Below are 144179 nucleotides of genomic sequence, written 5' to 3'. Positions count from 1 at the left end.
GTAGCGCCCGCTCGCGATGCGCACCCCGGCTCCCGTACCTGACTCGCTCTCCGTCAGTTCTGTCCCGGCGCGCGCGGCCCCGCTCCCTAGGGCGCGCGCGCGCCGGGTCTTTGCGATTTAAAGGGCCACTGCGCCGCTGATTGGCGCAGTGGTTCCAATTAGTGTTTACACCTGTGCACTTCCCTATATCACCTCACTTCCCCTTCACTCCCTCGCCGGATCTTGTTGCCATCGTGCCAGTGAAAGCGTTTCCTTGTGTGTTCCTAGCCTGTGTTCCAGACCTCCTGCCGTTGCCCCTGACTACGATCCTTGCTGCCTGCCCCGACCTTCTGCTACGTCCGACCTTGCTTCTGTCTACTCCCTTGTACCGCGCCTATCTTCAGCAGCCAGAGAGGTTGAGCCGTTGCTAGGGGATACGACCTGGTCACTACCGCCGCAGCAAGACCATCCCGCTTTGCGGCGGGCTCTGGTGAAAACCAGTAGTGACTTAGAACCGATCCTCTAGCACGGTCCACGCCAATCCCTCTCTGGCACAGAGGATCCACTACCTGCCAGCCGGCATCGTGACAACGTCTATGTCTCTATACACTGTACACACACGCAGAGGAGGAGATCCTGTACTTCTGTGTCTCTATTCACTGAACACACACAGAGGAAGAGATCCTGCACTTCTATGTCTCTATACACTTTACACACACAGAGGAGGAGATCCTGCAATTCTATGTCTCTATACACTGTACACACAGAAGGAGATCCTGCACTTCTATGCCTCTATACACTGTACATACAGAGGAGGAGATCCTGAACTTCTATGCCTCTATACACTGTACACACAGAGGAGGAGATCCTGCATTTCTATGTCTATACACACTTTACACACACAGAAGAGGAGATCCTGCATGTCTATGTCTCTATACACTGTACACACATGCAGAGGAGGAGATCCTGTACTTCTGTGTCTCTATTCACTGAACACACACAGAGGAAGAGATCCTGCACTTCTATGTCTCTATACACTTTACACACACAGATGAGGAGATCCTGCACTTCTATGCCTCTATACACTGTACATACAGAGGAGGAGATCCTGAACTTCTATGTCTCTATACACTGTACACAAAGAGGAGGGGATACTGGATTTCTATGTCTATACACTTTACACACAGAGAAGAGGAGATCCTGCATGTCTATGTCTATACACACTGTACACACACAGAAGAGGAGATCCTGCACTTCTACATCTCCATACACTGTATACACAGAGGAGGAGATCCTGCACTTCTATATCTCTATACACTGTATACACAGAGGAGGAGATCCTGCACTTCTATATCTCTATACATTGTATGCACAGAGGAGGAGATCCTGCACTTCGATATCTCTATACACTGTACACACACACAGAGGAGGAGATCCTGCACTTCTATGTCTCTATACACTGCGCACACAGAGGAGGAGATCCTGTACTTCTATGTCTCTATACACTGTACACAGAGGAGGAGATCCTGCACTTCTCTGTCTCTATACACTGTATACACAGAGGAGGAGATCCTGCACTTATATGTCTCTATACACTGCACACACAAAGGAGGAGATCCTGCACATCTATGTCTCTAAACACTGTATAAACAGAGGAGGAGATCTTGCACTTCTCTGTCTCTATACACTGTATACACAGAGGAGGAGATTCTGAACTTCTATGTCTCTATACACTGTACACACAGAGGAGGAGATCCTGCACATTTATGTCTCTATACACTGCACACAGAGAGGAGGAGACCCTACACTTCTATATCTCTATACACTGTATACACAGAGGAGGAGATCCTGCACTTCTATGTCTCTATACACTGCACACACAGAGGAGGAGATCCTGCACTCCTATGTCTCTATACACTGCACACACAGAGGAGCAGATCCTGCACGTCTATGTCTCTATACACTGCACACACAGAAAAGGAAATCCTGCACGTCTATGTCTCTATACACTGTACACACACGCAGAGGAGGAGATCCTGTACTTCTGTGTCTCTATTCACTGAACACACACATAGGAAGAGATCCTGCACTTCTATATCTCTATACACTTTACACACACAGAGGAGGAGATCCTGCAATTCTATGTCTCTATACACTGTACACACAGAAGGAGATCCTGCACTTCTATGCCTCTATACACTGTACATACAGAGGAGGAGATCCTGAACTTCTATGTCTCTATACACTGTACACACAGAGGAGGAGATCCTGCATTTCTATGTCTATACACACTTTACACACACAGAAGAGGAGATCCTGCATGTCTATGTCTCTATACACTGTACACACATGCAGAGGAGGAGATCCTGTACTTCTGTGTCTCTATTCACTGAACACACACAGAGGAAGAGATCCTGCACTTCTATGTCTCTATACACTTTACACACACAGAGGAGGAGATCCTGCACTTCTATGCCTCTATACACTGTACATACAGAGGAGGAGATCCTGAACTTCTATGTCTCTATACACTGTACACAAAGAGGAGGGGATACTGAATTTCTATGTCTATACACTTTACACACAGAGAAGAGGAGATCCTGCATGTCTATGTCTATACACACTGTACACACACAGAAGAGGAGATCCTGCACTTCTACATCTCCATACACTGTATACACAGAGGAGGAGATCCTGCACTTCTATATCTCTATACACTGTATACACAGAGGAGGAGATCCTGCACTTCTATATCTCTATACATTGTATGCACAGAGGAGGAGATCCTGCACTTCGATATCTCTATACACTGTACACACACACAGAGGAGGAGATCCTGCACTTCTATGTCTCTATACACTGCGCACACAGAGGAGGAGATCCTGTACTTCTATGTCTCTATACACTGTACACAGAGGAGGAGATCCTGCACTTCTCTGTCTCTATACACTGTATACACAGAGGAGGAGATCCTGCACTTATATGTCTCTATACACTGCACACACAAAGGAGGAGATCCTGCACATCTATGTCTCTATACACTGTATAAACAGAGGAGGAGATCTTGCACTTCTCTGTCTCTATACACTGTATACACAGAGGAGGAGATCCTGCACTTCTATGTCTATATACACTGTACACACACAGAGGAGGAGATTCTGAACTTCTATGTCTCTATACACTGTACACACAGAGGAGGAGATCCTGCACATTTATGTCTCTATACACTGCACACAGAGAGGAGGAGACCCTACACTTTTATATATCTATACACTGTATACACAGAGGAGGAGATCCTGCACATTTATGTATCTATACACTGTACACAGAGGAGAAGATCCTGGATTTCTATGTCTCTATACACAGTACACAGAGGAGGAAATCCAGCACTTTTATGTCTCCATACACTGTACACACAGAGGAGGAGATCCTGGATTTCTATGTCTCTATACACAGTACACAGAGGAGGAGATCCTGCACTTTTATGTCTCCATACACTGAACACACAGAGGAGGAGATCCTGCACATCTATGTCTCTATACACTGTACACACAAAGGAGGAGATCCTGCACTTCTATTTCTCTATACACTGCACACAGAGGAGTCGATCCTGCACTTCTCTATCTCTATACACTGTACACACAGAGGAGGAAATCCTGCACTTCTATGCCTCTATACACTGTATACACAGAGGAGGAGATTCGGCACTTCTATGTCTTTATACACTGCACACACAGAGGAGGAGATCCTACACTTCTATATCTCTATACACTGTACACAGAGGAGGAGATCCTGCACTTCTCTGTGTCTATACACTGTACACACAGAGGAAGAGATCCTGCACTTCTATTTCTCTATATCTCTGTATCTCTTTATACACTGTACACACAGAGGAGGGGATCCTGGACTTCTATGTCTATATACACTGTACACACACAGAGAAAAGAGATCCTGCACTTCTATGTCACCATACCCTGTATACACACATAGGCCAGGATCTTGCACTTCTATGTCTCTGTGCACAAATTAAACGGCAGCAGCCTGGAAGGCCTGGAAGGCAGGATCAACTGTGCATAAATGCTTGGGGTGAGATTCCTCACTAACAGTCTCACCTCTGCTTTCTCTCTGCATCAGTGGCGTACCAAGGGGGGGTGGGGGCGGGGGGGGGGCACTTCTATTAAAAAATCTTAATTCCATTGGTGCCATAAATTAGGTGTTATTGCTCTCTCACTCTCTAATACTGGTAACTCGAGGTTCAACATGACACCTCATGACAAAGATCAACATTTACATCCTGTACATGACACCGTGCATCGGAGTGATGCTCTCATCATACACGGCAGGTCCCGTATGCTATCAGCAGCTGGGGACCCGCCGGTAATGGCGGACATCGGTGATCGCGCTGATATCTGCCATTCACCCCTCAGATGCCGTGATCAATACAGATCACGGCATCTGCTGCAGTGCGGCTATTGAAATGGCTAATCTGATTGCCCGCAGCACAGCTGCGAGGGGGTCAGATCAGCTAAGATGGCAGCCAGAGGTCCCCTCACCTGCCTCCACCGCTCTCCCGGGGTCTTCTGCTCCAATTTGCCTTCCAGCAATCAGAGCAGAAGATCGCTGATAATACTGAGCAGTGCTGTGCCTATGCATAGAACTGAACAGGATTTGCAATCTTATGATTGCAATAGATAGTCCCCTATGGGGACATAATGACAATGACTAAAAAAAAAAGTAAAAAAACAAATGTGAAAAATCCACTCCCCCAATAAAAATTTTAATCACCGGTAAAAAAAAAAAAATTATCGTTGAATATATTTGGTATTGCCACGTGCGTAAATGTTGCTCAAAATATAATGTTAATGACCCTTACGGTCCTGTCATGAAAAAATCCTTTTCATATGTTGCAATGTGATGTATTATGAAGAAGTTATTTGAAAAATTCCATGTTTATTTTCATATTTAAAAACCCACCACTAGGGGTCTCCCTATATGTCCCGGCCGCTAGTCTCTTAATGATCTTGGACTCATGCTGGCCTGGCATGAGTCTGAAATCTTAGACTGCAGCCGGGACACGTTGTTACGCCGAGCGCTCCGGGTCCCCGCTCCTCCCCGGAGCGCTCACAGCGTTCTCCTATTCGCAGCGCCCCGGTCAGACCTGCCGACCGGGTGCGCTGCGATAATGTTCCCAGCCGGGATGCGATTCGCGATGCGGGACGCGCCCGCTCGCGATGCGCATCCCGACTCGCTTACCAGACCCGTTCCCCGTCTGTGCTGTCCCGGCGCGAGGCCCCGCTCCTTAGTGTCTTTGCGATTTAAAGGGCCGGTGCGCCACTGATTGGCGCATGAGGTTTTAATCAGTACCTTCACCTGTGCACTTCCCTACTTATACCTCACTTCCCCTGCACTCCCTTGCCGGATCTTGTTGCCATTGTGCCAGTGAAAGCGTTCCTTATGTGTTCCTAGCCTGTGTTCCAGACCTCCTGCCGTTGCCCCTGACTACGATCCTTGCTGCCTGCCCTGACCTTCTGCTACGTCCGACCTTGCTCTTGTCTACTCCCTTGTAACGCGCTTATCTCAGCAGTCAGAGAGGTTGAGCCGTTGCTGGTGGATACGACCTGGTTGCTACCGCCGCTGCAAGACCATCCCGCTGGTGAATACCAGTAGCAACTTAGAACCGGTCCACCGACACGGTCCACGCCAATCCCTCTCTGGCACAGAGGATCCACCTCCAGCCAGCCGAATCGTGACTTCTGATCCCTGCCTGTCAATCAGGCAGCTCAGCTATTTACCTTGCTCTCACCCCGCCAACTCCCCCCAGTCACCGCAGCAGCATTTTATGGTAAAATGAGAGGTGTCCTTACAAAATAGAATCAGCTGCACATAAAACAAGCCCTCATATGGGTCTGTAGATGGAAATATAAGAGAGCGAGGAGGAAAGAAACAAAAACTCAAAAATAAAATTGGCCTGGTCCTTGAGACCATAATGAGCTTGGTCCTTAAGAGGTTAGACACTGTATACAGGCTGTACATTAACTAAAACATAGCGAAAGATATATTCGGCACTGTTACACAGGTGGATCCCTTGCTGTAATCAAGCTGTTGGATCCTATTCACCTAGTGCTCACGAGGTAGCAGTAAGGTAAAGCACATATACACATCCAAGAAGGACAAGACGGAGCACATACCAGTAATGTTGATTTCCGTTATAACTTTATTTCATATCTTCAATTCGGGGTATGCGGTGGACGGTGGACGGAAAGCAGGTAGGAGAACGTCAGGCGACGGTCCGTGTCATGCTGGAATGCGCTTCATGAAGCGCATTCCAGCTTGACACGGACCGTCTCCTGACGTTCCCCTACCTGCTTTCCGTCCACCCTCCCTCCACCGCATACCCCGAATTGAAGATATGAAATAAAGTTATAACGGCAATCAACATTACTGGTATGTGCTCTGCACACTAACTACTTTACATTGGAGCAGAGTATCATTTCTTCAGTCTTGTCACATGGAAAGATATTACAAAACATACATATGTGTTTCATACTGCCAATGGTTCCCTTTAACCACTTAAGGACCTAGGGCGTATGGATACGCCTTGACGTCCTGGTACTTAAGGTCCCAGGGCGTATCCATACGCCCCTGGGAATTTTGGTCCCCGCCGCACGCCGGGCGGGGATCGGACCGGGATGCCTGCTGATATAAATATCAACAGCCCCCCCCCCCCCCCCCCCCCCATCGGCGATCGGCGCAAATCGCAAGTGAATTCACACATGCGATTTGCGCCGATTCCGGGTCATACGGGTCTATGGTGACCCAGAATATAAGGGGGATCGCGGTTGTCTAAGACACCCACGATCCCCCTGTAGGCATAGGAGTGAGGTGGCAGGGGTGCCACCCCTCCTATCCCTGCTATTGGTCTGCTATTGATCGTCAGAGGCAACGACCAATAGCAGATCGGGGACGGGGGGGGGGGGGGGTTAACTTTGGTTTTCACCATCCTGCCTACCCACAATAGGCAGGGCAGGACGGGGAACCGAAGGGGACCGGGCACCAACGTCCACTTACCGATCTGAAAGCTGCGGCGACGGTGATCGGCGGTCGGTGTGACGTGCGTCAGAAGAGGACGGCTCCCGGGATCCTACGGAAGACAGTAAGTTGATCTGGAGGGCTACAGTCTGAGACTGTGGTCTCGAAACTGTAGCCCTCCAGATGTTGCAAAACTACAACTCCCAGTTTGGGCATGCTGGGAGTTGTAGTTTTGCAACAGCTGGAGGGCTGCAGTTTGAGACCACTATACAGTGGTCTCTAAACTATATCCCTCCAGATCTTGCTAAACTACAACTCCTAGCATGCCCACATAGCTGTTTGTTGTCTGGGCATGCTGGGAGTTGTAGTTTTGCAACATCTGGAGGTCCACAGTTTGGAGATCACTGTGCACTGGTCTAAAAACTGTAGCCCTCCAGATGTTGCAAAACTGCAAATCCCAGCATGCCCAGACAGCAAACAGCTGTCTCGGCATGCTGGAGTTGCAGTTGGGTACCTCCAGCTGTTGCATAACTACATCTCCCAGCATGCCCTTCGGTGATAAGTACATGCTGGGAGTTGTAGTTGTGCAACAGCTGGAGGCACACTGGTTGGAAAATACTGAGTTAGGTAACAGAACCTAACTGAAGGTTTTCCAACCAGTGTGCCTCCAGCTGTTGCAAAAGTACAACTCCCAGCATGCATGGTCTGTCAGTACATGCTGGTAGTTGTAGTTTTGAAACCGCTGGAGGTTTGCACCCCCCCCCCATGTGAATGTACAGGGTACATTCACACGGACAGGTTTACAGTAAATTTCCTGCTTCAAATTTGGGCTGCGGCAAATTTTTCGCCGCAGCGCAAACTCCTAGCGGGAAACTCACCGTAACCCGACAGTGCGAAAGTACCCTAAAAACACTACACTAACACATAATAATGGGTAAAACACTACATATGCACCCCCTTACACTGTCCCCTCCAATAAAAATTTAAAACGTCTTGTACGGCAGTGTTTCCAAAACGGAGCCCCCAGCTGTTGCAAAACAACAACTCCCAGCTTTTCTGGACAGCCACTGACTGTCCAGGCATGCTGGGAGTTTAGCAACAGCTGGAGGCACCCTGTTTAGGAATCACTGGTGTAGAATACCCCTATGTCCACCCCTATGCAATCCCTAATTTAGTCCTCAAATGCGCATGGCGCTCTCTCACTTCGAAGCCCTGTCGTATTTCAAAGAAACAGTTTAGGGCCACATATGGGGTATCTCCATAATCGGGAGAAATTACACTACAAATTTTGGGGGTCTTTTTTTCCTTTTACCGATTGTGAAAAGGAAAAGTTGGGGGCTACACCAGCCTGTTAGTGTAAAAGAAAAGAAAAATTTTACACTAACATGTTGGTGTTGCCCCATACTTTTTATTTTCACAAGCAGTAAAAGGAAAAAAAGACCCCCAAAATTTGTAACGCAATTTCTCCTGAACATGGAAATACCCCATATGTGGGCGTAAAATGCTCTGCGGACGCATAACAAGGCTCAGGACTGAGAGCGTACTATGTACATTTGAGGCCTAAATTGATGATTTGCACAGGGGTGGCTGATTTTACAGCGGTTCTGACAAACGCAAAAAAAAAAAAAATACCCACATGTGACCCCATTTTGGAAACTACACCCCTCACGGAACGTGACAAGGGGTATAGTGAGCCTTAACACCCCACAGGTGTTTGACGAATTTTCATTAAATTTGGATGGGAAAATGAAAAAGAAAAAAAAATTTCACTAAAATGCACGTGTTACCCTAAATTTTTCATTTTCACAAGGGAAAATAGGAAAAAAAGCCCCCCAAATTTGTAACCCCATCTCTTCTGAGTAAGAACATACCCCATATGTGAATTTAAAGTGCTATGCGGGCAAACTACAATGCTCAGAAGAGAAGGAGCGCCATTGGGATTTTGAAGAGAAAATTTGTCCGGAATTGAAAGCCACATGTGTTTACAAAGCCCCCATAGTGCCAGAACAATGAACCCCCAACACATGTGACCCCATTTTGGAAATACACCCCTCATGTAATGTAATAATGGGTACAGTGAGAATTTACGCCCCACAGGTGTCTGACAGATTTTTGGAACAGTGGTCCGTAAAAATGAAAAATTAAATTTTTCATTTGCACAGCCCACTGTTCCAAAGATCTGTCAAACGCCAGTGGGGTGTAAATACTCACTGCACCCCTTATTAAATTCTGTGAGGGGTGTAATTTCCAAAATGGGGTCACATGTGGGGGGGTCCACTGTTCTGGTACCACGGGGGGCTTTGTAAACGCACATGGCCCCTGACTTCCATTCCAAACTAATTCTCTTTCCAAAAACTCAATGGCGCTCCTCCTCTTCTGAGCATTGTAGTTCGCCAGCAGAGCATTTTACATCCTAACATGGGGTATTTCCATACTAAGAAGAAATGGGGTTACAAATTTTGGGGGTTATTTTCTCCTATTACCCCTTGTAAAAATGTAAAATTAAGGGGAAAAACTGCATTTTAGTAAAAAAAAATTTTTTCTCATTTACACATCCAACTTTAACGAAAAGTCGTCAAACACCTGTGGGGTGTTAAGGCTCAGCGGACCCTTTGTTATGTTCCTTGAGGGGTGTAGTTTCCAAATTAGTATGCCATGTGGGTATTTTTTGCTGTTCTGGCACCACAGGGGCTTCCTAAATGCAACATGCCCCCAAAAAACCATTTCAGCAAAAGTTGCTTTCAAAAAGCCAAATGTGACTCCTTCTCTTCTGAGCATTGCAGTTCGCCCGTATAGCATTTTACGTCCTAACATGGGGTATTTCCATACTCTGAAGAGATGGGGTTACAAATTTGGGGGGGCATTTTCTCCCATTACCCTTTGTAAAAATTGAAAATTTTGGGGAAAAACTGCACTTTAGTGTGAATTTTTTTTTACCATTTACACATCCGATTTTAACACAAAGTTGTCAAACACCTGTGGGGTGTTAAGGCTAACTGGACCCCTTGTTACGTGCCTTGAGGGGTGTAGTTTCCAAAATGGCATACCATGTGGGGTTTTCTGCTGTTCTGGCACCATAATGGCTTTCTAAATGTGACATGCCCCAAAAAACCATTTCAGAAAAATTCACTATCCAAAATCCCATTGTCGCTCCTTCCCTTCTGAGCCCTCTACTGCGCCCGCCGAACACTTGACATACACATATGAGGTATTTCCTTACTCGAGAGAATCTGGGTTACAAATTTTGTGGGCTTTTTCTCCTATTACCACTTGTAAAAATTCAAAAACTGGGTCTACAAGAACATGCGAGTGTAAAAAATGAAGATTTTGAATTTTCTCCTTCACTTTGCTGCTATTCCTGTGAAACACCTAAAGGGTTAACACACTTACTGAATGTCATTTTGAATACTTTGAGGGGTGCAGTTTTTATAATTGGGTCATTTGGGGGTATTTCTAATATGAAGGCCCTTCAAATCCACTTCAAAACATAACTGGTCCCTGAAAAATTTCGATTTTGAAAATTTTGTGAAAAATTTGAAAATTGCTGCTGAACTTTGAAGCCCTCTGATGTCTTCCAAAAGTAAAAAGATGTAAACTTTATGATGAAAACAATGTATAATTTATTTGGAATATCCATTTTCCTCATAAGCAGAGAGCTTCAAAGTTTAAAAAAAATGCTAAATTTTCATTTTTTTTCATCAAATTTTGCAATTTTTCACCAAGTATTGACAAAATTTTAACACTAACATAAAGTAGAATATGTCACAAAAAAACAATCTCGGAATCAGAATGAAAGGTAAAAGCATCCCAGAGTTATTAAGTGACAGTGGTCAAATGTTCAAAAAATGGCCGAGTCCTTAAAGGGGTATTCCAGGAAAAAAACTTTTTTTTAAATATCAACTGGCTCCAGAAAGTTAAACAGATTTGTAAATGACTTCTATTAAAAAATCTTTATCCTTTCAGTACTTATGAGCTTCTGAAGTTTAGGTTGTTCTTTTCTGTCTGAGTAATCTCTGATGACACGTGTCTCGGAAACCGCCCAGTTTAGAAGAGGTTTGCTATGGGAATTTGCTTCTAAACTGGGCGTTTCCCGAGACACGTGTCATCAGAGATTACTCAGACAAAAAAGAACAACCTTAACTTCAGAAGCTCATAAGTACTGAAAGGATTAAGATTTTTCAATAGAAATAATTTACAAATCTGTTTAACTTTCTGGAGCCAGTTGAAATATTAAAAAAAGTTTTTTCCTGGAATACCCCTTTAAGGTATATTTGGGCTGGGTCCTTAAGGGGTTAAAGGGTACTCCGGTGAAAAACTTTTTTTTTTTTTTTTATCAACTGGTGCCAGAAAGTTAAACAGATTTGTAAATTACTTCTATTAAAAAAATCTTAATCCTTCCTGTACTTATTAGCTGCTGAATACTGCAGCGGAAATTCATTTCTTTTTGAAACACAGAGCTCTCTGCTGACATCACGAGCACAGTGCTCTCTGCTGACATCTCTGTCCATTTTAGGAACTATCCAGAGCAGCATATGCTTGCTATGGGGATTTTCTCCTAGTCTGAACAGTTCCTAAAATGGACAGAGATGTCAGCAGAGAGCACTGTGCTCATGATGTCAGCAGACAGCTCTGTGTTTCAAATGGAAAAGAATTTCCACTGTAGTATTCAGCAGCTAATAAGTACAGGAAGGATTAAGATTTTTTTTTAATAGAAGTAATTTACAAATCTGTTTAACTTTCTGGCACCAGTTGATTTAAAAAAAAAAAAAAAAAGTTTTTCACCGGAGTACCCCTTTAAGCAAAAACTTTCTCAAGTATTAAACTTTATTTACCTATTTACTGATTCACAAGCAAGTGATAGAAAACATACAGTAATGCACACATTTATGACTTATTATTTGAGTGATAGAACAATACTGTAAGATAGTAAATACTGATTTTTCTCTGTTCTATGACATTTCACGCTCAGTTGTTTTAATAGCATGTCTACAAAATCATAAAGACATACATGGAGAACAAATTCTTTTATAAGAAAAAGTTAAGAAGGAACTATTCCCACTGAGCACTTTTCTCCATCAGAATAATACAAAATATGCAGGGACCAGTGAGATGTAAATACCACCTGTCAGAATGGATCCTGCTAACAAAAGAAAATGCGATTCCTAAGGCATCACTAGTGTCAGGACTGTTTATTTTATTGAGCTTCATTTTACAGAATGCTGCCGCGTTGTTCAGACTATATCAGCTGAAACGGATGAGAAATTCTAAAGGAAAAAAGCTTTTGCTTCTCTCTAGGAAGAAACGTGGGTGATCAATCATTACAATAGAAACATAACCAACTGAATGATAAACGTGAGATAATGGGCAGCAGAAAGCAACCATGAGATTACAGATTCATGTTAAAGTTGCCAGCACTTTACTCCAGGCATATGTGCTCTATGAGATGTCAGATTTAGAATAAATGGGGTATGGAATCAACATACATCAGTCCACGAGTAAATAAACTTCTTCTATTATCAAACGTTTTTAGATATTAGAAAAATAAAAATAAATAAACAAACATCCTGTGACTTTGATAAACCCAGTTTAATGTGATTTGCTTCTTATCTTTGCTATTCTCTACATTATATCAGGGTTCTAGTTTTTTTTTTTTATCTCTTGAGAAAAGTGAGTAAAGGACCTACAAAATGGACTAAATTGTTCTGTAAACGTGCACCGATCTTTTACACCTGTTGTCTGTTATAGTGCCTATTCCCAGGCTTGACTATCGTGCAGGCAGAGCTGCATGAACAATCTCTGGAATGTCCATGCAGCCCTGTACCTACCTCATTTGTTAACCACAAATAGCCTACTACAGCTAGAGAGGTGCAGATGACAAAAAATGCCTATTTAACCTGTTAAGGACGGCGGGCATATCCATACGCCCCTGTTTTAAAGTCCTTAAGGACTGAGGGCGTATGGATACGCCCGTGGGAATTCTGGTCCCCGCCGCTAGCCGGTTGGGGACCGGATCGGGATGCCTGCTGAAATCATTCAGCAGGCATCCTGGCACATCGCCGAGGGGGGTCCTGAGACCCCCCCCCCCCCCCCCCATGTCGGCGATCGGAGAAAATTGCATGTCAATTCATGCGATTTTCTCCAATTCCGGGCTGATCGGGTCTCTGGTGACCCGATCGCTCGGAGAATAGGGATGATCGGAAATGTCAGTGACAGCCCCGATCATCCTAAGGGATAGGAGTGAGGTCACAGTGCTGCAATCTCCTCCTATCCCCTGCCATTAGTCAGAACTGAGTTATGACCAATGGCAGCGCAGGACAGGGGGTTGCCATGGAAACCCCCCGTTCTGCCCACCCCTGGATGTCGGGCAGAACGGGGGGGGGGGGGGAGATAATGGAAGCCTTTACCTTCAACTGGTGCCAGAAATTTAAACTGATTTGTAAATTACTTCAATTAAAAAATCCTAATCCTTCCAGTACTTATTAGCTGCTGAATACTACAGAGGAAATTCTTTTCTTTTTGGAACAAAGAGCTCTCTGCTGACATCACGAGCACAGTGCTCTCTGCTGACATCTCGGTCCATTTTAGGAACTGTCAAGAGCAACATATGTTTGCTATGGGGATTTTCTCCTACTCTGGACAGTTCTTAAAATGGAAAAAGATGTCAGCAGAGAGCAATGTGCTCGAGATGTCAGCAGAGAGCTCTGTGTTCCAAAAAGAAAAGCATTTCCTCTGTACAGGGTGGGCCATTTATATGGATACACCTTAATAAAATGGGAATGGTTGGTGATATTAACTTCCTGTTTGTGGCACATTAGTATATGTGAGGGGGGAAACTTTTCAAGATTGGTGGTGACCATGGCGGCCATTTTGAAGATGGCCATTTTGAATCCAACTTTTGTTTTTTAAATAGGAAGAGGGTCATGTGACACATCAAAACTTATTGGGAATTTCACAAGCAAAACAATGATGTGCTTGGTTTTTAATTAACTTTATTCTTTCATGAGTTATTTACAAATTTCTGACCACTTATAAAATGTGTTCAATGTGCTGCCCATTGTGTTGGATTGTCAATGCAACCCTCTTCTCCCACTCTTCACACACTGATAGCAACACCGCAGGAGAAATGCTAGCACAGGCTTCCAGTATCTGTAGTTTCAGGCGCTGCACATCTCGTATCTTCACAGCATAGACAATTGCCTTCAGATGACCCCAAAGATAAAAGTCTAAGGGGGTCAGATAGGGAGACCTTGGGGGCCATTCAACTGGCCCATGATGACCAATCCTCTTTCCAGGAAACTGTTCATCTAGGAATGCTCGGACCTGACACCCATAATGTGGTGGTGCACAATCTTGCTGGAAAAACTCAGGGAATGTGCCAGCTTCAGTGCATAAAGAGGGAAACACATCATCATGTAGCAATTTCGCATATCCAGTGACCTTGAGGTTTCCATTGATGAAGAATGGCCCCACTATATTTGTATCCAATATACCACACCATACCATCAATTATTGTGTTCCAACAGTCATGGAGGGATCTATCCAATGTGGGTTAGTGTCAGACCAATAGCGGTGGTTTTGTTTGTTAACTTCACCATTCACATAAAAGTTTGCCTCATCACTGAACAAAATCTTCTGCGTAAACTGAGGGTCCTGTTCCAATTTTTGTTTTGTCCATTCTGCAGCACCTGAAACTACGGATACTGGAAGCCTGTGCTAGCATTTCTCCTGCGGTGTTGCTATCAGTGTGTGAAGAGTGGGAGAAGAGGGTTGCATTGACAATCCAACACAATGGGCAGCACATTGAACACTTTTTATAAGTGGTCAGAAACTTGTAAATAACTCGTGAAAGAATAAAGATACGTTAAAACCAAGCACATCATTGTTTTTCTTTGAAATTCCCAATAAGTTTGATGTGTCACATGACCCTCTTCCTATTGAAAAAACTAAAGTTGGATTCAAAATGGCCGAATTCAAAATGGCCACCATGGTCACCACCCATCTTGAAAAGTTTCCCCCCTCACATATACTAATGTGTCACAAACAGGGAATTAATATCCCCAACCATTCTCATTTTATCAAGGTGTATCCATATAAATGGCCCACCCTGTAGTATTCAGAAGCTAATAAGTACTGGAAGGATTAAGATTTTATAATAGAAGTAATTTACAAATCTGTTTAACTTTCTGGCACCAATTGATTTAAAAAAAAAAAAAGGTTTCCACCGGAGTACCCCTTTAATTCTCATTGACTGTGCTATGAAAAAAACTGTGCCATTATATGTATCAGGTTCACAATGTTTAAAAAAAATGCAACAGCTTTCTTTGATGTTTCTGGCACCTGTTACTTGTTCACAGTGTCCCATCAGCACCTGTTTATGGTATACAGAAGCACATAAATGGAACACCATTTTATGCAAAGATTTGCCATTAAAGGGTCACATCTTATCCATTGTTGTTCAGTGCGTTTACTGCAGGAGACATGTTGTTGGTACTTGAGATGGAGTCTAACGTTTCAGCACTTAGCACTGTTCAATGCATGATTACACAAATAGGTGAGTGAGAATATAATTCAGCGGAACAGAACATTTACAGAAGATGCTGCATCTGTGAAATAGCTCCAAGTCCTCGCCTAGTTAAAGCTTAGATTAATAATTAAAGTGCCTGTGCACTGCGCTAAACTAAAAGATTATGACTCAGAAATATAGATTAATGGATGTAATATTCTGCAGACTGCTTCACAAGTGATTTGATCTTTATTTGCCACGTGAAATTTTTATGTTCCGGCTCTTATATAAACAATGCATCACTTAAGTGGTGTAAATACTTTAAAAATTACAAGCCGCAAGAGTCATTTAAGTCACATTTGGAAGGTAATAATTTGCTTCTTGTTTGCATTTTGCAAGGATGATAAATGCTGAAGAATAACTTCAAAGCGTTTTCTTTTTGGAGGCAGAAAGTAGAAATAACCATAAAAGAACTTTTGGAGGCATTTACAAGACTTTTAACAAAGGTACATAATATACCGTATTTATCGGGGTATACCACGCACCGGCCTATAACACGCACCCTCATTTTACTGCGCAGCGTATAGCAACGACGCATAGACGCCACACTGGAGCCAGAAGCACCGCGGACCGGAGCCAGAAGCAGCGCGGACCCGACCCCGGCAACAGGTAATTATAAAACCGGGGATGGGGGAGGCAATGGGGCAGCAGCGCCGATAGCCAGGGGGAGAGAAGTGGCGGCAGCAGGGCTCTAGACCCCAGGAAAGGCAGGGGGAGAGAAGCAGGCAGCGACGGCCTCTCTCCCCCTGCCTTTCCTGGGGGCTTCTGCGGGGGCAGAAAAACCGGGGGGGATGGGGGAGGTAATGGGGCAGCGGCGCCGGCAGTCTCTGGACCCCAGGAAAGGCAGGGACAGAGAATCGGGCAGCAACGGCCGGTCTCTGGACCTGCAAAAGCCGCTGCAGTTCATTGATTTAAAGCGCCCGCTTTAAATCATTGAACTGCAGCGGCTTATCAGCGTATAACACGCAGATAGACTTTAGGCTAAAAATTTTAGCCTAAAAAATGCGTGTTATACACCGATGAATATGGTAAATGTTTTTTTAAAGGCAGAGACTGTGCCTTCTGTCACCAGGTGCCACACAAAAAGTAACAAAAAGAGACAAAGGGGAGATTTATTTAAACCTGTGCAAAGGAAATGTTAACCAGTTGCCCATAGCAACCAATCAGATCACTTCTTTCATTTTTGAAAAGGCCTCTAATTTATGAAAAGCAGTCATTTGATTGGTTTCTATGTGCAACTTAAACTTAAATTTTTCTTTGCACAGGCTTTGATAACTCTCCACCAATGTGTCTGGCACAGCATAAATGTATATACTTTATAACACTTATCTTTATCCATGGAGACTTGGCTTTCAGGTCAAGAGGGTAACCTACAGCAGAGGGCACTCAGCAAATGAACAGTCCAATACAAGATATACAGGTATAAGAAAATATGTGGTGGGGCAGAGAAAGTACGTGTCTTGTATGAAACTGCTGTCTCCCTGTTTGCCCCTGATAGATGTCTGTGCTTCCCCATGTTGTATCCTCATATGCTAAATAAAGCTGCAAGATTGGAGAGATCTGAGAGGTGTGCCACATTTTTTTTATACGTTTATGCCAAACAAAAAAAGGGTTCACAAGGCCATGATCTATCATAGGCCTATCAAAAAGTAAACAGGCCCCAAGCCATTCCTAAAAGTCTGAGCTCCACAAGAAACAAGGGCACATAGTTTCCCCTTACCAAAGCCTATGGAGACGCACCAGTTCTCCAACTAGTAGATTATTTTAGTTTTCTGCTCCCTTAGGTCTGGCTAAACTTAAGCACCCCTTTCTGCCATAGCCACACTTCTTTCTGTTTAAATAATTAGTCTCTCCCTTAATAAAAATTTAAATCACCCCCTTTTTCCATTATCAAAAAACGAAAAATGTTTTTTAAAAACAAATATTTAATATCTCTGCATGCAGAAATGTCAGAACTATTAAAATATAATATTTACGATCCTGCATGCCATGTGAATGGCGTTAATGTAAAAAAAAATGCCAAACGCCAGAATTGCAGATTTTTTGTGACATCACATATCAGAATAAAATGAATAAAAAGTGATCAAAAATTCTTGTCTAAACAAAAATGGAGAAAAAAAGACAAATCACGACGCAAACAAAAATGAGCTCTCATACAGCCCCGTATACAGAAAAGAAAAAACTTATAGGGGTCAGAACAGGGCAATTTTAAGCATATTCATTTTGCTAAAAAGTTTTACTTTTTTTTAAAAGCAGTACAACAACAGAAAAACGTTATAAATTGAGTAACGTATTGACCTACAAAAATAACATTTCAGTTTTATCGTAAAGTGCACTGCGTAAACCAAACCCCAAAAGTAGAAATTTTTTATTTTTTATTTTACTGTGTAGATAATAACAGATATATGTATATATACTATATATATATATATATATATATATATATATATACTAGCTGAGTACCCGGCATTGCCCGGTTTTTCCTTCCTAATCCTTGTTGAAAATAAACAAAGGAGGAAGCTTTTGACTTCATATCCCATCCTCATATATTGTTGTCATATCCCAACCCCACATCCCGACCTCTTATCCCGTCCTCCTATCCCGTCCTCCTGTCCCGACCTCCTATACTGTCCTCCTATCCCGTCCTCCTATCCCATCCTCCTATCCTATCCTCCTATCCCGACCTCCTATCCCAACCTCCTATCCCGTCCTCCAATCTCCAGCTCCTATCTCAACCTCCTATCTCGACCTCCTATCCCATCCTCCTTTCCCGTCCTCCTATCCCGTCCTCCTATCCCATCCTCCTTTCCCGTCCTCCTATCCCGTCCTCCTATCCCGTCCTCCTTTCCCGTCCTCCTATCCCGTCCTCCTATCCCGTCCTCCTATCCCGACCTCCTATCCCGTCCTCATATCCCGTCCTCATATCCCGTCCTCCTATCCCGTCCTCCTATCCCGTCCTCCTATCCCGACCTCCTATCCCGTCCTCATATCCCGACCCTTAATATGTTTACCAGGTATTGAAATAGCTCCAGCCGTACGGAAATTATATGGGAACATACATTTTCCATTGATTTGCATGGGACTTTAAACAAAAACCCTGACCCTCACAAATGGGGGTAGTTAAGGGTTAAATTAACTATCCTATATTTTAAGTGGACATATAAGTAACATGTGACCAAGTATTATCGAAATATCTCCAGCCGTTTGGAAGTTATGCAGTAACATATATTTCCCTTTGACTTGCATGGACTTTAAACATAAGCCCCACCCCTGGCAAATGGGGGTGAGTAAGGGTTAAATCACATATCCTATGTTCGTTGTTGACATATTAGTAACATGTGTGCCAAGTTTCATGTTAATATCTTTAGCCGTTTGGACGTGATGCTGGAACATACACACATACACACATATACACACATACATACACACACACGTTGAGTTTTATATATATATATATATATATATATATATATATATAAACTTATGTATAATCCTGGTGTATGAAGATTGTTTCTTGGTCACAAGGCTGGTACTTCAGATGCACAATATACAAGGGAGCCTGGCACATTCCTCCTCTATAATCACAGGAACTTCCTCTAGACATAAATGCAGGATCTACCAGGGAGAGCACACATGGGCTGTGCCACTTACCACTTAGCTGGGTCGAATGGGGCTCCAGGGTTGAGGATAAAGTAGAAAGCACAGAAAAAATTAGAGCTTCTGCTGCCTGTGTGCGCTTGCTCTGTCATAGGTGGCAATGCTGCTCCAGGGTCACCTGGAACTCCGTCACCTGAGCCAGCCTCATCTCTTCCAACAAAGTGTGGAGGGCAAGTGCTTTCCCTGCCCCTTTGGTCAGCAGGCGGTATTTCCCACCACTCTGCACCACACTGTGCTGTGCCACTGTGCCCACTTTAATTGTCCCCTAGGTCTGGGCCTTGTTGGCCTATTATGAAAATACGTGACTGGCTTTAACGTCTGCATAAGCTTTACTCCAAGCATCCCTCAGAGCTTCAAGTACTATGTTTGGCCAAGGCAGCATCCACTGAGAAATCATGTATCAAACATATGTGTAAAGGGAAACATAAAAACTAAGTAGAGTGCCATTCTCAATCCACCCAGCGGACATACCTCCGAGAACAGAGCGGGATGAACGGGCGCTGAGACTAGGTTCCCAGAGGTATGTCCGCTTTATTATGCCGTTTACCAAGCATGGAGTGGCTGCAGAGACCCTGTCTTCTTTCACACGTTACCCCATGGTTGTACTTGGATTGAAGTACAACCGCTTGTGGTAAGCTCAATCCACATTGAGCGTTACCATACACTGGGGGTAATACACCACTGAACGCATCCTGTTCTTTTGTTTTTCAGCCTAATAGCTGACAGTCTTAAAATTCCTCATATTAAAACTAAGCCAGACTAAGACTGTAGTAGATTTGAGTTCTCTTAAAAAGTGCTAAGAGAAATGCATGTACAAATGCATTCTACCAATCAAATGGGTTTCAATAAATTTTCAATAAAAATATATTTAGATGGCCACTGGGTATTTTATATAGATTATTTACACACTAAATGGGCATTGGGACTTTAAAAAACATTTGACAATGTCATAGATACATTTCAAACATTTTGATTTGTTAGGGTCTGAGTGTTCGAATAGACCGTTTGCTAGATAGAGCCAGGGGGAGTGCGTGCCAAGTGCATTCTCTCCCAGCTCTACCCTACATGACCAAGATGGACTCCCAATGTAAGTCAATGGGACCATCTCACTCAGCACTCAGCTTCAAGTCTAGACCGTATACTACGGTTTTAGGTCCGGTCACAAAACTGGATACGTTTCAAAAATGAGCGGACCGGAGTCACCGTTTGACTCCAGTCGGCTCATTAAAGTGAATGGAGTTCAGCACTGGTCCGGCTGTGGTAAGAGAGAGCCCGGTTTGCCCCTCCCCCACCCATAGTGTAAAACCGAGATGTGAATGCAGCCTTAAATGGGCACTGTCACCAACTTTATTTTTTGATATGTTGTAGTACTTATGTACTACAACATATATCTAATATACTTTTATTTATTTTTTTTCATTAAAAAGGTTTAATTTACATTTAAAAACCGGCTACTGAAAAAGGACTGATTTTGGAGTGACAATCAGTCCTTTTTCAGTTAGGCTGCACTCGCTCCCTGCCTGTCAATCAGACAGGTGGGAGCGAGCGCATTGGCTCCCCGGCCACTCCTCCCGCACATCGCCACCGCCACCTCGTTACCGCCGCTGTCCCTGCACGCCCGCTGCCAGACTCTGCAGTAACTGCAAGTGTAATGAGGGAACGGGGTATGCGGGGCGGGGGGGGGGAGGAGGGAACGGGCTAGTGCTGTAGCTGGGGGGGGGGTAACGGGCTAGCAAAAAAAAAAAATAAATAGGATGGTGGGAGCAACCCTTTAACATAGTATTGTAGTTTGGCTCTGAGGCTCACAAAGTAGTAGACAGTAGCACTATTATAGTTTCATCCCAGTAGGGGAATTCAGGGAACGCAGGCTAGGCTGAAGTGCAGCATTTTAAGAATCATATGGCCCTCACTCTTTTCTATAGGAAAACAATGTACCAGGACAGTCAGGAGTTCAAGACCCCAATGAAACTGAGATAAATGCAATAGCAATTTAGGGACAGGAGAAAATTATTTATCTTGATCACCAAGTAGCACAATGCAGATGAGGTCCCCTTTAAATATGCTGACATGTCATCTCCTGGCACCAGTAGTCTTGGCAACCAAACAATTGTTTAGAATCAAGAGAAGAACGACAGGCCAATCCAATAGGATGACAATGATGGAAACTCTCACTGGAGTAGTGGAGGCATCTGGTTGTCTTACAACTTGATACAGGAGAGGTCATGACTACAAACGCAAGTAGCAAGTGCCAAATACTGCACAGAAACACCATTACTATAGTATGACTGGTACAAAGGATGTCATTCATTCACAGCCAATCAACATAAAGCTAAGACAGGATGTCATTTCTATCAGACTGTGTACAAATGATAAACAAAATTAAAGGGGTACTCCGGTGGAAGACTTTTTTTTTTTTAATCAACTGTTGCCAGAAAGTTAAATAGATGTGTAAATTACTTCTATTTAAAAATCTTAATCCTTCCAGTACTAATCAGCTGCTGTTTGCTCCACAGGAAGTTGTATTTCTTTCTGGAGTTCTTTCTGTCTGACCACAGTGCTCTCTGCTGACACCTCTGTCCATGTCAGGAACTTTCCAGAGTACAAGCAGCAAATCATGATAGTAAACCTCTCCTACTCTGGACAGTTCTTGATATGGACAGAGGTGTCAGCAGAGAGCACTGTGGTCAGACAGAAAATATTTCCAGAAAGAAATACAACTTCCTGTGGAGCATACAGCAGTTGATAAGTACTGGAAGGATTAAGATTTTTAAATAGAAGTAATTTACACATCTGTTTAAATTTGTGGCACCAATTTATTTAAAAAAAATTATTTTCCACTGGAGTACCCCTTTAAAGTCAATGTCACTTTGTTTAGTGTTATATGTCACTGACTTTATCTGCTTCAGTGTTTCTTTATTCATATGAAGAATTAGTTTTATATTCTTACATTTGGGAAGCCTTTATGTAGGTAATTTCAGTGAAGTGTTTAAAGTCTGTCACCTGATCAACTCATTGGCACAAAGGCAGACCCAGCTCCATCAAACCAGACTATTCCAGGATAAGAGCTGTACACGTACTAGCGTTAAGGTAACATTTTACAAACTTTCCTTTTAGAGAGAATCCAATAAGATGAGCTAAAATAGAGTATAAATTACTTACAGTTCAGTTTTCTTTTGATATGACAGGTAACCCTGTTACATCATGCCTTCCAATATCCACTGACTTCAAAGTAAAACTACTGTTGGGAGAGAAGGATATGTACAAATCCAGTCTATAGCAAGAAAATAACTTGAAAAACATCACACAGAAGAAAGAGCATGGTGGGATATTTGAGATATTGTAAAATCCTGAAAAGAATGTCATTAATAATTTATTGCCAGTCGAAGACTATGCCCCTTCCCCACTACCTGCATACCATCATCGTGACAAAGCAACTGTCTTTTCTCTTTTTTTTTGCAGCCAGGGCACTCTAAAAAAAACTCCCCTACACACTGGATTTTGTTTTACCTAAAGGGGAACTCCGCCCCTAGACATCTTATCCCCTATCCCTTGGATAGAGGATAAGATGTCTGATCGCAGGGGTCTCGCCGCTGGAGACCCCTGCGATCTCGGCTGCGGCACTCCAGACATCCGGTGCACAGAGAGAACTTCGCTCCGTGTTGGATGACTGGCGATGCGGGACGGAGGGTCGTGACATCACAGTCACACCTCACTTGTGACGTCATGGTCATGCCTCCTCAATGCAAGTCTTTGGGAGGGGGCGTGACGGCCGTACCAAATAGACACATCCCAAATAGTCAATAGACATGTCTATTCTTTCTCCGGAGTCTGCACGCAAACGCATTGCCATTTATGTGACGGTGCATTTCCAGGCGGTCCTACTGCCGGCATGTTCTGCTGGCACTCTGCTTTCACCCATGTGAACATAGCCTAAGGGTTTTGAAGGGAATGTGTCATCAAAAAATTACCAATTGTTTAAAGGGATTCTGACAGCAGGGTCACCCGCACTACCCGGACAGTTGTAGCAGCTGTTCAGGAGATATTCATCTTGCTGCTAGTGTGGTCATTTCTTCTTAACTGCTCTGGAGACGGGCTGCTGCAGAGGTAATTTCTTTCCAAAACCGCTCCCTGTGTGTCTTCAGGTTGTGTGTGGTTTTGCAGCTCAGTTCCATTGAAGTGAAAGGAGCCAAGTTGTAATACCACACCCAACCTGGAGACAGACAGGGAGCAGTTTTTGAAAGAAATGACTTCTGTTTTTCTTTTCCAAGTGTTTCTCATCTCCTTCTTGCATGATTCTCCCTGCACAAAGTGTGCCTCTTTCTCTTAAATCCTCCTCCAAACTCCTCCCCTTTCCACATCCTTCCTCTAACAAACACCAATTTTTCCAAAATTGTTATCCTTTCTTTTTAACATTTAAGAAAGAATTATTATTGTTTAGCTTATTTAAGCCTTGGGTTTTATAAGGGCCTAGAGTTGGTAAATAACTAGTTTCTCCACTCCCTTCACTTGACTCTTCTCTCTGCTATCAGTATGACTCTGCTTCTCCCACTCTTTCCTCCAAACTCTTTCTTGTGTATTTTCTCCCAAATATCAGCAGTAATTGGTTTCTATAAGTAATGCTCTACTCTAGCTGTCTCCTGAGTACAATACACCAGAGGCAGACTGACAACACTCGGGGCCCCCCGACCAAAAAAAGGCAATAGCCCCTTCTAGGCTCTGCAGCTCGTCAATCTTTTGCCACGCTCCTATTCCACCCAAATCCCACACACAATAAACTAAAATTTATATATGTAAGAAATACTTAAATGTAAGTAAGTTTCCATGACCAATAATACTGGTATACAAGTAAATATATAACCACACAATAACTGTGTAATACACCCATATTGTACTGAATAAAACCACTAAACACAGACCAGTATACAATACAGGATCTGTATACAATATACGTGATTATATACAGGACCATATGGCGGTAGATAACAGCTATACACAGGATGTGTATGCTCACCTAATGTCCCACGAAGTGATCTCCTCAGTAGTAGGGGCCCGAGTCTTCTCCCCTCCAGTGACGTCATCGGCACCTGTACTACGTGCTGTGTGGGTGCAGAGGTCACGTCTCCTCTGTGTAAGCTGCAGATGCGGCTTAGACAGAAGGAAGCGCTGTCTGCTGGGAATCTGGAACAAGTGTCCTGGGTCCACAGTAGCGGCGGCAGCGTGCCCTCGGACGGCTTCCGATCCCCTGCAATACACTCAGGCTGTAATGCAGGGGTGGACTGACCGGCCGGTCCGATCAGACGTTGTCTGAGTGCCCACCCGGGTTAAGGGCCTGCCGCCGCTTCTGAGGATCCGGGACACTCGTCCCAGATCCCCAGCAGACAGCGCTGCCTTCTCCGGTATGTGCGATACATGCACATAGAGGAAAAGGCGTCCCCTCTGTCTAAGCCGCATCTGCAGCTTACACAGAGAAGACGTGACCTCCACCCCCTCGCTGCACACAGTACAGGCCTATGGGGAAGGGTGGGGGCTAAATCTGCTGCCTATACCTTTGGGTAAGGGGTTAACTCTGCTGCCTATACGTATGGGGAAGGGGGGGTTAAGTCTGCTGCCTATATCTATGGGGACAGGTGGGAGGTTAACTCTGCTGCCTATACCTTTGGGGAAGGGGGGTTAACTCTGCTGCCTATACCTACAGGGAAGGGGAGGGGTTAACTCTGCTGTCTATACCTACAGGGAAGGGGGGTTAACTCTGTTGCCTATACCTGCAGGGAACGGGGGTTAACTCTGCTTCCCATACCTACAAGGAAGGGGGGCTACCTAACTTTATACCTGGATGCCTAACTACTTACCTACATACCCAGCTACCTAACTATGTACATACCTGGCCTTCATACATGGCTGTCTAACTACCTAGCTAGCCCTCCACCTACCTGGCTTGTCACCTACTTACATATCTGGCTTCCTGATCTACCTACCTATTTACCTGCCTACCTACCTGCCCTTTTACTGTGCAGGACACCAAGAAGGGCATTATTACAGTTTGTGGGTCTATAGATGGAAAGATTTTGTAGAGGAGGGGAGGGCACTGGAAAAATGCAGAGTCTGACATGTTTGTCCTGCAGATGTTAAGAGATCCACATGGCGGTCTTATCCGGACAGAGAAGAAAAGGAAAGAGAATGCCATTGATCAGAAAAGACGTAATTGTGAGTCCCAAAATGTAACTGTAATCACTTATATGGTGTACACATCCTGTGTACAGCTGTTATCTGCCGCCATATGGTTCTGTTTATAATCACTTATATTGTATACAGATCCTTTATAGTATACTGGTCTGTGTATAGTGGTTTTATTCAGTACAGTATGGTGGTATTATCCAGTTATTGTGTGGTTGTATATATTTACTCCTTGTATACCTTAGTTACATAGTTAGTATGGTTGAAAAAAGACATACGTCCATCAAGTCCAACCAGGGAATTGAAGGGAAGGGTGTAAGGGGATAAGGGAAAGGGATGTAGTTTTATAATTCTGCATAAGCATTAATGTTATTTTGTTACCAGTATTATTGGTCATGGAAATTTACCTACGTTAAAGTGTTTCTTACATATATATATTTTCGTTTATTGTGTGTGGGAGTTGGGTGATTAGGGATGTGGCAGAAGATTGACGAGCTGCAGAGCCTAGCCTTTTTTTGGTCCGGGGGCCCCGAGTGTTGTCAGTCCGCCCCTGGTAGAATGGCTGCCAAATGACTTTCCTGGTGTGCCCTAGCAACATAACACCTGCAAATAATCTTCTTACCAGTTCCTCGGTTTTATGTATTTGAATTTTTATAATTTTTTTTTTTTTTGCATGAATGCAAAACATAGAAATTACATAAAAAGACAGTTTTTATTTGCAAAACTGCAAGCTTTATTTTATGACCAAAACCGCAAATATGGTGCTACATTAATAGCTCGCTCCATTTACCAAGTCCACCCGTTCTGCTAGCACCTACACTGTTACAGACTCTAAAGCCCTGACACTTTTTTTTTTTTTTTGGGGGGGGGGGGGGGTGAGACACCTCTGCGTATACAGGATACTAGTTATAAGTTGACAGAAGATAGATTGCTGTGTGTTGCTGCGGTGGTGGTGGCTGCCTGGTGCCACACTATTTTAAGTTGGGGACCCAGTTGAATAAGATGGATGGGAAGTGTAAAGTGGGCTTGTACAGATCGGGCAATATGTATATTAACTACCTGATGTTAGTTTTTATAATTGTGCCGAGAAGCAAAAGATCAGCATACAATATGTCTTTTTTTCCTACATTTGTGCTACAGGATTATATACTGAATCTGGATTAAAATAAAAAAATAAAAGTCAATAACAATTCTCTATTTCCCGCTTTGATAATAGGGGCTGTCGCATTTGTGAAAGAACTAGGAGTACTGTAAACCATTAGTCATGTTGCATTTAATGCTGAAACAGATATTACAGATGATAATAATTATTCACATGTAATCCATGTAAATCTGACAATCAGACAAACCTTTCTACATGTGTCATACACCGAGGTCACACTAGCATTAAAATATCTAAAAGCATCAGCCAATGAGTTCTTAAAAATTTATAACACATTTTAGTTACATGAATTTATTTTGCCTTGTTTTTAATAAAATATATTGTAGATAAGAAGGTGACTAGGTATCTGCACATCGGAATGAGTCTTTTGGGTGGGCCTTTTAGACATGTTAATAGACCTATGTCCTCTCATCAGCAGATCATATGACAGGTCTAAAAACTGTCAGCATAGAAAAACAAAAAAGTTATCTATTAATACTAAACAAAAATGTTAAAAATAACCATGAAATTCTTAGAATTTGATCACACTGAATACATCTATTTATCACCTCACTGTAGACTCTTTTAAGTAGGTTCCTACCCTTAATATAAAGTGCTGTCAGTGCTCAGATAATACGCTTACAGCATCAAATTGGTCTGCATGGTCGTCTTTTAAAGATGAAGCACAAGAAAGCCTGCAGTTTGCTTAACCCCTTAAGGACCAAGGACGTACCGGTACGTCCTTGGTCCTGCTCTTCTGATATAACGCGGGGTTACACAGTAACCCCGCGTCATATCATGGCGGGCCCGGCGTCATAGTGAAGCCGGGACCCGCCTCTAATAGCGCGCAGCGCCGATCGCGGCGCCGCGCACTATTAACCCTTTAGCCGCGCGCTCAAAGCTGAGCCGCGCGGCTAAAAGTGAAAGTGAAAGTTGCCGGCTAGCTCAGTCGGGCTGTTCGGGATAGCCGCGGCTAATCGCGGCATCCCGAACAGCTGACAGGACAGCGGGAGGGCCCCTACCTGCCTCCTCGCTGTCCGATCGCCGAATGACTGCTCAGTGCCTGAGATCCAGGCATGAGCAGTCATCCGGCAGAATCGTTGATCACTGGTTTCTTATGAGAAACCAGTGATCAACATAGAAGATCAGTGTGTGCAGTGTTATAGGTCCCTATGGGACCTATAACACTGCAAAAAAAAAGTGAAAAAAAAAAGTGAATAAAGATCATTTAACTCCTCCCCTATTAAAAGTTTGAATCACCCCCCTTTTCCAATAAAAAAAAAAACACAGTGTAAATAAAAATAAAAATAAACATATGTGGTATCACCGCGTGCGGAAATGTCCGAATTATAAAAATATATCATTAATTAAACCGCTCGGTCAATGGCGTGCGCGCAAAAAAATTCCAAAGTCCAAAATAGTGCATTTTTGGTCACTTTTTATATCATTTAAAAATGAATAAAAAGTGATCAATAAGTCCTATCAATGCAAAAATGGTACCGTTAAAAACTTCAGATCACGGCGCAAAAAATGAGCCCTCATACCGCCCCATACACGGAAAAATAAAAAAGTTATAGGGGTCAGAAGATGACAATTTTAAACGTATTAATTTTCCTGCATGTAGTTATGATTTTTTCCAGAAGTCCGACAAAATCAAACCTATATAAGTAGGGTATCATTTTAATCGTATGGACCTACAGAATACATATCAGGTGTCATTTTTACCGAAAAATGTACTACGTAGAAACGGAAGCCCCCAAAAGTTACAAAACAGCGTTTTTTTTTTTCAATTTTGTCGCACAATGATTTTTTTTCCCGCTTCACCATAGATTTTTGGGCAAAATGACTGACGTCATTACAAAGTAGAATTGGTGGCGCAAAAAATAAGCCATCATATGGATTTTTAGGTGTAAATTTGAAAGAGTTATGATTTTTTAAAGGCAAGGAGCAAAAAACCAAAATGCAAAAACGGAAAAACCTCCGGTCCTTAAGGGGTTGGGTATTCCAGGAAAAAAAAAAATTTTATATATCAACTGGCTCCAGAAAGTTAAACAGATTTGTAAATTACTTCTATTAAAAAATCTTAATCCTTTCAGTACTTATGAGCTTCTGAAGTTTAGGTTGTTCTTTTCTGTATTAGTAATCTCTGATGACACCTGTCTCGGGAACCGCCCAGTTTAGAAGAGGTTTGCTATGGGAATTTGCTTCTAAACTGGGCGTTTCCCGAGACAGGTGTCATCAGAGATTACTTAGACAGAAAAGAACAACCTATACTTCAGAAGCTCATAAGTACTGAAAGGATTAAGATTTTTTTATAGAAGTAATTTACACATTTGTTTAACTTTCTGGAACCAGTTGATATATAAAAAAAAAAAGTTTTTTTCCTGGAATACCCCTTTAAGACAAGCAGAATAAGGGCATGGATTACTGGAACCATGTCCTGTGTTTGAATAAGGTCAAGATAAACTTATTTGGTTCAGATGGTGTCAATCAGGTAAGAAGTACAAAGACAAGTGTGTCTACATTCAAGCATGGTGGTGGGAGTGTCATGGTCTGGAGCTGCATGAGTGCGGCTGGCAATGGGGAGCTACAGTTCATTGGGGGAACCATGAATGCTAATATACCAGGGTGTGGATACTAGATTTATGGGAATAGAACATTGATCCAAGAATTTATTCTGATCGCCAAATTGGAGTTAGGAAGGAATTTTTCCTCTGTCATGGGGCAATTGGCATCAGCCTCATGGGGGGGGTTGCCTTCTTCTGGATCAACACAGTAGGATTTTTGGCCCATGGCACATTGGGCCCATGTAGTTGCCAATGTTTAGACATTAACCCCTTAAAGGGGTACTCCGGTGAAAACCTTTTTTCTTTTAAATCAACTGGTACCAGAAAGTTAAACATATTTGTAAATTACTTCTATTAAAAAATCTTAATCCTTCCAGTACTTATTAGCTGCTGAATGCTACAGAGGAAATTCCTTTCTTTTTGGAACACTGATGACATCACGAGCACAGTGCTCTCTGCAGACATCTCTGTCCATTTTAGCAACCGTGCATAGCAGAGGTATGCTAAGTGCAGCATGGTGGCTTAGTGGTTAGCACTGCTGCCTTGCAGTGCTGGGGACTTGGGTTCAAATCCCACTAAGGACAACAATTATTAAATAAAGACTTATTATTATAATAATGTCAGCAGAGAGCATTCCAAAAAGAAAATAATTTCCTCTGTAGTATTCAGCAGCTAATAAGTACAGGAAGGATCAAGATTTTTTAATAGAAGTAATTTACAAATCTGTTTAACTTTCCGGAGCCAGTTGATTTAAAACAAAAAAGGTTTTTACCGGAGTACCCCTTTAAGGATTAAGCCCATTTTGGCCTAAAGGACCAGGTCAATTTTCTTTTTTGCACTTTCTTTTTTTTCCCTCCTCCCCTTCTAAAGATCATAACACTTTCAATTTTGCACCTACAGACCTATATATTTGTCAGGTGAATTTTGTAACTTTTGGAGGCTTTAGTTTCTACTCTTTTCGGTAAAAATGACACCTAATCTTTATTCTTTAGTCTCTTGGTGGAGTGCTGGAGGAGTTAAAGCACAACTCTCATGAACTCTGGGCTATATAACCTGCACGCAGCCTTTGTACTTTGTGCAGATGTGTGTACAGCACCATTTATTACCTTATTTCTGCCGGCTTTCATCACCCCCAAAAAATGCTTTTGATCGCAACCACACACAGCCGGATAGGCATAGCACGAGGTATGCTATGCCCCACAGCCACGCCCACCCCTGTATGTCATCACTAGGACGGCTGTGTGATTGACACACAGGTCCTAGCGCATGTGCCCCTCAGCTCAGCTAATAAGCGCTGCGGCATATGATATCCGGGCAAGCGCTCACTCACGCCGCCTGCCTCTTCAGCGCACCTGTGCAGTGCTAGAGGTAGAGAGCACATGTACTCTCTGCCTCTAGTAACAGGGACTGTCTTGCGCATGTTTGCCGGAGAGAAGAAAGAAGAAGCAAGAGGATAGCAGGCACGGAGTACAGTACATAAATTATAAAAGGTGCATATCTCAATAAACTTGTTTTTGGCTCGCACGTTAGCTGAGCTGAGGGGCACCTGCGCTGGGACCTGTGTGTCAATCACACAGCGGTCTCAGCGCTGACCTATGGGGAGGTGGGCATGGCGGCGGTGGGGCATAGTGTACCTCGCGCTATGCCTAACCGACTGTGTGTGGCTGCGATCAAAAGCATTTTTTGGGGTGATAAAAGCCTGCAAAAATAAGATAAACATGGTGCTGTACACACCATCTGCACACAGTACAAAGGCTGTGTGTAGGTTATATAGCCTGGAGTTCATAACAGTTGAGCTTTAACAGGTTAGTAAAACACTGATATCAAAAAATGAGAGGACATTTATCAATATACATTCAAAAATATACCATGTGGAGAAAAGAAATAAAGTCGCACTCACCTGAACAAATACCTTGGTGAAACTAGTAGCCTATCAGTGCTATGCCCTGCGTCTGAGAGCCTTGCCAGCCCTCGCTCCCTGCTACAAAATTGTATTCCTGTTATCTGCAGTATTAATGTTGGAATAAAAGTTTTCATCACGCTGAAGATTTGTTCGGGTGAGTGCGACTTCATTTCTTTTCTCCACATGGTATATATTTGATGCCCTATTGCTTTAGAAGTCTGCACCCAAGAACACAGCCAGCTGCAATTCATACCATAGCTATCAGGAGCTATTTTCTGGGATTACATGTTCGCACAGAAGTACCTGGTTCACTTTCTACCGATCTTGATACATTCAAAAATGTCTTCATAACACGTATAAAAACATCAGAGGAAATTTGTTGTGTTGACATAGTGGTCTAATGGCCAGAACAGTACTTATTAAATAAAGAAACAGGTGCTCAGGTTTCAGTTATGCAATTACATATAGCAACATATGGCAACATTTTCACCCCCCAAAATAGTTGCATCCCAACAATTTTTCAGTGGATGAAATATGTATGTAAATGGATGCAAAAAATGAAGGTGGACTTCTAAAGGATGTTGGAGCCATTGGCTGGCATTTATCATTGTAGGTGTAAGTGAAGCATTTATCATTGTAGGTGTAAGTGAAGCATTTTTTTGCACCTTTTTTTGTGTGCTGGTAATGTGTAGGAGCGCCAAATTTATTAAATGGTCACAGAGCATTTGATAAATTTTGTGCAGGTCAAATTTTCTGAAATTTCTCTCTTCATATGCAGTCTGGGCTGGTGTAATTTTAGAGACTTTTCAGTGGCTTTGCACCTTTTCATAAAAAGGCGCAGTTCATAAAACCCTTCCATATCACACGTATTGCCAAAATCATTGGATTGCAACTCAAAATCAGCAGAAATGTATAAACCAAAAGGCGCAAGAAAGGCGCAAATAAACCCTGCTTGCACATTTTTTGCACCTTTTCTAGACACAAAAAACAGTCTAAAGACAAATTTTGGCTCTGTGACATACATACTAGAGAAAGCGACACAGCCTCCTTTCAGAATAATAAATATGTCCAAATCAAGGACTGTCTAACAAGAAAATGCTGCAAAGATAGACAAAATTGATACATTTCCCAATTTTTTTGATGAAATAAGTCCTTTAACCCCTTAAGGACCAAGGGCGTACAGGTACGCCCTTGGACCTGCTCTCCTGATATAACGCGGGGTTACACAGTAACCCCGCGTCATATCACGGCGGGCCCGGCGTCATAGTGAAGCCGGGACCCGCCTCTAATAGCGCGCAGTGCCGATCGCGGCACCGCGCGCTATTAACCCTTTAGCCTCGCGCTCAGAGCTGAGCCGCGCGGCTAAAAGTGAAACCGAAAGTGGCCGGCTAGCTCAGTCGGGCTGTTCGGGATAGCCGCGGCTAATCACGGCATCCCGAACAGCTGACAGGACAGCGAGGAGGCAGGTAGGGGCCTGAGATCCAGGCCTGAGCAGTCATGCGGCAGAATCGTTGATCACTGGTTTCTTATGAGAAACCAGTGATCAATGATGAAGATCAGTGTGTGCAGTGTTATAGGTCCCTATGGGACCTATAACACTGCAAAAAAAAGTGAAAAAAAAAAGTGAATAAAGATCATTTAACTCCTCCCCTATTAAAAGTTTGAATCACCCCCCTTTTCCAATAAAAAAAAAAACACAGTGTAAATAAAAATAAAAATGAACATATATGGTATCACCGCGTGTGTAAATGTCCAAATTATAAAAATATATCATTAATTAAACCGCTCGGTCAATGGCGTGCGCGCAAAAAAATTCCAAAGTCCAAAATAGTGCATTTTTGGTCACTTTTTATATCATTTAAAAATGAATAAAAAGCGATCAATAAGTCCTATCAATGCAAAAATTGTACCGTTAAAAACTTCAGATCACGGCGCAAAAAATGAGCCCTCATACCGCCCCATACACGGAAAAATAAAAAAGTTATAGGGGTCAGAAGATGACAATTTTAAACGTATTAATTTTCCTGCATGTAGTTATGATTTTTTCCAGAAGTCCGAAAAAATCAAATCTATATAAGTAGGGTATCATTTTAATCGTATGGACCTACAGAATAAAGATAAGGTGTCATTTTTACCGAAAAATGTACTACGTAGAAACGGAAGCCCCCAAAAGTTACAAAACTGCGGTTTTTTTTCAATTTTGTCGCACAATGATTTTTTTTTCCGTTTCACCGTAGATTTTTGGGCAAAATGACTGACGTCATTACAAATTAGAATTGGTGGCGCAAAAAATAAGCCATCATATGGATTTTTAGGTGCAAAATTGAAAGAGTTATGATTTTTTAAAGGCAAGGAGCAAAAAACGAAAATGCAAAAACGGAAAAAACCCCGGTCCTTAAGGGGTTAAAACTAGAGGCTCTCACAACATAAACATTATGTACCTTATATATGTAATACTTCAATATTGTAAAGAATTATACTGCTGCTAAAGTAATTTTTGGCTCCTTATGTGCACTGGTGAGAAAAATACTAACACTCAGAATGATATAAGAATAAATGTTGAAATAAAAAATATCTGATAAGGTTAGCAAAGCTATTAGCAATGTTTTAGAGCATCACTGAACCACGGTGAGAGCTATTAAGCAGTAAATCCTCCCAGGAATGATTAAATTGCCAAAATGAGCCCAGGATGAGGTGGAAACAGTAAAAAAAAAAATCCCAAGGAAACATCCAGAAGGGCTACAGACCTCTTTAACTAACCTGCATAGCAAATGTATATGTTGTGACTCCACAACAAGAATATTATATTTCAAAACTGGAATTCAAGGAAGAATAACAAGGTAGAAACCACTGATTTCCAAGAGAATGTCATGCTAAATAATTTAACAAAACAAGAATTTATATATTTGCAGATGACACCAAACTGGGTAGGGTGATCACCACAGAGGATGATAACATAATATTAAAGAGGGATCTGGGGAAGCTGGAGGCTTGGGCACAAACACAAACGCAAATGAAGTTTAAAGTGGGGAAATGTAAGGCTATGCATTTGGGCCTTAAAAACAAAGGGGGAGATTTATCAAAACCTGTCCAGAGGAAAAGTTGCCCAGTTGCCCATAGCAACCAATCAGCTTGCTTCTTTCATTTTTGAAAAGGCCTCTGCAAAATGAAAGAAGCAATCTGATTGGTCGCTATGGGCAACAGGGCAACTTTTCCTTTGCACAGGTTTTGATAAATCTCCCCCAAAATGTACAATTATGTGCTAAATAATAAAACATTAGATAAAACTACTACTTAAAAAGACTTGGGGGTGCTGGTGGACAGTAAACTCTACTTTATTGATCAGTGCCAGGCAACTGCTGCCAAGGCTAACAAAGGGACAGAGGGATAGAGGCTCATGACAGGGACATCATTTTGCCTCTGTATAAATCACTCGTCAGACCACATATGGAACTCCAATTCTGGCCACTGTATATAAGTAGTGTTGAGCAGCATAGGCCATATTCGAATCCACGATATTTCCTTGTTTACACCACAAGCTGGAAGCAGGGAGGGATGATCACTGTGATATGTACTGTGAAAAAAAATGTGAATATTCGTAATTGCGAATATATAGCGCTATATTTGCAATATTAGCAAATTCGCAAATATGTGATATTCGCGATAAATATTCGCATTGCGAATATTCATGCCCAACACTATATATAAGAAGGACATGGCTGGAGAGGGTGGAGAGGGTGAAGAGGAGGGTAACAAGGATAATAGATGGTATGGGAGGATTACAGGACCAAGACAGGTTATAAAGCTTGGGGTTATGTAGTAGAAATGTCTTAGGGGCGATCTGATCAAAATGTACAAATATATGAATGGACAGTACAGAGATCTTTCTTATACCTAGGCTTTTAACCATGACAAGGGGGCATCCTCTACGTCTAGAGGAAAGACGGTTTCACCATCATCACAGACAGGGATTCTTTACTGTAAGAGCAGTGAGAATATGGAACTCTCTGCCACCTGACATTGTGATGTCTGACTTAGAGACTATGGATACTAGATTTATGGGGATAGAACGCTGACCCAGAGATTTATTCTGATCATCATATTCGGGTCAGGAAGGAATTTTTCCTCTGTCATGGGGCATTTGACATCAGCCTCATGGTTTTTTTCCCCCCCTTCCTCTGGATCAACACAGTAGGGTTTCAGGTTGTTCTCAATGAACTCGTCTTTTTTTTAACCTTACAAACTATGTTACAATGTTACTAAGCAGACAAACCTCAATGTGTTTGAAATAATATTCCATGGACAGATGAGTCAAAAGAGGCCCTTTATAGAGAATAGTAGTAGTATTATACCTGCTGGAAAGCACTTCACAGCAACAAAACATACTATTGATCATACAGTACTATATGGTGGTGGAAGCAGTTTGACAGATTGGCCCTGTGACATTGACTAACTTTAAGCATTCCTGGAAAAGAGAATTACAGATATGAGACAGAAAAAGGCAAATCAAAAAATTTGATGTATCTTGTACGTAAAATAGCTCTAACTCAATTATTAATTAATAAAAATTGGCTGTACTCCACAGAGTCTGACACAATATATGTTACTAGAGAACTGGGGCAGACAAAAGGCAATCTAATCCCATACTGTGCCTGTATGTAGCTGTCTTCTTCTATAAACAAAATCATGTTAAATAAAGGCTTTATTACACAGGATACAATAATGTAATAGGGTCAGCTGTCGGCAGATGAACGAGAAAACACAAATGTTTCAGTTGTTCAACAAAAATCATCGGCCGGCAGCTGATTGCAGGAAAGGGCCTCACGAACAATCCAGTGATTTACAATCGGGCTTGGGGAATTTAATAGGGCCTTAAAGGAGTACTCTGCCCCTTATCCAAAGAATAAGGGATAAGATGTCTGATCGCGTGGATCCTGCCGCGAGGGACCCCCATGATCTCGGCTCCAGCACCCCAGACATTCAGTGCATGGAGCAAACTTTGTTCCATGCCGGATGACTGGCGATGCAGGGTGGAAGTTTGTGATGTCACAGTCACGCCCCGCTCGTGATGTCACGGCCATGCCCCTTCAATGCAAGTCTATGGGAGGAGGCATGACGGCTGTCACGCCCCCTCCCATAGACTTGCATTGAGAGGGCGTGGCTGTGACATCATGAGCGGAGCGTGGTCATGACATCACGAGCTTCTGGCACTGAAGCTGACACTCTAAACGAACGCCGGGTGCAGCACGGAGATCACGGGGGTCCCCATCGGCGGGACCTCCGCGATCAGGCATCTTATCCCCTATCCTTTGGGTAGGGGATAAGATGTCTAGAGACGGAGTACCCTTTTAAGTCATCGATGTGCAGGGTTCAAAATATACCTTCCAATATGAAAGCTGAATTTTAAAGGGGTACTACGGTGGAAAACTTTATTTTTATTTTTAAATCAACTGGTGCCAGAAAATTAAACAGATTTGTAAATTACTTCTATTAAAAAATCTTAATCCTTCCAGTACTTGTTAGCTGCTGAATGCTACAGAGGAAATTATTTTCTTTTTGGAACACAGAGCTCTCTGCTGACATCATGACCACAGTGCTCTCTGCTGACATCTCTGTCCATTTTAAAAACTGTCCAGAGTAGAAGAAAATCCCCATAGAAAACATATGCTGCTCAGGACAATTCCTAAAATGGACAGAGGTGTCAGCAGAGAGCACCGTGGTCATGATGTCAGCAGAGAGCTCTGTGTTCCAAAAAGAAAATCATTTCCTCTGTAGTATTCAGCAGCAAATAAATACTGGAAGGATTAAGATTTTTTAATAGAAGTAATTTACTAATCTGTTTAACTTTCTGGCACCAGTTGATTTAAAAAAAAAAAAGTTTTCCACCGGAGTACCCTTTTAAATCTGTTGGCCTCTGTCCATACACAATAACGTTGCTATGTAAATTTTAGAATCTTTCAATTAATACCCCAGCGCTAAGTAAAGTAACGACTTTGTTCTGTAATTGTCATGACTGAATAATGATTATATGTCATCTGCCAGAACCTCCGGACCTGCCACTAGTAATAGATCTCCAAGTCAAGTCAGATGAGTGTATCTGGAAATGTATGCAGAAAGCTGCCTCCAAATCTATTATAATACATCGGAAGAGAACATTCAGACAACCCCTGGTTTACAAAGATCATTTCTACCTGAAATAAATATGTGTGAATATAAATCAGAAAGATATCCTCTTCAGCATGATATAAAATGAACATACTGATGGGGGATTTAGATTGTGAGCTCCAATGGGAACAGGGAACAGTTTAACTGACGACAAGCTCCGTACAGGGCTGTGGAATATGATGGTGTTGTAAAAATAAAGGAATTATTATTATCTGTATCCCTGTAGTTTAAAGGGGTATTCTGGTGAAAAACATTTTTATTATTTTTTTTAATCAACTGGTGCCAGAAAGTTAAACATATTTGTAAATTACTTCTATTAAAAAAATCTTTACCCTTCCAGTACTTTTTAGCAGCTGTATGCTACAGAGGAAATTATTTTCTTTTTTGATTTTCTTTTTTGTCTTGTCCACAGTGCTCTCTGCTGACACCTGATGCCCGTATCAGGAACTGTCCAGAGCAGGAGAAAATCCCCATTGCAAACCTATGCTGCTCTGGACAACACAAAAAAGAAATTAGAAAAGAAAATAATTTCCTCTGTAGCATACAGCTGCTTAAAAGTACTGGAAGGGTAAAGATTTTTTAATGGAAGTCATTTACAAATCTGTTTAACTTTCTGGCACCAGCTGATTAAAAGAAAAAAAATTTCCACCGGAGTACCCCTTTAAGGAAGTGGATAAGATAAGGGAAACCGGAGCTTTATGCTACTATGAGCAGCTAGAAACAAGGACAGGACCTCTTAATATAATGAACTATGAAGTCCTGTCATGTCAGACAAAATATTAGTAAAACTGTCCAGGAGCAGGGCTTAGAGTCACAGCAAGGTCCCCGGCTCCAGATTTGATTGGTAGATCTGTCCCTATACATAAATAATAATAATTCTTTATTTATATGGCAGCATCATATTCCACAGTGCTTTTACATCATTCAAATCAGCCCTTGTCCCCTTTGGGGTTCATAATCTATTGGGGTGTGGGAGGAAACCCACATAAACACAGGGAGAACTTACAAACTCCATACAGATGTTGTCCTTGGTGGGATTTGAACGGCTTCAATATAACAGTGTTACCCTGACCTGTCAATGAAGCCTGTTAGGGTGGGGGGAAGCTGCTAGGGACAACCACGGGGACTCAAAACCTTGTTCCTAGACATTTATAAAACTATGATTTCTCTGAAACACTGACACATAAATTGTTTGTTGGAATGAGGGAGCGTCTCCTTGTTTCTTGCAGCATAAACTCCTGACAAAGTCCTCTCTTTATATTTGGCTAAACATCATTAACCTTTCGAATTAAGGCTTAAAAAAAGACCACTAGGGGTCTCCACACCATCCAGAACATAATCCTGTCCGGCTGCCGCATCATCTTTGTCCCAGCTGAAGCACGGGCAGGGACAAGGTCCAGTAAGTGAGGGCAGGACTAGCACTCATCTGTGCTCACTCCTGTCCTGTCCTATCAGTCTGCAGCCTGAAAACAGAGAGGAGGAGATTGAAGAGCAGCCTGTAGTGATTGGATGATGAGACCCAGCACAGCACAGCAGACCCAGGGCAGAGGTTATTGCACGGTGAGTTAGGACGGGCTCATTGCTAGGCTTGGACATGCCCCTTCCTGAGCAGTGTATGTCAGAATGAGTGAGCAGCAGAAAGGAGGAATTTGTGAGCCAAATACAGAAGCCAGACACACAAAAAAAGACACGTAAAACATCTTTATGACCTAGTGGGTAACATATAAGTTTATAAGATAATTTTTTTCTGTAATATGACAGATACACTTTAAGATACCAAAAACTTTCACCATCAACCATCAGTCTGCTGTATACTAAATAACAGATCAGAGTAGCAGAAAGAATAAAGCATATGGTATGAGCAGACATTCTTTTTCCTCCCGTGTGTTTTTTTTCCCTAAATGAAATTGAAACTTAGATCAGCATTCGCTAAATCAGTGCTCATTTTCCATCTGATTTACATGATTATTTCTGTAGCTACATGAATGCGTCCGCTCCATCGTATTGTGTAATCCCTAATTGTGATTTACAGAATAATCTCGCTGTCATTTCCTTATCATATTGCTGTTTTCTACACTGTTTGTTAAATACAATACTAACACATTTTCCAGTGGCAAATGATCTGCTCATATTTACCCCTCCCTATACAGTACAGTGACCCCTCAACCTACGATGGCCCCGACATACGATAATTTCAACATGCGATGGCCTCTCAGAGGCCATCGCATGTTGAAGGCAGCATCAACATACGATGCTTTTGTATGTCGGGGCCATCACATAAACGGCTATCCGGCAGCGCAGACTGCTTCAGCTGCCGCCGGATAGCCGTTTACGGTGCCCCGTGAGCTCCGGTGATGGTCACTTACCTGTCCTCAGGGCTCCGGTGCGTCCTCTTCGGGATCCCCTGCATCGTCGGCGCTCTCCATCGTCGTCATCACGTCGCTGCGCACGCCGTCCCGTCATCCAATAGGAGTGGCGTGCATAGCGACGTGATGGCGGCGACGGAGAGCGCGGGTGCCGGGGAAGCAGAGGCCTTGCCGGAGCATCAGGGACGCGGCGACAGCGATGGACGGCGACATCCCAGGCAGCGCTGACGAGCGGTGATGGTCCGGAGCGGCGGGGACAGGTGAGTATAACTTTGTCTAACAGTGGTCTACAACCTGCGGACCTCCAGTTGTTGCAAAACTACAACACCCAGCATGCCCGCACAGCCAACGGCTGTCCGGGCATGCTGGGTGTTGTAGTTTTGCAACATCTGGAGGTCCGCAGGTTGTAGACCACTGTCCTGTACTTTACATTGCACTGATCCCTCAACATGCGATGGTTTCAACAAACAATGGTCCGTTTGGAACAGATTACCATCGTATGTTGAGGGACCACTGTATTATAAAATATTACATCTATATAGCTTTTGCTAACAATACACCTGCTGATAACCTTACAAAGTAGAATATAACATAGTGAACAGAAAACACTATCTTAGGCTGGGTTCACATTACGTTTATACCCATACGGGACCGTATACAGATGGTGGAAGGTAAAATCGGGCACTTCTGTATCCCAGCCATATGCTGACTCCGGTCAGCTCATTTTTGCCCCATATGCGGTTTTCCCACCGGACCTAAAACATTAAGAAAGACAACGATTAAAGGTAAAAAAAGGAGAGCATATTCAACATCATATGTCATTTTTTTATTATATTTGAGCGTAAATAATAGATATAGAGGCTACTTTAAGAACTCAAAAAAAATTGCGGCATCATATTTGCAGATTACGGACAAAATGCCTATGAAAAAAAAAGATGCCAATCAATTTTATGCTGTGTGAACATACCCTAAAGGTAAATGATAGCAATAGGATAAAGCGGCATGAGTAATAGCGCAATCAGTTGACTCTAAAGGCCCCCATAAACTTAAGGGGGTAGTGCAGTGAAATATAACTTTATAACTTATCCCCTGTCCAAAGGATAGGGGATAAGTTATAGATCACAGGGGGTCCAATCGCTGGGACCCTCGCGATCTCCTGAACAGGGGCCCCAGCAGTCTGCAGGAAGCAGCCATTCCAACCCCCACCGGTAGCCGCAGCGGATATGCCCCCTCCATGTATCTCTATGGGATATATGGAGGGAGGCGTGTTAGCTGCCGCTCCGTTTGGGGGTCAGCATGCCCACTTCCAGCATACTGCTGGGGCCCCTGTTCAGGAGATCTATAACTTATCCCCTAGGCTTTGGATAGGGGATCATTTATATTTCACTACAGAACTCCTTTACGTCAAAAGTCGTCTGACCCTACCTATTTTGATGGGACCATCCAATTTTCTAACATCTATCTACAGATGATGTTTGGGGAGAGAAGGGTAAGACCAACCCTTTTGTTTTCTGTGAGATAAACCACCATCAGAGCTTTCTGTCAGCTGCTTACCTCAATATCAATCAATGATTGTTTGGATGGGCCAAATAGGTGGACAGGAGAGATAGACATCACCCAAACATTCATTCAGTCAAGGTGGAGACCTTATGTGAAATATTAAAGCTACAGCTGCTTCTTCCAGGGAAAAACAAATAAAAACCTACCAACAGAATAGGTCATCAATAGCTGACTGGCAGGGTGCCCTTTTAAGGGTATGTTTACACATGCCATATTTTGCTGCATATTTTCTGCTGCTGATATTGCTACCCATTGCTGTGGAAGGCCATGAAACATGCATTGGGGTTCTGGTGCTATGAATTAATGCTTTATTGGTGCTATAAGTAAGAGCTTTAAATAGTTTTAAATGCATTTGAGTTAAATTTTTTATGGATGTCGTAAGACTTTTTTTTTAATGATGTCTAAATAAAGTTTAGGTCTTTTATCTATTGGAGCTGGAAACATTTTCCATCCTTCTTGCATTCTATGCCTGGAATCGAGATGGGAGATTTGAAGTTATCCATGCTTCCAGCAACAAAAGTGCATTCTCCAAGAAATACCTGTCTACTGGCGGTGAGCTGACCTTTGCATTTATCATATAAGGTTTGACTTTACAATATAGAATGTGAGGTATTTGGACATGAGCTGACACTTTGGGGGATTTTACATTTATCTTGCAAATCCCCCCAAATTTTTTCTTAACTGTTTGTTACCATTTAAACAAGTGAGAAAGAAAGGGACGGCTACTCACTCAATTCCACGTTGTGTTTCTTCAAAATCAAGGGTGCTTAGGACTCACACAGGCACGTTCACAGCTGGAGCGACGTTTCGCCTTTGCACGCTTCTTCCGGCTCAAGTGAGCCGGAAGAAGCGTGCAAACGCGAAACATTGCTCCAGCTGTGAACGTGCCTGTGTGAGTCCTATGCACCCTTGATTTTGAATAAACACACATTGGAATTGAGTGAGTAGCCGTCCCTTTCTTTTCCACTTGTTTGGATATACATTAGCTCTGCTACTCTGGGACTTGAGCACCGCTCGTGTGGACTTCCTTGTAAGCTGCGGCAGCAGTGCATCATTGCTTAGGGGTTCTGTGTATACTCCAGTAAGGATTTATGGTGGTAGTGCCGACTTTATCTCAACCCATTGGTTTGTTACCATTTGCTGAAGTGTTATTTCTGGGATGTGTCAGTGTTTTAAAAGATCATTTCTACATCTGGAGCATGCTTATCCCCCTGGATAGGGAATAGTTAATGCTATTAGCCAATGGGAACTCGGGTTGGGCTATGTAAACCTGAGCTCTGCTGAACTCTGTGCTGGTTATTAGTTTTACCTTTGCTATGTCTGTTTGTCTAAGTTTTAGCCATAGTTGATTCCTGTCCAGCCCCGGTCATGACAGGAGCACTTTTTTTTTTTTTTTCCTAAATATATGGGATATGACACAGATACAGATTTAGCGCCCATCATCATACAGTAACTGCAAACAAGAATTTACATATATGACAAAATAATTCAAAATAAGTTTTCATGAATAAATGGTATCAGTCAGCTCAGGTTTTAGCTCTCCACCCCCAGGAAGCGTCTGTTACGCCGAGCGCTCCGGGTCCCCGCTCCTCCCCGGAGCGCTCGCTTCACTCTCCCCGCGGCAGCGCTCCGGTCACGTCCTCTGACCCGGGGCGCTGCGATTCCGCTGCCAGCCGGGATGCGATTCGCGATGCGGGTAGCGCCCGCTCGCGATGCGCACCCCGGCTCCCCTACCTGACTCGCTCTCCGTCTGTTCTGTCCCGGCGCGCGCGGCCCCGCTCCCTAGGGCGCGTGCGCGCCGGGTCTCTGCGATTTAAAGGGCCACTGCGCCGCTGATTGGCGCAGTGGTTCCAATTAGTGTGTTCACCTGTGCACTTCCCTATATCACCTCACTTCCCCTGCACTCCCTTGCCGGATCTTGTTGCCTTAGTGCCAGTGAAAGCGTTCCTTGTGTGTTCCTTGCCTGTGTTTCCAGACCTTCTGCCGTTGCCCCTGACTACGATCCTTGCTGCCTGCCCCGACCTTCTGCTACGTCCGACCTTGCTTTTGCCTACTCCCTTGTACCGCGCCTATCTTCAGCAGCCAGAGAGGTGAGCCGTTGCTAGTGGATACGACCTGGTCACTACCGCCGCAGCAAGACCATCCCGCTTTGCGGCAGGCTCTGGTGAAAACCAGTAGTGGCTTAGAACCGGTCCACTAGCACGGTCCACGCCAATCCCTCTCTGGCACAGAGGATCCACTACCTGCCAGCCGGCATCGTGACAGTAGATCCGGCCATGGATCCCGCTGAAGTTCCTCTGCCAGTTGTCGCTGACCTCACCACGGTGGTCGCCCAGCAGTCACAACAGATAGCGCAACAAGGCCAACAGCTGTCTCAACTGACCGTTATGCTACAACAGTTACTACCACAGCTTCAGCAGTCATCTCCTCCGCCAGCTCCTGCACCTCCTCCGCAGCGAGTGGCCGCTCCTGGGATACGCTTATCCTTGCCGGATAAATTTGATGGGGACTCTAAGTTTTGCCGTGGCTTTCTTTCCCAATGTTCCCTGCATCTGGAGATGATGTCGGACCTGTTTCCCACTGAAAGGTCTAAGGTGGCTTTCGTAGTCAGCCTTCTGTCCGGAAAAGCCCTGTCATGGGCCACACCGCTCTGGGACCGCAATGACCCCGTCACTGCCTCTGTACACTCCTTCTTCTCGGAAATCCGAAGTGTCTTTGAGGAACCTGCCCGAGCCTCTTCTGCTGAGACTGCCCTGTTGAACCTGGTCCAGGGTAATTCTTCCGTTGGCGAGTATGCCGTACAATTCCGTACTCTTGCTTCAGAATTGTCCTGGAATAATGAGGCCCTCTGCGCGACCTTCAAAAAAGGCCTATCCAGCAACATTAAAGATGTTCTGGCCGCACGAGAAATTCCTGCTAATCTACATGAACTTATTCACCTAGCCACTCGCATTGACATGCGTTTTTCCGAAAGGCGTCAGGAACTCCGCCAAGATATGGACTCTGTTCGCACGAGGCGTTTCTTCTCCTCGGCTCCTCTCTCCTCTGGTCCCCTGCAATCTGTTCCTGTGCCTCCCGCCGTGGAGGCTATGCAGGTCGACCGGTCTCGCCTGACACCTCAAGAGAGGACACGACGCCGTATGGAGAACCTCTGCCTGTACTGTGCTAGTACCGAACACTTCCTGAGAGATTGTCCTATCCGTCCTCCCCGCCTGGAAAGACGTACGCTGACTCCGCACAAAGGTGAGACAGTCCTTGATGTCTACTCTGCTTCTCCACGTCTTACTGTGCCTGTGCGGATGTCTGCCTCTGCCTTCTCCTTCTCTACAGTGGCCTTCTTGGACTCTGGATCTGCAGGAAATTTTATTTTGGCCTCTCTCGTCAACAGGTTCAACATCCCGGTGACCAGTCTCGCCAGACCCCTCTACATCAATTGTGTAAATAATGAAAGATTGGACTGTACCATACGTTTCCGCACGGAGCCCCTTCTTATGAGCATCGGATCTCATCATGAGAGGATTGAACTTTTGGTCCTCCCCAATTGCACCTCGGAAATTCTCCTTGGACTTCCCTGGCTTCAACTTCATTCCCCTACCCTGGATTGGTCCACTGGGGAGATCAAGAGTTGGGGGTCCTCTTGTTCCAAGAACTGTCTAAAACCGGTTCCCAGTAACCCTTGCCGTAACTCTGTGGTTCCTCCAGTAACCGGTCTCCCTAAGGCCTATATGGACTTCGCGGATGTTTTCTGCAAAAAACAAGCTGAGACTCTACCTCCTCACAGGCCTTATGATTGCCCTATCGACCTCCTCCCGGGCACTACTCCACCCCGGGGCAGAATTTATCCTCTCTCTGCCCCAGAGACTCTTGCCATGTCCGAATACGTCCAGGAGAATCTAAAAAAGGGCTTTATCCGTAAATCCTCCTCTCCTGCCGGAGCCGGATTTTTCTTTGTGTCCAAAAAAGATGGCTCCCTACGTCCTTGCATTGACTACCGCGGTCTTAATAAAATCACGGTTAAGAACCGCTACCCCTTACCCCTCATCTCTGAACTCTTTGATCGCCTCCAAGGTGCCCACATCTTCACTAAATTGGACTTAAGAGGCGCCTATAACCTCATCCGCATCAGAGAGGGGGACGAGTGGAAAACGGCATTTAACACCAGAGATGGACACTTTGAGTATCTGGTCATGCCCTTTGGACTGTGCAACGCCCCTGCCGTCTTCCAAGACTTTGTCAATGAAATTTTTCGTGATCTGTTATACTCCTGTGTTGTTGTATATCTGGACGATATCCTAATTTTTTCTGCCAATCTAGAAGAACACCGCCAGCATGTCCGTATGGTTCTTCAGAGACTTCGTGACAACCAACTCTATGCCAAAATTGAGAAATGTCTGTTTGAATGCCAATCTCTTCCTTTTCTAGGATATTTGGTCTCTGGCCAGGGACTACAGATGGATCCAGACAAACTCTCTGCCGTCTTAGATTGGCCACGCCCCTCCGGACTCCGTGCTATCCAACGCTTTTTGGGGTTCGCCAATTATTACAGGCAATTTATTCCACATTTTTCTACCGTTGTGGCTCCTATCGTGGCTTTAACCAAAAAAAATGCTGATCCCAAGTCCTGGCCTCCTCAAGCAGAAGACGCCTTTAAACGACTCAAGTCTGCCTTTTCTTCGGCTCCCGTCCTCTCCAGACCTGACCCTTCCAAACCCTTCCTATTGGAGGTTGATGCCTCCTCAGTGGGAGCTGGAGCTGTTCTTCTACAAAAAAATTCTTCCGGGCATGCTGTCGCTTGTGGTTTTTTCTCTAGGACCTTCTCTCCAGCGGAGAGGAACTACTCCATCGGGGATCGAGAGCTTCTAGCCATTAAATTAGCACTTGAGGAATGGAGGCATCTGCTGGAGGGATCAAGTTCTCCTGTTATTATCTACACCGACCACAAGAACCTCTCCTACCTCCAGTCTGCCCAACGGCTGAATCCTCGCCAGGCCCGGTGGTCTCTGTTCTTTGCCCGATTTAATTTTGAGATTCACTTTCGTCCTGCCGATAAGAACATTAGGGCCGATGCTCTCTCTCGTTCCTCGGATGCCTCAGAAGTTGAACTCTCTCCGCAACACATCATTCCACCTGACTGCCTGATCTCCACTTCTCCTGCCTCCATCAGGCAGACTCCTCCAGGAAAGACCTTTGTTTCTCCTCGCCAACGCCTCGGAATCCTCAAATGGGGTCACTCCTCCCATCTCGCAGGTCATGCGGGTATCAAGAAATCTGTGCAACTCATCTCCTGCTTCTATTGGTGGCCAACTCTGGAGACGGATGTTGTGGACTTTGTGCGAGCCTGCACTATCTGTGCCCGGGATAAGACTCCTCGCCAGAAGCCCGCTGGTTTTCTTCATCCTCTGCCTGTCCCCGAACAGCCTTGGTCTCTGATTGGTATGGATTTTATTACTGATTTACCCCCTTCCCGTGGCAACACTGTTATTTGGGTGGTCGTTGATCGATTCTCCAAAATGGCACATTTCATCCCTCTTCCTGGTCTTCCTTCTGCGCCTCAGTTGGCTAAACAATTTTTTGTACACATTTTTCGTCTTCACGGGTTGCCTACGCAGATTGTCTCGGATAGAGGCGTCCAATTCGTGTCTAAATTCTGGAGGGCTCTCTGTAAACAACTCAAGATTAAATTAAATTTTTCTTCTGCATATCATCCCCAGTCCAATGGACAAGTAGAAAGGATTAACCAGATCTTGGGTGATTATTTGCGACATTTTGTTTCCTCCCGCCAGGATGACTGGGCAGATCTCCTCCCATGGGCCGAATTCTCGTATAACTTCAGGGTCTCTGAGTCTTCCTCCAAATCCCCATTTTTCGTGGTGTACGGCCGTCACCCTCTTCCCCCCCTCCCTACTCCCTTGCCCTCTGGTCTGCCCGCTGTGGATGAAATTTCTCGTGACCTTTCCATCATATGGAGAGAGACCCAAAATTCTCTCTTACAGGCTTCATCACGCATGAAGAAGTTCGCGGATAAGAAAAGAAGAGCTCCCCCCGTTTTTTCCCCTGGAGACAAGGTATGGCTCTCCGCTAAATATGTCCGCTTCCGTGTCCCTAGCTACAAGTTGGGACCACGCTATCTTGGTCCTTTCAAAATTTTGTGTCAAATTAATCCTGTCTCTTATAAACTTCTTCTTCCTCCCTCTCTTCGTATCCCTAATGCCTTTCACGTCTCTCTTCTCAAACCACTCATCCTCAACCGTTTTTCTCCCAAATCTGTTCCTCCCACTCCTGTTTCCGGCTCCTCGGACATCTTCTCGGTCAAAGAAATTTTAGCTGCCAAAAAGGTCAGAGGGAAAAATTTTTTTTTAGTGGACTGGGAGGGTTGTGGTCCTGAAGAGAGATCCTGGGAACCTGAGGACAACATCCTAGACAAAAGTCTGCTCCTCAGGTTCTCAGGCTCTAAGAAGAGGGGGAGACCCAAGGGGGGGGGTACTGTTACGCCGAGCGCTCCGGGTCCCCGCTCCTCCCCGGAGCGCTCGCTTCACTCTCCCCGCGGCAGCGCTCCGGTCACGTCCTCTGACCCGGGGCGCTGCGATTCCGCTGCCAGCCGGGATGCGATTCGCGATGCGGGTAGCGCCCGCTCGCGATGCGCACCCCGGCTCCCCTACCTGACTCGCTCTCCGTCTGTTCTGTCCCGGCGCGCGCGGCCCCGCTCCCTAGGGCGCGCGCGTGCCGGGTCTCTGCGATTTAAAGGGCCACTGCGCCGCTGATTGGCGCAGTGGTTCCAATTAGTGTGTTCACCTGTGCACTTCCCTATATCACCTCACTTCCCCTGCACTCCCTTGCCGGATCTTGTTGCCTTAGTGCCAGTGAAAGCGTTCCTTGTGTGTTCCTTGCCTGTGTTTCCAGACCTTCTGCCGTTGCCCCTGACTACGATCCTTGCTGCCTGCCCCGACCTTCTGCTACGTCCGACCTTGGTTTTGCCTACTCCCTTGTACCGCGCCTATCTTCAGCAGCCAGAGAGGTGAGCCGTTGCTAGTGGATACGACCTGGTCACTACCGCCGCAGCAAGACCATCCCGCTTTGCGGCAGGCTCTGGTGAAAACCAGTAGTGGCTTAGAACCGGTCCACTAGCACGGTCCACGCCAATCCCTCTCTGGCACAGAGGATCCACTACCTGCCAGCCGGCATCGTGACAGCGTCTCTGGTTCAAATGTAATAGATGTATCTATGTTTTTTAATGTAAAATGTTCATTTAGGAGCCCCCCCCCCTTGCCCCCACCATCGTGTAGAGGAAGCAGCATACCACGAGGACAATGCTACTCCCCCATCTGCTCCGTCCGGTCTCCCCCCTCCCATCGTGTGAAGCCTTTTGAACAAACAAGTCTGCGAAACTGTTCAGGAAAGGCATAGTAGAGGGGTGGGAACTTATGTTAATTACAGAGGTGATATAGCCAAGTGAAGGACTGAATAAAGGCAGAGATGCATTTGAAACTGACATGGCTCTGTTTGATTTACTTCGCTATACTTCGGTATATAAATTCTGTATACGGATTTGGCCGGGAGTAAGATAGCTACAAGAACACTGATAAAATCTACATCACAAAAACCTGTAAATCTATCTGTGCTGGGGAAATGCTATAAGGTGCAGAGCTCATACAAAACTTTAGAGCAGTAGTCTTCAACCTGCGGACCTCCAGATGTTGCAAAACTACAACTCCCAGCATGCCCGGACAGCCAACGGCTGTCCGGGCATGCTGGGAGTTGTAGTTTTGCAACATCTGGTGGTCCGCAGGTTGAAGACCACTGCTATAGAGACTGACAGACACAGCTGTACCCTTTTAAAATCCTTGTTTCTTCATGTCAGGTTTGAGAATTCTGCAGCACATTATCGGGGATATATCTTATTATAAGATCATATTTTTTTCTATCAAATGTGAATTTCTTTTGATCTTCTTAGTGAAGCCAAACTATATCCTTCACCAGAAACGTCTTACAGATGCTGAAAGCCCCACATCTTACGCTTTTCTCAGCTCATTTACGGCGACACATTCTCAAAAGCAGATCCGAACTCCAGTAATATTTCAACCAAGCTTATTACAAACACATTTTACACCCATAAAAAAGAAAGGGAATGCATTTTGTTCTCTTTCCCCTTTCAAGCAGGCACTTATTCTGAGTAGACTAGATATTATATCATGTGAAAGAGGATTTATAGTTCTGTAGTTGGACATCAAGAAAGCAGATAGCGATGCATAATTCCTATATACACATTCAGTAGACACTTCCGCACAGTATGTGATATACATTTGGTTTGCATGCTATATTAATGTGATATACACACATGGGGGAGATTTATCAAAACCTGTCCAGAGGAAAAAGTTGCTGAGTTGCCCATAGCAACCAATCAGATCGCTTCTTTCATTTTCAACAAGACCTCTGCAAAATGAAAGAAGCGATCTGATTGGTTGCTATGGGCAACTGGGCAACTTTTCCTTGGCACAGGTTTTGATAAATCTCCCCTATAGTCATCTGCACATCAGGGGTTTTCGCTTTTCCCTTCCAGCAACGGGGCACCGGGTTTGAATGAGACAATATACACAGTACATGGAGTCTGTATGTCCTTCTCGTGTGTGTTTGGGTTTTATCATACACTTCAAAAACATATTCATAGGGTTGTGTGTCACACAGAACAAAGTATATCCGCACTCACCACCGAGTTCGGCTGTCAGAGCTCCTAAGTAGAGTATTCCATCGGACCGAAGCAGCAGAGACGTTGTTAGCGCTCAGAGGCTATAACCGGTTATTTCGCGCATTTGTGCTTCATCCGGCCTCCTCCGGTTATTTCGCGCATTCGTGCTTCATCTGGCCTCCTCCGGTTATTTCGCGCATTCGTGCTTCATCCGGCCTCCTCCCGTTATTTCGCGCATTCGCGCTTCATCCGGCCTCCTTCAAGGCCGGATGAAGCGCGAATGCGCGAAATAACCGGTTATAGCCTCTGAGCTCTAACAACGTCTCTGCTGCTTCGGTCCGATGGAATACTCTACTTAGGAGCTCTGACAGCCGAACTCGGTGGTGAGTGCGGATATACTTTGTTCTATTTGACACACATTGTATACTGGTCTATTTTTCATTTTTATCCTAGCACCACCGCCTGGGCATATCCTCAAGTTTGGTCCCGCTGAGCTATACCCGTTTAGCTTGCACTATTAACCCCTGAGGCTTTTTAGGCACCTGGTGCCTTCCTACACTCCTGTCTACACACATATTCATAGGGTTAACTTGTTTGTTATGAAAGTGGCTTTAGAGTGTTTGACGTTGGGACATTGACAGCTTCATGTAGGATGGACACTGATATGAGCTGCTATAATCTGTGTTCAGCACAGTGGAATATGTTTTCACTATATATGTAAAGGCAAATAAATCTATGTACTTAAAAGATCCATAAAGTATTTAGAAAGTTTTTTATGCATATATATTAAAAAACACTGTTGATTTTTTTGGGTTGGGATGTCAACAAGTCACTCTGCATTGCAAAGGATATATAGCTACAATGCTATGGCAGCAGATGAAAGAAAGCCTAGCTACATCTCTGGCTAATGTCAACAGAACAATAAAATTAAAGGGGTAGTCAAGTGCTGAAAAACATATCCCTATCCTAAGGATAGGGGATACGTTTCAGATCACGGGGGGGTCCGACCACTGGGGCCCCCCGCGATCTCTTATACAGGGCCCCGGCTCGCTGGCCAGATAGCGGGTGTTGACCACCGCACGAGGCAGCGGCTGACATGCCCCCTCAATACAGCGCTATGGCAGAGCTGGAGATTGCTGAAGGCAGTGCTCCGGCTCTGCCATAAAGTTGTATTGAGGGGGCGTGTCAGCCGCCACTTCATGCTGTGGTCAACACGCCCCCTTCCTGTGGGCTGCCGGGGCCCCGTACAGGAGATCACGGGAGGCCCCATCGGTCGGACCCCCCGCGATCTGAAACTTATCCCCTATTCTTAGGATAGGGGATAAGTTTTTCAGTACTGGATATCTCCTTTAAAGGAGAACCCCAGAGTACAAAAATTGTCCTCCATACTGCCAGCAGTAATAAAATAAATAGATACATACCTTCCTTCGCTCCCCTGGTGCCTCTGGTTACCGGCTTCGGTCTCCGCCTCGATCCTCTTCCTGGTTGCCGGTGGTCGACGAGTTATACTGCACTGAGCCAATCACCGGCTACAGCGAAGTCCCAACTCGGCCGGTGATAGGCTGAGCGGCAGTGTGAGAACGCTTCAAGACACACAATTCTTCACTACACCGGCACCTGCTGCCAGGATTGAAAACGTTACACTGCCGCTCAGCCTATCGCCGGCCGAGTCAGGACTAGGCTGAGCGCAGTATGACTTGCCGACCACCGGCAACCAGGAAAAGGATCGTGGTGGAGACCGGAGACGGTTACCAGAGGCACCAGGGGAGCGAAGGAAGATATGTATCTATTTATTTTTTTACTGCCGGCAGTATGGAGGACAATTTTTGTATTCTGGAGTTCTCCTTTAACTTCATATTATTGTACATATATACAAATAATTCTATGAATTTTTTAACAGATTTCAGGCATTTATTTTTAAAGCCATATTCTTATATAGACATAAATATCTAGATGTGATGATGATGATGATGATGATGATAGAGAATTAGAATAATGCTCCTTTGTAACAGCTGTAAAACAATATAGGAAATTCCTAATGCAAACAGAACTTTACAAAATGATTTTAACATTTAGTTTATTTAATCTAATGCAAACACACATCCATATTATACACTTCACCAGCTTCATCGGTGCCTGAAGAAGGTGTCTGGCGCCCTCTAGAGGACAGCTGTTAAAGAGCCTACAGATCGTATTGCAACTTTGGGTTCCACTGTTAGTTACATTGGTTTGTACTGTTAGTTAGACAAATCCTTAAACCATAATATTTAATTTACACCAGATACCAGATTACCAGAGTATATATATATATATATATATATATATATATATATATATATATATATATATATATGTATATATATATGTATATATATATATATATATATATATATATATATATATATATATATACAGCTGCTTGTATTGAACTATACATGGATTACTTGTTATTTTTTCTTTATTTGTGAGTTTATAATAACTTCTATAAGTCAATGTGATACTGTATATGGCAGTATTTTCCAACCGGTGTGCCTCCAGTTGTAGTTTAGCAACAGCTGGAGGCACGCCGGTTGGAAAATACTGCCTTTGGCTGTCTGGGCATGCTGGGAGTTGTAGTTTTGCAACAGCTGGAGGCACGCTGGTTGGGAAACACTGGTATATGGAGTCATTAAGTATTCATCAGGCATTTGATACATTTATTTAAAAAAAAAGGGGGATCAATAGCAGAATAAGTCCCTAAGTACCAGCTGCTTGTATTGAACTATTCATGTATAACTTGTTATTTTTTCTTTATTTGTGAGTTTATAATAACTTCTATAAGTCGATGTGATACTGTATATGGCAGTATTTTCCAACCGGTGTGCCTCCAGCTGTTGCTAAACTACAACTCCCAGCATGCCCGAACAGCCTTTGGCTGTCCGGGCATGCTGGGAGTTGTAGTTTTGCAACAGCTGGAGGCACACTGGTTGGTAAACACTGGTATATGGAGTGATTAAGTATTCATCAGGTGTTTAATACATTTATTTAAAAAAACGTGTATCAATAGCAGGACAAGTGCCTAAGTACCACTAATGTGGAGTCTTCCTCCCCCAGAAGTGCTGATGGGGATCATGACTGTGCTGGATTATAATAAGCTTTGGGACACTGAGTAAGAAACGTAGCAGTTGCGTCAGATGGAGCCTACAGGCTATTGGGGGAAGCTCCCTGCTCCTTTTTTTTTTTAGTAATTATAAAGTAGCCCAGCTGTGGGATTTTACTGACAAGCCTCCAAGCACACACAAGTCCTTGTAAGGAACTGAGAGCTGGGGAGACTACTGTCATTCTCTCACTGGCTCACTACAAGAGGGGACTGCAAGACTTGCTGCTGACAGACAGTAACCTGGGCTACTCCTCTCCATCTCTGCTTCTATCAGCCACTAGAAACCTCTTCTGCTTCTCTCTATACTTTGCTCTCAGTCGGTTTCTTGCAAGAGCAGTGGATCATCTGAGAGGCTGCCATGCAAGTAAGTATCTTACTACTTAAGGCTTCTAGTCTGTATCAGTGTTTCCCAACCAGGGTGCCTCCAGCTGTTGCAAAACGACAACTCCCAGCATGCTAGGACAGCCGAAGGCTGTCCTAGCATGCTGGGAGTTGTCGTTTTGCAACAGCTGGAGACACCCTAGTTGGGAAACCCCGCTGTAGATAGTTTAGGATACTTGTAGACTGTTTACTGAAAGTATATATTGTACTGTGTTGCACTTTACTAGAGTGTGATATGTCTTCCGCCTAGTTCTTTAATGATCTACTAAATACAAGTTAGTAGTATTGTATTGTATTATTTATTGATTATTGTCTACTTTTTTTTTTTTTTTTGTTACAGTCAATGGCGCTGGTTACTAGATATTACTGTTTAGTCCTGGCTATAACTACGTATCTTGCTGTGGCAATCCATGGAGACTGCAGCAAGGACTGCGCTACTTGTGCTTTTCATATGGGACAGGGCACTGAAATCAACTCCTTGGTAAGTTTCCACCTAAATAAACTGTGTACACGGATACTTCATTGCAACCTCATTGTCATAGTGTTCCTTTTAATTAACTCTTTGGGAAAAAAAACTATAAAAATCACGTTAAAACGGACACTATGGTAACTTGTGCTCAGGTAGCAGTCCAGCACCTCGGACAGCAGCATTGATCATGTCCAGGTCAAAGTCACATTGAGTAGGGAAACAACTCATGATTTGATGGCATATTGCTTGGATATAGCATTACTTTATGATCATGAGATCCCCGCAGGGTCCGCAGAGTAGATTTTAAGGAATGCATGTATGGGGGCGCAGGCAAAAATAGTGTTAAATAAGCTCTGTAGCCCCTTCATTCCCAGGATCAGTGAAGGTTCTAGAGGTCAGACCCATTCATTTTATAAAGTGATCATGTTTTTGTATATGATTTACATATTAATAAATGCAGTCAGTTTCATCTATTTAATGATACGTATGTACAGTTACATCATTTTCTGTCAGTGGGGGATTACAATCTACCATGATAACCTTATGAGCCATAAAGCACTGTAAAAACATTGTAAAAATGTACTCGCCTCTCAGGTTCTCCAGAAGGCAGATCACTTTGTTCTTTTTTTTTTTGTTGTTTTTTTTTTTAGTTTTATCCAAAAATCTGAAGTAATTGAAAGACTTGCATAGATGTATGTTTGATTCTTTAGTTTGTACCTGATGTAGTTTAAATTGTACAGGAAAAACATTTTCATTAGTAGTGATTATATTATTATTATTAGTGATTGAATAAAGAGTGCTGGATTCTACTAAATAGAAAATAGTATAAGATAAGTCTAATTTAAGCAAATAACAGCTTTTTAAACTTGACAGAAATACATTCAGCAAGGTTCACTTCAACTTTATTCAGAGTCGAGGAGAATTGTACGTAAAGAAACGGAATAAATTGTAACGATAAATTGTATCTAAATGAATGTACAAATGAATGTATTGAAGAAGATGATGACAGATAGATAGATAGATAGATATGATATATATATATATATATATATATATATATATATATATATAATAGCAGTGATGAATATTTTCATTATTTTATTTGTAATATTTTCAATGGAAAATATAACCAAACTAAATAATAGTCTATGTTACTATTCATGATTAATCCATACACTTATCCTAGTTCTAGCTGACTGGTTAAGTGGAAAAAGAGAACTTCCCAGACCCTTTCAGCAATCATTAGATGTAGTAACGGTAGGATTAAACCTCCCCTGCCATTCATTTGTTTTTGAATGGTTGAAAAAAACAGTGATGTGTAATGAAAGTAGAGATAGAATTGTGTGTATGTGTCTGTAGAGAAATATGTATTCAATTACTTCAGATGGGCGGTCAAGAGGGTGGCAATCAATGAAAAAAATGTATATATATATGTGTGTGTGTGTGTGTAAGAGTGTTACATTATAACCATGTACTGATGTAGCAGAATTGAATTTGTTATTTAACTCTACAGTATAAGTCTTCAATTTAAGATACTACAATAAATTTACCAGCAAAACTACAGTACATCCTGTGATTACATTAATCACATGACAAATTCAGCTCTGCTACATACTCAGTTCTTTATCATCTGTAATAAATAATGATGTAATATAATACAATTAGCATTTCAGGATCACTCTGATTATGAAATGTTTCAATAACCCTTCCCTTCATCCTCACATTTGTTTATGTTACTATGTTCCCATTATTGCTCTTCCTATATGAGTTCTGGACAGGGCGCACCAGATCCTTCTGTTTATTACTTTAGATGGGCAGAGTTGCCCCGTGGCATATTATAAATGTGTTGTCCCTGATAACAGTTCCCTTTTCTGTTCGGCTTTGCTCAGTTGATAATGATCTGACAGAAATACAGATCAGAAGGTAATGTATGAGAGATTTTTCCTATGGACGTAAGCACAGTGTACAATCTTATTATTCAATGAAAAGACAGTACAGTTTAATGAAATAATGATGTTTGTTATCATCATTAACAATGACCATGGGAAACAAACAATAGATCCTTAGATGACTAAATGACACATTCAGCTCTGCTACATTTGCATCTTATAGATTGTCTTCTCAGTATCAAACTTTAGTGTCTATAATTATTCTTTTCTAATGAGCCGGCAGTGTAATCTGCCTTAACAATACATTAACCCCTATGGTATCACATGCCTGGTTAATGCACCTTTGAATACTAATGATCACTTATTTTAAGCTTCTGGATTGGAACATCAGCCTGGGTGCTTTATTTCACTGGGTGCTTTATTTCATTCACATAATGCAGTTTACATCCATTTGCCAGATGTGTTTTTTACACAGTATTATATCAAGCTCATTAATAGACACGATGCCTAGAAGACCTATTGTAAATGATGTCAAGTACAGTGATCCCTCAACTTACAATGGCCTCAACATACAATAGTTTCAACATACAATGGTCTTTTCTGGACCATCGTAAGTTGAAACCAGACTCAACATACAATATGTACAGACAGTCAAGATCTGTGATACCTGTCAATGGCTGGAAGAACCGACCAATCAAAATGGGCATTCACTGGTAAAACCCCTGTATTACTGAAGCATATGCACTGACTGGTGTCTGATAGTGCCCCCTACAGTACAGGAAGGTATTACATGTTCTGTACTCTTTACCTGTATTACTGAAGTGCATGCACTGACTGGTGTGTGACAGTGCCCCCTACAGTACAGGGAGGTATTACATGTTCTGTACTCTTTACCTGTATTACTGAAGTGCATGCACTGACTGGTGTCTGGTAGTGCCCCGTACAGTACAGGGAGGTATGTTCTATACTCTTTACCTGTACCAGAGTTAGCTGCTCCTTTGGACACCAGGGGAGGGCGACTCCATTACTTTATTAGGACATTGTGTGTACTGTACAGGACCCTGAAGAAGCTCCTGTCCTCTACATAGACCAGTGTTTCCCAAGCAGGGTGCCCCAAGCTGTTGCAAAATTACAACTCCCAGCATGCCCGGACAGCCAACGGCTGTCCGGGCATGCTGGGAGTTGTAGTTTTGCAACAGCTGGAGGCTCCCTGCTTGGGAAACACTGACATAGACAGTGATTTACAGCTCCCAGCAGATCTTTCTTACTTTTATATGTAAGGATTTGCTTTATCTATATTAGTTATCTACTTATTTTTCTTTAATCCTCACTTTTTCCCATTTTTGGATGACATTTTGGTGCCTTTAGAACCAATTACCAGGTTTCCATAGAGTTATGGTCTCAACATACAATGGTTTCAACATACAATGGTCGTCCCAGAACCAATTAATATTGTAACTTGAGAGACCACTGTATTAAAAGAATGGAGCAATTCAGTCACATGTCTGGACAGAGCATGATATGTACAATTAATGCTTAACCCCTGTAAATCAGAACTGTAAGATCCATTTATACCATAAAAACTGGGTTTAAAAACAACGCAGCAGGTGTATTAGCTAAAGCAAAGGCAAACCTTCATTATAAAGGGGCACTCTAACACCTGGAATCCAGTAGATATGGAAAATAATCCAGACCCCACCATGTTGTCTTTTAAAATGTCTTAATGCTAGAAGGTAGACGAATCCTTTGAAGGGAACTTGTCATCAGATTTTACCATATATGATGCGTGTACAATCTTCTTTCTCACCATCTCTCGGAGACGTTTCTTCCAGCAGGGATGGTGGTGAGGATGTACAATTTCAAAGTGTCCCACGCCTGCCCTGTAAGCAGTCCCCTTGGCGGAGAGCTATACTCACCTAGTTTCATCTTCCCCGCTGTAGTCATTCCCCATCAGCGTGATTGACAGCCTGGGCACGGCAGCATCATTGCTCTGCTCCATCTGCTTACGGAGGAGGTGAGTAGGGCTGTCAATCACACTGAGGAGGTGTGATTACAGCTGAAGAAGACGGGACTAGGTGAGTATAGCTCCCCGCCCAGGGGATTACTTACGGGGCTGGCAGGGCACACTTTTAAACTGTACATCCTCACCATCCCTGCCAGCAGGAACGTCTCTCGGAGATGGTAAGGAAGAACATTTACCATATATAAAACGGTACCACATGTTATATAAGTAAAATCTGATGACAGGTTCCCTTTAAATGATCAATCACTGAAAAAATGATACACTGTGATTATTACATCTTTGCCTTTACCATTCTATATTCTTAACCCCTTAACGACGCAAGACGTAAATGTACATCCTGGTGAAGTGGTACTTAACACATCGGGGCGTCAATTTACATCCTGTACATGACCGCGAGCACTGGACCGATGCTCGGGTCATACGTGGCAGATCCTGGCTGCTATCACACTGATGTGTGCCATTAACCCCTCAGATGCTGTGATCAATACAGATCACAGCATCTGCAGCAGTACAGTCACTAAAATGGATGATCGGATCACCCACAGCACTTGTGCGGAGATCCAATCATCCAGCATGGTTGGCAGACGGAGGTCCCCTCACATGCCTCCGGCCGTCTCCAGGGGTTTTCTGCTCTGGTTTGAGATCGAGCAGACCAGAGCAGAAGATGACTGATAACACTGATCAGTGCTATGCCCTATGCATAGCACTGAACGGTATTAGCAGTCCCTATGGGGACTATTAAAGTGTAAAAATAAAGTATTAATTTTTTTGTTTGAAAAATCACACCCCCCCCCCAAAAAAAAAATAAAATGTAAATTGTCCCTTTTCCCATTTTAGCCCCAAAAGTGTAAAAAAATTAAATTAATAAACATATTTGGTATCACCACGTGTGTAAATATCTGAATTATTAAAATATAATGTTAATGATCCCGTACGGTGAATGGCGTAAATGTAAAAAAAAAAAAATTTTTAAAAAGGGCAAAGTTGCTTATTTTTTGTAATCTTTTATTTTAAAAAATTGATAAAAATTTATTAAAAGATTTATATATGCAAATGTGGTATCAATAAAAAGTACAGATCACAGCGCAAAAAATGAGCCCTCATACCACCGCTTATACGAAAAAATGAAAGTTATAGGTCAGCAAAATAGAGGGATTTTAAATGTACTAATTTGGTTAAGAAGTTTGCGATTTTTTTAAAGTAGTACAAGAATAGAAAAGTATGTAATCATGGGTATCATTTTAATCGTATTGATCCACAGAATAAAGAAAACATGTATTTTTTTTACTATAAATTGTACAGCGTGAAAACAAAACCTTTCAAACTTTGCTAAATTGCTGTTTTCTTTAAAATTTCCCCACACAAATAGTATTTTTTTTTTGTTGCGCCATACATTTTATGGTAAAATGAGTGAAGTCATTACAAAGGACAACTGGTCGCGCAAAAAACAAGCCCTCATACTAGTCTGTGGATGAAAATATAAAAGAGTTATGATTTATAGAAGGCGAGGAGGAAAAAACGAAAACGTAAAAATTCAATTTGCTGAGTCCTTAAGGCCAAAATGGGGGAAAAAAATCATAATTTACCAATCTACAGCACAAAGTAGTATAACTTTATTTAATCTAAAAATAGGGCTAGCTAGCAGAATGGATAGACAGACAGATACATAGATAACTAGATTATGTACCACTGTTTACTATATATACAAATAATATTTTCTATTTATTTTTTCATTTATTTTGGTTCTGCATTTCGAGTGTATTTTTGTAAATAACATTCACATTTGTGTCTTTCATTGCCCTGAGTTGCTATGCTGCTACTGTATCCATCAACAGATGTTTCATATCCCAGAGCTATGAAAAATTACTCATGTTATGTCTAATTGAAGGAAACATCATCTGAAACATTACGAAAAGTAGGAAAAGCCATACCTAAAACATATAGTGATATACAGACATAGACTTGAGTAGGGAACTTTACATTTGCAAAATGCAGAGGGATGAAAATGTAAATTTTTCAAAATGAAACAGCATCACTTCAGCAAGGGAGGAACTGGGGAGGAGCATGTTCCTTGGCTGTTTGGTGTAGCAGATGGAGGGCGTCACCACTGGCACCAGTAGCAAGAGGTAAATGAGCTGTATTGAATTAGAAGTAAGGGGTTTGAATTTTTATGTTTTAGAAACAGTGCCACCCCTTAGTCCATGGGCTGTGTCTGGTAATGCGGCTCATCACCAATAAAGCGAATAGAGCTAGGCTGTTTTTCATATTCTCAGGGGGGGGGAAACAGCAATTTTTGATAATATTTTTTTTTTACTCTTTTGCAACAATTTTGGCTAAAGACCATCTTTCCACATTGAAAAGCAGGTTTGTCATCTAGCAGCAGTACCAGGGCAGGGTAGACATACTGCCACTGAATAACAACACTGATGAATGTCAGTATACAGGGATCTGTAAATGTTACATTGTGGGGTTGGGTCCCTGCTTAGATTTATCCCAGAATTCACGCAAGAATAATATGAGAACTGTACAATTAGAATAAACAAACATTGTCTGAATAAGTTGCCTTAAGTAGCAGCAAAAGAATAGGGACAACTTCAGGTCTGAGATATAAATGTGCCTTGATAGGTTGTCAAGTCCCATCTTCTTTATAGCAGATGCTGAATGCACATCCAGCTGCAAAGCAGCATGGGAATAAATTAGAAGGTGATAAAATAACACATTTAGGTTTGAAAGGTTCCTTTATATCAACTATGCTGCTTACATGCTACATACTATTTACATTGATATTGCTCACTGTGATACGTCATCAATGAATAGGACAAACCATAATAAAAATAAAAAGAATTCATCATTTAAGCCAAAACCTATTACTGGTTTGAACTGCCATTTTCCTTTCCCTGGAGCCTATGCATAGTAGTATGGATGGATACACATTGTCTAGCATTTTCTCAATAAGAGCTCAGGGCACTGCTTAGTGCTACTTATACACCTTTTACTATACCAATAGATTCATGCCCATTCATCATCACTTAGGTAAGCCTGCAGTAGGCATACCCTAGGGGGTACATGCTACAGCCTGAGGGTGATCACTGGCAGGGAAACAATAATAATCTTAGACTGCCCTAGTACATGGCAATGTTTCTTGCTGGCTGATATGACACTAACATGTAAGCCAGCGTGCTTACAAATTATCCAGTGAACCTGCCCAGCTCAAGAGTCCATTCTCCTCCTACACTGTGCCTGCCCTGCTTGCTGCCGCTGTTCTGCTGTGTGTATACCATCACCACCATCATGGGGGTCTAGGGATTGTAAATGGGGGTGTCTGATCTTGTGTCTGTATGTGCAGAGGGATCTGTATATACAAAGGGGACTATTCTGGGGTCTGTTTTTTGTAGTGGGTCTGATCTGGGTTCTGTCATTTTTAGGAGGTCTGTATGTACAGGAGAGGTTTTATATACAAGGGAGGGACTTGTCTAGATTCTGTAAACAGGGGGATCTGGAATTGGGTCTGCATACAGAGGGGTATAAAGGGGGAATCTGGCTTGGGTACTTCAGTGCTTCCCTATGACAAACCCTAATAATGTATAAGAAAATCTATCAGGGTTACGACAGGAAGAACATAACTATTTGCTTTACTATTCTTTCTGTTAACTTTGAAGGAACTTCTAACAAAGGCTCCAGAAAGTGGCATACAGCTGTGTGGGCATAGACTTATACCTAATTTAGGTTGGGAGTTCTTAGTAGTAAATTTTTTTCACTTAGCTTGAGAAGATTGAGAAAGAATGATCTAGCCTAACTAGAAATATATACCAACATCCTGAACCTATGTTTCAAGTATTGCTTTTTGGCCTTTTCAGTCTTCTATGTTTAGTTAGAGAATATTTACTCCCAGAGACATAGAAGTTTGACATGACATATAGGGGCTGTGCACCAGGGGGTGAGCGCAAGTGACTCTTCCTTGGTAACAGTATTTTGGTTCTTGGCCAGAACAGTGGATTGAACCATGTTCTGAAAGAAGTGATGAAGTTCTTTACAGTCAAACACAATGCTCACTGCTGCCACATCTGGCCATGTCAGGAACTGTCCAGGAGAGATTTGCTATGAAGATTTGATCGTGCTCTGGGCAGTTCCTGGACAGAGGTGGCAGCAGAGAGCATTGTGCCTGATTGAGAAGACTACACAACTTCCTCTGGAGCACAGCAGCTTATAAGCCCTGAAAGGCTTCAGATTTTTAAAGGGGTATTCCAAATACATCTTATCCCCTATCCAAAGGATAAGATGTCTGATAGTGAGGGGGCCCTCGCGATCTCCGTGCAGCACCCACATTCCATGCAGAGCTGCTGATCCAGTCTTGGAAACCTCTGTGTTTCCAGGACTGGATATGCGACGTGACGTGACATGGTGTGATGTCACGGGGGGGGGGGGTTGCCGTGACGTCATACAGAGGTTTCCATGTGGGTGCCACATGGAGATCGCAGGGGGTCCCTCCTTTGGATAGGGGATAAGATGTATTTGACCAGAATACCCCTTTAAATTAAAGTCATTTTACAAATCTGTATAACTTTCTGGCACCAGTTTATCAGATTTTTTTTTCCAGAGTACTTTTATTTATACTGGCAATTGCCCTTATGCAGTTTGCTGTGTGAGCTCTATTTTCTATCTCTACTTGTAAGCAAATGATTTCCCCCTGCAGACTGCCATGTGTCTGCTCTCTGGTCTCTCTTCAGCTTCTGTGAGCTGTCATCTAAGGTTTCTATTCCCTTGTCTACTTTCCTTGCTGTGATCTCTAACATTGAGAATGTGTCTTTGGCCTTTAACTGTGTACTACCGTTGCGAAGACAAGATTGTGCACATAATATTCTTTCTAGTATATTGCAGTTCTTTCAAGATCAAATCTTTGGAATAGTTCTAGAGTTGGCACTCTATATATTTTTAACTATAACTATATTTCACTTCTGCATAGTGTTGCATGTGTGTTTCTATTTCTACTGTTGAAAGAGACAGCTCTAAGTTGTTCTATGAGTAGGTTTCGGGACACTGATAAAGGCTTTTATTGAAAACTGATCACATTATTGGTGAATTGTACTACTATCGCTATACAGACATTACATTCTCACATACCCCTACACACTCCATGTGTACATTTGTGTTCTCCAGCTCATCCCTATAAAACATAAACATATCCTAAGTCTCTTATCTCAGATGGTTATGATTGTTTTGATATCTACAAGCCCCAGTAGGGTGTCCCATTGTTGTTATGGGGCTCTATTTCCTCGGTGTACCTAGAGTTTGATTTTACTATATCTATTAATGCTCAGTAAATGTCTGAACAGATTTTTTATTGAAATTATATGTTCATAAACAGCTCCAAAACAACTCTATTTAATAAAGGACCTATTTATTCCTTGCATATATTTGTATCTGTAATGATCTATTAATATATATTAATACTAGGTTTATTCATTCTTTGTATCTCTGGACGGTTATTAGCCCATAAGCCAACCGATAGTTTACGTCTCTGTTCATTCTGAGCCTTCTTGTAATATGTAATAGCTCTGTAATGTTAATTCTAAAAGATGAATGATCACTTAATTTCCAAAACAGGATAATTAGAGAACAAATTTGCTTCAGGCTTATTCAATTCTTCAAAAAGCATATGAAAAAGATATGTCAGAATGCATTTCGGAATGGCAAATGAAAGTGTTTTATGGGACATGAGCTCAGAGTTCAAACTTTTTGAATTAATAAATGTTTCATCAAAGAAAAGACTTACTGAAAAAAGATAATGCAGTAAATGTATCAAGAAAAGGGGATTTTAAAATAGAATAGATAAAAGGGTTGTACAAGATTAGGTGATCATGAACGTTGTCTTCCATTGGACAATACTACATCTGTCCACAGGTTGTGTAGTATTAAAACTTACCCCATTCACATCAATAGAGCTTAGCCACAATACTAGACCCAACCCATAGTGGTGCAAAACTAGTTCAAAGAAAAGTCTCCCATAAGAAATAAGACCTGGAATCCCGATATCCTCTAACAGGAAAGAAAAGCAAAAATCAGCCTACCACTGTTCACAATGGTCCAGATTTATGGGGGGAGAAAAATTATAGTGATTGTTCCACAACAACCAATCACAGCGAGTTCTGGTAAAGTGAAAGCTGCGCTGTGATTGGTTGTTGTGGGAAAATCACTCAATTTTTTCTCTCTCACAGTTTGATAAATCTGCCGTATGTAGTCTGAAATACGAGAGGCACGTTGGGTCAATGCCAAACAAGACACTAGCAAACTGAAGCCTCCTCCAGCTTTAGGTAGAAATAATATGTTTAAATTGAAGGAACGCATTATTCACACCCTGTAAAAATAGGCCATCTTCATAAAATAAAAAGCAAAATACAACTCTGACACATTTTGAAATGTGAGAATCAATTCTTAATCATGGTACCAGTCTGGTATGATGATGAATTAATTCTTACAGTTCAAAACATGTCAAGGTTTCATTTTTAAAATTAGGCTATTTTTAAGACATTAATTCGTTTTTTAAATAAATAAATAAAAACTCCCTGGAGATGGAAGACACTACCATTTGCCATTTTCTAACAGTGCACTGTAATATGCCCAATTCACATACCATTTTTCATTAATCATTAATGAAAAAGACCAACCTAAATCTACTGATCTACTACAAGCGCACGATGCAGGACATGCGAGCTTAACCAATCACTGGCCACAGCAATGTGTCAGCTAATTATCAGTAAGCAGGCAGGTCTATGGCTGGGCTATAGGTCTATGGCAGAACTGCTTTAGTATATGCCAGAATACCTATTTAAAGGTATCTTGACATATACTGGCAATGGACCCTCCAAACATAATGTAAATAGGGCCCTAAATCGGTAACCTTTGTGAGAGAACAGAACTATTCAGCTGTAAGTCTTTGAAGCCAATTGAAAAGAGAACTAATAGTAGATCCTGGCGAATCAATTTGGCCACCACTGGTGTAGACAGTGTTACTGTTTGTGTTTTAGATAACTTCAATAAAAGTACTTGTAAAATTACTTTCTTTTATTAAACTACTTGTTCCTCTTGTTTCAGGCTTGCACGTTAGAATGTGAGGGAAAGCTGCCAATGGCCAAAGCATGGGGCACCTGCAAAGAGCATCTGCAAACTGCAAAAGATGACTCTCAAGAGGCAGAGAAAGAACAGGGCATTGACAGCCATTTACTTGCTAAAAAGTATGGAGGTTTCATGAAAAGATATGGCGGCTTTATGAAAAAGAAAATGGATGAGCTGTACCACATGGAACCAGAAGATGAATCCAATGGTGGAGAAATCCTTGCAAAGAAATATGGAGGTTTCATGAAGAAAGAGTATGATAGTGACACTTCAGACCTCCTGAGGGAGCTTCTGAGCACCGGTGGGGATCCCGAGTCTAGTCTCTACCATGACAACAATAGTGAGACACCAGGAGAAATCAACAAAAGATATGGGGGCTTCATGAGAGATTACAGAAGAAGCTCAGACATAGAAGATGAAGGAAGAGAAATGCAGAAGCGATATGGAGGCTTTATGAGAAGAGTAGGCAGGCCAGAATGGTGGCAAGACTACCAGAAAAGAAATGGAGGTTTCATGAGGCGCTTTGCAGATTCTGCTCTTCCTTCAGATGAAGATGGTGAAAGCTATTCCAAAGAAATCCCAGAAATGGATAAGAGATATGGAGGATTTATGAGGTTTTAACTCCCCTTATCCAATTATTGAAAAAGACTGCCTCATTGACCATATTTTATTGTAATGTGTTGCCTGCACTGTACAGTTTTTTACTGTCTTAGTTAACACTGCAACTTGTAATCTGTTACACCAGGCTCTGTGTTCTTTATAACTCAACAACAGAATCAGTTTGTCACACTTAAGTTTATACTGTAGGTATTACGCTGAGAATATTTTTGTTACTGTATTTTTTCTTTTAAACAGAATACATCTACCAATGCTTACTGTATATAAATAAATTATTCATCTTATCTGCACAGTTTATGGCTTGTCTTTTTTTATCTCTACAGGTTATGAGACAGTTTGACAACTAGGGTTACTCTTGGTATCTGGCAGCAACAACAAATGTTGTCAGTTTTAAATAGGGAAGGCAAAGTCATTTCTGTCCACTGAAAGGGGTACTCCACTGCCCCAGCATTCAGAACAGGTTGGGTGCGGACTATGGGGGGGTCATGACATCATGGCCACGCCCCTTGTGATGTCATGTCATGCCCCCTCAATGCAAGTCTATGGTGGCTTCGCCCCCTCCCGTAAACTTGCATTGAGGGGCGTGGCCGTGACGTCACAACCCCCCTCAGCCGCACCCAGCCTTTGGAACAAAATGTTCCAAATGCTGGGGCAGTGGAGTACCCCTTTAAAGATGCTTGGCTTAGATACTACAAATACTCGCCACTGTTTAGAGGGTTAGCGTGGAAGGTTCCCAAAGAGATTTCTGAGAGTATACATTTTTCCCTATGGAAATTAAGGTTTGGAATTACTAGATTATAATCACATTTTGTTCTAAAGCTGCATTTACCCATAGAAATTTTTCAAACCCCTGATGGCCCACTTTCCATCATTACTATGATCATATACACTAATTAGCTATAATATTAACCCCTTTAAGGACGCATCCTATTTTGGCCTTAAGGAGCTTGCCAATTTTAGTGTTTTTGTTTTTTCTTCCTTGCTTTTTAAGAGACATAACTCTTTTTTTTTGCCATTTGAGGGCTTGCTATTTGCATGACCAATTGTATTTTGTAATGATATCTTTTAATTTTACCACGAAATGTATGGCACAACCACCCACAAAATGCATATGTGGGGAAGAATTGAAAAAAACTTTATAAATTTTAGAGTTATTTTATATACTTTGTGGTACAAATGATATGTTATATACTGTTACAATGATACCCAATTTATATAGGTTTTGTTTTATTTTACTACTTTTAGATATTGTAAAAAAAAAAATTAAGAATATAAGTATGCTTCATTTCCATATTCCCCTATATATTTTTGGTTCCATGAGTTGGCATTTTTATCAGTGCCACTTATATTTTGATCATGTCAAAAACATCTCAAAACGTTTTTAAAAAGACAGTATTACCTCGGGCAGGGAAAAGTGAGATCCTGCTCTCACACAGACCACTGTCCCTGTCTACTTGGCAATCTGCCCTAAGTAGCAGACAGGTCAGGACACAAAGGGTTAACCTAGAGTACTGACAAACAGGGAACCAGAAAGATAAAACAGCAGGTATACAGAATACTGACAAACAAGTAACCAAGAAGACATAATGGCAGGTATTCAGACAAACAGGTACAGGATACAAGTTACAGGTCAGAATACAGGTAACTTTGTGTAGGGAGAGCTCTTGTTCTGTGATTGACACTTCAGACCGTCTAGTTGTGTGTCAGCAGCATCATGTCCAGAGTAAGGCTAAGGCTCCTTTCACACTAGTGATTTTTCCGTTATTGAAGTTCCGTCGCATGTTCCATCACAATTTTCGGCAAAAACCTGCCGTTACAAAACCCCTGACGGCCGAGACTAAATCGCATTGCAGCCTATGGAATTTTGTAACTGCGCGTTGTATCCCTAGATGCCCATAATTCATTACGGACGTGATACAGTGACGGGACATCGTGGCGGAAAAATTACTGCATGCAGTAATTTTTCCGCCACGATGTCTCGTCACTGTATCATGTCCGTAATTAATTACAGGCATATACGGGTGCAAACTGGCAGCTACAAAATCCCATAGGCTGCAATGCGATTTAGTCTCGGCCGTCAGGGGTTTTGTAACGGCAGGTTTTTGCCGAAAATTGTCGGGCTGTGTGACAGATTCTGGCGCATTGTGCCAGAAATTCTGTCTGCGCCAGAATTTGCACCAGAATTTAAAAAAACTCAACTAACTCTCCACTTTGCTAAGAAAACCAGAAAAGGGTGTGTGACCGTTGGGGAAAGGGGGCGTGGTCATCAAAAGGGGGAGTGTTCCTGACATTTTCATAAAAACCCAACATATCTACTAAGGTTTCCATAGAAAATGTGGTGGATTTCAGCTGACGAAAACCTGACAGATCAGAACATGTGTAAAAAAAAGAGAAAGCAAGATGTAGGGAAAAGTGCAAAATGTAGGGAAACCTTAGTATATACTGTGGAAAATAAATTGTAGGGAATTAAAACCCACAAAGAAACCTACACAACACTCTTAGTAAATAAGGCCATTATGTATGTGTGAACATACCCCATAGAGAGGTGGTCTGTGGCCTAGACAATGAGCAGTAAACAAGAGGCAGAGAAAAGCTGCTGTAACATGAAAAGAATATATATTTACAAAAGTGTATACCTTTACATGCCCTACTGTTTAAAAACTGATTATGGAGATGGGGATATGCCTTTAAAGGGATTCTTTACTTTGGAAAATTCCAACTATTTAGAAGGCCCCCTTAATAATAAGCAGATCATATTTTTTCCCCATGTAACAACTGAGTGCCTCTCAGTCCTGACACTTTGTTTGTATGGAGATATTTATCTTTAGGTAAAGAGAAAATAAAGACATCCTATCAACCATCACACATGTTGTGCCCTGACAAAGCATGCACAGGCATGAAGTGGCAGTAGACTACTGGGAAATCATGATTAAAAGAGTTTTATTAACTATTGTTTTCAATTGCTTAGAAAAACTATTATAGGTAGATTCGACTTGCCCCAGGCAGTGATTTTACATTTAAATTAACTCATGATGGGGTAAAAATTATAAAAAGTGTGCACTCACCTGCTGCGATCCCCAGCTGGTGCTGTTCATATGGTACCTGGTCCCTTGGCTCAGTACTTCCTAGTCTTCGTTTCAACACAATGATGTGCTGCTCAGCCAGCATGATTTTTTCTTTAAAACTCTTGCAAACATTCCATATTACTGCAAGCGAAAGACTGGCAATGCGGGGCGGAGGCTCGTGACGTCAAGGCCATGCCCCCTCAATGCAAATCTATAGGAGGGGGGGTGATGTCTGTCACGCCCCTCCCATAGACTTGCATTGGGGGGGCATAGCTGTGACGTCACGGGCATCCGCCACTGCACCCGACACTCAAACGCCAGGTGCAGCAGGGAGTTCGGGGGGTTCCCAGCAGCGGGACCCCCGCCATCAGACATCTTATCCCCTATCCTTTGGATAGGGGATAAGATGTCTAGGGGCTGAGTACCCCTTTAAGGTCAACAGCAGAACCTGACTTCATTTACAGCAGTCATCTTTTCTAGGTCCAAACAGTAGCTCCCAATGCTTAGCTACCCCCATGACAGCAGAACCTAATAGTACAACAAGCATACAGTTGCATGAAAAATATACAAAGCTTGTCTAAATATTGGCATGTAATAAAAACAAAAATAGCAACTCACGAGTAGACAACAGGATCCAGAGATGATAAAATGAATGATGACACAAACAAATGATTATGATGATGATGATGGAATGAAGCTGAAGATGAAGAATGGGAACAAATACAAAGGATTGACCCTAGTTAGTTATCCCAAATTTTTCCCTGAACTTAACCTAACCCCAGACACCACTCATTATCCTGACAAATATCCCCACAGATATCCTCGATTAACTTTCCCCAGCAGAAACAGCAAACAGGCACTAAGACCAACAGACAAAAGAAAGACTAAGCATAGACTAATCATAGACCTAAATAAACAGGCAACTGAAATTCACAACAGCAACTTCAAAATATAAACATAAGGACTACACAATATAAACACAAGGGCCACTGGAGTAAGTAGGACAAGACCTAACTACAACATGGCACCAGAAGTGCAAAAAACACAGAAACAAACACACTGGGTGGCATTTATCATTGGCTTTACACCACTTTAAAGTTCTAAATCTCCCAAATTTTGCACAATTGCATTTTTACGCAATTTTCAGTAGAACATCTTTCAAAGTTGTCTACTATTTGGTGCACTGTACCCCACTTTTTTGCAGTGGGGCTGTATTTATTATTTGCGCAAATTAAATTTAGAAGTGTTTTTTTTTTTGCGCAAAGCCTACTTTTTTGTGTGCAAACCTACACCACCTAAAAGGACATGTACAAAAGTGTCTATGCTAGAGCACAAAACTCAAACCTATCTCTGCCGCCCACTGGTTTCTATAATTGTGCAAAATTCATCAAGCTCTGTGCAAATAATACACCAAAAAAACAGGTGTAAAATTTATTCTAACAACAAAAGAAAGTACGTGCACTCACCACTCAGCGGAGACAGCTCGGCTTGAAGGTCTACAGAAGGCTAGGTCACAGCATTAGTGCAGGTAAGTGGGAGCTCGGAGGCTTCCGAGCGCCCACTTACCTGCACCGATGCTGTGACCCAGCCTTCCGTAGACCGGACCTTCAAGCCAAGTGTTACGCCTAGCGCTCCGGGTCCCCGCTCCTCCCCGGAGCGCTCACGGCGTCTCTCTCCCCGCAGCGCCCCGGTCAGTCCCGCTGACCGGGAGCGCTGCACTGTCATGGCCGTCGGGGATGCGATTCGCACAGCGGGACGCGCCCGCTCGCGAATCGCATCCCAGGTCACTTACCCGTCCCGGTCCCCTGCTGTCATCTGCTGGCGCGCGCGGCTCCGCTCTCTAGGGCGCGCGCGCGCCAGCTCTCTGCGACTTAAAGGGCCAGCGCACCAATGATTGGTGCCTGGCCCAATTAGCTTAATTGGCTCCCATCTGCTCCCTGCCTTTATCTGACCTCCTCCCATGCACTCCCTTGCCGGATCTTGTTGCCTTGTGCCAGTGAAAGCGTTTAGTGTGTCCAAAGCCTGTGTACCTGAACTTCTGCTACCCATCCTGACTACGAACCTTGCCGCCTGCCCCCGACCTTCTGCTACGTCTGACCTTGCCTCTGCCTAGTCCCTCTGTCCCACGCCTTCTCAGCAGTCAGCGAGGTAGAGCCGTTGCTAGTGGATACGACCTGGTTGCTACTGCCGCAGCAAGACCATCCCGCTTTGCGGCGGGCTCTGGTGAAAACCAGTAGCCTCTTAGAACCGGTCCACTAGCACGGTCCACGCCAATCCCTCGCTGACACAGAGGATCCACTACCTGGAAGCCGAATCGAGACAGTAGATCCGGCCATGGATCCCGCTGAGGTGCCGCTGCCAAGTCTCGCTGATCTTCCCACGGTGGTCGCTCAGCAATCGCAGCAGATTGCCCAACAAGGACAGCAGCTGTCGCAGTTGACCGCCATGTTACAGCAAATTCTGCCTCTGCTACAGCAGCAACCATCTCCTCCGCCAGCTCCTGCACCTCCTCCGCAGCGAGTGGCCGCTCCTAACCTCCGCTTGTCCCTGCCGGACAAATTTGATGGGGACTCCAGACTCTGCCGTGGATTTTTGTCTCAGTGTTCCCTGCATATGGAAATGTTGTCAGACTTGTTTCCTACAGAACGGTCTAAGGTGGCGTTCGTAGTAAGCCTTCTTTCAGGAAAGGCCTTGTCTTGGGCCACACCGCTCTGGGACCGCAATGATCCTGCCACAGCCACAGTCCAGTCCTTCTTTGCTGAAGTCCGAAGTGTCTTTGAGGAACCTGCCCGAGCCTCTTCTGCTGAGACTGCCCTGCTGAACCTGGTCCAGGGTAATTCTTCCGTTGGCGAGTACGCCATACAATTCCGTACTTTTGCATCTGAACTATCCTGGAATAATGAGGCTCTCTGCGCGACCTTTAAAAAAGGCCTATCCAGTCGCATCAAGGATGTGCTGGCCGCACGAGAGATTCCTGCCAACCTCCAAGAACTCATCCATTTGGCTACCCGCATTGACATGCGTTTTTCTGAGCGACACCAAGAGCTCCGCCAGGAAAAAGACTTAGATCTCTGGGCACCTCTCCCACAGCATCCTTTGCAGTCTATGCCTGGGCCTCCCGCCGAGGAGGCCATGCAAGTGGATCGGTCTCGCCTGACCCAGGAAGAGAGGAATCGCCGTAGAGAAGAAAATCTCTGTCTGTACTGTGCCAGTACCGAGCATTTCTTGGTGGATTGCCCTATCCGTCCTCCACGCCTGGGAAACGCACGCACGCACCCAGCTCACGTGGGTGTGGCGTCTCTTGGTTCTAAATCTTCTTCTCCACGTCTCACGGTGCCCGTGCGGATTTCTCCTACAGCCAACTCCTCCCTCTCAGCCTTGGCCTGCTTGGACTCTGGTGCCTCCGGGAATTTTATTTTGGAGTCCTTTGTTAATAAATTCAGCATCCCGGTGACCCGTCTCGCCAAACCGCTCTACATTTCCGCGGTCAACGGAGCCAGATTGGACTGCACCGTGCGTTACCGCACAGAACCCCTCCTGATGTCTATCGGACCCCACCACGAAAGGATTGAGTTCTTCATTCTCCCCAGTTGTACCTCTGAGGTCCTCCTCGGTCTGCCATGGCTCCGGCTTCATTCCCCCACCCTTGATTGGACCACCGGGGAGATAAAGAACTGGGACTCTGCCTGCCATAGGAAGTGCCTCTCCCCCCCTCCCAGTCCCGTCAGGCAAACCTCTGTGCCTCCTCATGGCCCCCGTCCTGGTGTCACACTGCCCCGTGCCAGGCTTCGCCCTCTGCCCTCCCTCCCCATTCCCACTCCTGCTGTACTGCCTGCCGTTGAGGAAACCCTCCATTCTTTCCCGGTGTCCTCATCCCAGGGGAGGCAGTTGCCGGTCAAAGAAAAGGGGAGACCTAAGGGGGGGGGTACTGTTACGCCTAGCGCTCCGGGTCCCCGCTCCTCCCCGGAGCGCTCACGGCGTCTCTCTCCCCGCAGCGCCCCGGTCAGTCCCGCTGACCGGGAGCGCTGCACTGTCATGGCCGTCGGGGATGCGATTCGCACAGCGGGACGCGCCCGCTCGCGAATCGCATCCCAGGTCACTTACCCGTCCCGGTCCCCTGCTGTCATCTGCTGGCGCGCGCGGCTCCGCTCTCTAGGGCGCGCGCGCGCCAGCTCTCTGCGACTTAAAGGGCCAGCGCACCAATGATTGGTGCCTGGCCCAATTAGCTTAATTGGCTCCCATCTGCTCCCTGCCTTTATCTGACCTCCTCCCATGCACTCCCTTGCCGGATCTTGTTGCCTTGTGCCAGTGAAAGCGTTTAGTGTGTCCAAAGCCTGTGTACCTGAACTTCTGCTACCCATCCTGACTACGAACCTTGCCGCCTGCCCCCGACCTTCTGCTACGTCTGACCTTGCCTCTGCCTAGTCCCTCTGTCCCACGCCTTCTCAGCAGTCAGCGAGGTAGAGCCGTTGCTAGTGGATACGACCTGGTTGCTACTGCCGCAGCAAGACCATCCCGCTTTGCGGCGGGCTCTGGTGAAAACCAGTAGCCTCTTAGAACCGGTCCACTAGCACGGTCCACGCCAATCCCTCGCTGACACAGAGGATCCACTACCTGGAAGCCGAATCGTGACACCAAGCTGTCTTCGCTGAGCGGTGAGTGCACGTACGTGCATTTGTTGTTATATTTATTGATACTTTATCTTCTTCGTATGTGCACCCCGCAGGAGACTTTGCATGGGCCACTGATGTTATGCAATAGTGGTGCTTCAGATGTAGTAACACTTTAGAATGCCCTCTCCGTTTCTGGTATTTTGTATTGTAAAATGTATTCTACCTTACACCAACATTGAAAAATGTCCCCCACTGAGCTTATGTTATAATCCGACTAGAACTGCACAAGCCCAGGGGTTTTAAAGACAGACAAACCAATCAGGAACTCTGCTCTAAACTATCCAGGGCTAACAACATTGGCAGATCCAGAGAGTAATAGGATAAGATCGAAGAGTTTGACATAAACACAAAGGGGTTCATATATTAAGCTTATTGTGTGTTGTGTGAGTGTGTGTGTGTGTGTGTGTGTGTGTGTGTGTGTGCGCGCGTGTGAGGCTTCTTGGTATAGTTTTCCTCAACTCAGCAGATTTCCCAAGTATGTTCATCTTTTTGATAAATTTGTTGTAAACTGCACAAAACCTGTGACAAGCAGACATAAAAAAATAAAATAAAAAATCTCCCCCCCAAAAAAAAAAAAAGTGTTTTTTTCTTCATGCAGAAATCATTATTTTTAGTGTTATCATTATTACTGTGATATTTTCTGGTAAGTTTTCACATAAACCATAGAATTTCTGTGCATGAGTAGTTGTACAGCCTTCTAGAAGAGTGTTCAGTAGCTGACTCGTATACCATTTATTCTTCTAATATTGTAATGTGTTGTGGGAAAATGTGAATGGCTTTTACTGCAGCTTTCATCTTTTAAGAGATTATGATGATTATTTGTGAGGAAACATTGTGTTGAAATGGCCGTGCTGATGAAAGATGTTAGTGTAATATTCTGGTATAGATTAATGAAGCTTGACGGAAAACAATTTATTAATATGCAGCAACCGAGGGAGATCATCCAGATTCCGGAGCACATATAACATGTCATTTGCTGCTGTTTTACATTTAGGACACAAACAATACACACAGAAAATCAGTGTGACGCAAGCACAATTTTCTGGGGATGATGTGTCCAGTCCAATCTAGTGATATTCTATAGGGGCCAAGCAATATCAGAGTAAGATCTTCCACCAATGAACAAAACTAGAAGAACTCTTGTATTGTCTACCACTAAGATAGAGACACAATTCCATAGAAACAAGCGTATGAAAACCCATGTCCTCTAAACTTCAGATAAAACATTTGCACAGTGGACATTGTTCAATATGTCTTCTTCTTTATTTACACAACATACCACTATTTATTGTTGTCCTGTAATAGAAGAAAAACTTTTCTTAATAGAGAGGTCTTTTGGGTCCTGTTACTACTATAAGGGATAATGTCACCATGTTTAATAAAAATCAATCAGCTTAACTATACAGAGAAAACAAAAAAAAAACAAAGTAGCCAATATAGTAAATTTTATTCAGACACAAATATACATAAAAATAATGATGACTAAACAGGAGGAGATACCTACAAACAGTGGGACAAAAACAGCGGCATTCCAGGGGTTCCTTAAATGTATGTCATAAATTATATAAGATGAGAACAGACATTGTTAGGATCTATTTCTCCTTGTGATCAGCGCAACTCCAGCCGTGTTGATTAGCAGACAGATTTAATGCACATGTATCGATACAGGTGGATGTTTCCTTACATGCAGAAAAAAACAGCTTCGCAGAAGAAAATCATACCCCAAAATAGATTACAGCCCTTTTTATATGGCAACACTCTAAGTGTAAGCTTATTGGCTAAGGAACACTGGTGGCTCATGGTGTATAACTTTATTACCAATCACAGGGTTCCTTTACACTTTCTTCCTTATCATAGAAAAAGCTTGTTATCCAACAAAAGTCTCATTATTTACCAAGGTCATTTGGATAGTTTTCCACCTTCTGGGCGCAGGCCAGGTCTAGGACAATGGTTAATTGAAACTAGATAAAACCAGCCAACACCATCTAAAGTTAGACAAGCTTAATATATATATAACTCAATGGGGGATATATATCAAAGGATTTAGACTGATTTTTCCTTTCTAAATTTGTCGCACAGAAAGTCGCAGTCTAAATATGTGCGACTTTTTTGCAACTTTTGCTCTAGAGGATTTTTAGAACATGATGCATTCTCGTCTATTTTAGACGGAAATGCATTGGAAAATGCATTGGTGCTGAATTTATCAAAAGCGACATTTCAGCGACAAGTCGCATCGGCTGAAAGTACGCCAAAATGTCAGACCATGCTGGAGCAGGTTTAAATACAGTCTAAAGCATAGATCCTGAAGTCTGTGTGCAGAATAGACCAATTGATAAATTAGGCGCACAATAGACCGGACTAACCCTCTGTAGTTTGGTCTATATTGATGCAGGACATAGACAGCTTTAATAAATATCCCCCAATGTGTGTGTGTGTATGTGTGTGTGTAACTTCCAGCATCACGTCCAAACGGCTACAGATATTAACATCAAACTTGGCACACATGTTACTTACCGTATATACTCGAGTATAAGCCGACCCAAATATCAGCCAAGGCCCCTAATTTCACTCCAAAAACCCAGGAAAAGTTATTGCCTCGACTATAAGCCTAGGGTGGGAAATACATCATCCCATCCTGTCATCCTCCCCCCCTTCATCATCACTGACTGTCATCATCTCCCTGTCATCATCCCACCCCCCCCCCCTTCATCATCACCGCCTGTCAATCCAGTGGTCTTCAACCTGCGGACCTCCAGATGTTGCAAAACTACAATTCCCAGCATGCCCGGACAGCCATTGGCTGCTGGGAGTTGTAGTTTTGAAACATCTGGAGGTCCGCAGGTTGAAGACCACTGTGGCGTTCGTCATCATCCAGACCCCCCCTTTACTTTTCTACTCACCTCCCCTTGGTGGGAAGGAAGGGTGAGCTGGTCTGGGCCATCTATGCTGCAGGGACCGTCCGGTGGGGAGGGTTGGTCATACCGGGCTGTCCATCTTCACCGGGGGGGCCCTCTTCTCTGCTTCGGGCCCGGCCCCGGACTAGTGACGTTGCCTTGAAGACGACACACAGGGACGTTCATGCGCAGGGATGAATGTCCCTGTGTATCGTCGTCAAGGCAACGTCACTAGTCCGGGGCCGGCCCGGAGCGGATAAGAGGGCCCCCCCCCGGTGAAGATGGACAGCCCGGAAGGACTAACCCTCCCCACCGGACGGTCCCTACAGCATAGATGGCCCGGACCAGCTCACCCTTCCTTCCCACCGAGGGGAGGTGAGTAGAAAACTATAAAGTGGGGGGGGGTCTGGATGATGACGAAGGCCGCAGTGGTCTTCAACCTGCGGACCTCCAGATGTTTCCAAAATACAACTCCCAGCATGCCAGGACAGCCGATGGCCGATGGCTGAAAAACTTGGCTTATACTCGAGTATACATGGTATATGTCAGCAACAAACATAGGATAGGTAATTTAACCCTTACTCAACCCTATTTGCCAGGGTCGGGGTTTTTGTTTAAGGTCCCATACAAGTCTATGGGAAATATATGTTACTGCATAACTTCCAAACAACTTGAGATATTTCGATAATACTTGGTCACATGTTACTTATATGTCCACTTAAAATATAGGATGGTTAATTCAACCCTTAACTACCCCCATTTGTGAGGGTCAGGGTTTTTGCAAATCAATGGGAAATGTATGTTCCCACATAACTTGGGATTGGATGACGGGATATGAGGACAGGATATGAGGACGGGATAGGAGGTCGGGATAGGAGGTTGAGATAGGAGGACGGGATAGGAGGTCGAGATAGGAGGACGGGACAGGAGGACGGGATAGGAGGTCGTGATAGGAGGTCGGGATAGGAGGACAGGATAGGAAGAGGGATAGGAGGTCGGGACAGGAGGCAAGGATAGGAGGATGGGATAGGAGGACAAGATAGGAGGTCGGGATAGGAGGTCAAGATAGGAGGACGGGATTCGAGGATGGGATAGGAGGTTAGGATATGGGGTTGGGATATGACAACAATATATGAGGACGGGATATGAAGTCAAAAGCTTCCTCTGTTGATTTTCCTCCCCAACAAGGATTAGGAAGGAAAAACCGGGCAACGCCGGGTACTCAGCTAGTATATATATATATATATATATATATATATATATATATATATATAAAACTCAATGTGTGTGTGTGTGTGTGTGTGTGTATGTTCCAGCATCACGTCCAAAACGGCTAAAGATATTAACATGAAACTTGGCACACATGTTACTTATATGTCAACAACAAACATAGGATAGGTGATGCAACCCCTACTCACCCCCATTTGCCAGGGTCAGGGTTTTTATTTAAAGTCTATGGGAAATATATATGCATAACTTAAAATATAGGATAGTTAATTTGACCCTTAACTACCCCTATTTATGAGGGTCGGGGCTTTTGTTTAAAGTCCCATGCAAATCAATGGGAAATGTATGTTCCCACATAACTTGGGATTGGATGACGGGATATGAGGACGGGATAGGAGGTTGAGATAGGAGGACGGGATAGGAGGTCGAGATAGGAGGACGGGACAGGAGGACGGGATAGGAGGTCGAGATAGGAGGTCGGGATAGGAGGACAGGATAGGAAGAGGGATAGGAGGTCGGGATAGGAGGCAAGGATAGGAGGATGGGATAGGAGGACAGGATAGGAGGTCGAGATAGGAGGTCAAGATAGGAGGACGGGATTCGAGGTCGGGATAGGAGGTTGGGATATGGTGTTGGGATATGACAACAATATATGAGGACGGGATATGAAGTCAAAAGCTTCCTCTGTTGATTTTCCTCCCCAACAAGGATTAGGGGAGGAAAAACCGGGCAACGCCGGGTACTCAGCTAGTATATATATATATATATAAAACTCAATGTGTGTGTGTGTATGTTCCAGCATCACGTCCAAAACGGCTAAAGATATTAACATGAAACTTGGCACGCATGTTACTTATATGTCAACAACAAACGTAGGATAGGTGATTTAACCCTTACTCACCCCCATTTGCCAGGGTCAGGGTTTTTATTTAAAGTCTATGGGAAATATATATGCATAACTTAAAATATAGGATATTTAATTTGACCCTTAACTACCCCCATTTATGAGGGTCGGGGCTTTTGTTTAAAGTCCCATGCAAATCAATGGGAAATGTATGTTCCCATATAACTTCCGTACGGCTGGAGATAGTTCAATACCTGGTACACATATTATGGGTCGGGATAGGAGAATGGGATAGGAGGTCGGGATAGGAGGTCAGGATAGGGGGTCGGGATAGGAGGACGGGATAGGAGGTCAGGATAGGAGATCGAGATAGGAGGTCAAGATAGGAGGTCAAGATACGAGGTTGAGATAGGAGGTCGAGGCAGGAGGACGGGATAGGAGGTCGGAATAGGAAGTCGAGATAGGAGGACAGGATAGGCGCACGGGATAGGAGGACGGGATAGGAAGTCGGGATAGGAGATCGAGATAGGAGGTCGGGATAGGAGGTGGAGATAGGAGGTCAAGATATGAGGACGGGAAATGAGGACAGGATAGGAGGTGGAGATAGGAGGACGGGATAGGAGGACAGGATAGGAGGATGGAATTTGAGGACTGAATTTGAGGACTGCATATGAGGACGGGATAGGAGGTCAAGATAGGAGGTCGGGATAGGAGGTCGAGATAGGAGGTCAAGATAGGAGGACAGGATAGGAGGACAGGATAGGAGGTCAGGATAGGAGGTCGAGATAGGAGGACGGGATAGGAGCAACGGATAGGAGCAAACAGGGCAACGCCAGGTACTCAGCTAGTATATATACATATATATATATATATATATATATATATATATATACACACACACATAATGTAGTAAATTTGAGTAGCTGTATTAGTCCAGTGATGCAGATGCAAATCAAAAAATGTTTAGGTATCTTGTAATACCTTTTTGATTGCACTAACAGAATTTTGTAGAGACAAGCTTTCGGGATTCCTCCCTTTATCAAGGGACTTGATAAAGGGAGGAATCCCGAAAGCTTGTCTCTACAAAATTCTGTTAGTCCAATAAAAAAGGTATTACAAGATACTGAAACATTATTTGATTTGCATCTATATATATATATGTATATATATATATATATATATATATATATATATATATATATATATATTTATACACAGAGAACATAGATATCAAAATATAATTTTATCAACAGACATATGTAAATCAGAACAAGAATGCATCACAAAAAATATATATAATATTCATTAGAAAGAAGATGGTCGGCACCAAAACGTGTTGGGGTGGCATCATCCTATTTGCATCTCATTCTTCCACTTTGTATCATGTGCACTTTAGGAACCTATCTATTTACTTTGTTTCATATAAACAGTACATTACTTCTTTGGCTTTATGCAATTTTTGGTAGATTATTATTACTGACCCCATTGGAGTATATATATTTTTTGTGGTGTGTTCTTGTTCTGATTTATGCATGTTGTAAGATAGCCTAATGCTTGTTGAACACTATCTCCCCAACCTTACCATAAACATCCAATAATAATTAAATTCTAGTGTCAACTGCTTAGCACCAAATGGATATGCCTTCTGGTGGATACTTGACCATTTCCATGTAAGATCCTAGCAACCTGGTGGGCTGATCTTACTCTGAATGTGCATGTTTTTTTATTAGAAAGAAGGGAGATAAGTTACGACCAAACTAGGAAGCCCCTATATACATTGTACCATAGGCTGAGCCTGCTAATGTTCTGCATACATTAATGTTAAGTGTACAGCTAATAAATCATTGCTGTAACGGACAGCGGGTGTGAACCCAACATGCCTTCCAATCAGTTTGATTTTGGGCTACTCTGGAGGGTGTTGTCTATGTAGCCCACTGGTTTACACCATCTCCTCTGATTTTTGGAGCTTTGCTGCAGCCTCTGAGAGTGATCCTGGTATAGGTAGCAGCTGGCCCAGCAGGCCAAGAGATACCAGTGCAGGGCACTAAGGGGACAGGCAGAGAAAAGTCTGAGTAATAGCTGTGGTCTTGGGCTAACAACATACATGCAAGGTCAGAGACATGCAAACAGGTTGGGGCAGGCAGCACAGGTTCATAGTCAGTCTGGTCAAGTCATACCCAGGAGAGGAAATGTGGTACCAATGAATAGGCAGAGATGGAATCAGGAAAGGCAAGCTGAGGTCAAACACTAGCATGTATCAAAAGCGTATTGCTCAGGCAGTCTAGTGAGAATAATGCTGCTTGATATAGTTGGCAGTCAGTGGGGATTGGCTGGGGACCCTTTTTGAGAGGACCTGGGAACTACAATGCAAGTAGCAGCAGGAGCAGGTAAAGAGGCATGGACTGGCCATACAAGGCCAAGGTAATCTCTGGCTGTATCTGCAAGTAAGAGAGTTGTCAGCCTAACAACTGCTGTAAAAGTATATTAAATGGTGCCATCATGCTCCTTTAAATAAGTTAAATGTTACTAAAAATAAACTTCTCAGAACTGTAGGTATTTGCTAAAAAGTGCAACATATAAAGACTATAGATATCGGAGTGAAAGAAATTATAGATACAGACCTGCTAAGCCACAACTATATTTACAAACTACAATGTAACACAGGAAATCACATCATCAATCTAAAAGATAATGGAATCTGTGATGTCTCCTGTGATGCTTAGTATCAATCAGCTTTTGCTGTTGTTTCTTATGGGAAAACCCTCACGCCATCCAGTAATGTGTGTTTACATTAGAGAGCAGACGCTATAGAATAAAAAGAAGTTTAATTAAAGTAATAATTACCATATTCACTACAAAGCTACTGGCTCTTTCATGAGTCAAAATGAAGCACATCAATAATCTTGTTCTCAGAGTAATGTGGTCAACATATTTGTTTATTGGCTGTCATGGTTGAAAAATTGTTACATTTATGACCAACACACTTGGCTCACAGCAACAGATTTAGATAGATATACAAAGCTGTGAATTCCATTTTACTGGTAGAAGTTAGAATGATTTTGTCTTCTTTAGATGCAGTTTTCACTCTTTACAAAGAGAATTTCATGATTTATTATGGTATAGGTCCTATACCTGGCATAAGTATCAGCATAATAGCAGCAGAAGACAAGCAGCATAGAACCTGTATAGCATGTTACAGTCTTTACTAAACATTTCTGCTGCGATAAAAAATCACTGTATATATATTTTTTGTTATATTAAACATATTCAATCATGTTATTGTTGAAGTAATGCACTGACAAACACGTTATATTTATTATAAGTGTACAACAACATTTACTGTACATATACACACAGTAGTCTACAGTGATCCCCTAAGGAGGTACTTGCCCAAGTGGATTATTTCTGGCACCCTTGATAGATTGTGACACTTAGCCCAGTAAGTTGTTGAGTGTCTTATATGATGTGATGTCAATGTGCAGGTGGTGATGTCACTAGTTCCAGCCCAGGGGTAGTTTTCTGCCCTTGATTTAAGTAAATCTTTAAGACGACATTTTCAATTAGGTTCATTGTAAAGTCATTTGCTCACGCCTAGCAGCCAGGGTACAATGCAAATATGTTTGCTTATTTTAGAAACTACACGACCATAACAATGAATCATGTATGAGGGCGGTTCATAGTTCCTCCTTCAAAGACTATGACAGTAAAAATAATCACTCAATTTCACCAAAATAAGTTATACACCACCTTTCAGTCTATAATCATGTACAAAAGAACAAAACAGCACCAAAATGGGGTATGTAAAAAATTCTATAAAGTGTTTACTCCTCCATGAAAAAATGCTATGTTTCGACCATACAATCTGGTCTTTACGAAGCCTGATGAACACTAGATTGTATGGTCGAAATGTGGAGCAATAAATGCCTTTTGCCAATTTGGACTTTGTCAGATTCTTTTGTACATTTATTTTAAAAACAGTCACAGATCATATTGGATAAAATTAAAGATTTTTACTACATTCATACAAAAGTGGCACAAAAACACTTCATTGTTAAAATTCTCATATAAGTCATGAAAGATTGGTGGTTGCCGTTAACTCTACATGACTCCATTTGCTTTAACGTTTAAGAACATAACTTTTAAAGTTTTGACAACACAACAATCTTTGCTGACCCCACAGCGTCCGTAACCTAGTAAAAACAATACACAGAGGTCTCCAGTGTTAACTTTAAACAGTTTTTTGAGGACTTGAAAGACTCAGAGTTTATCATTTACCATTTCCCTGTACACAAACAGGAAGATTGTTATCATTTCTAGCTGTATTCATGACAGCCCATCCACAACCAACCCTTCCTACCACACTACATCCAGTCCAATACAACACAAACCCCACACAGACCCTCCTTAACTCACTTGTAGCCTCCTCTTGGTGTAGGTTTTGCAGCACTCAACAATGCAGTTAGTGCATGCTGCTTCAGCGCGAGTTCTACAAGACTTCCTTTTCCATAGCTGTACTTCCTCAGCATAGTAATTCCAAGCAGTATCAAATTTCTGGGCAGAGTACTGTCTGTTCTCTGTGACACTCTCCTGACCTTGCTTATGATATCCAAATGACAACAACACCTAATGGATTTTTCAAGGGCATTTTAGGTGACTCACTTTACAGTGTCTCCACAGAACCCACATCACACTTTTCCCAGGCCTCTAATTTACCGTCTCTTCCATGGTAAAAAAAAAAAAAAAAATCAACTGAGGCCCTCCAGCCTACCAGCATTCTCATGAAAGCAAGTCCTGTGCGAGTATACTGCGACTAGCACATCGCAGTGTCTGCTGGTAGCGGTGTATTGCCACTACGAGCAGGCACATGTAAAGCCAGCATAGAGCGGACCTTCACCAGCGGATTTGCAGCGTAAAATAGACTGTAAATCCGCACGTGTGAATGTACCCTAAAGGTGGACTATCTGCAGGCAACTCCTTACACCAGTGCAAACTCTTTTATCTGCTCCTCTGACATCCTCCTATTATTGTCATGATGCAGTGTTCCAGTGTTCACAACACACATCCCCCTGTCATCACCAGACTATTTGTGGGCATCTGTTGTTGCTAGCACCTTGTCCTCCTGGCTACCAGTCAAGAAATCAGCCATATTTATTGTCAGTTATCATGGCAGGGCATGGTAGCACCGCAGAGTACCATCACACACCAGTCCCAGACATGCTATCAATATATACAGTCTACACCACTTCAGTCCTGGCCTACATTAAACAATACTAACAGAAAACTGACAAAATAAGGCATATAGCGACAAAGTAGTAATGCAAAAAATCCATTTTATTGAACACATATGCAAAGCAATACAAACATTTAAAAACACCTAAAAAAGGAGAAGAGGGTGACTGGTAGCAAAGTGCAGGAGGACCGACAAGGAGGAGGCTACACGCTAAGCAGGATACAGCTAAATAGCTGAAGTAAGTTCAATTCAGAGTATATCATAAAACACAAAATAGATGTGGCAATAAAGTGCAAATAGTACAATACTCTTAAGAGGTCAATGGTTGCCATCCAAGGTGCATAAGTCAACCATTGACCTATTATGAGTATTGTATTATTATTATTTTTAGATGGGATTAGCGGGAGAAAAACACAGAACAAGCAGTCATTTTTCTCCCACTATTTCCCCGGGCTCCCCTGGCAGCCACCACACTGCCGTGTGCTAACGGCAGTGTGAAAGAAGCCTAACCACACTCTCATCATCCTCCCACTGTCCCCAAACACACAAAAACATATATGCATTTATATCCAAGAGTATACCTTTATAGCAATTGCAAAATATACTTATACACACACATATCTTTATTTATTTTAAGATACACGAGTATAATCATGTTGATGTAATAGTAATTTAATAAATATTTATATATCGCTATATGCATTTATATATGTACACACACGTATATATCAGTGTTTTCCAAACATTGTATTGAATGCTTTTGGAAAACAAAAACTCCTCGCATGCCCAGACAGGCTTTTGCTGTCCGCCCATGCTGGGAGTTGTAGTTTTGCAACAACTAGAGATACTCTCTAAAACACTTGTATGTAAACTGTCTCGTTCTCTTTCTCTCTCGTTCTCTCTCTCATATACCGTATTTATCGGCGTATAACATGCACCCCCATTTTAACAGGGAAATTTTTAAGTAAAAAAAATAAAATGTAAAATAAATGACTTGGACTAAATGTCTCATCATCCCCCCAACTTCGTTTTCTTCTGCACCTCAGTTTGATCCCGTCCCCTCCAGTGTCACATCATTCCTTCCCTTTTATCAGTCCCTGTGCCACATTTACCCCTCTTATCGCCACCCCCCCCATGTCTCATCCATCCCCCCATGTCTCATCATTTCCCCCTGTCATAGACCACCACTAGCCATACAGACATTAAGCATTTAGAGCCTCCCCCACCATCATTTCCCCCTGTCTCATCATGTCCCCCATCATTCTCCCTCATCATCCCCCCACCCTTTCTCATCATGTCCCTCATCATTCCCCCCTCATGATCCCCCCACCCTGTCTCATCATGTCACCCATCATTCCCCCCTCATCATGCCCCCACCCTGTCTCATCATCCCCCACCCTGTCTCATCATGTCCCTCATCATTCCCCCCTCATCATCCCCCACCCTGTCTCATCATCCCCCACCCTGTCTCATCATGTCCCCCATCATTCCCCCCTCATCATCCCCCACCCTCCCTCATCATCCCCCCATCCTGTCTCATCATGTCCCTCATCATTCCCCCTCATCATCCCCCCACCCTGTCTCATCATGTCCCTCATCATCCCCCCAACCTGTCTCATCATGTCCCCCATCATTCCCCCTCATCATCCCCCAACCCTGTCTCATCATGTCCCTCATCATTCCCCCTCATCATCCCCCCAACCTGTCTCATCATGTCCCCCATCATTCCCCCTCATCATCCCCCCACCCTGTCTCAACATGTCCCTCATCATTCCCCCTCATCATCCCCCCACCCTGTCTCATCATGTCCCCCATCATTCCGCCTCATCATTTCCTCCTGTCTCATCATGTCCCCCATCATTACCCCTCATCATTTCCTCCTGTCTCATCATGTCCCCCATCATTCCCCCTCATCATCCCCCCACCCTGTCTCATCATGCCCTCCATCATTCCCCCTCATCATTTCCTCCTGTCTCATCATGTACCCCATCATTCCCCCTCATCATCCCTCACCCTGTCTCATCATGCCCCCCATCATTCCCCCTCATCATCCCCCCACCCTGTCTCAACATGTCCCTCATCATTCCCCCTCATCATCCCCCCACCCTGTCTCATCATGTCCCTCATCATTCCCCCTCATCATCCCCCCACCCTGTCTCATCATGTCCCCCATCATTCCCCCTCATCATCCCCCCACCCTGTCTCATCATGTCCTCCATCATTCCCCCTCATCATTTCCTCCTGTCTCATCATGTCCCCCATCATTCCCCCTCATCATCCCCCACCCTGTCTCATCATGCCCCCCATCATTCCCCCTCATCATTTCCTCCTGTCTCATCATGTCCCCCATCATTCCCCCTCATCATCCCCCACCCTGTCTCATCAGGTCCCTCATCATTCCCCCTCATCATCCCCCCCACCCTGTCTCATCATGTCCCCCATCATTCCCCCTCATCATTTCCTCCTGTCTCATCATGTCCCCCATCATTCCCCCCTCATCATCCCCCACCCTGCCTCATCATCCCCCCCTCATCATTTCCCCCTGTCTCATCCCCCCATCATTCCCCCCCCCCCTCATCATTTCCCTGTCTCATCATCCCCCCATCATGTTCCTCCTATGGCATCCAGTGGTCTTCAACCTGCGGACCTCCAGATGTTGCAAAACTACAACATGCCCGGACAGCCAACTCCTGTCCAAGCATGCTGGGAGTTGCAGTTTTGCAACATCTGGAGGTCCGCAGGTTGAAGGCCACTCTTCCCCTTTCCTTACCTGGCTGCGTGTCGGCTGTCTTGCGGGCTGCGGGGTCAGTGAAGCAGATGAGTTACGTCCTCTCCCGGCTTCTCTGTGCGGCATCAGGGATGTCACTTTTCGGTGGCGACTACAGGAAATGAAAAGTGATGTCAGTGATGCTGCACAGAAAAGCCGGCAGTGGACGTAACTCATCTGCTTCACTGACCCCGCAAGACCCTCCGCCTGACACGTAAGGAAGCGCAGACAGGTAAGGAAAATAAACAAAACTATAAAAAGCAGGGAAAGGGGGAATGATGAGGGAGGGGGGAGGTTCTCCCGCACTATACACAGGTACTGGTGGATTGTGCGGGAGACGCTGATTAAAAGGTAGTGCAGATCCGGACAAGGTAGGGCTCATTTTAATCAGCGTCTCCCGCACTATCCACCACACCAGTACCTGTGGATAGTGCGGGAGAAAACAAGTGACAGAGCAGGGAGGAGACTCCGCTGGTCACTGATTTAAAGTGGCCGCGGCCGTGCTGTTAATACTTAACAAGCAGACGCTGCTGCGGCCGCTTTAAATCAGTGACCAGAAGACTTATTGGCGTATAACACGCAGACTTTTTGCCTTAAATTTAAGTTTTAAAAGTGCGTGTTATACACCGATAAATACGGTATATATAAGCATAACACAGGAACAAAACAAAACCCTAGACCGTCCAGTCACTAACTAAACAATCCAGCGTGCCTTGTCTATCAACTGGTGGGCTTTTCCCGACCAGTTAAACTTATGCCTCCTGCCAGCTTCAACTCACTGTTCACACACAGCGTTTGCAACCTCTTGCTGTGTGTCTCATCCACACCACTCTTTGGGGCCACTCACAGCTCGGGCTGTGTGTTCCTCAGCAGGACCCCTGCCTCCCCCCTACAGCCAACTTGCTGTCTTCTGGGGAGAGCCCAGATTATTCTGTTTGACTTCCTTTTAAACACACTTCCCCTTTCTGCTACCTCATTAATTAGGCCACAGGTGGAGGTTTCTCCAGGGTTAGCTAGGGAAACATACCCTTTCCTTGCCTTTCCTTCCCTCTGCTCAGACCACCGGGAAGGAGCACTTGTATTCAAAAGGCAAAGTCCAACTGCCTTTTCTTTTCCTTGAACAACTTCGTCCAACAGGTTTTGAGGAACTTGGCTTACTTCTTCATTCGCACGTTCATCAGCCACCAAGCACAAGACTTTTGGTCACCTTTGACAAATTCCTTGTAAAAGGCTCTATTCATGTCACACCTTTCCAACGCCAGGTTCTTCACTTTGGTCTGTGCAGTGCTCTAGACACTAGGTGCGGACAAGGCAGATGCTCCAGGCCTTTGTCTTCTGTCACCGATACGGCCATAGCCCAAACTTTGCTGGTGGCCAACCAAGCCTGTTTCCCCCATTTGCAGGACTTCTACAGTTATCTCCTTGGTTTAGCTTCTGCCTCAGAGAACTTCTCTGCCTCAGCATTTTCATCATCCAATGTCCATATAACTGCAGCTTCAGAGTACCTTTCATAGGGTTTCACCTCAGTCTCAGCTTCAGAGGACTTCTCATATGGCTTTTTCTTATGGTCTTCAGACTCTATGGTTTCTTGAGTCCATTGCTCAGACTTTTAGAGAAAGCATCTCAGTCTCCAGTAGCTTTAAATGTTTCTGCTGCTCACTCTTGAGCTTAGCAGAGTTCCTCTTCTCACTTTCCAGCAATTCTGTCAAGTTTTTGAGAGTATCCTCCAGGGACAGCAGTTGTTTCTCATCTGCTCATTGTCTTTATTCAGCTGCACCATCTTGGACACTTTCTGCTCATAGACTTTTAGCTGAGCCTCTTGTTCAGAGAGCTGCGTTCCTAGTGAATCCAAGGAAGACGTGAGACTTAAGGTGCGTTTCGTTCTGCGCCTCCAGACTCTGCACCTTATGATCCATTACTACTTTCTCCTTCTCCAGCTCTTCCATGGCTACCAACCTAGCCTTGTGATCACGTTGTAGAGCCAGATATGCCTCACACAGGACATTCACTTCTTCATCCTTGAATGAAACCTGCTTGGCCAGACTCTCCAATTCTCTCTCCTTGCTGATCACAAGATCCTGGGAGCGAGACAGTTCATCCTGCAGAGCCACAAACTCGTTTTTCTGCAGCTGAAGCTTTGCTTCCTGCTCTTTCAAGCCAACTCGTTCCAACTCTTCTCCTCCTTTAGGGGTTGTCATCCCCTTTGCAAGGATCTTGGCACCTTGGGCCTTAGGGTAGTCCCTGGATAGTCTCTCTGGGCTGTTTATCTGCTCTCCGGCAGATTTCTCTTTCACTTCACCACTGTCTCTCCGCTCGCTCACAGAAACGGAAAGAGCTCCTGGGTCTGCAGCAACAACAACATTTGGTCCAGTGGTTCGACCTGCCTGGTCACGATCCATCTCTGGTCCAGACATCACATCTCCTTCACTCAGGACTCTGTCTATGACAGTAAGTGCAGCACCCAGCTCCCCATGTACTCTCTTCAGTACTTCTGCATTATCCACAGACATCTCTGTAGCTTCTTTTCCGGTCACCTCTTCCAGATGACCATGCAACTCTAGCCCCACTTTGGGCTCATCTTCAGCTGGCGGATGGAACCTATGTTCCTGTATCTGATTCGTTTCTGGCTTTACTGAAGATTCTGTTTCAGTCAGAAGCACACTTGTCACTTTAGTCTCTGGATCCTCTTGGACTTGACTCTCGATCTGTTCTTCAGCTCTCCCAGCAGTCTGGCATACCCCTATCTGACATATATCTAGTGACTGCTGACATTCCCTATCCTCAGCCTCTGCTGAGTAATTCTCAACTAGTGTGTGGTGCAATTCAACTGCTGTGAGCCTATCAGGTGTACTTGCTCTAGTCACCTAACAGTCTTCTCATAACTTCTGAAAAAATGGAAAATCAGTCCCCAGTACTACATCATACTCCAAGGAGGGCTCTATTGCAACCTTGTGACTCACAGTGCCATAGGGGGTAGAAAAACAGACATTAACAGTTTTACAACCCCAAATAACTGCCAGGGTCTGGCTTCACCACACTTAATATACCTCTAGGCTCTAGCAAAGCAATCATCTTTTTACCACCTACTACCAGCTCACATAGGTTTTCTTTTGTCCCATCAGAGTTGGCAGCAGTACACTTAGGCATGAATTTTTGACAAAAAACATTATCACACTGTCAAGTCTGGGCCGGGAAGGAGTGCACACTATTCTCGCCCACTCCCCTGTCCCTCCCTACTTAGGTACCTGCCCTAGATGACAGGTCAGTAACCACGGTTACAGTCCCTTCCTAAATACGTGAGGGACAGTCAAAAAGTCAAAACAATAAACTACAAAACTGACAAAAGGTCGGGAAAGGCTGGAGGCACATGACTAACAGAAAACAAACCTAAACACGCACACACCAAAACACATAGTCAGAGGGCCGAGTCTAAACCTGGAGAGCACAAAGTACAGTAACAGAGTATCAAAGAAAAGTCAAAAGCCAAGCCAAAAGTCACAAAACCAGAATAAACCAAATGAGCACAGAGATAGCTAGGTAAGTTACTAAGTACTATCACAAGCAGAAAATGACTGAAAAGGGCCTCCTTATCCTCTTCAGGATGCAGGCATCCTGAGTCCTTAAGGATGTATGGCGTATGGGTACGCCCGTGGGAATTACGGTTCTCGCTGCTAGCCGGTCGGGGACCAGACCGGGATGACTGCTGATATCTATCAGCATGCATCCCCTGCATATGCCCAGGGGGGTCCTGAGACACCCCCCATGTCGGCAATCGCCAAAAATCGCCGGTCAATTCAGATAGGCGATTTTCGGCGATTCCAAGTCATATGGGTCTCCGGTGACCAGGAAAATAAGGGGGATCAGGGGTGTCCAAGACACCCCCGGTCCCCCTGAAGGGATAGGAGTTAGGTGGCAGGGGTGCCACCCCTCCTATCCCTGCTATTGGTCAATCAGAAGACTGACCAATAGCAGATCGGGGGCGGAGGTGTTCCCCCATTCTGCCCACCGACAGTAACCTGGGCAGAACGAGGGAACTGTAGCATGACCGGCGGTGGCGGCGGTGGAGGTCCCTTACCTGCAATTGGCGGTGGCGATGACGTGCGGCTCCCTGGTGCGGCTCCCTGGTACAGACTACGGAAGTCGGTGAGTAGTTGCCTAGCAACATCTGGAGGGCTGCAGTTTGGAGACCACTATACAGTGGTCTCTAAACTGTAGCCCTCCAGATGTTGCAAAACTACAACTCCCAGCATGCCCAGACAGCCATTTGGGCATGCTGGGATTTGTAGTTTTGCAAGATTTAGAGGGGTACAGTTTGGAGATCACTGTGCAGTGGTCTCTAAATTGTGGCCCTCTAGATCTTGCAAAACTACAACTCTCAGCATGCCCACACAGCAGTTTGCTGTCTGGGCATGCTGGGATTTGTAGTTTTACAACTCCAAGCATGCCCAAACAGCAAACAGCTGTCTCGGCATGCTGGGAGTTATAGTTGCGTACCTCCAGCTGTTGCATAACTACATCTCCCAGCATGCCCTTCGGCGATCAGTACATGCTGGGAGTTTTAGTTTTGCAACAGCTGGAGGCACACTGTTTGAAAAATACTGAGTTAGGTAAAAGAACCTAACTGAAGGTTTTCCAACCAGTGTGCCTCCAGCTGCAGCAAAAGCACAACTCCCAGCAAGCACGATGTGTCAGAGCATGCGGTGAGTTATAGTTTTGCAACAGCTGGAGGTTTGTCGCCCCCCCCCCCCCCCACACCCCCCATGTGAATGTACAGGGTATATTCACATGGTCGGGTTTACAGTGAGTTTCCTGCTTCAGGTCTGAGCTGCGGCAATTTTCCGCCACAGCGCAAACTCCTATCGGGAAACTCACCGTAAACCTTCGCCTCTGTGAATGTACCCTAAAAACACTACACTACACTACACTACCAAATAATAAAGGGTAAAACACTACATATACACCCCCTTACAGTGTCCACCCCCAAGAAAAATAAAAAACATATCGTACGGCAGTGTTTCCAAAACGGAGCCTCCAGCTGTTGCAAAACAACAGCTCCCAGCATTTCCGGACAGCCACTGACTGTCCAGGTGTGCTGGGAGTTTAGCAACAGCTGGAGGCACCCTGTTTGGGAATCACTGACATAGAATACCCCTATGTCCACCCCTATGCAATCCCTAATTTAGTCCTCAAATAAGCATGCGCTCTTTCAGTTCGGAGCCCTGTCATATTTCAAGGAAACAGTTTAGGGCCACATATGAGGTATTTCTGTACTCGGGAGCAATTGCGTTACAAATTTTGGGGGGCTTTTTCTCCTTTTACCCCTTATGAAAAGGAAAACTTGGGGACTACACCAGCCTGTTTGTGTAAAAAAATTAAAAAAAATTAACACTAACATGCTGGTGTTGCCCCATCCCAATCCCCTCACCTGTCCTGTCCTCCGTCGGCTCAGTCCCGGCGCGCGCAGCCTCGCTCCCTAGGGCGCGCGCGCGCCGGCTCTCAGCGATTTAAAGGGCCAGCGCGCCACTGATTGGCGCGTGGCCCAATCAGTACTCACACCTGTGCCCTCATTATAAAAACCCACTTCCCCTTCCTTGCATTGCCGAATCTTGTTGCCTCAGTGCCAGTGAAAGTGTTTCCTGTGTATGTTCCAAGCCAGTGTTCCAGATCCTTTGCCATTGCCCCTGACTACGATCCTTGCTGCCTGCCCTGACCCTCTGCTACGTCCGACCTTGCTCTTGCCTAATCCCTTGTACCGCGCCTGTCTCAGCCGTCAGTTGGGGTTGAGTCGCTATCGGGTGGAACGACCTGGGGGTTACCTGCCGCTGCAAGTCCATCCCGCTTTGCGGCGGGCTCTGGTGAAAACCAGTAACCCCTTAGACTCCGTTCCCCTGGTACAGCCCACGTCATCACCCCACTGACACAGAGGATCCACCACCAGTATCCTCACAGTATACCCATCCGGATCCTGACAGTACAGTTGAGGCCTAAATTGGTGATTTGCACAGGGGTGGCTGATTTTACAGCGGTTCTGACATAAACGCAAAAAAAGAAATACCCACATATGACCCCATTTTGGAAACTGCACCTCTCATGGAACGTTACAAGGGGTATAGTGTGCCTTAACACCCCACAGGTGTTTTGACAAATTTTCGTTAAAGTTGGATGGGAAAATGAAGAAAACATTTTTTTTTACTAAAATGCTGGCATTACCCTAAATTTTTCATTTTTACAAGGGAAAATAGGAAAGAAGACCCCAAAATTTGTAACCTCATTTCTTCTGAGTAAGAACATACCCCCATATGTGGATGTAAAGTGCTCTGTGGGCGAACTACAATGCTCAGAAGAGAAGGGGAAATTTGGGGAAAAAACTGCATTTTAGTGAAAAAAAATGTCATTTACACATACGACTTTAATGAAAAGTCGTCAAACACCTGTGGAGTGTTAAGGCTCACTGTACCCCTTGTTACATTCCTTGAGGGGTGTAGTTTCCAAAATAGTATGCCATGTGGGTTATTTTTTTTCCTGTTCTAGCACCATAGGGGCTTCCTAAATGTGACATGCCCCCAAAAACCATTTCAGCAAAATTTGCTTTCCAAAAGCCAAATATGACTCCTTCTCTTCTGAGCATTGTAGTGCGCCTGCAGTGCACTTAACGTCCACACATGGGGTATTTCCATACTCAGAAGAGATGGGGTTGCAGATTTTGGAGACATTTTCTCCTATTACCCCTTGTAAAAATTTAAAATTTGGGGAAAAACCAGCATTTTAGTGAAAAGAAATTCATTTACACATCCAATTTTAACGAAAAGTCGTCAAACACCTGTGGGGTGTTAAGATTTTTCTCCTTTTACCCCTTGTAAAAATTCAAAAACTGGGTCTACAAGAACATGCGAGTGTAAAAAATGAAGATTTTGAATTTTCTCCTTCTCCAAAGCTTTCCTTCAGAGCCCTCTACTGCGCCCGCCAAACACTTTACATACACATATGAGGTATTTCCTTACTCGAGAGAAATTGGGTTACAAATTTTAGGAAGATTTCTCTCCTTTTACCCCTTGTAAAAATTCAAAAACTGGGTCTACAAGAACATGCGAGTGTAAAAAATGAAGATTTTGAATTTTCTCCTTCACTTTGCTGCTATTCCTATGAAACATCTAAAGGGTTAACACACTTACTGAATATCATTTTGAATACTTTAACCCCTTAAGGACACAGGACGTAAATGTACGTCCTGGTGAGGTGGTACTTAACGCACCAGGACGTACATTTACGTCCTGTGCATAACCGTGGGCATCGGAGCGATGCCCGTGTCATGCGCGGCTGATCCCGGCTGCTGATCGCAGCCAGGGACCCGCCGGCAATGGCCGACGCCCGCGATCTCGCGGGCGTTCGCCATTAACCCCTCAGGTGCCGGGATCAATACAGATCCCGGCATCTGCGGCAGTGCGCGATTTGAATGAATGATCGGATCGCCCGCAGCACTGCTGCGGGGATCCGATCATTCATAACGCCGCACGGAGGTCCCCTCTCCTTCCTCCGTCCGGCTCCCGGCGTCTCCTGCTCTGGTCTGTGATCGAGCAGACCAGAGCAGAAGATCACCGAAAACACTGATCTGTTCTATGTCCTATACATAGAACAGATCAGTATTAGCAATCATGGTATTGCTATGAATAGTCCCCTATGGGGACTATTCAAGTGTAAAAAAAAAATGTAAAAAATGTAAAAGTAAAAGTAAAAAAAAAGTGAAAAATCCCCTGCCCAATAAAAAAGTAAAACGTCTGTTTTTTCCTATTTTACCCCCAAAAAGCGTAAAAAATTTTTTTTAGACATATTTGGTATCGCCGCGTGCGTGAATGTCCGAACTATTAAAATAAAATGTTAATGATCCCGTACGGTGAACGGCGTGAACAAAAAAAAAAAAGTCCAAAATTCCTACTTTTTTTATACATTTTTACATTTTATTAAAAAATTAATTATAAAAAATGTATTAAAAGTTTTTTATATGCAAATGTGGTATCAAAAAAAAGTACAGATCATGGCGCAAAAAATGTGCCCCATACTGCGGCTTATACGGAAAAATAAAAAAGTTAGAGGTCATCAAAATAAAGGGATTATAAACGTACTAATTTGGTTAAAAAGTTTGTGATTTTTTTTAAGCGCAACAATAATATAAAAGTATGTAATAATGGGTATCATTTTAATCATATTGACCCTCAGAATAAAGAACACATGTCATTTTTACCATAAATTGTACGTCGTGAAAACGAAACCTTCCAAAATTAGCAAAATTGCGTTTTTCGTTTTAATTTACCCACAAAAAGTGTTTTTTGGTTGCGCCATATATTTTATGATATAATGAGTGATGTCATTACAAAGGACAACTGGTCGCGCAAAAAACAAGCCCTCATACTAGTCTGTGGATGAAAATATAAAAGAGTTATGATTTTTAGAAGGCGAGGAGGAAAAAATGAAAACGTAAAAATTAAATTGTCTGAGTCCTTAAGGCCAAAATGGACTGAGTCCTTAAGGGGTGAAGGGGTGCAATTTTTATAATGGGGTAATTTATGGGGTATTTCCAATATGAAGGCCCCTCAAATACACTTCAAAACTGAACTGGTCCCCGAAAAAGGCCAATTTTGAAAATTTTGTGAAAAAATTTGAAATTGCTTCTGAACTTTGAAACCCTCTGATGTCTTCCAAAAGTAAAAACATGTCAACTTTATGATGCCGACATAAAGTAGACATATTGTATATGTGAATCAATATATAATTTATTTTGGATGTCCATTTTCCTTATAAGCAGAGAGCTTAAAAGTAAAAAAAAAATGCAAAATGTTCAAATTTTTCATCACATTTTTTAATTGTTCACCAATAAATGATGCAAGTATCGAAAAAATTTACCAATAACATAAAGTAGAATATGTCACGAAAAAACTATCTCGGAATTAGAATGAAAAGTAAAAGCATCCCAGAGTTATTAATACTTAAAGTGACAGTGGTCAGATTTGCAAAAAAGGGCTGCGTCCTTAAGGTGAAAATGAGCTGCGTCCTTAAGGGGTTATATATGCCGGAGCTGCAACCAGGAGGACTCTAATTGGCTCAGCAAGCTAAACTATACCCAGGAGCACAGAGGCGTATCCCAGCAACCAAAACAAACAGGGCTAGAAATCATTTACCCTATGGGTTCTGGGAGAACCAGTCATCACACACACTGCATAGGTAAATTTGCAGGACAGTTCACACAGTCAAGAAGTGACACACCACCCACCATTACTTCAGGAACCTTTGTGTACGATTTCTCTGGCACACTCTCCGCATTCCACAACTGCCAAAAATACAAGACGTCTCTGCCCAGTATAATCTCTATCTCAAGATTGGCACACACACCTTTCCATTCACTTCCAGGCAGTGGAAGAGAGAGTTGGTAAATATAAAAGCAAGTACACTAAGCAATTGTTTGAGCTAGCGATTGCGTGTCTGGATCCAAGAGTGTGAATTATACAAGGGAGTGTAAGTATAAGTGAGAGGGACTTTAAATTCAGGTTGAATTGAAAGATTTAATTGTTTTTTTTACTGTCAATTTTTGCAATCCCCAAATCCAGTATGGCCTCTATGTTGGAAATTGCAGTCCAGTGTACATCTTGCACAATTTATGCAATCCTTGAACAGCAGTTTGAGGGTGCATATTGTTGTGTGAGATGTGTGCGAAATGTTCATTTGGAAGCCCAGATCCTGGATCTAGAGGAGCAGCTGGCAACACAGAGATGCATTGACAACCTGGAGAGGGGTCTCCTGCTCACTGAACAAGTACACTCCCTGGGTAGAGGTGGGGAGGATAGTGGGACGGAGGTGCAGGACAGTCAAGCATTTAGCTGGGTTACAGTCAGAAAACGGTGTAGAGGGAAAAGTGTCAGGGAGGCTAGTCTTGATCTGGCACACCCCAACAAGTTTGCCCGGTTGGCAGATCAGGGGGATACAATTTCACTGGTAGCAGTACTGCAGCAGGACTCTGCCTATGACCACTAGGGGGGTGTCTGCTCCAATAAGGAGGGAGGAAGGAGTGCAGGGCAGGCCAGACAGATACTGGTAGTGGGAGACTCAATTATTAGGGGGACAGACAGGGCGATCTGTCACAAGGACCGGGATCACCGTTGTCTTCCTGGCGCTCGAGTTTGGCACATCGCGGATCGGGTTGACAGGTTGCTAGGTGGGGCTGGAGAGGACCCAGTAGTCATGGTACATATTGGCACCAATGTCATAGTAAGAGGTAGGTGGAGTGTCCTTAAAAATGATTTTTCAGCGACTTAGGCCGCAAGCCTAAGGCTAGGACCTCCAAGGTAATATTTTCTGAAATATTACCTGTACCACGAGCCACACCAGAGAGGCAGCGGGAGATTAGGGAAGTAAACAAGTGGCTCAGAAGCTGGTGTAGGAAGGATGGGTTTGGGTTCATGGAGAACTGGGCTGACTTCGCTGTCAGATACCGGCTCTACCGTAGGGACGGGCTGCACCTCAATGGCGAGGGTGCAGCTGTGCTTGGGGAGAAGATGGCTAGAAGGGTGGAGGAGTGTTTAAACTGGGGACTGGGGGGGGAGGGAACCTACAGCGTAGAAAGGGAAGATAGTAAAATAGAGAGGGGGGACTAATTAATGTACCTGGGGGTGGAGCGGAGGGAGGGGTTAGAATAGAAAATAGGGATAGGCTTCATAGGAAGAAAAAACATACACCTTTGAATTGCATGTTGACTAATGCCAGAAGTCGGACCAATAAAACTGACGAACTGGAGTTGAAAATGTCTGAGGGGAATTATGACATAGTGGGCATAACAGAGACTTGGTTGGAGGATAGCTGTGACTGGGCGGTCAACATACAGAGTTATAGTCTATTCAGGAAGGATCAGACAAAACAGAAAGGGGGAGGACTTTGTCTTTATGTAAAGTCCAGTCTGAAGGCCGCACTGCGGGAGGATATACGGGAGGGAAACGATATTGTGGAGTCATTATGGGTAGAAATATATGGAGATTAAAAAAATATTCTGATTTGCTATAAGCCACCAAACATAATGGAAGAGGCAGAAGATCAATTACTGGGGCAAATAAACAAGGCAGCAAATCACAATGTGATGATACTGGGGGACTTTAACTATCCTGATAAAAAATGGGAGACTGAGACCTGTGAATCTCATCAAGGAAACAGGTTTCTGACTATAGCTAAAGACAATTATCTGTCCCAAATGGTGCAGGGCCCGACCAGAGGGGGCACCCTAATAGACTTAATATTAACTAACAGACCTGATAGAGTAACTAAGGTGCAAGTAGAAGGATACCTAGGAAATAGTGATTATAATATAATAAATGATAACTTGTTCTTCAATAAGGGAATCTCTCGAGGGGCCAAAAAACAATGAACTTTGGAAGGCAAAGTTCGTTCAACTCAGAGAAGCCCTTAACAATATAAAATGGGATAATGTCCTCAAAAACAAGAATACTGACACTAAATGGGAGACTTTTAAAAATATCTTAAATTCTCACTGTAAGATGTGTATACTTTATGGGAATAAAAGAAATAGAAATAAAAGAAAACCAATATGAATGAATAAGAGCATTAAGGGGGCAATAAATGACAAAAAATAAAGCATTTAAACTACTAAAACAGGACGGCAGTGAAGAAGAATTTAAAAAAAAACTATAGAGAAAAATGTAAATTATGTAAAAAACTGATAAAAATAGAGACAGAAAGACTCATCGACAAAGAGAGTAAAACTAACCTCAAAATGTTTTTTAACTATATAAATAGCAAAAAGGTCAAAAATGAAAGTGTGGGCCCTTTAAAAAATGATGAGGAAGAAATTATAAACGAACGGGGATCAGGAAAAAGCAAATATATTAAAACAAATGGAAACAAATGAAAACAAAGAGGAAAATGAAATGCCAGGTGAAATACAGTGTGATAAGGTAAACTCCCCAGTACAGGTCACCTGTCTAACCCAGGAAGAAGTACAGCGCCGCCTACAAAAAAATCTAAATAGACAAATCGCCAGGTCCAGATGGCATTCACCCCTGTATTCTAAAGGAATTAAGTAATGTAATAGGCCCCTATTTTTTATATTCAGGGACTCTACAGGGACAGGGACTGTTCCCCAGGACTGGCACATGATAAATGTGGTGCCAATATTTAAAAAGGGGTCAAAAGGTGACACTGGGAATTATAGACCTGTTAGTTTAACCCCTGTTGTATGTAAATTGTTTGAGGGTTTTCTTAGAGATGTTATTTTGGAGTATCTTGATAAAAATAAATGCATGACTCCATATCAGCATGGCTTTATGAGGGATCGGTCCTGTCAAACTAACCTGATCAGCTTTTATGAGGAGGTGAGCCCCAGACTGGACCTGGGGGAAATCGTTTTCCAAAGCATTTGATACGGTTCCACATAAAAGGTTGGTGCATAAAATGAGAAGGATGGGGCTGGGGGAGAATGTGTGTAAGTGGGTAAGTAACTGGCTCAGTGATAGGAAACAGAGGGTGGTTATTAATGGTACTTATTCTGAGTTGGTGACTGTTACTAGTGAGGTACCACAGGGGTCAGTCTTGGGTCCTATTCTAGTTAATATATTCATGAATGACCTTGTAGAGGGGTTGAATAGTAAAGTAGCAATCTTTGTAGAAGATACTAAACTCTGTTAAGCGGTAAACACTATAGAGGACAGTGCACTGTTACAAATAGATCTGGATAGGTTGGAGGTTTGGGCTGAGAAGCTGCAGATGAGGTTCAACGCTAATAAATGTAAAGTAATGCACATGGGGAGGAAAAATCCAGGCTGGGATTATGTATTAAATGGGAGAACACTTAGAACGACTGATGTGGAAAAGGACTTGGGAGTCTTAGTTAACAGTAAATTTAGCTGTAGTGACCAGTGTAGGGCAGCTGCTGTCAAGGCAAATAAAATCATGGGGTGAATCAATAGGGGCATAGATGTCCACGACAAGGAAATAATTCTACCGCTGTACAAATCACTAGTCAGACCACACATAGAATACTGTGTACAGTACTTGGCACCAGTGTACAAGAAAGATATTGTGGAGCTGCAGAGGGTTCAAAGACGGGCAACAATGGTAATGTGGGGAATGGGAGGACTATAGTACCCAGAAAGATTTTCAGTATTAGGGTTATTTAGTTTAGAAAAATGAAGGCTTAGGGGAGACCTAATAACTATGTATAAATATATCAGGGGACCGTACAGAGATCTCCCCCATGATCTATTTATACCCAGGACTGTATCTATAACAAGGGGGCATCCTCTATGTCTAGAGGAAAGAAGGTTTCTACACCAGCACAGAGCAGTGAGACTGTGGAATTCTCTGCCCGAGGAGGTGGTCATGGTGAACTCTGTGAATGAGTTCAAAAAGGGTCTGGATGCATTTTTGGAGAATAATAACATCGCTGGTTATGTATACTAGATTTATAGGGACAGAACGTTGATCCAGGGATTTATTCTGACTGCCATATTTGGAGTCGGGAAGGAATTTTTACCTCTAGTATGAGAGTTTTTTGCCTTCCTCTGGATCAACTCAGTAGGAAATCATTAGGGTTATAGGTTGAACTTGATGGACTCTGGTCTTTTTTCAGCCTTATGAACTATGTTATTATGTTACTGTGTTACCTCCATAAAATGGCTCACTGTCCCATACCAGGTTTCAAAGTCAATCAGAACAGTCTTACCAGATTCTGGTTGATTCTTCACAAATTGTATTATGTCTGGCATGTCTCTGGATACAGCCTAATGACAGTCCAATTCCACATACAGCTGGATACCACACACCATGAACTCACGGATCCTCACATCCATCTTTTCTGGCCTCCTGACCAGAGGATAATCAGGTGTGAGGACGACCTCTTGCTGAGCTGCAGCCAATTTAATCAAGGTGCTCACCACAGCATCACTCTTGTCAGCAAGCAATTACTGTCCACATCGGTTGCTCCTAGCAACTGCATTTCTACATCGACCCATCTTTGCAAAACAAACAACATGGCTTCCTGCCGTTGCACTGGGCAGGTGGACCGTCCACCTGTCTCCTCACCTGAGAGAGCGCTCACTCGCTTGATGCGATCCGTTGCCCCTAGCAACGCTTTCACCACAGGCTCAGTCCTGCTCTTGTACTCCACAGCTGGGCTTGTTCGACTTGCAACATGCAGGGTTGGTTGCTCCTAGCAAAAACTTTACTGCAACTCGACCGTTGGTTGCTCTTAGCAACGTAATGCCCGCATCCTCCACCAATTGCCCGGTTTTCCCCGCCTTAACGTCAGCCCTTCCTCAGACTAAACCCTCAGTTGGCATGGCCCAGGAGCAGTCCCTGCTTCCAATTACCTCTGACCTATGCTGTTCCCTCACGCAGAGAAGTATTGTATGCTATGGGCTCAGCTCCACTATACAGCAAGGACGATCAACTAGAGGACAGTCAGCAGCTACTGCCCAGCCAAGATGTGAGGAGACAATGCCACTTCCTCCGCAAGGTGGGCAAGTAGTGAAGAGAAGAATGGCATGGGAGGTGGTGTTGCGAGTGTTCAGGCTAATAAACAAGAAACCGTTGAGGAACCTGAGGATAACATCAGTGACGTGCAGACACAACTCGATGATGATGAAGCCGATCGCACTTGGAAGCCGGATGCAGAAGGGGCTTCATCATCATCATCATCATCAGAAGAGGGTGGCAGGTTGCCCGTGAGGCAGCAGCTGAGCCAGCAAGGTGGTAGCATGGTTGGGATTCAGCAGGGAGGCAGCAGTGGGAAGTCTGGAGCCAAACATGTCCAGGGTAGACCACCTGCTTCGCGGCAGCCTACCTGCCCGGGAGGTAGTGGAACAGGGATTTCCAGAGTTCGTGTCAGTAGCAGTCAGTCAGTGCGGACTGTTGGAGGGGAAAATCAGCTACTCGGCGGTGTAGCAGTTTTTTGTCAAGCATCTGGAGGAGGTTAACATAGCCACATGTAAGATATGTCGGCAGAAGGTGAAGCGTGGCCAGGGTGCCAATGTTGGCACCATGGCCCTGCATCAACATATGCAGCGTCACCATAAAGCAGCCTGGGAGAACCATGGCTCTGATGTGGGGGTCCAGCCTGCTGCATCACCCAGTGGCATGCCACTACCTGTTTCAGCCAGCCAAGGCTCAACCACCTCAGCTGAAAGGAGCTGTCTGTCATTCCCATTTTCTGTTGGTCCAGATGCTCCTGCTCCTCCTACTCCTTTTTCAAGTGGTGGACTCTGCACCTTTCAGAGAACTGATGGCTTGTGCCGAGCCGAGGTGGAGAGTCCCAAGCCGTAATTTATTTTCGAAAAAGGCAGTACCAGCCCTGCACAAATTTGTAGAACAGAAGGTGAGCCAGTCCTTGAGCCTGTCGGCGTGTACCAAAGTGTGCTGCAGCGCTAATGTGGGGAGCTGTAACTATGGTCAGGGACAATACATTTACGGCCCACTGGGTGAATGTGGTTCCTGCACAGCCACAACAGCAACTTGGCCAGGTCACACTGCTTCCGCCTCCACGCTCTCACGCCGTTAGTTCTGCGACAATGTCCAACTATGCCTACTCATCGTCCACCATGTCCGCAGCCTCCCCTGCATGGACAAGTCCCAGTGCCTCTCCAGCATACCATGTGTGCAGGGCACGGTGGTGTCACGCTGTTCCTCCCCTGTTTTGCCTTGGCGAACAGAGTCACACAGGGGAGGAACTGCTCAAAGTGATTTGTCAAGAAATCAAATCATGGCTTTCTCCGTGACATCTGAAAATGGGAACTATGGTGACCGACAGTGGGAAGAACATCTTGTCTGCGCTGCATCAAGGAAGCCTGAGCCATGCGCCCTGCATGGCACACGTGTACAATCTGGTTGTCAAGTGGTTCCTAAAGTGTTCCACCTATCAGCAAGACATCTTAACAATGGCCAGGAAACTTTGCATGCACTTCAGTCACTCATACACCGCAAATCACACCCTCCTTGAGCTGCAGAGTCAGAATGGCATTCCCCAACATAGTTTTATGTGCAACAGTAGAATTCCCCCCTCCATGTTGGACAGACTATACGAACAGAGAAAGGCCATCAACAATTACTTGATTATCCAAGCGGATAGGGGGACTCTCCTGTGTAATTCTGATGTCAACCAGTGGCAGCTCATATGTAACACCTGCCGTTTATTCAGGCCCTTTGAGGAAGCCACATTATTCGCCAGGATTACGGGATGAACAATACTGATTCATTTCCTTCAACAGATGGTGGAAACAATTGCTGGTCAGAGCACTGGAGATGTGGCACCTACATCTCACGGCCACATGAGCCCTGTGGGGGCTGAACTGGAAGAGGAGGACAGTGGAGCACAGGCAATGTGTAGTGAAATGTGTGTTTTTTTATAATCAGCTGACAGGAGAGGAGGAGCAGGAGCAGCCAGAGGAGCTACAGGGTGATGAGGAAGACAAGACAGAGAACCTAGACGCACCATGGCAGCATGCAGGGAGTCCCTCCAAGTCACTTGCACAAATAGCCCGATACATGCTCACTTGCTTGCGTGTGACTGCCAAATTGTCACCATTCGGCAGTTTTTCCACCTTGTTGGACCCTCGCTACCGGCACAAAATGGGGGCCTTTTTTACACCCACTGAGAGGGAGGACAAACTGACCTACTACAGAGACATCCTACTTAGTCAGTTGGCCAATGCCTATCTGCGCCATCAACCATCCTCTCGCAGGTCTGACTGGGGGGGCCCTCTCCACTCACGTTCCACTGCCATGGTTGCTGGGGAGGGGTGGGGTGGCAGGAGCAGTACCAGCTCCATCAGCAGCAGCAGCCTGAGTCTACAGTCACTGATGAGTAGCTTTCTTCACCCGCATAGTGAAGCAACTAATCAGGGGCAGCAGGTAGACTTTGAGCAGGACCTGAATCAGCAGGTGGTGGCATACTTGGACATGACCATGCTAACACACTTTGAAGATCCGCTGGACTTCTGGGCAGCTAAACTGGATTTGTGGCCGCAACTAGCAGAGTTTGCCCTGGAAAAGCTGTCCTGCCCGGCCAGTAGTGTGGCATCAGAGCGGGTGTTTAGTGCGGCAGGGGCCATAATAACCCCAAGGAGAACTCGCCTGTTCACCAAAAATGTGGAGAGACTGACCTTTGTCAAGATGAATCAGGCTTCTTTCAGCCAGGATTTCCATTGCATCAAACTAGATTATCAATAGTGCCACACCAACACTTTGACAAAAGATACCGGTTTCCTCTGCCTACCTACCTCAGCTACTATTCTGATCCTGCCACTCGCCTGATGCCACACATCTGATGCCAGTTTCATAGTACCAGCAGTGTTTACTTACACATGCGTGGCTTAATATTTTAGACAAGCATATGATACTGGCAGGATCTACCTAGTAGCCCTCCCGGGTCAGGCCTGCGCCACTGAGAGGGAGGAAAAACTGACACACTACTACTGACATGACTACTGTCATTGTGCCACTCTGTGGCCTACATAGGCTGCCGCCACCTCCAGACTGTGTCATTGTGCCGCCATATGATTTCATGCTGCTGGTGGCACATTAAACTCTTTAAACTCTTCAATTGACATCTCAAAAATCTCTTTAACCCCTTAAGGACCAAGCCCATTTTCACCTTAAGGACCAGGCCAATTTTATTTTTGCGTTTTAGTTTTTTTCCTCCTCGCCTTCTAAAATCCATAACTCCTTTTTATTTCGATCTACAGACACATATAAGAGCTTGTTTTTTGCGTGAACAATTGTAATTTGTAATTAAACCTCTCATTTTACCATAAAATGTACGGCGAACCCAAAAAAAAAATTTAGGGACGAAATTTTAATGAAAACCACAATTTTGCACACTTCGGAGGGTTTTGTTTTCACACTGTACACTTTACGGTAAAAATGATATGTGTTCTTCATTCTGTGGGTCAATAGGAATAAAATGATACCCATGGCTAGATACTTTTATATTTTTGTACCGCTTAAAAAAAATCTAAAATTTTTTGTACAAAATCAGTAATCTAAAATCACCCTATTTTGACCACCTATAACTTTTTCATTTTTCCGTATATAGGGCGGTATGAGAGCTCATTTTTTGCGCCATCATCTTTACTTTTTATCGATACCACATTTGCATATATAAAACTTTTAGATCATTTTTTATTAATTTTTGTTTAATAAAATGTGACAAAAAAGCAGCATATTGGGACTTTTTTAATGTTTTACATTTACGCCATTCACCGTACGGGATAATTAACATTACATTTTGATAGTACGGACATTTACTCATGCGGCGATACCAAATATGTTTATTAAAAAAAATTACGCTTTTCATTTTCATTTTTATTGGGGGAGGGTATTTTTCACTTTTTTTTAACTTTTTTTACATTTTTCAACTTTTTTTTCACACTTTTTATGTCTCCACAGGGGACTATCTATAGCAATCCTTTGATTGCAAATACTGTTCAGTGCTATGTATAGGACATAGCACTGCTCAGTATTATCGGTGATCTTCTGCTCTGGTTTGCCGGATCTCAGACCAGAGCAGAAGACCCCGGTAGATGGCCGGAACAAGGTGAGGGGATTTACGGCCGCCCTGCTGGATGATCGGATCGCCGCGGCAGCGCTGCGGGCGATCCGATCATCCATTCAAAGTACCGCACTGCCGCAGATGCCGTCATCTGTATTGATCACGGCATCTGAGGGGTTAATGGCGGACATCCGCGCGGCCCATTACCGGCGGGTCCCTGGCTGCTGCTAGCAGCCGGAACCTGCCGTGTATTACGCGAGCACCGTTCCGATGCTCGGGGTCATACACAGGACGTAAATGTATGTCCTGGTGCGGAAAGTCCCGCCAAACCAGGACGTACATTTACGTCCGTGGTCGTTAAGGGGTTAATCTCTTCAATTGTGATGCCATATGGTCACCTGACCCTACTGCCACACCCAGACTCTGCCATTGTGCCACTCTGCGGCAGTGATTCTAATAGCGTTGCCTGTAATCTGCATGTCATGCTGAATAAAAGTATTATTTCACTACCCCAGCACACTCCCTTTGCGTGTTACGGCAAGGCAAATCCTATTGAGGATTTCTGTAGCCCGAAAATAGCCGTTTTTAATAGCGGTTCGACACAAATATATTCGGATCAAACCAATTTTTTTTCCGAAAAATCAGCGAATAGGCCGAATCAAATTTTTGGAAAAATTTGCCCATCTCCACTAACCACTTCTTCAGCAAAGAACAACCTTCTCTGCAACAGTGTCCCTCCTGAACAGCTTCTCACAGGTTTGTGCAATACCCTGGTGTCCAAGCTCAAGCATGTTTCTACAGGCACATAGGCCAGTTAAACTTTCACTGCAACTGAAAATAGTTCCCAATTGGTACCAATAGCCCTGTCGTTGGTATCTTCTTAAGACTTCTTACTCTGGTTCTGCAGAGCACTGGCAACACTGCATGAGCTTGTTTGGCAGAACTAGGCCCCTCACAAATTTATGCGCATAACTGGCAGCCCAAAAGGCTTTCATTCCTGATACCTACCACCACAATCCAATGTGGCAACATTCCTGAGCACAAGACTCCTGTGGGCCTGTAGCACCTGCAATAAAACGGAACATGTTCAAAGTACAACCCAGCAACATACATAATATATACAGTTAGATAATATAAAGTTAGAACATATAAAATTCTCCACCAAAAAGTCCCTCAGATATAAAATCTAAATTATTTATAGCTGATTTTCTGCTGAAATCCGCAATGTGTTCAGGCTCAATAAAGTGTACGAAATTTTTAAAATATCAACCACATGCTATGAAAAACAATCTGCAGCAGAAATTGCTTGTGGAGAAGATTTCAAATGCACAGCGTGTCAGTCCGTGTATCGGATAATGGAGTCATTGGGTGCTCTATGGTCACTGTTGTTTCACATAACATTCCTTCATGTACTGGCCTATGTGAATCCTAACACATTTGTAAATCACTGTATTTACTAAATATCAATGCTTCCCCCAGAAAACAGCTGTAAAGTCTTGGCCACTAGGTGTTTCTCTTCCTTGCAATCTGCTGTCCACTGCCTGTTGTTAGGGGAATTCTGTTTCTAGTAACAGATAGACCAGGACAGAAACAGGAAGTGGGGGTGGGGCTTAACATTTGCAGAAGAGAAGGGCTGTATACCTGAGAGCTAAGTCAGTCTGTCTGCTGCAGATCATTTGCACTGTTCCTAAAAGGTAATCAAAGCTTCCTTTTTATCACTCACCTTCTATAAACTTCAGGGTAACTATCCATTGTGTAAACACTAATATACCTATTGCCTGTATGTCTTTTTTGCTGCAGTGTAATCTCCACCTCCCAAGAGCTGTTTTTAAGGGTTTGTCATATTTTCATACAGCATACAATTACATTTTACGAGTACAATTGTATGCTTCCACCTTTTTTGCTCTTTTCTTTACTGCGACAACTGTGCCTCAAATTCAATGTAGAATAAATTGTGTTCTCTCCACAGAGCCCTAACCTTAACTTCACTGAACAGACTTCTGGATAAACTGTAATGGCAACTTTAAAGTGGTACCCCAGGAAACATAACTTTTTAAACCCTTGTCCCATATCCACACAGGAACAAATAACAGACACACTCCAAAATCTGCTGAAAAGCTTTTACATGACTGAAGGTTGTTATAGCTTTAAAAGGAGGTCCAAATCCTTTTTAAGTTTCTTTTTTTGAGGTTTTGAGTGGGAACTCACACAAGTTCATATAGGTGTGAGGGTTCAAGTATTCACATACCTTTGGCCATAGAGTGTATATTTCACTCAATTCTGGCAATAACTGATATCCAGGGCATTGTTAAACTTGGAATTACAGCATTGGGTTAAAGGCAACCTGTCATCAGTTTCATGTTTCCCAAACTACGAGTTACTGGAGTGATCTCTGGCAGTTTTTCCCCTCCTTACCTGCCTTGATACATAGATCTCCTTCTACTAGGGTATTGGGTGAGATCTATCGATCAAGGCTAATTGGGCACGCAGATGTTAAGAGGGACCACCCTGATGTCTTGTGTTTCTGGCTAAACTGCACATACCTATTCAGTAATATCTATCCAGTAATAGCTGGATAACAATAAATGTTATCCACATCAAACTTTTTTTTAACAATACTATCTAGAATGAGTCTACTTGTCCGATACACCGAAGGGCTCCAACAAAATCCAACATTGTAACATTTCTTGTTCTTGAGCTGTTACCACTGTAGTTACATTGTTGACACTGCCGCACCATTATGAACATATAATAGTAAAAGTAGCAAATATAAGCTTTTGTATGGCATGTTAGGATCCCCTGTTTAGATTTGTGTAACTGGGATAGCCTAGGCCAGTGATGGCGAACCTTTTTGAGCCCGAGTGCCCAAACCATAATGCACGCCAACTTTTTTTCCCTCAAAGTGCCAGCACAGCAATAAAATCCAGAATACTGAGGTTTAAGTTAAGAAAAAACAACTTAGGTAGGCAGTATGTTCCCCCACATTAGGTAGGCAGTATAATTCCACCACATTAGGTTGGCAGTATAGTTCTCCCACATTAGGTTGCAATTCCCCCACATTAGCTTGCAGTTCTCCAACATTAGGTTGCAGTTCCCCAACATTAAGTAAGCAGCATAGTTCCCCCACAATAGGTAGGCAGTATAGTTCCCCCACATTAGGTTGTAGTTCCCCCACATTAGGTAGGCAGCATGTTTCCCCACATTAGGTAGGCAGTAGTGTTGCTTGCGAATATTCGCAATGCGAATTTTATTCGCGAATATAGCACTATATATTCGTAATTAAGAATATTCGTTTTTCTTTTTTTCTCACCGTACACATCACAGTGAGCCCCCCTCTCTGCTTCCTGCTTGTGTGGTGTAAAGAAGGCTCTAATACTACTGTGTGAGACTAGGGTGCGAATTTTCACATGTGCGAAAATTAGCATATGCTAATTTTTGCATATGCAAATTTTCGCTTATGCTAATTTTTTATACATGCTAATTTTTGTATATGCTAATTTTCATATACGCGAATTTTCGCATATGCGAAAATAAAACGCAAATAATACGAATATGCAAATTTAGCAAATATATGACGAATATTCGTGCATATATTCGCGAAATATCACAAAGGCCGTACAATTCCACCACATTAGGTTGGCAGTATAGTTCCTCCACATTAGGTTGTAGTTCCCCCACATTAGGTTGCAGTTCCCCCACATTAGGTTGCAGTTCCCCCATATTAGGTAGGCAGCATAGTTCCCCCACAATATGTAGGAAGTATAGTTCCCCCACATTAGGTTCTGGTTCCCCCACATTCGGTTGGCAGTTCCCTCACATTCGGTTGTAGTCCCCCACATTAGGTAGGCAGTATAGTTCCCCCACATTAGGTTGGCAATATAGTTCCCACAATTTAGGTTGGCAGTATTTTCCCCCACATTAGGTTGTAGTTCCCCCACATGAGGTTGGGAGTATTTTCCCCCACATTAGGTTGCAGTTCCCCCACATTAGGTTGACAGTATGTTCCCCCACATTAGGTTGGCAGTATGTTCCCCCACATTAGGTTGGCAGTATGTTCCCCCACATTAGGTTGGCAGTATGTTTACCCACATTAGGTTGTAATTTCCCCAAATTAGGTAGGCAGTATGTTCCCCCACATTAGGTAGGCAGTATAATTCCCCCACATTAGGTAGGCAGTATAGTTCCTCCACATTAGGTTGTAGTTCCCCAACATTAGGTTGCAGTTCCCCCACATTAGGTTGCATTTCCCCAACATTAGGTTGCAGTTCCCCCACATTCGGTAGGCAGCATAGTTCCCCCACAATAGGTAGGCAGTATAGCTCCCCCAAATTAGGTTGTAGTTCCCCCACATTAGGTTGGCAGTTGCCCCACATTACATTGCATTTCCCCCACATTAGGTTGGCAGTATGTTCTTCCACATTAGGTTGGCAGTATGTTCCCCCACATTATGTTTGCAGTTCCCCCATATTAGGTTGTAGTTCCCCCACATTAGGTTGCAGTTCCCCCACATTAGGTTGCAATTCCCCCACATTAGGTTGGCAGTAAGTTCCCCCACATTAGGTTGCAGTCACCCCACATTAGGTAGGCAGTATAGTTCCCCCACATTAGGTTGGCAATATAGTTCCCCCACATTAGGTTGTAGTTCCCCCACATTAGGTTGCAGTTCCCCCACATTAGCTTGGCAGTATGTTTCCCGACATTAGGTTGGCAGTGTGTTCCCCACATTAGGTTGGCAATATGTTCCCCCAAATTAGGTTGGCAGTATGTTCCCCCACATTAGGCTGGCAGTATGTTCCCCAACATTAGGTTCAGTATAGTTCCCCCACAGACATATAGCCTTCAGCCATATACAGTGTATGGCTGAAGGATGTATGTCACAGTGCTCCGTCCACCGCTCCTCTGGTCAGGGGTCATGATCTACTGTAGCAATAGGTCCCGGGACCGGAGGAGCGGTGGTTGGAGTACTGAAGATGACGTGCAGGTAACTTACCATGCCTGTGCATCCTCCTCGATGCTCCGATGGTCTGCTCCTCCATTCCTATGGGCGCACATACGGGACATCGGTGACGTCCCTGCGTGTGCTACCTCCCGGCGGCCCCTGCATTTTTAAAGTTAATACAGGGACGCAGAAAGGTAACCGGACATCCTTTTGTCCCAAAAAGATCTTTCGGGACACAGGGATGTCCCGGTTTGCCTCGCCTGGTGAACTATGGCCGTGTGCCAACAGAGGCTCGGCATGCCATCACTGGCCTAAGTTATTCTAAGGTTTAGATTAAGAGGTTAGATAACTTGACTAGATTAAAGTGATATCATCTGCAGTTTAGCAAGAATCCCCAATGGTAACAAGGAAAAAGCAAACTGTTATTTATTAGTCCTAGTACACTATGGCACTTGCAGTTTCTCACAATGTTTCTCACAATGTTCAATGGTCTTCCAGTACGGGAGATGTTACCCCGTACCCTTGCTGCCTTGTCAGGCAGCCTCCCTTCAGTGTCCCCTGGGCCCCCTAGCATCTGTCCCCCATGTAAATATGTCTGTTATGTATTATACTGTGTAATGTATGAAGAAAGCGTTGTCACTTTAAGACTGTTTACCATGTGAGTTGTCATGTGATTGTTACACAGGAGGTATCAGAGACCAGGTGACTTAAGGGTGACCAATGCCCCCCCCCCCCCCCCCCCCAGAGCCTCCCCCATAAAAGCCCTGGGTGGAGCCTCTGCTGTCTCTCTCTCTCTTGTTTCCTGCTGAGGTCCAATCAAGTCGAGCCTATGTGTGTGTCGGGAGTCATAGGAGGCCTCAAGTCCAGTCTGCAGCCACAAGCTACAAACCTGCAAGTAAGCCACTGTCACAGTGTTGTCAGTCACCAGTCAAGGCAGTCACAGTCATCATTTGTCAAGTCAACGTGGCCTGCATTAAATTGACCCAATCTACTATAAGTCCCAGCAAGCTCTTAAGGTCTCTGAGTCACTGGTCACCTACGTGGGCCTGGCTGATCTATATAGACTTTTCCACCTGTCTAACCTCAGTAAAGCTACCGTTGTCCACAACTTGGCATCATAGTCATTATTGCCCCCGTGCCTAGCCCACGATCCAGGTGGTTTTGAGGATAAACCACGCCCTGGCGTCACAAATACAAGGGGTTAATGCCATCTGCCTCTAAGGTAATTCCATCTGCCATTTGCATCACACCCTCTGCCACAAAAATACATTTGCTGTATAAACATTCTCAACTCAGTGACTTGTTTAAGGATGATTTACTCATAAACATGGCAGCACCCAATGAGTTAGGAGTGAAAACTAATAAAAGATTCATCATCCTTCTAGTCTAAAAGAGCTTAACTGTGTAAAACAATACACGCCATGTATAATGCAATGTGCTCCTCTACATTTTAACTTGCGATCAATGAATAAAATATGATCTAGCCTTAAAGAATGTGATGTGTAATACAATTCAATTTATTTTCATGCTAACATGAATATAGTTTGCAGGGTCTGCACCTTCAGTTAAGCCAACTGGATGTAATCACCCATTAGAATCTTTAATAGTATTTTTAATGTAAACAGTACTAAACATAAAACTTCATGTGCTGATATATAAAAGTCTAAATAAGTTTTGAGTTAGAGGGTTGCTACACTCCTAGACATTTTATCCACTATCCAAAGGAAAAGATGTCTGTTCAGAACGCAAGGGTGCTGGGCCAGAGATTGCGGGGCTCCCAGCAGCCCGACCCCCACAATTTCTGGTGTTCTGAAAATTTATGAACGCCGGCTTCGGGCAGCCGTGGTCATGACATCACACCCCTTTAAAATCTACAGTAGCAACTGCTAAATAAGTGTGATACCCTATTTATTTACATAAAACATCACAGCACTTTACACTATTTCTATTAAACCACTTTACACTATTTCTAAAAAAAAAATTAAATTTATGCTTTAATGGCCAAGTGCTAAAAACTTTCCTCAAACACCTGGGGGTTTGAGTTAGGTTTTGGGATATTAATTCTCTAAGTCACACCCCCTCCCATAGACTTGCATAGCAGGGGCGGGGGGGTGACGTCCCACAGGGGCGGAGTCATGATGTCACGATACTTCGGCCCTGTGGTCGCCACCCGGCTGTTTGTGAGCTGGCACCTTTGGATAGGGGATAAGATGTCTCAGGGCCGGAGTACCCCTTTAAAAAGGGTAATTTCTGGATGGTTTCCATTATACCTGTACCCTACAAATGTACATGCACCTGTAAATTATTTGTTCTGAGGGGTATGGTTTTAAATAGGGTGTCTTTAATGGGGCTGGTGGAGGGTGGTCTGGGTTTAATATACAGGTTTCTCAAAGCTACCTTAGAACTGAAAGGGGTACTCAGGTAAAAAACAAATCACCGGAGCACCCCTTTAACCCCTTAAGGACCACAGGTTTTTCCATTTTTGCACTTTCGTTTTTTCCTCCTCACCTTTTAAAAATCACAAAGCTTTAAATTTTGCACCTAAAAATCCATATGTTGGCTTATTTTTTTGCGCCACCAATTCTACTTTTCAGTAACATCAGTCATTTTACCCAAAACTCTACAGCCAAAATGAAAAATAAATCATTGTGCGACAAAATTTGAAGAAAAAACTCAATATTGTAACTTTTGGGGGCTTCCGTTTCTACGCAGTACATTTTTCGGTAAATATGACACCTAATCTTTATTCTATAGGTCCATATAATTAAAATAATACCCTACGTATATAGGTTTGATTTTGTCGTACTTCTGGAAAAAAATGATAATTAAATGCAGGAAAACGTATACGTTTAAAATTGTCATTTTCTGACCCCTATAACTTTTTAATTTTTCTGCCTATGGGGCGGTCTGAGGGCTCATTTTTGCGCCATGATCTGAAGTTTTTACTGGTACCATTTTTCTATTAATCGGACTTTTTGATCACTTTTTATTCATTTTTCATTATATAAAAAGTGACCAAAAATACGCTATTTTGGACTTTGGAATTTTTTTGCATGTACGCCATTGAACCTGCGGTTTAATTAATTATATTTTTTTATAGTTCGGACATTTATGCACGCGGCAATACCACATATGTTTATATTTTTTTTATTTACATGTTTTATTTTAAATGGGAAAAGGGGGTGATTTGGACTTTTATTAGGGAAAAAGTTAAATCACATCTATTAACTTTTTTTTTTACACTTTTTTTTGCAATGTTACAGCCCTCATAGGGGGCTATAACATTGCATACACTGCCAGCACTGTTCACTGCAAAGCCATAGCTTTGCATTGATCAGTGTTTTCGGCGGTCGATTGCTACAGCCTGAATCTCAGACTTGGAGCAATCAATGGCCGATCGGACGAATAGGAGGGAGGTGAGTGACCCTCTGCTCGCATCCTAGCTGATCGGGACACTGCATTTTCACTGCGGTGGTTCCAATCAGCCCCACCGAGCAGCCGGGAAGGTTTTACTTTCGTTATAGACGCGGTGGTCTATTTTGAAAGCCCGGTCAAAAGGTTTAATAGCGCGCGGCACCCAGGTCCCGGCTTCTGTTACATGCCAGGACCGACCCGATATGACATGCTGTCACCGCGTGGCCACGCGTTATATCACGGGAGTCGGCCACGGACGTAAATATATGTCTGAGGTCGTTAAGGGGTTAAAGGGAATCTGTTAGCTGAATTTGCTGCTAAGAGCTGTAGACTCCATTGGATAGCAGTTAGGTAGAGATGAGCGAACTTTTGAAAAATTCGATTCAGCCTAAAACGGCTATTTCTGTTCTACAGAGAGCCTCAATAGGGGTGTAGAACACTTTGCCTTGTTCTAAAACGCATGTGGAGTGTGCTGGAGTAGTGAAATAATACAGTTATTCAGTATGAAATGCAGATTATAGGCATTGCTATTAGAATCACTGCTGCAGAGTGGCACAATAACAGAGCCTGGAGGTGGCCTCAGTATGAAGAGACCATATGGCTGAATGGTACAGCCTGGAGTTTGTGGCAGCATGAGGAGACCATATAGTGGCTAAAAGACACAGCATGGAGGTGTTGGCAGCATGAGGAGACCATATAGTGGCTACAAGACACAGCGTGGAGGTGTTGGCAGCATGAGGAGACCATATGGTGGCTGAATGACACAGCAAGGAGGTGTTGGCAGCATAAGGAGACCATATAGTGGCTGAATGACAGCATGGAGGTGTTGGCAGCATGAGGAGACCATATAGTGGCTAAATAACACAGTGTGGAGGTGTTGGCAGCAGAGGAGTCCATATAGTGGCTGAATGACACAGCTTGGATGCAGCTGAAGCATGAAGAGACCATATAGTGGCTGAATGACAGAGCCTGGAGCTGGCAGCAGCATGAGTAGACAGTAGGGCTTCATAATCCGTAAGATTACAAGAATAATTTTGACATTTAAATTGAAGATATATGGTAGATAGTGCTACCATTAAAAAATTTAGGTGAAGGCGCAGGCCACACAGCATCAGTAAACCATATTTTGGCTGAATGACACAGCCTGGAGGTGGCTGAATCATGAGGAGACCCTATAGTGGCTGAATGGCACAAACTAGAGGTGGCTGAAGCATGAGGAGACTATTAGTGGCTGAATGGCACAGCCGGGCCCAGCAGCATCAGTAAACCATATATTGGCTGAATGACACAGCCTGGATTTGGCTGAAGCATGAGGAGACCATATAGTAGCTGAATGGCACAGCCTAAAGTTTGTGGCAGCATGAAAAGACCATGTAGTGGCTGAATGGCACAGCCTGGAGGTGGCTGAAGCAAGAATTTTGAAATTTAAATTGAAGTTTTATGGTAGCAGCATCAGTAAACCATACATTGGCTGAATGACACAGCCTGGAGGTGGCTGAAGCATGAGGAGACCTTATACTGGCTGAATGGGACAGCCTGGAGTTGGCTGAAGCATGAGGAGACCATAAAGTGTTTGAATGGCACAGCCTGGAGTTGGCTGAAGCATGAGGAGACCATACAGTGTTTGAATGGCATAGCCTGGAGTTGGCTGAAGCATGAGGAGACCATCTAGTGGATGAATGGCACAGCCTGGAGGTGGCTGAAGAACGAGGAGACCATATAGTGGCTGAATGGCACAGCCTGGAGGTGGCTGAAGCATGAGGAGACCATATAGTGTCTGAATGACACAGTGTGGAGGTGTTGGCAGCATGCGGATACCATATAGTGGCTAAATAACAGTGTAGAGGTGTTGGCAGCATGAGGAGACCATATAGTGGCTGAAAGACATAGCTTGGATGTGGCTGAAGCATGAGGAGACCATATAGTGGCTGAATGGCACAGCCTGAAGTTTGTTGCAGCATGAAGAAACCATATAGTGGCTGAATGGCACAGCCTGGAGGTGGCTGAAGCATGAAGAGACCATATGGCTGAATGGCACAGCCTGGAGTTTGTGGCAGCATGAAGAGATCATATAGTGACTGAATGGCACAGTCGGAGGTGGCTGAAGTATGAAGAGACCATATAGTGTCTGAAAGGCACAGTCTGGAGGTGCCTGAAGCATTAGGAGACCATATAGTGGCTGAATGACACAGCGTGGAGGTATTGGCAGAATGAGGAGACCATATAGTGGCTAAAAAACACAGTGTGGAGGTGTTGGCAGCATGAGGAGACAATATAGTGGCTGAATGACACAGCTTGGATGTGGCTGAATTATGGGGAGACCATATAGTGGCTGAATGACACAACCTGGAGCTGGCAGCAGCATGACTAGACACTAGGGCTTCAAAATCACTAAGATTAAAAAAAGAATTTTGAAATTTAAATTGAAGATTTATGGTAGCTACATAAACATTTTTATGCCCAGGCTTAGGCCGCACAGCATCAGTAAACCATATATTGGCTGAATGACACAGCTTGGAGGTGGCTAAATCGTGAGGAGACCCTGTTCTGGCTGAATGGCACAGCCTAGAGGTGGCTGAAGCATGAGGAGACCATTAGTGGCTAAATGATACAGCCAGGGGTGACTGAAGCATGAGGAGACCATATAGTGGCTGAATGGAACAGCCTGGAATTGGCTGAAGCATGAGGAGACCATATAGTGGCTGTATGCAACAGCCTGGAATTTGTGGCAGTATGAAGAAACCATATAGTTGGCTGAAGCATGAGGAGACCATATAGTGGCTGAATGGCACAGCCTGGAGTTTGTGACAGCATGAAGAGACCATATAGTGGCTGAATGGAGCAACCTGGAGTTTGTGGCAGCATGAAGAGACCATATAGTGGCTGAATGGCACAACCTGGAGGTGGCTGAAGCATGAAGAGACAATATAGTTTCTGAAAGGCACAACCTGGAGGAGGCTGAACCATGAGGAGACCATATAGTGGCTGAATGGCACAGCCTGGAGTTGGCTGAGACATGAGGAGACCATATAGTGGCTGAATGGCACAGCCTGGAGTTTGTGGCAGCATGAAAAGACCATATAGTGGTTGAATGGCACAGTCTGGAGGTGGTTGAAAAAAGGTCTGATGAGGAGGAATGTTTGTAACTGGGGAGCAGCACCTTAAATCTGTTTGGCACTATCCATATTTGTGAAGTGTTGGTGTGGCACCATGGTCAATCTACTCTGATGCATATGTTGACGCAGGGCAATGGTGCCAACATTGGGACCCTGGCCACGCTTTTCCTTCTGCCAACATATCTTGCATGTGGCTATGTGAACCTCCTCCGGATGTTTGATGAAAAACTGCATCACCACTGAGTAGCTGATTTTCCCCCAAACAGTCTGCACTAATTGACTGCTACTGCCACCGTCTCCAAGAACCCCTGTTCCACCACCTCCTGGGAAGGTAGGCTGCCGCGAAGCAGGTGGTCTCCCCGGGGCACGTTTGGCTCCAGAATTTCGACTTCTGCCACCATGCTGACTGCCAACCATGCTACCACCTTGCTGGCTCAGCTGCTGCCTCATAGGCCACCTGCAACTCTCTTCTCCTGATTATGATGAAGCCCCTTCTGCACCTGGCTCCCAATTGCGATCAGCTTCATCATCATCAACAAGTGTCTGCACGTCACTGATGTCCTCCTCAGGTTCCTCAACGGTGTCTGCTTCAGGACCCTGAACCCTGGCAGCACCGCTTCCTACATTACTCTCCTCATCACTACTTGCCTGCCTAGCAGGGGAAGTGGCAGATGTCTACTCCACTTCTTGGCTGGGCAGTAGCTGCTGACTGTCCTCTATTAGATTGTCCTCACTGAACAGTGGAGCTGAACCCATAGCAAGCAAAAGATTCTTCTTAAGGGGAGGGTACAGCATAGGACAGAGGCAATGGGAGGACAGGTACTGCTCCCGGGCCATGCCAACTGAGGGTTGTGTCTGAGGAACCCACCGACTGTTGACTGGGGGTATCAGATGTGACTTGTGATGAAGCGGATGACCGTGTTAACCAATTATGATGGCAGATGGGTTGCTGGTCGAGACACGACCGCTAGCTGATACCAGGAGCTCAGGCCTCTCGCTGCGACTCCTGCTGCCACTCGCCCCTAGTCTGCTGCAACCTCTGCCTGATGAATTTAGGCCTCTGCCACTCCTCTGTGCACATCCTGGTACTTCTCTGCCTGACAGTGCTTATATGAGGGGAGTACAATACGCTTCACTATGCTTAAAACAGTATTTGTCTACAACAGCAGCCGGTGAGTACTTTTGCCTGGACTTTCACAGTATCTAGGCCCTTGACAGATTAACAGGTACAAAATAGTACACTACCTAGATGTATGTATGGGGTATGCACTTATGAGGGCAGAAAAATGCAGTACAGTATGCTTTAAAAAAAATTATTTTAGTAAAACACCAGCCGGTGATTACTTTTGGCTGTGCTTTCACAGTATGTAGGCGATTAACAGGTACAAAAAAGTACACCACTTATATGTAGGTATGTAGTATGCCCTTATAAGGTCAGAAAAATGCGCTACAGTATGCTTAAAAAAAAATTTGCCCACAATACCACTAGTGTAACGCCGAGTGCTCCGGGTCCCGCTGCTTCCCGGGAGTGCTCTCGGCGTTACTTTGATGGCAGCGCTCCAGTCGGCGCTGCTGACCCAGAGCGCTGCTACCCTGTCACCGGAGGGCATGCGATCCGCGGGACGGGACGTGCCCGCTCATGGATCGCATCCCATGTCTCTTCTCACCTGCCCCCTGTCCCGTCCCGGCGCGCGCGGCCCCGCTCTCTAGGGCACGTGTGCCGGCTCTCTGAAATTTAAAGGGCCAGTGCACCACTAATTGGTGCCTGGCCCAATCAAGTCCAATCACTGTTTTCCCTAAAAAACATCACTTCCCCTTCCTGTCCCTGCCGGATCTTGTTGCCTAGTGCCTAGTGAAAGCATTCCAGTGTGTCCTTTGCCTGTGTTTCCAGAATCTTTGCTGTTGCCCCTGACTACGAACGTTGCCGCCTGCCCTGACCTTTCTGCTACGTCTGACCTTGCCTTGTCTTGTCCTTTTGTAACGCGCCATCTCAGCTGCCAGAGAGGTTGAGTCGCCACCGGGTGGAACGACCTGGGGGTTACCTGCCGCAGCAAGTCCATCCCGCTTTGCGGTGGGCTCTGGTGAATACCAGTAACCCCTTAGACTCTGTTCCCCTGGTACGGCCCACACCATCACCTCTCTGGCACAGAGGATCCACTTCCAGTGTCCTCACCCTCCGCCAGCCCGGATCCTGATAGTAGATCTGGCCATGGATTCCGCTGAGGTGCCGCTACCAAGCCTTGAAGACCTTACCTCCGTTGTGGCCCAACAGTCTCAACAGGTAGCCCAACAAGGATATCAGTTGTCACAACTGACTGCAATGGTTCAGCAACTTCTGCCTCTACAGCCATCTTCTCCGCCAATTCTTCAACTGCAAGCTGCCGCTTCCGGCACCAGGGTCCGTCTTTCTCTTCCGGACAAGTTTGATGGGGACTCCTGTTGTGACGTGGCTTCCTGACCCTGTGTTCTCTGCACTTGGAGCTGTTGGCTGACCAATTTCCCACTGAACGGTCAAAGGTGGCATTCGTGGTCAGCTTATTCTCTGGAAAGGCGTTGTCTTGGGCCACTCCGCTTTGGGACCGCAACGATCCTGCCACCGCTTCAGTCCAGACCTTCTTCTCAGAAGTGCGCTCTGTCTTTGAGGAACCAGCCCGGGTTTCTTCAGCCGAGACGGCTTTGTTGAATCTTGTTCAAGGAAACTCTACAGTGGGCGATTACGCTATTCAGTTCCGGGCTCTTGCCTCAGAATTAGCGTGGAATAATAAGGCTCTCTGCGCGTCCTTCAAGAAAGGTTTTTCCAGCCACATCAAAGCTGTTCTGGCCGCACGAGAGATATCCTCAACCCTGTCTGAACTAATCCATTTGGCCACCCGCATTGATATGCGCTTTTCAGAAAGGCGACAGGAGCTACGCCAAGAAAAGGATCTTGTTCACACCAGGCGGTTTCCCCGCCTAACACCTCTCTTCCAGCATCTGCTGCAACCTGTGACTGTGCCTTCTGCCGAGGAGGCTATGCAAGTGGATCGGTCTCGCCTGACCCAACTTGAGAGGACTCGCCGCAGGAATGAGAACCTTTTCCCCTTACTGTGCAAGCTCCGAGCATTTCCTGAAGGACTGTCCTATTCGTCCTCCGTGTCTGAGAACACGCACACACCTAGTAAACGAGGGAGAGCCGTTACTGGGTGTGGATTCTACCTCTCCACGCCTGAATATTTCTGTACGGATTTCTTTGCCTGCTAAATCTGCCTTTTCTGCCGTGGCCTTTCTGGACTCTGGTTCAACAGGTAACTTCATTGAGGCCTCATTAGTCAACAGATTCAACATCCCTGTGACCCGTCTCGACAAGCCTCTCTTCATTTCCTGTGAGCACATTTCTCTGTGAGCAGACAGAATCTGGACTGTACCGTGCGCTATCGCACAGAGCCCTTGCGCATGAACGTAGGTGTCCTCCATCATTAGGAGATTGAATTTTTTGTGCTTCCCAACTGTACTTCTGAAGTTCTACTTGGCTTGCCTTGGCTTCAGCTCCACTCACCTACGCTCGACTGGTCTTCTGGGGACATTAGAAGTTGGGGTCCTACCTGTCACCAGCTATGCTTTAAGACCTTACCCATCAGTCAAGTAACCGTCGCTTCTTCTCTGCCAGGCCTGCCTAAGGCCTACCAGGACTTTTCCAATGTTTTTTGTAAAAAGCAAGCCGAGGTCTTACCACCACACAGACCCTTTGACTGCCCTATCGACTTGCTTCCTGGTACTTCTCCACCTCGTGGCAGGATTTATCCTCTCTCTGCCCCAGAGACCCAAGCCATGTCCGAGTATGTTCAAGAAAATCTAAAAAAAAGGATTTATCAGAAAATCTTCGTCTCCTGCTGGAGCAGGGTTCTTCTTCGTTGCTAAGAAAGATGGAACCCTACGCCCATGCATCGATTACCGCGGTTTAAATAAAATTACCGTTAAGAACCGTTATCCACTCCCCCTTATCTCTGAACTGTTTGACCGTCTGCGGGGAGCGAAATTTTTTACCAAACTTGTTCTAAGAGGGGCTTATAATCTTATCCGTATACGTGAAGGAGACGAATGGAAGACTGCATTCAACACCCGTGACGGACATTTTGAGTATCTTGTCATGCCTTTCGGCCTTTGCAAAGCCCCAGCAGTTTTCCAGGACTTTGTCAATGAAATTTTTCGTGACATGCTATATACCTGTGTAGTAGTCTACCTGGATGACATTCTTATTTTTTCTTCTAACCCTGAGGAACATCGCCTCCATGTCCGTCAGGTGTTACAGCGCCTACGCAAAAATCACCTTTATGCTAAGATTGAAAAATGTCTCTTTGAACGTAGCAGTCTACCTTTCCTGGGTTACATTGTGTCCAGCCAAGGCCTTCAAATGAATCCTGACAAACTCTCTGCGGTTCTGGATTGGCCACGCCCCTCTGGATTGCGAGCTATCCAACGATTCCTCGGGTTCGCTAACTACTATCGTCAATTTATTCCCCACTTCTCCACCATCGTTGCACCTATTGTAGCATTGACCAAAAAAGACGCGAACCCGAGGTCCTGGCCACCCATGGCGGAGGAGGCCTTTAATCTTCTCAAGGCTGCCTTCGCTTCTGCACCTGTTCTGTCCAGGCCTGACCCCTCGAAGTCTTTTATCCTCGAAGTAGATGCTTCTTCTGTCGGTGCCGGTGCCGTTTTAACTCAAAAAACCACTACTGTGAAAAATTGCACGTGTGTTTTTTTTCTCCAAGACCTTCTCTTCTGCATAACAAAATTATTCGATTGGAGATCGTGAGCTTTTGGCTATTAAATTGGCACTCGAGGAGTGGAGACATCTTTTAGAGGGGTCTCTGCATCCCATCATCATTTACACGGACCAAAAAATGTATCATATCTCCAGACTGCCCAGCGATTAAATCCTCGCCAAGCTAAATGGACATTGTTTTTTGCCCACTTCAATTTTGAAATTCATTTTCGTCCAGCCGACAAGAACGTCAGAGCTGACGCACTATCACGTTCCACTGATGTTTCCGAATCTGAAGCTCCTCCACAGCACATCATGCATCCTGAGTGTCTCATCTCCTCTGCTCCTACCACTCTTGTGCAAGTTCCTCCAGGGAAGACTTTTGTACCTCCACGCCTTCGCCTCATGATTCTTAAATGGGGTCACTCTTCTCTTTTGTCTGGACATGCTGGTGTCAAGAAGTCAGTGCAGTTGATTTCCAGACACTATTGGTGGCCCTCCTTGGAGAAGGATGTGACTGATTTTGTTCGGGCTTGTACTACCTGTGCTCGTGACAAGACTCCACGCCAGAAGCCGGCAGGTCTCCTCCTTCCTTTACCTGTACCTGAACAGCCATGGTCCCATATTGCTATGGACTTCATCACCAATCTGCCACCATCCCGCAATAATACAGTCATCTGGGTGGTCGTTGATCGTTTTTCTAAAATGGCTCATTTTGTTCCTCTGTCGGGTCTTCCTTCTGCGCCACAATTGGCAAAACTATTTTTTCTTCATATTTTTCGCTTCCACGGGCTTCCCACGCACTTCGTCTCAGACAGAGGCGTCCAGTTTGTTTCTAAATTTTGGAGGGCAATCTGCAGTCAATTAAAAATCAAACTAAATTTTTCTTCTGCTTACCACCCTCAATCCAACGGTCAAGTGGAAAGAGTAAATCAGATACTTGGTGACTACCTGCGACATTTTGTTTCCTCTCGCCAAGATGATTGGGTGGACCTCCTGCCCTGTCTTCTTCCAAATCCCCATTTTTTGTGGTGTACGGCCATCACCCACTTCCCCCCCCCTCCCTATCCCCACTTCCTCTAGGGTTCCTGCCGTGGATGAATTGACGCTAGATTTTTCTTCCATTTGGCGTGAGACTCAAAGGTCGCTTCTACTGGTCTCATCTCGAATGAAGGGGCATGCTGATAAAAAGAGAAGGGTTCCTCCGGTATTTTCCCCTGGTGACAAGGTATGGCTTTCTGCTAAGTACATTCGATTTCGTGTACCCAGTTACAAGTTGGGCCCCCGATTTTTAGGCCCTTTCAAAGTCAAAAAACAAATCAACCCTGTCTCTTACCAACTTCATCTGCCCTCCTCTCTCCGTATTCCTAACTCTTTTCATGTCTCTCTACTCAAACCTGTTGTTCTTAACCGCTATTCTCCCAAAGTCACTCTTCCTGCTCCTGTCTCTGGATCCTCTGATATCTTCTCTGTGAAAGAGATCCTAGCCTCCAGGGTTGTCCGAGGTAAAATATTTTTTCTTGTTGATTGGGAGAATTGTGGCCCCGAAGAGAGGTCTTGGGAACCCGAGGTCAATATCCTTGACAAGGAACTCATTCGTAAATTTCTGGGTTCCAAAAAGAAGGGGAGACCCAAGGGGGGGGTACTGTAACGCCGAGCGCTCCGGGTCCCGTTGCTTCCCCGGAGCGCTCGCGGCGTTACTCTGCTTGCAGCGCTCGCTGCTGACCGAGAGCGCTGCTACCCTGTCACCGGAGGGGATGCGATCCGCAGGACGAGACGTGCCCGCTCACGGATCGCATCCCATGTCTCTTCTCACCTGCCCCCTGTCCCGTCCCGGCGCCCGCGGCCCCGCTCTCTAGGGCGCGCGCGCGCCTGATCTCTGCAATTTGAAGGGCCAGTGCACCACTAATTGGTGCCTGGCCCAATCAAGTCCAATCCCTGTTTTCCCTATAAAACATCACTTCCCCTTCCTGTCCCTGCCGGATCTTGTTGCCTAGTGCCTAGTGAAAGTGTTCCAGTGTGTCCTTTGCCTGTGTTTCCAGAATCTTTGTTGTTGCCCCTGACTACGAACCTTGCCGCCTGCCCTGACCTTTCTGCTACGCCTGACCTTGCCTGGCTTTGTCCTTTTGTACCACGCCATCTCAGCTGCCAGAGAGGTTGAGTCGCTACAGGGTGGAACGACCTGGGGGTTACCTGCCGCAGCAAGTCCATCCCGCTTTGCGGCGGGCTCTGGTGAATACCAGTAACCCCTTAGACTCTGTTCCCCTGGTACGCCATAACCTCTCTGGCACAGAGGATCCACTTCCAGTGTCCTTATCCTCCGCCGGCCCGGATCCTGACAACCAGTACACAACAGTGCTGCAAACACAGTCACTGTGTACTATGTACTATGTACTGTGTACTAAACCCAAAATTGCAAAAAGACTCTCTCTCAAATACTATTAGGAATGGACAGCTGGGTATGGATTATACCGTCTACAGACTAGTATAACCAGCAGACCAGTTGTTGTGCAACAAAGACAGATTTGCCCTAAAAAATTATTTCTCCCTCCTGTGAAAACGTTTCTGCAACTGAGTCAACACACAGCTCTCTGCCCCTGTCTGTAATACAATGCTCTTCACAGTGACTGAGGGGTTAATCGCTGCAGCAAGAATTAATTTCTGTGCAAAAACGCTGTGCTCTGTGTCCTACAGAAGGTTGAGGTGACTAAGCGGTGAAACGCAGCTGCAACAAGCTTTTCTGTGTAACACACACAGCGATGTCCATCCTATCTCTCTGCAGTGTAATGAATGATATGACGAGCTGTAAAATGGCTGCTGAATACATAGGGCTGTGACATCACAGGGGTGACTGGCTGCTCATAGGCTGCATCTTGCATGTGATTCAGGATCATCCCCGCCTACCCTTGTTCCCGCCTTCCCAGAGTTCCTTGCCCCATGTACTGACATGTGGATCTGCCATTTTAGATGCCCAGGAGCCTGGACTGCAGTAAATGGAGTTTAATGAAGTGATTTGCGTGATAGAATCGCGGCGATATTCACATTCATTGCAAATCAAATTTTTCATGAAATTCGTAACGAATTCGGGTTCGTCAGCTTCGATTTACTCATCTCTACTGTTAGGGTATAAAATTGCACTTCTTAATTTCCAGCCAAGTGTCAAGGAAGTGGAGGAAAGTTGCTTAAGTGCCACAACCTGGCATCCCTTCTTCCTTGTCTCACCTCCCAACACCAACCTGACTAACGTACAGAGCTATTTACATTGGTCAATACAGGGGCTGGGAGGGGAGAGCAAAAAGAAAAGTCAGGCTGTGGCACATGAGCAAGTCGGCTTCGCCTCCATGACACTTAACTGAGAAATAATTACATAGGGTTTTTTTTTTTGTTTGTTTTTTTACTAAATTTGTCTCATAAATTGTTGCAGCCAATTTCTATGAGACTTTTCTGCGACTTTTTATTTAGAGCATTTCAGAATTATAACCACGTTGTGGACTGCATTAGAAGAGTTTTTGCAGTAGTTAGTGATTTATCAAGTACGACTTTTTGCAAAAATTTGCAAATCTGTCGCACGTGGTCTCTTTTACACACAAACTCACACTAATTCCTACCAGCCCTACAAATCTAAACTGGCAGCATGCTGAGGTAATTCGGCCATGCGACAAATTTATCATGTGCTGTGCGACATTTGATGAATTTGTCCTACGCGCGTCAATATCACTGCAAAATTTATGTTCCAAACCTGCACGGAAAGTAGACCATAAATGATAAATTCCTCTCATTGCATATATTGTGTATAAAATGGCTCTAAAAGGACAGTATAAACCTTGGAAAATACAATTTAAAAGAGCACTGTCAGATTAAAAAACTTTTTACATGTTGTACATCTTGGCAAAAAAAATTTAACCTTTCTAATATACTTCAGGAATAAGTTGTATTTCCTTTTTATAGAGGTCATGGCTTATAAAAAAAAAAAAAAGAAAACACCACTAGGGGTCCCCATACCTTCCAGAACATAATTCTGTCCAGCTGCAGCATCATTTTTGTCCCAGCTGAGGCACAGGCAGGGACAAAGTCCAGAAAGTGAGGGTGGGACTAGCACTCATGTGGTCTCACTCCTGTCTTGTCTGAAAACAGAAAGGAGGGAGATACAAAACAGTCTGCAGTGATTGGATGGAGAGACCCAGCACAGCAGACTCTGGGAGGAAGTGAGTGTGAGGACACACCCCTCCAAAGCACAGAATGATGAACTAAGTGAACAACAGGAAGAAGGTATTTCACTACCAACCAGCGGTCGCTCAACCCATTGAAGCAGACAGTCTCCCTAGGAAGACTTGAGTATTGATGTAATGTCTCGGGCGGCACTGCAACCTGGGAAAACCTGACACGACTTTCTATTTGTATGCTGTTAACCCCTTAAGGACTCAGCGTTTTTCTGTTTTTGCATTTTCATTTTTTCCTCATCACCTTCTAAAAATCATAACGCTTTCAATTTTGCACATAAAATACCATATGATGACTTGTTATTTGTGCCACCAAATCTACTTTGCAGTGACATTAGTAATTTTACCAAAAAATCCACGGCGAAACGGAAAAAAAATTCATTGTGCCACAAAATTGAAGAAAAAATGTAATTTTGTAAATTTTGGGGGCTTCCGTTTCTACACAGTGCATTTGTTGGTAAAAATGGCACCTTATCTTTATTCTGTAGGTCCATGCGGTTAAAATGATACCCTACTTATATAGGTTTGATTTTGTCGTACTTCTGAAAAAAATCATAACTACATGCAGGAAAATTTATCTGTTAAAAATTCTCATTTTCTGACCCCTATAACTTTTTTATTTTTCCGCGTACAGGCCGGCATGAGGGCTCATTTTTTGCACCGTGTTCTGAAGTTTTTATTGGTATCTTTTTTGTTTTGATTGATTTTTATTCATTTTTTCATGATATAAAAAGTGACCAAAAATACACTATTTTAGACTTTGGAATTTTTTTGCGCATACGTCATTGATCGTGCGGTGTAATTAACAATATATTTTTATAGTTCGGAAATTTCAACATGCGGCGATACCACATATGTTCATCTTTATTTACACTGGGTTTTTTATGGGAAAAGGGGGGGTGATTCAAACTTTTATTAGGGAAGAGGTTAAATGACCTTAATTAACTTTTTTTTTGCAGTGTTATAGCTCTCATAGGGGGCTATAATACTGCACACACTGATCTTTTACACTGATCCCTGCAAAGCCATAGCTTTGCATGGATCAGCATTATGGGGGTTGATTGCTCAAGCCTGTAGCTCAGGCTTGGAGCAATCAAACGCCGATTGGACGCAAATGAGCAAGGTAAGGGGACCCATCAGCCCGACTGCGCTGCCAGGAAGCTTTTACTTTCGTTTTTGACATGGTGCTAAACTTTGATCACTGTGTCTAAAGCGTTAATAGCGTACGGCACAACGGTCGGTGCTGCACGCTATTAGCCCAGGGTCCCGGCTATCATATGACCTCGTATGATGCAGGGGACCCCGTTTTAAATACCGGGACAAGGCACAGGGCATACAGGTACGCCCTGCGTCCTTAAGAGGTTAAAAATAAACAATGGGGCAAATGTCACATAAGAATTGCAAGACCATCCATCAAACACAGGTACAGACACTTTATTATGAACTACACTAACTTTACAGCCCCTGTAGCATAGTCAAATAAAAAAAAAAATCCTGCAATACCCCTGATGTACATTTACATCCTAAGCCGAATTCTGTCTATGAAGTGAGCACAGGAGCTGGGCTCGCTTCCTAGACTGTGAGTGACAGCTGTGATGGACATCTGCGATGGAGCCAATTTCCATACTTAACCTTAAGTGCCGTGATCAATAGTGATCACAGCATTTTAGAGCCTGAATGATGCATCTGCTACCTGATCTGCAACATATATGTTGGGGGTCCGACTGGTTTACATGCCCGCTGGAGGTCCCCTTACCTGCTCCATGAGGGTAACAGTGCCATCTGCCAATCACTGTTCACACCATGTAATATTATATCATTATTCAGTTTTAGCAATCTAATGCTTATTAAGCAATCCTATGTCCATTTGTGGTAAGAACACCGCAATTCAGATGTATCGGTAGGTGCAAGAAGAGGTTTACACATACAAGACAAAAACCCAAACTATCTCCCATAATCCACATTTATTACTGTGTATCCAAAGGCGCATTGCTTTGTTTACAAAATAACTCTTTTTATTATTAAATGTAACCCACCTGTGAATCATGACTCAATCCATGAAGTTTTGCCTTTCAGGAAGAGATTTCACCTGTCACCAAATTCATATTTTTCCATGTTAAATAACTGCGCTTTTACTTTATTCCCGAAGGTAAGAAGGAAGACAAATGACTGAAGACAGGGTTGTCAATTAAAATACATACTTCAGTGGAACGCAGCGCAGTCATTCATACGCTCAAAATATCAAATCTCTATTAAACAGACAATCAATACATTAAAAAGAAGAGGCACTGAGAGACCCTGAGCGAAAAATATCATTAAATGATAAACATCTTGTGGCAAATGAATGTAAATAATGCTAATCTATCAAAGACAGAAGTTTTTCTTAGACACTCCGAAAGCAATTGTATCTTTGACATGAAAAGATAATGGCCCTCATTTACTATTGTAAACCCGACATGTTTTATCAGGTCGTGCGCCAGATTTTGGCGCATTGCGCCAGAAATTCTATCTGCGCCAGAATGTGCCCCATTTTTAATTTTAAATTTTTTTTTAAAATTAAAAAAAAAACAGACTAACTCTCCATTTTACTGAGAAACCTGAAAAAGTGGGCGTGGCCATCTGGAAAAGGGTCGTGTTCCTGACATTTTGACAAAAAAACAACATAGTTACTAAGGTTTCCACAGAAAATGAAGTGGATTTGAGCTGAGGAAAATACGACAGATCAGAGCATGTGTAAAAAAGCAAAATGTAGGGAAAAGTGCTAAATGTAGGGAAACATTAGTAAATACCATGGGGGGAAAAATTGTAGGGAATTAAAACCCACAAAGAAACCTACACAACACTCTTAGTAAATCAGGGCCAATGTTTTGCATTGGCTACATAAAGGCAGCAATATTTCCTAGACTTGACTGGTGGATTTGTGTTGGACTCTCAGTATATAAAATTCTCCTAAACTGCAGTGCCCAAATATAATGATTTATTATTCCAGTGTTTTCCAAACAGTGCACCTCCAGCTGCTGCAAAACTATAACTCCCAGCATGCTTTTGCAGCAGCTGGAGACACACTGTTTGGAAAACTTTGTATTATGTGGTGCCCACGTTAAGGTAGGGAGTAGTAGTGCAGGGGCAGACAGGAGTAGTACACCAGTTACAGTCTAATATACTGTATCACGGCAGCTTGAGGGCCACATTGGACACTGAATATCTTCCTGGGGTTTCAGCAGACTTTTTAATGGCATTCTGCATGTAAATGATAAAATGAAATGGATCCGACACTGTTGTACTCATGAAACGGGAACAAACTTTACTTGAAGAAGATTCCTCTGTGCCCACCAATACAGTATACAGTTTCCTTACAGCTTCAGTGTATAAGAAGTGGGTAACAACAATCCCCTTGGTAGCTTTCTTAATAGGAGTACAGTGATCCCTTTACTTACAATGGCCTCAATACACAATAGTCTTTTCTGGACCATTGTAACTTGAAACCAGACTCAACAAACAATGCTACTGACAGTCTAGATCTGTGAAGCATGTCAGTGGCTGGAAGATATGACCAATTAGAATGGACATTTCACTAGTAAAACTCCTGTATTACTGAAGCGAATGCACTGAATTCTTGTCTGGTAGCGCCTCCCTACAGTACAGGGAGGTATTGCATGTTCTGTACTACTCTTTACCTATGCCACTGTTAGCTGCTCCTTTGGACACCAAGTAAGGGTGGCTCCATTTAACTTTTTTAGGACATTGTGTGTACTGTACAGGACCCTGAAAAAGCTCCTGTCTTCTACCCTCTACATACTGTATGTAAACCGTGTACCGGGGTGGGCTCTCATGGATACAGCGAAGTCACGAACAAGGAAAACAACTTCACCAGCAGCTTTTGTCAGAACCAAATTTTACTTAAACGTGGTCATGAACCCAAACACAAATTCTGGAAATATACAATAAACAGAAACATACAATAAACTTACATACACCCAGCCTAAGGCTGAGACCTTTGTGCTGCACAGCGCTGTGCCCAATGAAGGAGAAAGGAGTGTTAATTTGCCTACTGGCGGGCACAACTGGTCTGCCCCACCTTACCTGTTATTACCCTAAAAACACAAGAATAACTGTATAGGTGTGTGGTTTGGGCTAGCCTACGGTGCAGCACAACAGCTTACAATCTTACAAAGGTCTACCTTATTCCCCCTCCCCTAACCGGAGTTGTAGCCTGTGCCTGAGTATTCCTCCTGAACAAAACGCCAGCCTGGCTTGAATTTGTGGGGAATTTATCAGCTCTCCAATTGTGAAATGTCACTTTATGTTCTTGTGGTAGCCCTTGGGGGGTGTATGGTAGTGGTGGTATGGTATCGATATAGGAGGGGTTAATGTTAACCCTATAGTTCGTGATGCCAGGCTGAGGGCTGGTATGCTGAGTCAATGCTCCGGCCTATCGCCGCCCTTCCCAGTAACGATAGGTGCATGAAATGACTGAAGGTCCACGAAGAGATTGAGCTTGAACAACTTTAATTAAGTGCTTGCAGTATCCAAGGCACAGTAACAGTCTCATATAAACAGTCCTTATCTTGCTTAGTGACTGGCAGTTGTTGCGGACCTTGAGCTAGTCATACAGTCTCTGAATTTAGGGTAGATATTTGCAGATCCGTCCGGATTTAGGGGTATTATTAGGTCCGGTGATGCTGCAGAGTGTCTGGGGATTGATACACTCTAGACTTAGAATTATTCAGCCATTGCCGCAAGGCTCGGGCCTAACTCACTGCGTTAGTTGCTGCGCAGATCCTTCTCTCATGACAGCCCACGAGGTAAGAGAACGAAACATGGCCACCGCTCCCTTATATGGGCAGGGGGCGGGGCAAGTCCGATTGGTCCGAACATCTGCCATTCACCATTACAGAGAGTAATGAGATTGCTTACATCACAGGGCCTCCAAAGGTCCTTAAGCTTAATACCATAGAGTTCACCCAGTCACATGACCCGCAGGTCCTGCAACGCTATGGCACAGGTAATTAACCATTTATTTACAAATATATCATTATATTTACATTAACCTTATATAGACCACTGGTCTATTAGTAGAAATAGAGGCGACAAGGGGTTAATTAAATTACAGGGATCCCTACGTCCTAGGGACTCTGACTATGGGGACCCACACATACATAGGTAGCGTATAGGATGCAGTACCGGGACACCACAAACCCCCTTACTAAAGATAAGTCGGCCTCGACGTCTGTACCCTGCTGAGTTACCTACTAAACACCTTTAGTTTATTACACATTTGTATGTACAAGAATTATGCATATTTTTAGTGTTGAGTGTACACGTGCAGTACGTCAATATTTTCCATGTATAACTCTAACTTACTTTTTAGGTATATAGACATTAGACTATCTTTTCTATGTACAAACCGTACTTACTATTTATGTACACAGATACAAGGATATCTTTCTGTGTAAAGAACCATATACATATTTACTACACATTTATCAACACTCCAACATGTTTCAGGTGCATTCACCCGATAAGTGCAACATTTATCATAAGAGTCCTTATGAAGCTGATGGTATATACATGAAGCAGGCGTGTAAGGATCAGCAATCCACCTACACTAGGAGTCCAAAGAAAATATACAAATTGGCGTGTAAGGATCAGCAGTCCACCTACACTAGGAGTTCATAGGAAGGGAAAGGTAAACACGGCCTTACCACAAATCAGCCGGGTACAGTCCTTGATGAATCTCCTACAGGCTAGGAGTCTCTTGACTTATTAGTCAGGCACACGCTTGGTGGTAACGTTGCTGAACTTTAAACTGGAACAACTTAGAACAGTCCTGCTAGGCACAATTCTTGAACTTGGTTGCTGTAAGACAAAATGGTTAGACAGAAAAACAATATGACATTACTTTAGAGTCTCTTAAGAAGATGTTCTTCTTTACTCTTGTGGTGCCTCTCTTGGTTCCTCTATATCTGCCAACATCAGGTGCAGGATCAGACTTGACATAGCTTTGCCACACCACATTGGTGAGGATAGAGTGGTGGAAAGCAGCTTGAGAAGGGGTTATAGGCTCACTAGCCGGGATCACAGTGGGGCAATAGGGCTTGAGCACCATCTCCAAATTAGGAGCAATCCATGACCCTTTTGTTGGTACCTCATAAACTGGCAAACTCTCACTGCTCCGAGAGGGCCTAGGTACATCTGTGGGTACCCCAGGGTTAGACAAACTCTCACTGTTCCGAGAGGGTCTAGGTACCGACTTGGGTGGCCGCAACTTTGGCCTGTTTTCTTCACCCTGTGCAGAACTTGTGTCACGATTCGGCTGGCAGGAGGTGGATCCTCTGTGCCAAAGAGGGATTGGCGTGGACCGTGCTGGTGGACCGGTTCTAAGTTGCTACTGGTATTCACCAGAGCCCGCCGCAAAGCGGGATGGTCTTGCAGCGGCGGTAGCAACCAGGTCGTATCCACCAGCAACGGCTCAACCTCTCTGACTGCTGAAGATAGGCGCGGTACAAGGGAGTAGACAAGAGCAAGGTCGGACGTAGCAGAAGGTCGGGGCAGGCAGCAAGGATCGTAGTCAGGGGCAATGGCAGGAGGTCTGGAACACAGGCTAGGAACACACAAGGAAATGCTTTCACTGGCACAATGGCAACAAGATCCGGCGAGGGAGTGCAGGGGAAGTGAGGTATAAATAGGGAGTGCACAGGTGAACACACTAATTAAGCCAACTGCGCCAATCAGTGGCGCAGTGGCCCTTTAAATCGCAGAGACCCGGCGCGCGCGCGCCCTAAGGAGTGGGGCCCCGCGCGCCGGGACAAGACCGACGGAGAGCGAGTCAGGTACGGGAGCCGGGGTGCGCATCGCGAGCGGGCGCCTTCCGCATCGCGAATCGCATCCCGGCTGGGAGAGGTATCGCAGCGCACCCGGTCAGCAGGTCTGACCGGGGCGCTGCAATTACGAGGATGTTGCGAGCGCTCCGGGGAGGAGCGGGGACCCGGAGCGCTCGGCGTAACAGTACCCCCCCCCTTGGGTCTCCCCCTCTTCTTGGAGCCTGAGAACCTGAGGACAAGACTTTTGTCTAGGATGTTGTCCTCAGGTTCCCAGGATCTCTCTTCTGGACCACAGCCTTCCCAATCCACCAAGAAATTTTTTTTTCCTCTGACCGTCTTGGAGGCCACTATCTCCTTCACGGAGAAGACGTCAGAAGAACCGGAAACAGGAGTGGGAGAAACAAGTTTGGGAGAGAAACGGTTGATGATGAGTGGTTTAAGGAGAGAGACATGGAAGGCATTGGGAATACGAAGAGAAGGAGGAAGAAGGAGTTTGTAAGAGACAGGATTAATCTGGCACAAGACTTTGAAAGGACCAAGATAGCGTGGTCCCAGTTTGTAACTGGGGACACGAAAGCGGACATATTTAGCGGAGAGCCATACCTTGTCTCCGGGAGCAAAAATGGGGGGAGTTCTTCTTTTCTTATCGGCAAACCTTTTCATGCGGGATGAAGCCTGTAAAAGAGAATTTTGGGTCTCTTTCCATATGGTGGAAAGATCACGAGTCACTTCATCCACAGCGGGCAAACCAGAGGGCAAGGGAGTAGGGAGGGGGGGAAGAGGGTGACGGCCGTACACCACGAAAAATGGGGACTTAGCAGAAGATTCAGAGACTCTGAAGTTGTATGAGAATTCGGCCCATGGTAGAAGATCTGCCCAGTCATCCTGGCGGGAGGAAACAAAATGCCGTAAATAGTCACCCAGGACCTGGTTAATTCTTTCTACTTGCCCATTGGATTGGGGATGATAAGAAGAAGAGAAGTTTAATTTAATCTTGAGCTGTTTACAGAGGGCCCTCCAGAATTTAGACACGAATTGGACACCTCTATCCGAGACGATCTGCGTGGGCAAACCGTGAAGACGAAAAATGTGTACAAAAAATTGTTTTGCCAACTGAGGCGCTGAAGGAAGACCAGGAAGAGGAATAAAATGTGCCATCTTGGAAAATCGATCAACGACCACCCAAACAACAGTGTTGCCACGGGATGGGGGTAAGTCTGTAATAAAGTCCATACCAATCAGTGACCAAGGCTGTTCGGGGACAGGCAGAGGATGAAGGAGACCAGCAGGCTTCTGGCGAGGAGTCTTATCCCGGGCACAGACAGTACAGGCCCGCACAAAATCAACAACATCCGTCTCCAGAGTCGCAAGGACTTTTTGATGCCCGCATGGCCTGCGAGGTGGGAGGAGTGTCCCCATTTGAGAATCCCGAGACGTTGGCGTGGAGAAACGAAGGTCTTCCCTGGAGGAGTTTGCCTGATGGAGGCTGGAGAAGTGGAGATCAGACAGTCAGGAGGAATGATGTGTTGCGGAGAGACCTCTACTTCCGAGGCATCCGAGGAACGAGAGAGGGCATCGGCCCTAATGTTCTTGTCGGCAGGGCGAAAATGAATTTCAAAGTTAAAACGGGCAAAGAACAACGACCACCTGGCCTGGCGAGGGTTCAGCCATTGGGCAGACTGGAGATAGGAGAGATTCTTGTGATCGGTGTAAATGATAACTGGAAATTTTGATCCCTCCAGCAGATGCCTCCATTCCTCAAGCGCCAATTTAATGGCCAGTAGTTCTCGATCCCCGATGGAGTAGTTTCTCTCCGCCGGAGAGAAGGTCCTAGAAAAAAAACCACAAGTAACAGCATGCCCGGAAGAATTTTTTTGTAGAAGGACAGCTCCAGCTCCCACTGAGGAGGCATCTACCTCCAATAGGAAGGGTTTAGATGGGTCAGGTCTGGAGAGCACGGGAGCAGAAGAAAAGGCAGACTTGAGACGTTTAAATGCGTCTTCCGCTTGGGGAGACCAGGACTTGGGATTGGCATTTTTCTTGGTTAAAGCCACGATAGGAGCCACAATAGTGGAAAAGTGTGGAATAAATTGTCTGTAATAATTGGCGAACCCCAAAAAACGTTGGATAGCACGGAGTCCGGAGGGGCGTGGCCAATCTAAGACGGCAGAGAGTTTATCTGGGTCCATTTGTAGTCCCTGGCCAGAGACCAAGTATCCTAGGAAAAGAAGAGATTGACATTCAAACAGACATTTCTCCATTTTGGCATAAAGTTGATTGTCTCGAAGTCTCTGAAGAACCATGCGGACATGCTGGCGGTGTTCTTCTAAGTTGGCAGAAAAATCAGAATATCGTCCAGATAAACCACAACACAGGAATATAAGAGATCACGAAAAATTTCATTAACAAAGTCTTGACAGACGGCAGGGGCGTTGCACAGGCCAAAGGGCATGACCAGATACTCAAAGTGTCCATCTCTGGTGTTAAATGCAGTCTTCCATTCGTCCCCCTCCCTGATGCGGATGAGATTATAAGCACCTCTTAAGTCCAGTTTGGTAAAGATGTGGGCACCTTGAAGGCGATCAAAGAGTTCTGAGATAAGAGGTAGGGGGTAGCGGTTCTTTACCGTGATTTTATTAAGTCCGCGGTAATCAATGCAAGGACGTAGGGAGCCATCTTTTTTGGACACAAAAAAAAATCCAGCTCCGGCAGGAGAGGAGGATTTGCGGATAAACCCCTTTTTTAAATTTTCCTGGATGTATTCAGACATAGCAAGAGTCTCTGGAGCGGACAGAGGATAAATTCTGCCCCGGGGTGGAGTAGTACCCGGGAGGAGGTCAATAGGACAGTCATAAGGCCTGTGAGGAGGTAAAGTCTCAGCTTGCTTTTTGCAAAACACGTCAGCATAGTCCATATAAGCCTTAGGAAGACCGGTTACAGGGGGGACCACAGGGTCACGGCAGGGAGTACTGGGAACCGGTTTAAGACAGTCCTTGAAACAAGAAGTACCCCAGCTCTTGATTTCTCCTGTGGACCAATCAAGGGTTGGGGAATGGCGTTGAAGCCACGGTAATCCAAGAAGAATTTCGGAAGTGCAATTGGAGAGGACCAAAAACTCAATTTTTTCGTGATGAGGTCCGATGCACATTAGGAGAGGTTCCGTGCGGTAACGCACGGTACAGTCCAATCTTTCATTGTTAACACAATTGATGTAGAGGGGTCTGGCGAGACTGGTCACCGGGATGTTGAACCTGTTGATGAGAGAGGCCAAAATAAAATTTCCTGCAGATCCGGAATCCAAGAAGGCCATAGTAGAGAAGGAGAAGGTAGAGGAAGATATCCGCACAGGCACAGTAAGGCGTGGAGAAGCAGAGTTGACATCAAGAACTGTCTCACCTTTGTGCGGAGTCAGCGTACGTCTTTCCAGGCGGGGAGGACGGATAGGACAATCCTTCAGGAAGTGTTCGGTACCGGCACAGTACAGGCACAGATTCTCCATGCGGCGTCGTGTCCTCTCTTGAGGTGTCAAGCGAGACCGGTCAACTTGCATAGCCTCCACGGCGGGAGGCACAGGAACGGATTGCAGAGGACCAGAGGAGAGAGGAGCCGGGGAGAAAAAACGCCTCGTGCGAACAAAGTCCATATCCTGGCGGAGCTCCTGACGCCTTTCGGAAAAACGCATGTCAATGCGGGTGGCCAGATGAATAAGTTCATGCAGGTTAGCAGGAATTTCTCGTGCGGCCAGAACATCTTTAATGTTGCTGGATGCTGGAGGTCGCGCAGAGGGCCTCATTATTCCAGGATAATTCGGAGGCAAGAGTACGGAATTGGATGGCGTACTCGCCAACAGAAGAATTACCCTGGACCAGGTTCAGCAGGGCAGTCTCAGCAGAAGAGGCTCGGGCAGGTTCCTCAAAGACACTTCGAATCTCCGTGAAGAAGGAGTGTACAGAGGCAGTGACGGGGTCATTGCGGTCCCAGAGCGGTGTGGCCCATGACAGGGCTTTCCCAGACAGAATGCTGACTACGAAAGCCACCTTAGACCTTTCAGTAGGAAACTGGTCCGACATCATCTCCAAGTGCAGGGAACATTGTGAAAGAAAGCCACGGCAAAACTTAGAGTCCCCATCAAATTTATCCGGCAAGGATAGTCGTAGGCCGGAAGCGGCCACTCGCTGCGGAGGAGGTGCAGGAGCTGGCGGAGGAGATGATTGCTGAAGCTGTGGTAGTAGCTGCTGTAGCATCACGGTCAGTTGAGACAGCTGGTGGCCTTGTTGCGCTATCTGTTGCGACTGCTGGGCGACCACCGTGGTGAGGTCGGCGACAACTGGCAGTGGAACTTCAGCGGGATCCATGGCCGGATCTACTGTCACGATTCGGCTGGCAGGAGGTGGATCCTCTGTGCCAGAGAGGGATTGGCGTGGACCGTGCTGGTGGACCGGTTCTAAGTTGCTACTGGTATTCACCAGAGCCCGCCGCAAAGCGGGATGGTCTTGCAGCGGCGGTAGCAACCAGGTCGTATCCACCAGCAATGGCTCAACCTCTCTGACTGCTGAAGATAGGCGCGATACAAGGGAGTAGACAAGAGCAAGGTCGGACGTAGCAGAAGGTCGGGGCAGGCAGCAAGGATCGTAGTCAGGGGCAACGGCAGGAGGTCTGGAACACAGGCTAGGAACACACAAGGAAACGCTTTCACTGGCACAATGGCAACAAGATCCGGCGAGGGAGTGCAGGGGAAGTGAGGTATAAATAGGGAGTGCACAGGTGAACACACTAATTAAGCCAACTGCGCCAATCAGTGGCGCAGTGGCCCTTTAAATCGCAGAGACCCGGCGCGCGCGCGCCCTAAGGAGCGGGGCCGTGCGCGTCGGGACAAGACCGACGGAGAGCGAGTCAGGTACGGGAGCCGGGGTGCGCATCGCGAGCGGGCGCCTCCCGCATCGCGAATCGCATCCCGGCTGGGAGAGGTATCGCAGCGCACCCGGTCAGCAGGTCTGACCGGGGCGCTGCAATTGCGAGGATGTTGCGAGCGCTCCGGGGAGGAGCGGGGACCCGGAGCGCTCGGCGTAACAACTTGACTCTCGACGGTATGAAGAAGATGAAGAACTTGACTCTTTGCTGTACATAGAAGATGAAGAACATGACTCTTTAAGCTCCTCCTCCTTGGGTACGCTGGTGGAGGCTTTAGGAGCAGACCTTTTCGGCCTCAAGTTGAAGGGATCGGACTCCCAATCCGTTGACAGGAAATATTTGAAAGGAAGCTGTGTTGGGGCTGTTTGTCTTGTGACCGCCGCAGCCCAGTCTCCACGAAGGCTCTGGACGGGGGTGTACTCCACAATTGCACCCACCTCCAAGGTGTAGAATTTCTTATGGAGATATGGCCTTTGCACTGCTCGCCGGTTTACGAGGATGGTCTGCCCAGTGTGGCAGTCAAGGAGTGTCCCATAACCTCTGACCTTGTCGAACTTGGTCACAGTTGCTCTTCTCCTTTCCAATGGCTCCTCCCCTTCTCGGGGGTGATCCCATTTACGGATGTACAATGTCTCCATTTCTTTGGTATTTTCTTGATACCGCACTCTTTCATCATAAGGCAAATGTATGTGCTTTGGAGCATAGAGTTCTTTGTGTCGGGCCTTTAACTTTTCCATCAATTCGGCCAGCTCGGCTTCTTGACGGGCCCTTTCCCTTTCTGCAGTTGGGATTGGTGGGAGTGTCTTCCCAGGCAACGGTTGAAGTACTCTGTGCATGTACTCGATCAGCTCCGGCTCATCTCCAAACACCCATTGAGGCAATTTTGGTGAGCACGGTCGTGCACTTGGCAAACTTGATCGAGGAATGACCTCAGGGCTGAAGGAGGAAGAATAGGCCACCTCTGGCGGGGTACTCACAGCAGTCTCCTCCGACGGTATCTCGGCCCACGAGCCCCAGGTCCTGTGGTGAGGGGACAATCTCACCGATGACGCACCTCCAGGTGTCTCTGCACTGTTCACTGGAGGTGTCTCTGGCCAATCGTCTTCATCATCAGGCAGTGGGGGAAGATTGCGGGCCCCCTCTTCGTCTAATGACAACCGCTGCAGACGGTCAGCAAGCTCTTGAAAAAGTTGGGCTGCGACTGCCACTACTTTCCATGTTTCCGGCGCCATTTTGCCAACTTGACCATGTGGAACGCTGCTCTCCGCCATGTCTGTACTCTCCGTCTCTCTCTGCAGACTGAAGAGGTTGTTCTGCGTGGCGTCTTTTATAGTAGGCTTCTCCAAAATGGGGCTGGGCAGGAAGGACGCTATCGGTGCAGCCCCGACTTCCGGTCCCTCCAGAAACGGCTCCTGCATCTCTGAGTTCCCTTACAGCTGGGATACAGCCACTTGGCATCCACACCCAGGGGCGGGGCGCAGCGCGGGCTTTCTTCGCGGCAGCAGTTCGGCTCCGCCTGTGCTGACCGGACCAGAGGATCGCAGCATGAACTCATTGCGCAGTTTACACATTTCAACTGTAGACAAATCTTCGCCTCCCCCCTTACTTTTCTCTTGGCCCCCTTGTATGGTGCATCACAAGCACCGTTCTTGTACACAGCAACACATGAATAAAGTTCGCTTTCTGGTGGGAGTACACTTTCACTAGTGGCTTTAGTAGGCACACACCTGAATCCTGTTCGTGACGCCAAAAATGCTTTGTGGTAGCCCTTAGGGGGTGTATGGTAGTGGTGGTATGATATCGGTATAGGAGGGGTTAATGTTAACCCTATAGTTCGTGACACCAGGCTGAGGGCTGGTATGCTAAGTCAAGGCTCCGGCCTATCGCCGCCCTTCCCAGTAACAATAGGTGCATGAAATGACTGAAGGTCCACAAAGAGATTGAACTTGAACAACTTTACTTAAGTGCTTTCAGTATCCAAGGCACAGTAACAGTCTCATATAAACAGTCCTTATATTGCTTAGTGACTGGCAGCTGTTACGGACCTTGAGCTAGTCATACAGTCTCTGAATCTAGGCTAGATATTTGCAGATCCGTCCGGATTTAGGGGTATTATTAGGTCCGGTGATGCTGCAGAGTGTCTGGGGATTGATACACTCTAGACCTAGAATTGTTCAACTGTTGCCGCAAGGCTCGGGCCTAACTCACTGCGTTAGTTGCTGCGCAGATCCTTCTCTCATGACAGCCCACGAGGTAAGAGAGCGAAACATGGCCGCCTCTCCCTTATATGGGCAGGGGGGCGGGGCAAATCCGATTGGTCCGAACATCTGCCATTCACCATTACAGAGAGTAATGGGATTGCTTACGTCACAGGGCCTCCAAAGGTCCTTAAGCTTAATATCATAGAGTTCACCCAGTCACATGACCCGCAGGTCCTGCAACGCTACGGCACAGGTAATTAATCATTTATTTACAGATATATCATTATATTTACATTAACCTTATATAGACCACTGGTCTATTAGTAGAAATAGAGGCGACAAGGGCTTAATTAAATGACAGGGATCCCTACGTCCTAGGGACTCTGGCTATGGGGACCCACACATACATAGGTACCGTATAGGATCTGGTACCGGGAGACAACATTATGGAGTCCTTGCAATGAACAGTAGCAATACTTGTGGCCTGACACGAACAGAGACCCTAACTATCTAAAGGCCTAGTGTAGTCTCTAGGCGCCAACAAAGTAATGAGGTGCGTGCACGATCTTACTGACCTGGGTCTGCCCTGCATCCGCTGGTGACTCTGAACAGAACAAATGCTTCTTCAACAAACGTGTGGTCCCCCAGTCTATGTTGTTTTGCTCCTCAGCTCTCATCCGTGTTCCTGGAAGCAATCCTCGTTCCTCTGGACAGGATCAGGGTCTCAGACACAAGCAGCTTCACTTAGTTCTGGTCACTGAAGTATGCTCCCACACCTGAATACAGTAGGATCCTCTCACAGTTTCTCAGTCTCAGCTCTCTCTAAGATGGCTGCTCACCACCTTTTACTGGCTTTTTTACTGGTCACTCTCCCCTCTCATGAATATGGAAAACATGGAGTCTGTTAGTTGTGTTAGGAAACAGCGGTATCTTGTGGCCAAACAGCAGAATGTCAGTCCAGACATTTAACTTAATTTAAACAAACAGTGTTCAGACAATGAGAGCTGTTTCCCATCTCACATGCCATCCCACTAGAGGTTGTCACCCTTGGCAACCCTTCCCATACAAACTCATCATGGGCATAGCCCTGTGGGGGCACACCAGCATTGGGCCTGGTTGACCTTCGCAGAGGGATAGGCTCAGAAGCATTGGGGACATCATACACATCTAATGGGGAAGGAGCTGCTGACTGCTCAACACTTTCCCTGGGTGGTAAACTTGCCACAGTCGGCGCCCCTGTGGGTACTGGGACAGGGAAAACCCCCCCATTCCTCTTCTTCTTCCTCTAAGGGGATTTCTCTGTACTCTGAGCAGGAGGAGGCGTCTCCTCCACACACATAAGCTCATCAAAATTACAACGCCTCAACATGTTAAAGTGCAATTTTCGTGAGGGCCCCCCAGTCCAATTTGGCTCTACTTCATAGACTGGGATGGCAGGGTCTACCCTCCTCTTCACTTGTCCCAGGCTCTCCTCCACAACCTCATCCAGCGGCAGTGGTCTTGCATTCATGCGGTGGTATTTCTCGGTGGTGGCTCCATTGGGTCGGGCATGTGTGGGGAGTAACCTGTGGTACTGTGTACCCTGTTGTTATAGGCCCACATAAGTTTAGGCAGGTACTTGGGCCACCGAGCATTTTGGCTGTCCTCCAGAGTCCGTATCATCTGGAGCAATGCGTGGTTGAACCGCTCGCATGCCTCGTTTCCCTGGGGGTGATACAGGGTGGTGCGGGGACGTTCGATGCCATACAGTTGGTCCAGCTCATTAATTAGAGTACCCTGAAAGCATGCCCCCTGATCCGAATGTATCCTCCGTGGACACCCAAACACCTGTATAAAGTGTTTGCAGACCGCTCCAGCAGCCGACTCTGCCGTCTGACCTCTGGTAGGTACAACCACTGCATACTTGATTAAATGATTTGTCATGACTAGGCAGTACGCATGTCCCATGGTAGAGTACCCAATCTGTACATAATCGATCATAAGAAGCTCTAGGGGTGCTGAGGTCCGGATGGCATGGACAGAAGCCCACTGTTCAGTACTTTTATCCAGCCCACAGAGTCGACACTTGAGGCATGCCTCATCCACCATGTCTGCCAGATCTGGACAGTATACCAGTCGTTGGAGCCACTAGAACGTTTTCTCGCTCTCCTGGACAGCCTCCGGTCCCAATGACATGGGGATGTTAATCTGTTGCCGGTACTGCAGCTCTGACTATTAGCATATGGTCCAACACAGGATGCCCTTGCTAATAGTCAGCTTATCTCACTGCCTCGCACCCGTCCTAGGACCTTTCGCAGCTTCTGGAAGTGATCTTCAAAGGAGGCCCCAAACACTACTACGTCATCCAAGTATATCAATACCGACTCGAAGTTGAGATCCCCCAGACAGTGCTCCATCAATTGCTGGAATGTTCCCGGGGCTTTGGACAGGCCAAACGGCATCCTGTTGAACTTGTAGAGTCCCATAGGTAGGAGGAAGGCTGTCTTCGCCTTGTCTTTCTTGGCCACCGGTACCTGCCAATACCCACTGGCCAGGTCAAGAGTCTTTGCATGACTCAGGGTGGACAACGACTCCTCAACCCGCGGAAGGGGGTAGGCATCCCGGACGATCCAGGCATTCAGCTTCTGATACTCCACGCAGAACCAGAGACTCCCATCTTTCTTTCGCACCAAGACTACTGGAGCAGCCCAAGGACTTTGGTTATCCTGGATCACCCAGTTTTCCAACATGCTGGCCACCATATCCTTCACCTCCTGGTGCATTTTAGGTGGGATTTGCCGGTAACGTTCCCTGATCAGTGCAGCATCGCCTGTGGGGATTTCGTATTCTATGGCGGAAGCACACCCGAAGTCTTCTTCATGTCTTGAGAATGCCTTCTGAAATTCTCATGGGGTGTCTTCCAGCAACTTCTGATGTCCTGGAATCAGGGTCTTGCAGTCAACCCCCATCCGAGCAATGATCACTCGACCATTCCACTCTGCTGTTGGGTTCTCCCTTTGATGGACCTCAACAGCATAGGTCCAGGCTGATCTCCCATCTGGCTGTAGCGCGTCAAGGGATATCCTCTTCGGACACATAAACTTTGGCCAGCAGGGTATTCCCAGGGATGGTTAACTCGCCATCTTCAACATTAAGGCAGCGTACAGGCACACATCCATCCTTCACAATTGCCAGGGCCCGTGCTACCAATAGGCAAGTCTGTGTTTCCTCTTGGTAAGCGGGCTCAATCAGGACCTCCAGTCCATTCAGTTGACGTCTAGCTCCCATCGGCAGCATCAATATTTGTTCTTGTCGAGGTGGGATATTCACCGAATTCCTCTGTGGCACCTTTATGTGTCCAATGGGCCGACCGGACATGTTGCTCTTTTGCCGATTGCAGCTCCTCATCATCTGCTGTAGAACCTTTTGGGTTGGCCGGTGTGTGGCAGCCCGTTGCCAATACTGGGGTCATTTCCAGAGGCCAGGGTGATCCTGTCTTCATATGGGACTCTTCCGGCCAAAGTTCTCTCAACTCCGTCCACAGGCTCTGGACCACATCCTTTAAGGACTCTGAGTCTTCAGATGCAGAATGCCCTCTTGTAGCATGGGTGCTACTCACTACTCTCTCGCCAACAGGCATGTGCTCTTCTTCTCTCTCTACAGCAGCTAGGTAAATGCTGTAGAATGTCATGTTGGGCATCGTCCGGGTCATCTCCTGCAATTTGTATTGTAAGAACTTGTTGGAGAGCCCCATTATGAACTGGTCTCGTAGTAGCCGGTCAACCTCCCAAAAGGCTCCTATGGCCTCTGGGTCTCGCCGCTGTATTTAATTTAACAACTCCTGTAGGGCATTGGAGTACTGCATCAGGGTCTCGCCCTCTCGCTGTGATCGGTTGGCAACTGCACTACTTTGGTACACCCCCTTGGGCTCCCTCCAGAAGGGAGAATATTTTCTCTAGGGTGTCTCTCTCGGATTTGGGCCTTACCATCACTTTCCATCTGACTTCACCCTCTAGAGCACTCAACACAACCTCTGCCCATAGCTCAGGGGTCAGGTTATACTGCACTTTGTACCCATTCAGGGAGGATATACCCTACTGGGGCGGGCATGGCAGGGGCAAGCTGGATCAGCGGTGTTGGTGCAAGTTGGCCTTGCACTGATGCACCCTGAGCTGGGTCTTGGACTGGGTGTTCCTGTCCATAACAGTCGCTGCATCCTGACGACTACGCCAAAATGTAAACCATGTACCGGGATGGGCTCCCCAGGATACAGCGAAGTCATGAACAAGGAAAATAACTTCACCAGCAGCTTTTTTCAGAACCGAATTTTACTTAAACGTGGTAATGAACCTAAACACAAATTCTGGAACATACGATAAACTTACATACACCCAGCTTAAGGCTGAGACTCTTGTGCTGAAAAGTGCAGTGCCCAAGGAAGGAGTGTTAATTTACCTACTGGTGGGCACAACTGGTCTGCCACACCTTACCTGTTATTACCCTAAAAACACAAGAATAACTGTATAGGTGTGTGGTTTGGGCTAGCCTGTGGTGCAGCACAACAGCTTACAATCTTACAAGCATCTACCTTGTTCCCCCTCCCCTAACCGGAGTTGTAGCCTGTGCCTGAGTATTCCTCCTGAACATAAAACGCCAGCCTGGCTTGAATTTGTGGGGAGTTTATCAGCTCTCCAATTGTGAATTGTCACTTTATGTTATGGAGTCCTTGCAATGAACAGTAGCAATACTTGTGGCCTGACACGAACAGAGACCCTAATTTAGTATCTACAGGTCTGGTCTAGTCTCTAGGCGCCAACAAAGTAATGAGGTGCGTGCACGATCTTACTGACCTGGGTCTGCTCTGCATCCGCTGGTGACTCTGAACAGAACAAATGCCTCTCCAACAAACGTGCGGTCCCACAGTCTATGTTGTTTTGCTCCTCAGCTCTCATCCGTGTTCCTGGGAGCAATCATCGTTCCTTTGGACAGGATCAGGGTCTCAGACACAAGCAGCTTCACTTAGTTCTGGTCACTGAAGTATGCTCCCACACCTGAATACAGTAGGATCCTCTCACAGTTTCTCAGTCTCAGCTCTCTCTAAGATGGCTGCTCCCCACCTTTTACTGGCTACAGAAGAATGTCAGTCCAGACATTTAACTTAATTTAAACCAACA

General features: G+C 44.7%; 1 protein-coding gene and 1 long non-coding RNA gene across 2 annotated transcripts; one reads left to right on the top strand and one right to left on the bottom strand.

Annotated features, from left to right (window-relative positions):
* Positions 1–40173: 40173 nt before the first annotated feature.
* Positions 40174–139852, bottom strand: LOC130274092 (uncharacterized). The gene is made up of 2 exons (XR_008844238.1): positions 139602–139852; positions 40174–40299 (listed from the first exon to the last, which is right to left on the bottom strand). It is a non-coding gene; the product is annotated as an uncharacterized LOC130274092 (long non-coding RNA).
* On the top strand, positions 49601–65711 carry PENK (proenkephalin). Its single transcript, XM_056521975.1, has 4 exons — positions 49601–49711; positions 52881–53290; positions 53648–53788; positions 64781–65711. Exons 2-4 carry the CDS (start codon positions 53285–53287, stop codon positions 65420–65422), a joined length of 789 nt encoding a protein of 262 aa, XP_056377950.1. The 5' UTR covers positions 49601–49711; positions 52881–53284; the 3' UTR covers positions 65423–65711.
* Positions 139853–144179: the final 4327 nt, after the last annotated feature.

The sequence above is a fragment of the Hyla sarda genome, chromosome 5 (genome assembly GCF_029499605.1).
Source record: "Hyla sarda isolate aHylSar1 chromosome 5, aHylSar1.hap1, whole genome shotgun sequence".
NCBI classification, from domain to species: domain Eukaryota; kingdom Metazoa; phylum Chordata; class Amphibia; order Anura; family Hylidae; genus Hyla; species Hyla sarda.
The sequence above is the reverse complement of the archived record's forward strand: the minus strand, read 5'-3'. Positions and strand labels throughout refer to the sequence as shown.

Excerpts from the sequence above, each read along its gene's own strand:
- PENK (XM_056521975.1), top strand. Across the intron at positions 53,789-64,780 it reads GCACTGAAATCAACTCCTTG|GCTTGCACGTTAGAATGTGA; the intron begins GTAAGTTTCCAC and ends CTCTTGTTTCAG.